Below are 107,728 nucleotides of genomic sequence, written 5' to 3'. Positions count from 1 at the left end.
CCATCCCTCTCTGTCTGTCTCCCTCTCTGCCTGTGTGTCCCTCTCTGTCTTGTCTCCCTCTGTGTGTGTGTGTGTGTCCATCCCTCTCTGCCTGTCTGCCCCTCTCTGTGTCTCCCTCCCTTTCTGTCTCTCTGCCTGTGTGGCTGTGTCTCCCTCTCTGCGTCTCCCTCTCTGAATGTATCTCCCTCTGTGGGCGTCTCCCTCCCTCTCTGCCTGTGTCTCTCTCTGCTTGTGTCTCCCTCACTGTGTCCCTCCTTCTCTGCCTGTCTCCCTGTCTGTCTGTGCCTCCCTCTGCCTGTGTCTCTGCCTGTGTCTCCCTCTCTGTGTCTCCCTCCTTCTCTGCCTGTCTCCCTCTCTGTCTGTGTCTCTCTCTGCCTGTGTCTCCCTCTCTGCCTGTCTCTCTGTCTCCCTCTCTGTCTGTGTCTCCCTCTCTGCCTGTGTCTCCCTCTCTGCCTGTCTCTCTGTCTCCCTCTCTGTCTGTGTCTCCCTCTCTGCCTGTGTCTCCCTCTCTGTGTTTCCCTCTCTATTTGGGTCTCCCTCCTTCTCTGCTGTCTGCATCTCCCTCTCTCTATCTGTCTCTGTGTCTCCTGCTGCAACCCCCTGAATCCCCCCACAATATCCACTTTAGAACCTATTACAGCCTGTCCAGGGCTTTATCCTCATCTGAAGAGAGCAAACCTTTGAGTTTTGTTATATTTATTTGCCCACAATTTCAGATTCCTACCAAGAGTTTAATTATGACGGTGGCGGAGCGGGTTAGTACTGCGGCCTCATGGCGCCGAGGTCCCAGGTTCGATCCCGGCTCTGGGTCACTGTCCGTGTGGAGTTCACATATTCTCCCCGTGTTTGCGTGGGTTTTGCCCCCACAACCCAAATATGTGGGGCGCGATTCTCTGCTCCCGCGCGACATCGGGAAGGCCGTCGTGAACTCCCGGCCAAGTTTCACAACGGCGTCGGAGGTCGCTCCTCGCACCCTATTTACCCCCCCCCCCCCCCCCCCCCCCCCCCCCCAGGGGGCTAGGAGCGGCGTTGTGAGAAACTCGGCCGCCGGGCCTTGACGCTTGCATCAAAGCGGCGTGCCGAGAATGACGCGACGGCGGCGCCTAAGTGACGTCAGCCGCGCATGCGCAGGTTGGCTGGCTCCAACCCGCACAAGCGCGGTTGCCGTCTTCCCCTCCGCTGCCCCGCAAGACGTGGCGGCTTGATCTTGCGGGGCAGCGAAGGGGAAAGAGTGCGTCTCTTGGAGACGCCGGCCCGACGATCGGTGGGCACCGATCACGGGCCAGTCCCCTCCCGAGCACGGCCGTGGTGCTCAATCCCCTCTCTGCCCCCCACAGGCCCCAAACTTACCTTTCGTGCTATGTTCACACCAGCAGCGACCAGGTGTGGTTTCCGCCGGCGTGAACAGGTCGGGAACGTCAGGCCGCTTGGCCCATCCGGGCCGGAGAATCGCCGGTCGTCATGAAAAACGGCGAGCGGCGATTCTCCGAGCGGGGGGGTGGGAGAATTGCGGGGGGGGGCCAGGGCGGCGTGTCCGATTTGCCCGGCACTCCTGCGATTCTCCCACCTGGCGTGGGGAGCGGAGAATCGCGCCCGTGAAGAGCAGGTGGATTAGCTATGCTAAATTGCCCCTAAAATTGGAAAAAATGAATTGGATACTAAACTTAAGAAAAAAAAGTTTAATTATGGTATTTATAATTCACAATACAACAAAATGCAGGACGGTTGGTCACCCAAGCAACCCAGACCGGAGAGGTTACAGTGTTCTAAAAGAGCTTAATACACCGTAAGCTCTCCTGTCCCCACTGTTTTGGTGACAACTCGGTTCATGGACCCTCCAGGATTGGCCTGGAGTCAGTCGAAGATCAATCTTCAGGATAAAGGCAAATTATTGCCCTTAGTGTTGGGTGGGGTTACTGGGTTATGGGATAGGGTGGAGGTGTTGACCTTGGGTAGGGTGCTCTTTCCAAGAGCCGGTGCAGACTCGATGGGCCGAATGGCCTCCTTCTGCACTGTAGATTCTATGAAAAGCTATGGAAAGCTACTGCGGACGCTGAAATCTGAAACTAAAACAAAATACTGGGCAATCTCAAAAGGTCTGACAGCGTCTGTGGAGAGAGAAGCGAGCTAATAGTTCGATTCTGGATGACTGTGTCAAAGCAGCCTGTGGTCATCTGGGACTGTGGCAACTTTGCTTACTCAGGTTTATGTGGATTCAGAACCTCTTGACATAGAGGCGAGCTCACCACAGGCTGAGCCCTGATCATAATTGCTTCGCTCTTTACTGGCAAGACATCCTGGATAGGGGCGACACGGTGGCGCAGTGGTTAGCATTTCTGCCCACGGCGCTGAGAACCTGGGTTCGATCCTGGCCCTGGGTCACTATCCATGTAGAGTTTGCACCTTCTCCCCGTGTCTGCGTGGGTCTCACCCCCACAACCCAAAGGTGTGCAGGGTAGGTGGATTGGCCACGCTAAATTGACCTCAATTGGAAAAAAAATTGGGCACTCTAAATTAAAAAAAAAAGACATCCTGGCTGATCGAACCACTTGTCTGTTCAAAGCCCCCTCCCTGGCAAGAGTCAACACTTTGACGGGAGGGACGGGGAGGGGGGAAATAAAAGCTTGTGCCAAAAAGTAAACCCTTAAAATAAAACTTAGAAATCCCATCGCCAATTGTCAAATAAATTCACAGCTCCCACTGGCGAGACCGTGCAAGCTGATTAAATAGCTCTAAAAGGGGAGTTAGTATTCAACAGAGGCCATAAATAACATAGTAAAAATCATTATTAGCCATACAATAAATAATTACCGAGATTAATGCGAGGGCTGATCTATTAGTTCTCGCATTATCAGCTGTCTATTAGCCATGTAGTCTGGAGATTGAAACGGTTCAGTCTGTGCTAATTATTTTCTCCGCATCTCACAAAGCAATGATGTTCGTAAATTTGACAAATGATCTACGGTATAATTGTCCCCAATTGATAGCGCTCAGAATTTCAAGTATTATGCCGGCATCTGTTTCGTAAGCCATAGTGTGCTCCTGGTCATTGGAGGTCATACAGCCAAGGTTCGGTAAATTGGCCTTTCGGATGAGGAGGTTGTCCTTCGGTGAGGGGCTGAGTAAATTTGGCCGATATCCTCTGCAGTTTGGAAAAATGCGAGGGGATCCTGATCGAAACGTACAAGGTTCTGAAGGAGTTAGATATGGTAGCTACTGAGAGACTGGCTTGAGGTCGTTGAGCGGATAGGAGCCTCCCCAGCATTGCGAAAATGGCGGAAAGGACCCAGATCCGGAAGTCCGGCCCCCAATATTCCCCACTCCACAGGTCATATTCCCAGCCGGTTTGCTGCCTGTGTGAATATCCGGGATACTTGAGCAAAGAAAGTCAAAAACTGGGGCTTTCTCTGTACTTAGCAACAAAACAAAAACCCAATTCAGAGTGGCCAAGGACACACAGAGCATACGTGGATAGGATAGAATGATCATTCGATCAACTCTGTCAAGTTCCCTCATACCATCAACCAGGATGCTGTTATGCACCTCTTAGTGGTCAGTTGTGGAACAGCTCCAGCAGAGATCTGGAACCCAGAGTGGCAAGTGGTGCAACGGGTCATCTAGAGCTGGGGGGGGGGGGCTGCAAAATAACCACCTTGTGCACGATTTAACTAAATGAAATGAAATGAAAATCACTTATTGTCACGAGTAGGCTTCAATGAATTTAGTGTGAAAAGCCCCTAGTCGCCACATTCCAGCGCCTGTTCGGGGAGGCTGGTACGGGAATTGAACCGTGCTGCTGGCCTGCCTTGGTCTGCTTTCAAAGCCAGCGATTTAGCCCAGTGTGCTAAGCGAGCAGAGCTTATCAGTGTAGGAAATAGATCAATGTGAACCTCTGCCATGCGTTCCCCCTGTCTAACCCAAGTGGCGTCTGATAGCGCTGTGTTTCTTGATGCTGCGAGCGCCAGGAAACAGGCGGCTGAACGCGCTCGCTATGGGACTCTGTTCCCATTTAGTTAAATCGCGCCCTTAAAGCTTCTAAAGATTTAGGGTGTTGGCTCTCTCTCTCACGTGTGAAATCTCAACCGATTCCAGTGAATTTCACAATTTCGCTGTGCAGTGGTTAGAAAGAAAGTGGAGGCTGCTACTCACAGACTGACACAGGTGTCTGCATTAAGGTTCGAATTCAACCGCAGTTCCCACCCTCAGGCCATTACCTTGTGTAAGGTACAGCTGATTTGAGTGATACTGCCGAGTACTTCACCTTGAGCTCAGTGACGTGCAAGTTATACACACGTATTTTTATGCCGTGTTCTGAGTGACTATTTTAATACTCGGGCAGTATGACTGGGAGTGGCATTTCTCTAACAACATTAAGTACACCCAAAGTTACTTCACAAAGTCGGCACTAGCCGTTCAGCAACCCCCCACCCCCCAACACCCCACCCATCCCCGGCACTTTCCCAATGCCATTTCTACACTTTTCTCTGTGTCTCAATTTAGCATTCGTTTTTCGAACACTGGATTGAAGAGCCTCAGAATCACCATCGCAGAATTCCTTGGAGAGAAACATTATTGGAACTGTCCTGTTCAGTCTCGGTCTGTACCCAGGCAGGGGGTCAATTCGAGAATGAGGCCTACTGAGAGTTGCGAGTTTCTGCCCTGGGTCTTCATGCGGGTGAACCGGCCGATTCTCGACCCCGCAGATCTTTGAGCACATGTGGTTGGGCGTCCCTCGGGCGAGTGGGATCTGGAGTTATTGTTACCAATTCGACATGGGCATCGCTGGCTGGGCCCATCCCGAATCTCAGTGGCTTGCCAGCGCATTCCAGAGACAAGCACGTTGGTGTGGGTCTGCATTTACAAATAGACCAGACCAGGTAAGGATGGAAGACTTCCTTCCCATTAATAATAATAAAAATAATCTTTCATTGTCACAGGTATGAAGTTATGGTGAAAAGCCCTCAGTTGCCACATTCCGGCGCCTGTTCGGGTAAGCCAGTACGGGAATTGAACCCACGCTGCTGGCCTTGTTCTGTATCACACACCAGCTGTCTAGCCCACTGAGCTAAACCAGCCCGTATAGCTGGCAAAGCAGATGGGTTTTTACAATAAGCGACAAATGGTTTGATGGTCACCATTGGACTTTTAATTCCAGAGTCAAGAGTACCCAATTATTATTTCTTTCAATTAAGGGGCAATTTAGTCTGGCCAATCCACCTAACCTGAACACGGGGAGAATGTGCAAACTCCACACAGACAGTGACCCGGGGCCGGGATCGAACCCGGGTCCTCAGCGCCTTAGGCAGCAGTGCCAACCATTGCGCTATCCTACCGCCCCTTAGATTTACTGAGTTAATTCAAATTTCACCATCTGCCATGGCGGGATTTGAACCAGCCTTGTGGCCTCCAGAGATTTAAACCCATAAAGCAATGCTGACGTCCCACCTCAGTAATGAGGGAGGCTCTCGAGGCCAGTGACACTACACCACCACATTTCCTAAGGGATTTGCTAAGACAAAAAAGAGTGGCTAAGGTAAATATTGGTCCTTTAGAGGATGAGAAGGGAGTTTTAATAATGGGAAATGAGGAAATGGCTGAGGAACTGAACAGGTTTTTTGGGTCGGTCTTCACAGTGGAAGACACAAATAACATGCCAGTGACTGATAGAAATGAGGCTATGACAGGTGAGGACCTTGAGACGATTGTTATCACTAAGGAGGGAGTGATGGGCAAGCTAATGGGGCTAAAGGTAGGCAAGTCTCCTGGCCCTGATGGAATGCATCCCAGAGTGCTAAAAGAGATGGCTAGGGAAATTGCAGATGCATTAGTGATAATTTACCGAAATTCACTAGACTCTGGGGTGGTCCCGGTGGATTGGAAATTAGCAAACGTGACACCACTGTTTAAAAAAGGAAGTAGGCAGAAAGCAGGAAATTATAGGCCAGTGAGTTTAACTTCGGTAATAGGGAAGATGCTGGAATCTATCATCAAGGAAGAAATTGCGAGGCATCTGGATAGAAATTGTCCCATTGGGCAGACGCAGCATGGGTTCGTAAAAGGCAGGTCGTGCCTAACTAATTTAGTGGAATTTTTTGAGGACATTACCAGTGCAGTAGATAACGGGGAGCCGATGGATGTGGTATATCTGGATTTCCAGAAAGCCTTTGACAAGGTGCCACACAAAAGGTTGCTGCATAAGATAAAGATGCATGGCATTAAGGGTAAAGTAGTAGCATGGATAGAGGATTGGTTAATTAATAGAAAGCAAAGAGTTGGGATAAATGGGTGTTTCTCTGGTTGGCAATCAGTAGCTAGTGGTGTCCCTCAGGGATCCGTGTTGGGCCCACAATTGTTCACAATTTACATTGATGATTTGGAGTTGGGGACCAAGGGCAATGTGTCCAAGTTTGCAGATGACACTAAGATGAGTGGTAAAGCGAAAAGTGCAGAGGATACTGGAAGTCTGCAGAGGGATTTGGATAGGTTAAGTGAATGGGCTCGGGTCTGGCAGATGGAATACAATGTTGACAAATGTGAGGTTATCCATTTTGGTAGGAATAACAGCAAACGGGATTATTATTTAAACGATAAAATATTAAAGCATGCCGCTGTTCAGAGAGACTTGGGTGTGCTAGTGCATGAGTCACAGAAGGTTGGTTTACAAGTGCAACAGGTGATTAAGAAGGCAAATGGAATTTTGTCCTTCATTGCTAGAGGGATGGAGTTTAAGACTAGGGAGGTTATGTTGCAATTGTATAAGGTGTTAGTGCGGCCACACCTGGAGTATTGTGTTCAGTTTTGGTCTCCTTACTTGAGAAAGGACGTACTGGCGCTGGAGGGTGTGCAGAGGAGATTCACTAGGTTAATCCCAGAGCTGAAGGGGTTGGATTATGAGGAGAGGTTGAGTAGACTGGGACTGTACTCGTTGGAATTTAGAAGGATGAGGGGGGATCTTATAGAAACATTTAAAATTATGAAGGGAATAGATAGGATAGATGCGGGCAGGTTGTTTCCACTGGCGGGTGACAGCAGAACTAGGGGGCATAGCCTCAAAATAAGGGGAAGTAGATTTAGAACTGAGTTTAGGAGGAACTTCTTCACCCAAAGGGTTGTGAATCTATGGAATTCCTTGCCCAGTGAAGCAGTTGAGGCTCCTTCATTACATGTTTTTAAGGTAAAGATAGATAGTTTTTTGAAGAATAAAGGGATTAAGGGTTATGGTGTTCGGGCCGGAAAGTGGAGCTGAGTCCACAAAAGATCAGCCATGATCTCATTGAATGGTGGAGCAGGCTCGAGGGGCCGGATGGCCTACTCCTGCTCCTAGTTCTTATGTTCTTATGTTCTTATGTTATCTTTCCTTCTGTTTCGCCATTTTTTAAAAAAATATTTTTTATTAAAGTTTTGCAAAATTTTTCATAATAAATAGTAATAATCCTAACACAGCAAATTAGAGTGAACGGTAACATAGTGCAGAAAGAGAATATACAATAGCAATTAACTCTACGTTACCCCACACGCCTCAGTCTTCTCACACTCTGGAGTCACTCCTGAGTCGCGTGGAAATTAGGAGCACAGGAATGGGTCATTCATGCTAACTGATCAATGCAAGTGTGATGGTCCAGCCAAGCCCCTTGCTCATTACGAACCTTAGCACCCCTTCCAATGGATCCAAGCTATTTGTCACAACTACTCCTTGTGGTAGCAAGTGCCACAATCTCCCCACTCCCTGGGTGGAGGAGTTTGTCTTGAATTCTTATTGAACTTATCAGTGACTATCTTAATATTTATGACCTTTCGCGTGGAACCCCCACGCCCACTCCCACTCCCACCAGCACCTCCACAGAAGTTGAAACATCTTCTCCACGTTTACCCCCTGACAAACCCCTTTCTAATTCTAAAGACGTGAACATTATTCAAAGGAGAGGCGTGTTGTCGAAGTTTTTCCATTTGGTGTTCTTCAGGATGCTGTGTTGTACGGTTCTATGTTCTATGTTCTATGTTCTATGAGTGCAAGAATGACAAATTTCAAACGATCGCAACAGGAGAAGAGTCCTGAGTCGACTTGCCAACCTAACCAGCACCCTTTTGTCCTGTGGCGTAAATTTGTTGCGCCTTTTGTAATCTGGCATTCTTGTGTTTGTCCTGATAAGTGCGAAATGAAAAACTTCAGCAACCTGTCTCTTTTGAGCAATATTCAAATTCTGTGCAACTAAGCAACTCTTTGGACGTCTATTAGTTATTCAATGAGTCTTGTACTGATGCACATCTATAACCAGCTTGCCGCAATAGTACAACCTCCAACATTAGAGTTACGTTGCATGCCCTAATCAGCACGGCACTATTTTGCAGTCTGAAAATAGTGGGGCCTCAGTGATTTTACAACATTCATTCCACAAATCATTCCATTTTATTTAACTGCTGGATTTTAAAAGTGCAACAGCATATTCCAAAGACCCCTCCCATAAAGCTATTGCATCCTAAAGGCCAAGTGCAGAGTTTGATTGACAAGCCCAGACGACAAAGCTAGATGCTGACTCAGCTGACGATGCACAATAGGAGTTTGATCCTGTTTAGCGACTTTGCAAAAAAACTTGTATGACGGAGTTTGCTAAACCTTCATTGATTCCACCCCAAGTAAAAAAATACCTGTGGATGCAGTCCGACGGCAGATGTGAGCATTTAGTGCTCCTCCCTTTAGCGTTCATATTAAAATGGACGGGAGAGGTTGGTGTCATAATATACACCAGTATATCATGGTGCAGACACACTCTGATGGACACACACAGGGACCAATCAACATGTACAAACACCGCAGCCAATCACCAGTTAGAATACACACACTATAAAGGCAGAGGGCACCACGGTTCCTGCTCATTCTGGGTGCTGCCTCTCAGTGTAACAAGAACTCATCCAGCCCAGCACAGACTCACAATACGTGCTGAGAGAATCAACTGGTTCGGACAAGGCTTAGGTCTCTAGTTTAAGTTAGCATCATTTAGACCCACAGTCATCGTGTGTTAGTTAGTTAGAAGTAGTTAATAAAATAGAGTTGAACCTTCATCAGTGTTGATCATCTCTCAAGTCTACACTAGCCAACACTTCAGTTGGGATAAGGACACAGACTGGGGAATGCCGCAAGCTGAGAGCTCAGGTCGATATTCCATTAGAAACACGGAATGCAGAATGGCAGCACGGTGGCGCAGTGGGTTAGCCCTGTTGCCTCACGGCGCCGAGGTCCCAGGTTCGATCCCGGCTCTGGGTCACTGTCTGTGTGGAGTTTGCACATTCTCCCCGTGTTTGCGTGGGTTTCGCCCCCACAACCCGAAAGATGTGCAGAGTAGGTGAATTGGCCACGCTAAATTGCCCCTCAAATTTAAAAAAAAAAATGAATTGGGTACTCTAAATTTATAGAAAAAAAAAAAGAAACACGGAATGCAGCAAATCATGTACACTCAACAAAGTCACAACACATGGGTTTAACAGCTCACACGGGCAGCTGACAATAGTAAATACTCTTATTAAACAGCACGGGCAACATTTCCTTTAGGAAGGGCCCATGTATGCTCCACAGAATAGCCAAGGAAAGTTAAATAAAGTTCATTCTGCTGCCCATGTTGCAATCCACATCAAGTTCCGCCCACCCACCAACCCAACGATCGCTGACCCACATTGTCTTCCGGCCTGACAATGCCTCGATTGTAGAATTCTCTTCATTATTTTCAAATCCCGACATGTCTTCGCTCCACCCCCCCCAACCTCCCCCCCTCCCTATTTCTTCACCGCAGGGGTTGGGGAGCTTTAATGACCCCCTTTAACTGCACTCTTATTTGATGTTTTTTAAGTTTCTGTTGATCTTTGTTATGTTCGGGCAGTGCCCCGAACAGGAGCGGCCCTTTTTCGCTTTGTCCCTCAGTTTGTTTTCCTTTCTTCTGTTTTGTTGGTGGACCTCAAAACAGTGGCCAATCCACCTACCCTGCATACCCTTACCACCGTATGTTCCCTAAGGGCAGCACCGTAGCACAGTGGTTAGCACAATCGCTTCACAGCTCCAGGGTCCCAGGTTCGATTCCGGCTTGGGTCACTGTCTGTGCGGAGTCTGCACATCCTCCCCGTGTGTGCGTGGGTTTCCTCCGGGTGCTCCGGTTTCCTCCCACAGTCCAAAGATGTGCAAGTTAGGTGGATTGGACATGATAAATTGCCCTTAGTGTCCAGAATTGCCCTTGGTGTTGGGTGGGGTTACTGGGTTATGGGGATAGGGTGGAGGTGTTGACCTTGGGTAGGGTGCTCCTTCCAAGAGCCGGTGCAGACTCGATGGGCCGAATGGCCTCCTTCTGCACTGTAAATTCTATGAACTAAGGGGGGGGGAGACGATTTATCTTGAATTTGGACATCAATTCAAAGCAGAGTTAAGGCGGCACGGTGGTGCAGTGGTTAGCACTGCTGCCTCAGGGCGCCGCGGACTCGGGTTTGATCCCGGCCCCGGGTCACTGTCCGTGTGGAGTTTGCACGTTCTCCCCGTGTCTGCGTGGGTCTCACCCCCACAACGCAAAGATGCGCAGGGTAGGTGGATTGACCACGCTAAATTGCCCCTTAATTGGAAATTTAAAAAAAAATTAAAACAAAAAAAGCAGAGTTAATAGCTCAGAGTGCGCAGCCCAGTCAAACTTAAAGCTGCCGGAGGGAAGTTGTAGTGTACATTTATTTAAGGTTATTAAGGTGAGCAGCCAAGCTGTGCTAGACTGCCTGTCCTCAAATTCCTATTGCGCCTGGGAGGCAATGTGCACCCGTACAGGGCCTTTAATTATTAAACGCACAGTGGGACAATAGTCTTATTCAACTATATTTACTCAGTTGGTCTCCAGGAAGGCTTTCATTCACTCCAGTCAAGCGCAGCTTTTTTTTTCTCTCTCTCTGCTTTTGAAATCCATCTAAATTATTCTTGAAGGACAATCCCTGAGGAAAACGAAAGACCCAGCTCAAAAGAGTTAAAAGGTTGACATTAAAATTTCATGGGTTCTTGGTGATCGGAGTGTCACATCCACACAATCAGCGTCGATCATATTTCTTGGGGAGGCAGCGACCTTCCTTTCCAACTGTGACCCCTTTCTTCTGTTGCCTCGTCCTCAGCATGTTTTGAAAGATTATTGTTAAAGGTTTCCTTCACACGGCTGCAAAAACACCTTGGTGGATGTATAATAGATGGGGTTTTTTTTCCATCGAGTCTGCACCGGCCCTTGGAAAGGGAACCCTACCTAAGCCCACACCTCCACCCTAACCCCGTAGCCCAGTAACCCAACCTAACCTTCTTTGGACACTAAGGGGCAATTGGCCAATCCACCTAACCCGTACATCTTTGGACTGTGGGAGGAAACCGGAGCACCCGGAGGAAACCCACGCACACACGGGGAGAACGTGCAGACTCCACACAGACAGTGACCCAAACTGGGAATCGAGCCTGGGACCCTGGATCTGTGTAGCAACTGTGCTAACCAATGTGCTGCCATGCCACAGTAACTTAATTGCGGTGTTAATGTAAGCCTACTTGTGACAATAATAAAGATTATTATTATTCGTACAAGACGCTGGAAATGGAAGGGCAGCGGCATAGTGGTAGTGTTGCTGGACTAGTAACCCTGCGACCCTGGGCGATGCTCTGGAGATCTTGGGTTTGATTCCCACCACGGCAAATGGTGAAATTTGAATTCAATCTTTTTTTTTAAAATCTGGAATTGTAAAATGATGATGCATATGAAACCATTGTTGGTTGTTGCAAAAACCCCCGCCCGGCTCACTAATGAGGAAATCTGCTGTCCTTACCCGGTCTGGCCTACATGCGACTCCGGACCCACAGCTGCCCTCTGAAATGGCCGAGCCAGCCACTCCGTTCGCATCCCATGAATGGATTTTAAAAAGCACGGAATATGCAAGATTTGGGTAAATAGAACCATGTTTGTTGGCGCTCTTTAATGTTTTATGTCACTGTTTTATACTTCAGGTACAAGTTCACACACTTGTCGAGCACACAAATCGAGAAATGTCTCCTTTAGTGCTTCTTTCGCGAGATGTGAGTGTCACAGGTAAGGCCAGGTCCACCCCTTAAACTGCTCAGGCCACTGCGGAGTGCAGGGAAGAGTTAATCCACATTACGGTGGGCCTGGAATCTGAGTGGGCCAGACCAGTTAAGAATGGCAGATTTCCTTCCCCTCTAGCTAAAGGACAGATGGGCTTTAACAACTATAGCCCTCATGGTCATCATTATTGAGACTTGCTTTATAATACCAGATTCATGGTGCCATGGTGGGATTCAAACCCAGAGCATTGCATGGGCCTTTGGATTACTAATCCAGTGACATTACTATTACACCACAATCCCCCCCCCCCCCCCCCCCCACCCCCACCTTTGCTCCTAAGCATTCCAAATTGGAACGATGACAGTCTAACCCTGATTCATTTGTTCACCAGTGGAGATGTGTGAACAGAATTCTCAGCAGTTATGCGAGTTTTGTAGAATAGTTGCCTTGACTGAGAGAGAGAGCGAGAGAGAGAGAGAGAGAGAGAGAGGGACCCGACATAACTGATCTGCAGGTGTCACGGCGCCGAAGTCCCAGGTTCGATCCTGGCTCTGGGTCACTGTCCGCGTGGAGTTTGCACATTCTCCCCGTGTTTGCGTGGGTTTCGCCCCCACAACTCAAAGATGTGCAGGGTAGGTGGATTGGCCACGCTAAATTGCCCCTTAATTGGGGAAAATTAATTGGGTGCCCTAAATTTAAAACAAAATAATGATAACTGATCTACAGTCTATTTTTCACCAATTCAGGGGAGCTTCAAACGGTCTCAGATGCCTAGACAGTACACATATAGCTTGCCCATTGCCAGGGAGAACTCAAATCCGATTTTATATTGGCATTGAACATCCAGGAACATTATTCAAAATACAGGTTTCTCCCATTCAAAACTGTGATGATATGTGCTAAACTGCTGGCTTGTAATGCAGAACAAGGCCAGCAGCACGGATTTAATTCCCGTACCGGCCTCCCCGAATAGGCACTAGAATATGGCGACTAGGGGATTATCACAGTAACTTCATTGAAGCCTACTTGTGACAATAAGCAATTATTATTATTACAATCATCTATGTATATAATATAACCACACCATATGTAAACATTACTGCCTGTATATATAGATTAGTATTCTAGCATCCGACCACAGGTGGCGTGACGGCAGGAGAATGTTACTGGAAGATGGCCACGTGGTGAGACGGGACGCATTCTAGCATCCGACCACAGGTGGCGTGACGGCAGGAGAATGTTACTGGAAGATGGCCACGTGGTGAGACGGGACGCATTCTAGCATCCGACCACAGGTGGCGTGGCGACAGAAACTGGACAGCAAGTGCAGACGCGGATCGAGCAGCTCCTGAGTCAACAGTATTTAATACAAGTTAATCACAGCTGTTTGTATTTAGCCGTTGTATCCAACTGTAATCTTAGTAGACATCATAGAAACCCTTTGGTGTTTTAGTTAATTAATAAACAGTTTTGTTCATTTACAAAGCCACATGTTCTCTGATCACTTCAACTACAAAGACCTCACGATCCGTGCATACAGAGAACAGTACAAAAACATGTCTGAAAAGGTCCAGAGGAGGTTCACAAGAATGGTCCCTGGAATGAAGAGCTTGTCATATGAGGAGTGGTTGAGGACTCTGGGTCTGTACTCGTTGGAGTTTAGAAGGGTGAGGGGGGACCTTATTGAAACTTAGAGGATACTGCGAGGCCTAGATAGGGGGGACGTGGAGAGGATGTTTCCACTAGTCGGAAAAATTAGAACCAGAGGACACAGCCTCAGACTGAAGGGACGATACTTTAAATCTGAGATGAGGAGGAATTTCTTCAGCCGGAGGGTGGGGAATCTGTGGAACTCTTTGCCGCAGAAGGCTGTGGAGGCCAAGTCACTGAGTGTCTTTAAGACTGGGATGATAGGTTCTTGATTAATAAGGGGATCAGGGGTTATGGGGAGAAGGCAGGAAAATGGCGATGAGAAATATATCAGCCATGATTGAATGGCGGAGCAGACTTGATGGGCCAAACAGCGTCATTCTGCTCCTATGTCTTATGGTCTGTTGGCTGCAAAAGGATTCTCCAACTGTAACACATTCCAGCAGTCCAATTGAATCACAAACATAGCAACAAAACCACCAAATGTTTAATGTGGTTACTGTAACTTGAGAGCCAGTTTGCTGATTCATTCAAGTTTCATCATATGAGTTGTGCAATATAATTGCTTAATACCTTTTCCCATAAATAGCTTGAATTAATGTTTTTTAAAAACATATATTTGAGGTGATTTATCAGGGAGATTTTTGCAATACTGTCTGATCTGAAAAACAAATCCAAACAGCAGCATGTTGACCACCTTGCAAGGTTTTATAACATTAGGAAGAGGCAATGTGCAGCTTAGGGTAAAGAAAGCAATCCCTTTGTGATCTCTGGACAATGTTCATTGGGCTGGATCATATTGGAGCGAGGCATCTCACATCCTCCGCTGGCAGGGAGGGCATCCCGGACCTCAGTGAGCCCTGACTGCACAACTATTTCGACTGTGAGGATTGAAAAATAAAGAGGCATGACAGAGGGGAGAAAGTGAGCAAAATCAGACATAAAAAGAGAAATATACAGGGAATAAAAGATTGTGGATTGAGTGTGTGGGTTTGCGAGAGAGAGAGGAAAGAACAAGTGATTTCAAAAATAATTATTTTAAATTTGACGTTTTTTAAATTTCTTAAACGATTTACTACATGAAACTTTGCTGACAGGTCATCTTAAGAATGTAGGTGGATCATGTGGTAGTCACCACTGCTGTATATATTGTATATAGAGGATGTCGATGTAGGTGCCTAATGGTAAGGCCCTGTACTACAGGTACGGGGGTAGTTCCCTGCCTGCTGGCTCCACCCAGTAGGCGGAGTATAAATATGTGTGCTCCCTGTACAGCAGCCACTTCGCCAGCTGCTGTAGGAGGCCACACATCTTAGTGTAATAAAGCCTCGATTGTATCCAACTCTCGTCTGTGTGTAATTGATCGTGCATCAGATCATCAGAGTGAAGTCCTGACCAAAACCACACAAAGGCAGTCACTAAACTATGTAAACATTATTGGTACATTGCGGGGGGGGGGGGGGGGGGGGGGGGTCTGGAGTCACATGTAGGTCAGACCAGGTAAGGACAGCAGATTTCCTTCCGTGAAGGACAATCGTTTTTTAAAAATTCATTTACGGGATGTGGGCGTCGCAGGCTAGGCCAGCATTTAGTGCCTATCCCTAGTTGCCCTTCGGACGTTGGTGTGCTGAGTTGCCTTCTTAAACCGCTGCAGTCCTTGAGGTGTGGGTGCACCCACTGTGCTGTTAGGGAGGGAGCTCCAGGGTGTTGCTCCAGCGACAGTGAAGAAGCGACGATATATTTCCACGTCAGGGTGATGAGTGACTTGGAGGGGAACCTCCAGGTGGTGGGGTTCCCAGGTATCTACTGCCTTGTCCTTCTAGATGGTATCAGTCGTGGGTTTGGGAGGTGCTGCTGTCTAAGGTACCTTGCGAGTTACTGCAGTGCATCTTGTAGATGGTACAAACGGTTCTGGAGAGCGAGATGGGCTGTACCTAATTCGGTTTTTCCAATTAAGGGGCAATTTAGCATAACCAATCCACCTGTCCTGCAAATCGTTTTGGGTTGTGGGGGTGAGACCCACGCAGACATGGGGAGAATGTGCAAACTCCACACGGACAGTGACCCGGGGCCAGAATCAAACCTAAAAACAGCGAACAACTGAATTTTTGGTAAGCAAGCAGTTATCAGGTGCTCTCATTACATGACTAGCCCAACTCAGTTATGACTGTCTCAATAAGGCAGCACAGTAGCATAATGGTTAGCACTATGGATTCACAGCTCCAGGGTCCCAGGTTCGATTCCCGGCTTGGATCACTGTCTGTGCGGAGTCTGCACGTTCTCCCCGTGTCTGTGTGGGTTTCCTCCGGGTTCCCCCCACAAGTCCCGGAAAACACGCTGTTAGGTGAATCGGATATTTGAAATTCTCCCTCTGTGTAACCGAACAGGCGCCGGAGTGTGGCGACTAGGGGCTTATTACAGTAACTTCATTGCAGTGTTAATGTAAGCCCACTTGTGAAAATAAAGATTATTATTATTATGTGTTCCATGGCATCTTGGTCATTTAACCTCTCCTGACCCCCAACCTACCCCTGACCTATTTTGCTCCACCTGCCCAGTTTTTCAACAGCACCAAACCTCGAACGTTTCGACGCCTCTCCAAGCCTGAAGAAGGGTCAAACTTTACTTGAAACCTTAACTCAGTTTCTCTCTCCACACATGCGGGCAGACCTGCCGGGTTCCCAGTGTTTACTGTTCTTTGTCCGACTTTCAGCATCTGCCGTATTTTGCTTTTACTATAATGGAACTCGCTACTTTTCTAAAATGTTCCATTGGACATTTACGCTCACTTATACAGTACGACAGAGTCACAGTTTAGTGCCTCATTCAAAAGGTGACACCTGTGGCAATGCAGATGCCTTGCATATTGAGGTTCACAAGATGTCCTTCCAGGGAGGAAATCTGCTGTCCTTACCCCATGTGGGTTATGTGTCACTCCAGGCTCACAGCAATGTGGTTAACCTCTCACTGCCCAGTGAAACATCCTCGCAAACCACTCAGTTGTATCTCAAGGTCAATTAGGAATGGGCAATAATAATGGTTCTGCCGGTGACTCCCACACCCTATTATTGAATGAAGAGGAAAACGGTCAGGAGTAAACACAATTCTATATAATCAGTAAGTATTGGTGCTATATGTAAAACATAAACAATCCAAGCCAAGACCTTCTGTTTGGGAATTTCATGGCTAGGTTTTCAAAAGATTCATTCATGGGATGTGTGCTTTGTTCGTCCGGGATTTATTGCCATCTCTAAAGAAAGGACGGAAGGCCGGTATATTCCCAAGGTCAAGAGCAGCAGGTACATGGGAACACCGCCATCTGCAAGTTCCTCTCCAAATCACTCATCATCCTGACTTGCAAATCTATTGTCGTTCCTTCACTGTCGCTGGGGCAACATCCTGGAACTGCCTTCCTAACATCACTGTGGGTGTACCTACACCTCAAGGACTGCAGCAGCTCAATAAGTCAGCGCCCCACCACCTTCTCAAAGGGCCATTAGGGATAGGCAACAAATGCTTGGCTGACCAGCGATGCCTGCATCCCATAAACTAATTTCAAAAAGTCAGGATGGTAAATGGCTTGGAGGGGCACCTCCAGGTGGTGGGGTTCCCATGTGTCTGCTGCTCTTGTCCCTCCAGATGGTCGCGATTGTGGGTTTGGAGGGTGCTGCCTAAGGAGACTTGGTGAGTTACTGCAGTGCATCATGTAGGTGGTAAACACGGCTGCCACTGTAGGGTAGTGGTGGAGGGAGTGGAAGTTTATGGACGGGGTGCCAATCCAGCGGGCTGCTTTGTCCTGGATGGCATCGAGCTTCTTTAGGCTCGTAATTCAGTGAGGTCTTTTTGTTTTTAAATTTAGAGTTCCCAATTCTCTTTTAATTTTCCAATTAAAGGGCAATTTAGCATAGCCAATTCACCTACCCTGCACATCTTTTTGGCTTGTGTGGGGTGAGACCCTCGTAGTCCGAGGGAAAGTGACGTCTTCTTAAAACTAAATTGCTGTGTTTATATTCTACACAGGCCCAGAAATTCAAAATCAAGCAATGGATTTATTATAAAGCAAAATATTGGGAATTCTAAAAGTGAACAGTAACTTTCTTTCTCCCCACAGATAACATTCTTGTTGTGACAATTGGTCATCGGTTTGAATGGCCACTCATGGATATTGCGTGACCTGTAAAATATTTCCAACATTTTCTCTCTTCATAATGGAAATGCAGCCTAAATTGGCCACAGGGACACAAAGAATTATCAAGGTGTGATGAATGTCACTTAGTAATTCACACTGTATTTACCAATACTATTGTAAGCGCAGTAGCGTTATCTGACCACTAGGGGGAGTAGCTCTGGGAATGCTCAGGAGTTTGTACAGGGCTCCACCCTTGGCTCCGCCCACGACTCCTCCCCCTAGACTGCTGTATAAATAACCGTGTCCTGAGCCAGCCTGAGTTCATCGAGAGTTCAACAGGCTGGCTCTGAAGTAAGTAGATTAAAACCACTGTTCATATCTGAAAGCACGTGTCTCGTGAATTGATGGTTCCATCACAGGGCAATTGTAAAAAGTGGGTCAGGTTGACAGGGGTGTTAGTCTCAGGATCACTCCGATTGTTAATACAATGAGTTCACCAAGTTACGCAGCCCCCACTCAAATAACAGAGACATTGGCATTTTTACACCCTCGGCGATCTTGCCTTATAGAATCAATCCATCCAACTAGGTCACCGGACTGGATATGAAAGTTACAGAAACCCATTTGCTCCACCACTAAGCTTGAATGCTGGGTGCCAATACTTTGAGCTGAATTCAAAGAATTTGATCGGTTGCTTTATCTTCTTTCGTAGTCTTGCGCCAAAGTCGGATTCTGCAAATGCAGCCCAGTCTCCATGGTTTCCACACAATTTGGCAAGAATTTGTCCACATGACATACTGAGCTTGGGATGTTTATACAGGGTGGGTCATGGCACATAACCCACTCCATCCCTGAGTATAGCAGTCATGTTGATTATTCTAACATACAGCCTTGACCTTCACAAAGAACTCGCATTCAAAATATCACCTTGCATCATTGACTTTGTCTACATATGTGTTTGTGAAACGCCCCTCTTCACTCACCTGATGAAGGAGCTGCGCTCCGAAAGCTAGTGATTCCAAACAAACCCGTTGGACTTTAACCTGGTGTTATAAGGCTTCTTACTGTGCCCACCCCAGTCCAATGCCGGCATCTCCACATCAAAGAAAAGAACAGCACAGGAACAGACCCTTCGGCCCTCCAAGCCGCCCATGTTGCCCATTTAACCTAAAACATTTTACACTTCTGGGGTCCGTATCCCTCTATTCCCATCCTATTTGTGTATTTGTCAAGACGCCCCTTAAACGTCACTATAGTACCTGCTTCCACCATCTCCTCCAGCAGCGAGTTCCAGGCATTCACTGCCCTCTGTAAAAAACTTCCCACGCACATCCCCTCTAAACTTTACCCCTCGCACTTATATTTCCTAGTAATTGACTCTTCCAACCTGGGAAATGGTTTCCGACTATCCACTATGTCCATGCCCCTCAAAAACTTGTAGACTTCTATCACGTTGGCCCTCAGTCATTCCAGTGGGAACAACCAAGTTTATCCAACCTCTCCTCATAGCTAATGCCCTCCACGCCAGGTAACGTCCTGGTAAACGTCTTCTTTGCCCTCTCCAAAGCTTCCAAATCCTTCTGGTAGTGTGGTGACCAGAATTGAACACTACATGCCAAGTGTGGCCTAAGATTTTATGCAGCTGCAGCATGACTTGCAAATTTTTATACTCACTGCCCCGGCCAATGAAGGCAAGCATGCCGTATGCCTTCTTGACTACCTTCTCCACCTGGCTTGTCACTTTCAGTGACCTGTACACTCAGATCCCTCTGCCTGTCAATACTCTTAAGGGTTCTGCCATTTACTGTATATTTCCCACCTGCATTAGACCTTCTAAAATGCATTACCTCACATTTGTCCGGATTAAACTCCATCTGTCATAGTATAGAATAGACTGTGGGAGGAAACCGGAGCACCCGGAGGAAAGCCAAGCAGACACGGGGAGAATGTACAGACAGTGACCCAAGCCGGGAATCAAACCTGGGACCCTGGAGCTGTGAAGCAACAGTGCTAACCACTGTGATACTGTGCCGCCGTCTTCTTCCCGCCCAAGTCTCCAACCGATCTATATCCTGCTGTATCCTCTGACAGTCCTCATCATTATTCGCCTTTCCACCAGCCTTTGTGTCGTCTGCAAACTTACTAATCAAACCAGTTACATTTTCCTCCAAATCATTTATATAAACTACAAACAGCAATGGTCCCAGAACTGATTCCTGCGGAACACTAGTCACAGCCTTCCATTCAGAAAACCTAAAAGGGCATTGATAATACTAAATATAATGGATGGCATCTTTTGTGGACCCTGTAATACCTGTAGTGATCTGTTAGCCAAAGTGCTGAGATCAGATCAACCCCTTTTCGACTGGGTATGATGGGTTACAAATGGATGAAAACATAATAAAAGGGACTCAAGGAAGATGGGAGCAAATATAACATGCAACTGACATGAATGAGGGATATCAAATGGATATGCCGAAGGAGTTACCATCAATTCAGGTAGGCATAACTCAAAATAACACACTGAAACCCTGCGGTAATAATGGTACACCTCTGCTCGAAATGACTGGCACTATAGCCCTCATGTCTTCATATGATCCTGATGGTGGGGGAGTCCAGAACTAGGGGTCATAGTTTGAGGATGAGGGGTAAACCTCTCTGGACTGAGGTGTGTGGACGTTTCTTCACCCAGAGTGGCGAATCTGTGGATTTCACTACCACAGACAGGCAGTGAGGCCAAAACGGTGTGTAATTTCAAGGAGTTAGTTATAGTTAATGGGGCTAAAGGGATCAAGGGATATGGGGGTGGGGGGTAAACTGAATCAGGGTATTGAACTTTAAAAAAATTTTTTTTTTAGAGTACCCAATTCTACGGGGCTGGTTTAGCTCACAAGGCTAAATCGCTGGCTTTGAAAGCAGACCAAGGCAGGCCAGCAGCACGGTTCAATTCCCGTACCAGCCTCCCCGAACAGGCGCCGGAATGTGGCGACTGGGGGCTTTTCACAGTAACTTCACTTGAAGCTTACTTGTGACAAGCTATTTTCATTCATTTTTTCCAATAAAGGGGCAATTTAGCGCAGCCATTCGACCTAACCTGCACATCTTTTTGGGTTGTGGGGGCGAAACCCACGCAGACACAGGGAGAATGTGCAAACTCCACACGGATAGTGATCCAGAGCCGGAATCAAACCTGGGACCTCGGCGCCGTGAGGCATCAGGGCCAACCCCACTGCGCCTCCGAGCTGCCCTGGGTATTGAACTTGATGATCAGCCATGATCATAATGAATGGCAGAGCAGGCTCGAAGGGCTGAGTGGCCTCCTCTTGCTTCTATGTATGTAACTAAGTATGTGTCATTACCTTCATTCCAAGTTTGATCTGTAGCATCCTGTGAAATTTCATGTGCTTTCCCCACCCATCCCACCTCCACGGCTGTCAAAAGGTCATTCCCTACATGTTTCTTTTTTGACACACCTCGTTGGACCCATGTAGATTGGCAGCATCCTCACTTCAAACCATTGTCACTCAGATGAAAGCTGGCTCTCAGTATAGTTGTGAAGCAGTTCTGTGCTATTATAGAAGTCTTTCTTCCAATAAATAACCTAAAACTCTATCTGCCTGTTCCTGTGTTAAAGGTCTATTCAAGAATGTGCAGTCCTCCTGGTGTCCAAAACAAATATTCCTCCCTTAAAGTCTTTTTTTTTTAGTTGTACCGGCCAACTGATCATTCACCACTCAGCTGTTTACAGGAGGTTGCTATGGAGAGTTACAACTTGCATTGATACAGCAATTGAACATCCCAAAGTACTTTACAGAAAGGTTACAGAACAAAGTGCGCCACCAGACCACTTAGAGAGATATCACGTCAGATAACCAAAGCTTGGTCAAAGGGGTAAGGCTGTAAGGAGAATCTCCAAGGAGCAAAGAGAGGGAAGGGAATTCCAGAGCTTAGGACCCAAGTGGCTGAAGTTATGGCTGCCAATGATGAAATGGAAAATACTGAAGATGCCACAATTGTTGGGAGGTGCAAATATGTTGTTGGGGGAGTGGGGGGGGGGGGGGGGGGGGGGTGGATTTTGGACTGAAGGAGTTGACATAGAGGCCATGGAGGAGTTTGATAGCAAGGATGGGAATTTTTAAATCGAGATGAGGTCCTGCAGCAGGAGTTCAGGGAGCTAGGCAGAAAGTTAAAAGACCGGACCTCTAGGGTTGTAATCTCGGGATTACTCCCTGTGCCACGTGCCAGTGAGGCTAGAAATAGGAAGATAGAGCAGCTAAACACGTGGCTAAACAGCTGGTGTAGGAAGGAGGGTTTCCGTTATCTGGACCACTGGGAGCTCTTCTGGGACAGGTGTGACCCGTAAAAGAAGGACGGCTTGCATCTAAACTGGAGAGGCATAAATATCCTGGCCGCGAGGTTTGCTAGTGCAACACGGGAGGGTTTAAACTAGTATGGCGGGGGGTAGGTACCAGAGCAAAACGTCAGAAGGTGAAAACATTGAAGGAAAACTAGGAAATAGGGCCAGTATGGCTCTGAGGAAGAGCAGACAGGGAGATGTTGCTGAAAACAGCGGGTCTGGTGGCTTAAAGTGCATGTTTTAATGCAAAAAGTATAACAGGTAGGCCGATGAACTTAAGAGCTTGGATTAGTATTTGGAACTATGATGTTGTTGCCATTACAGAGACCTGGTTGAGGGAAGGACAGGATTGACAGCTAAACGTTCCAGGAATTAGGTGTTTCGGGTGGGATAGAGGGGGGATGTAAAAGGGGTGGCGGAGTTGCACTACTGGTGCAACGAGGGAGAATATCACAGCTGTACTACGGGAGGACACCTCAGAGGGCAGCGAGGCTATATGAATGAAAATGAAATGAAATGAAAATCGCTTATTGTCACGAGTAGGCTTCAATGAAGTTACTGTGAAAAGCCCCTAGTCGCCACATTCCGGCGCCTGTCCGGGGAGGCTGGTACGGGAATCGAACCGTGCTGCTGGCCTGCTTGGTCTGCTTTAAAAGCCAGCGATTTAGCTGAGTGAGCTAAACCAGGAATCAAGGAATCAGGAATAAGAAGGGTGCAGTCACAATGTTGGGGGTTTACTACAGGCCTCCCAACAGCCAGCGGGAGATAGAGGAGCAGATAGGTAGACAGAATTTGGAAAGGAGTGAAAGCAACAGAGTTGTTGTGGTGGGAGACTTCAACTTCCCCAATGTTGACTGGGACTCACTTAGTGCTAGGGGCATAGACGGGGCAGAGTTTGTAAGGAGCATCCAGGAGGGCTTCTTAAAACAATATGTAGATAGTCCAACTAGGGAAGGGGCTGTACTGGACCTGGTATTGGGGAATGAGCCCTGCCAGGTGGTAGAAGTTTCAGTAGGGGAGCATTTCCGAACAGTGACCACAATTCAGTAAGTTTTAAAGTGCTGGTGGACAAGGATAAGAGTGGTCCTAGGGTGAATGTGCTAAATTGGGGGAAGGCTAATTATAACAATATACGGCGGAAGAACCTAGATTGGGGGCAGATGTTTGAGGGTAAATCAACATCTAACACGTGGGAGGCTTTCAAATGTCAGTTGAAAGGAATTCAGGACCGGCATGTTCCTGTGAGGATGAAGGATAAATACGGCAAATTTCGGGAACCTTGGATAACAAGAGATATTGTAGGCCTCATCAAAAAGAAAAAGGAGGCATTTGTCAGGGCTAGAAGGCTGGGAACAGACGAAGCCTGTGTGGAATATAAGGAAAGTAGAAAGGAACTTAAGCAAGGAGTCAGGAAAGCTAGAAGGGGTCATGAAAAGTCATTGGCAAATAGGGGTAAGGAAAATCCCAAGGCTTTTTACACGTACATAAAAAGCAAGAGAGTAGCCAGGGAAAGGGTTGGCCCACTGAAGGACAGGCAAGAGAATCTATGTGTGGAGCCAGAGGAAATGGGCGAGGTACTAAATGAATACTTTGCATCAGTATTCGCCAAAGAGAAGGAATTGGTGGATGTTGAGTTTGGTGAAGGGTGTGTAGATAGCCTGGGTCACATTGAGATCCAAAAAGACGAGGTGTTGGGCGTCTTGAAAAATATTAAGGTGGATAAGTCCCCAAGGCCTGATGGCATCTACCCCAGAATACTGAAGGAGGCAAGAGAGGAAATTGCTGAGGCCTTGACGGAAATCTTTGGATCTTCACTGTCTTCAAGTGATGCCCCAGAGGACTGGAGAATAGCCAATGTTGTTCCTTTGTTTAAGAAGGGTAGCAAGGATAATCTAGGGAACTACAGGCCGGTGAGCCTTACGTCAGTGGTAGGGAAATTACTGGAGATAATTCTTCGAGACAGGATTTACTCCCATTTGGAAGCAAGTAGACTTATTAACGAGAGGCAACACGGTTTTGTGAAGGTCCCACCACTGAACCCCGCGGAACACCACTAGTCACAGCTCTCCAATCAGAAAAGCACCCTTCCATTGCTACTCTGCCTTCTATGACCTAGCCAACTCTATCATTAACTTGATAAGAGTTTTTCAAGGAGGTCACAAAGATGATTGATGCAGGTAGGGCAGTGGATGTTGTCTATATAGACTTCAGTAAGGCCTTTGACAAGGTCCCCCATGGTAGGCTGGTATAAAAGATGAAGTCACACTGGATCAGAGGTGAGCTGGCAAGATGGATACAGAACTGGCTAGGTCATAGAAGGCAGAGTAGCAATGGAAGGGTTCTTTTCTGATTGGAGAGCTGTGACTAGTGGTGTTCCGCGGGGTTCAGTGGTGGGACCTTTGCTGTTCGTAGTATATATAAATGATTTGGAGGAAAATATAACTGGTCTGATTAGTAAGTTTGTGATGTCGCAAAGGTTGGTGGAATTGCAGATAGCGATGAGAAATGTCAGGGGATACAGCAAGATTTAGATCATTTGGAGACTTGGGCGGAGAGATGGCAGATGGAGTTTAATCCAGACAAATGTGAGGTCATGCATTTTGGAAGGTCTAATACAGGTAGGGAATAGACAGTGAATGGTAGAACCCTTAAAAGCATTGACAGTCAGAGAGATCTAGGTGTACAGGTCCACAGGTCACTGAAAGGGGCAACACAGGTGGAGAAGGTAGTCAAGAAGGCATACGGCATGCTTGCCTTCATTGACCGGGGCATTGAGTATAAAAATTGGCAAGTAATGTTGCAGCTGTATAGAACCTTAGTTAGGCCAAACTTGGAGTATAGTGTTCAATTCTGGTCGCCACACTACCAGAAGGATGTGGAGGCTTTGGAGAAGGTGCAGAAGAGATTTACCAGGATGTTGCCTGGTATGGTGGGCATTAGCTATGAGGAGCGGTTGAATCAAATTGGTTTCTCACTGGAAAGAAGGTTGAGGGGCGACCTGATAGAGGTCTACAAAATTATGAGGGGCAGACAGAGTGGATAATCAGATACTTTTTTCCAGGGTAGAGGGGTCAGTTACTAGGGGGCATAGGTTTAAGGTGCGAGGGGCAAGGTTTAGAGGAGATGTACGAGGCAAGTTTTTTTACACAGAGGGTAGTGGGTGCCTGGAACTCGCTGCCGGAGGAGGTGGTGGAATCAGGGACAATAGTTTTTTTTTTAAATTTAGACTATCCAATTCATTTTTTCCAATTAAGGGGCAATTTAATGTGGCCAATCCACCTAACCTGCACATCTTTGGGTTGTGGGGGTGAAACCCACGCAGACACAGGGAGAACGTGCAAACTCCTCACAGACAGTGACCCAGGGCCGGGATTCGAACCCGGGTCCTCAGTGCCGTAGGCAGCAATGCTAATCACTGTGCCACCGTGCCACCCCATCAGGGACAATAGTGACGTTTAAGGGGCATCTTGACAAATACATGAATAGGATAGGAATAGAGAGATACGGACACCGGAAGTATAGGAGATTTTAGTTTAGACGAGCAGCATGGTTGGCGCAGGCCTGGAGGGCCGAAGGGCCTATTCCTGTGCTGTAACTTTTCTTTATTCTTTGAGAAGCCTTGGTGCTATGTCGTCGAGCTGGACTTCGAGTTTTGAAGCTTACTGACAGTAGAACCAGCAACTTGAGCTTGATATGGCATGATATAAAAATTCACTTCTTTTTTTTGAAATACGGCGTACAAATCTCGGTAATCGAACGACTTGCTTCCAGTTCACAAAACATGTATTTCATTTCTCTCCCGAGTTGAGATGGGAGAATGTTTGGAGGAATTGGTTTTCAACATCATAGGCGCTCTTTTTCAGTTCAATACATTAATTTTTCTCCATCAGCACACTCAGTTCAGCTTGGCCCTGATCAAATGCAGGGCCAACCACCCATAGAAATGCCCATCGCCAGTTCTTTCAATCGGTAAGCGTGTAGATTTATACGTTTAAAAACAAACTTAAAATATTGGCAGTGCAGCCAAATGACAGATCAGCACTGGAGGAAACACATTAGACTGGTTATCTAGGGGAAACCACACAGGATGTGCGATGATCAGAATAAATTTAGCTCACCCGTCCTCACTTGCAAGGGCCAACACCTTTATGTTGAACGAGAGGTTTAACTAGCAACTAGCAACATCAGCATTGATCGCACAACCCTCACAGCTCACGGAGTCGACGATGGCATCTTCTGTATTTTCCACTTTATCATTGGCAGCCATACCATCATCGGTACTGTCACTGTGCTAGCAACCCCGAGTCATCTCTGGGAACCCAGGTTCAAATCCCCCCCATTGCAGATGGTGAAATATGAATTCAATAAAAATCTGGAATTAATGATGACCGTGAAACCATTGTCGTAAAAACCCCCATCTGGTTCACTCATGTCCTTTGAGGAAGGAAATCTGCCACCTTTACCTGCTCAGGCCTACCTGGGACTCCACATCCACAGCAATGTGTTTTTCTCTCAGCTGACCCCTCGAGGGCAATTACAGATGGGCAGTAAATGCTAGCCCAGCCTGCAATGCCTATGTGAAGTACATCATCTGTGCTGTTCGGTAAGGATTTATACATTTTTGACCTTATGAAGGGCAGGCAGCATTTTTCCTAGTCCGGAGTTGCGTGATTTGGGAGCGGACTCGCATGTGATAGTGCTCCCACGTGCACTCATTCTTCCGGGCTTTTTTAAGATCTTCATCATCCATTTTAAGCACACCATGTGCCAACATTTGAAGAGAAAACATTTTCAGGGAAATGAGGAAAGAGTGGGACTAAATGGATAGTATGATGGACCTACTGCTGTGCTGTTTCATGCTTTATAAGTGGGTCAATGTTGGGATAAGATTTCACATTCATAATTTTGACCAAAAGTAACAGGGCTGATCTTTTTTTTTTGTATTTTTTAATACATGTTTTTATTGGGTTTTTGAACAAGGTATAATTACCGTTATGTACACAGAATAAGAAACATATATCTATATGTATACACATATTTAGAAGAGAAGGGCACACCCCAACATAGAATACAATAAAATATGAAATAGACTAACTGGTGGGGTACTGTGCACCAGCTCGACTGTGGCAGCTCTGTGCATCTGGCCGAATTATTTACACCACGGAAGTACGCGACTGTTTGCAGGGGGGTGGGGTGGGGGGGAAGGGGTGGCGGGGACTGGGGGGTAAATATACATTTGGGTGCCGGGGAAATAAACACTGTGTGCGACACCTGGCCGGGTTGCGTGCCGCTGTCGCGCGCTTCTTCCAGACGGTTCCTGCCGCCATCCCCCGCTCGCCTCCGCTGCTCCTCCCGTCCTCCATCCCCAACCTCCTCGTTCCCCATCCCCAACCTCCTCGTTCCCCGCTCCTGGAGATGTCATGCACGTTTTGGCACCCCGTGCCTTCCTTCCGGCTCCCGTTTCCCTGCCCCCCACCCCATCCCACTGGTTCTCTCCTGTCCCCCCTCCCTCCTCAAGTTCAGCTGTCTGCCCCCTCCCCTGCTGTTCGCCTTTCTTTCTTCAGGTTTAGCCCCCCCCCCCCCCCCAGTCCCTCTCTCCCTATTTCATGCCTTTGCTACCCTCCCCCGATTCTTGACTAAGTGCCCCTGATTCTTGGCTACCTGGCTATTCTTCCTCTTGTTCGTTGGCCACAAACAGGTCCCGGAACAGTTGCATGAATGGCTCCCACGTTCTGTGGAAGCCGTCGTCCGACCCTCGGATGGAGAATTTGATTTTCTCCATTTGGAGAGATTCCGAGAGGTTGGACAGCCAGTCTGCAGCTCTGGGTGGTGCTGCTGACCGCCAGCCAAACAGGATTCTACGGCGGGCGATCAGGGAACAGGGCTGATCTTAAAGACATTTGCTAAACAGGAATGCAAAGCGCATTAACCAGAACTCCACTGCAACCACAAAAATTCAGAAACATTTCTCTGCTGGTGCTGAGAGACACATTAACATCTTTCCACCACAAAATTATGAACTCATCTTCTTCAGTACGACAATGCGGAGGTTAGAAAAATAAACGTTAACTAAAACTGTAAAAAAAGGTCAACTGGTAATGTAGTAGAGTAGAAAGATGTGGTTTTCTGCTCAGATGTACGTTTTCATTGTAGCAGTCTTTGGATAAAAGTGCGTACGTGCACTGGGGGCGTACTCATTTTAGGTGTCTGTATTACGTGTAAGGTAATAGCTAGTTGTACTGTGGAGTAATATCACTGGATTGTCAGACACTTAAAATTCAACTACAAAGTCCCATGACATCTTTAAACAATTCTAGAAACGCTCCTTTATATTTTGTAAACAAGAAAATAAATCACAAGCAGAATTAAGCTTCAAAGGCTAATTGAGGCTTAACTTGCAATTAATTGAACGCAAGAAAACACTTGGCACCTGACTCTTCATTCCACGAGTTTCAAAATAAATTCAAATGAAGGTTCCAGTTGAGGTATCAGCAATTTTCGGCCGTTAAGTTCAACTCCAGGTGGAATAGTACACCAATTCTTGGCATCAGGCTATAAGGATGTCAAGGCCTTCAGAGAGCGCAAGGGCGATTTACTGTGATGAGGGGCTTCGATTACCTGGGGGGATGCAAGTCTATGTCAGAGCAGGAACGGTTATGAGCTTTGATAAAGGTGTACAAGACCTTGGTGCGACTAATAATAAAAATCTTTGTCACAAGTAGGCTTACATGAACATTGCAATGAAGTTACTGTGAAAAGCCCCTGGCCGCCACATTCCAACGCCTGTTTGGGTACACATGGAAGAATTCAGAATGTCCAAATTACCTAACAGCACGTCTTTTGGTACTTGTGGGAGGAAACCGGAGCACCCGGAGGAAACCCACAGACACGGGGAGAATGTGCAGACTCCGCAGACAGTGACCCAAGCCGGGAATCGAACCTGGGACCCCTGGCGCTGAGAAGCGACAGTGCTAACCACTGTGCCACCCGAGGAGTTAATGAGAAATGTCTTCAACTCACAGCAACAGCTGTGACCAGAGGATAGTTTTAAGATAATTAGCGAAAGAATCAGAGGTGACATCAGGAAAAATCCTTTTTTATTCATCTAGTTTTGATCCGGAATGATCCGCCAAAAAGGTGATGGAAGCAGATTCAATGGCAACCTTTAGAAAAAAGGGGGAATTGGGTGAATACTTGTAAGTGGAAAGCTTTGCAGGGCTGTGGAGAAATCACATGGAAGTGGAACTAATTCGATCGCCCACCTATAATGGCAGTATGGAGGCTTGATTGGCCAAATACTCGTATCATGCAGCGTCATCCCCCTGCAAGACCACTTTACGGGACTCGGTACCTCATTGCCTTCTCGACCCAAAACTCTACAAGCTCCAAAATGTACCTAGACAGATAGATTTTTGTTCAGTAAAAATATTCAGGGACGTGGGCCGAAGGCAGGTAGATGGAGTAGGCCACACATCAGCCGTGATCTCATTGAATGACAGGTCAGATACGAGGGGCTGAACGACCACTCCTTCAGGTGGTGGGTTGGGATTCTATTCTTCAAAGCTTGGATCATTTGTTGAAGTTATTGATCAGTCATGTGGCCTGTGCAATAACTGAAAAATCGGTAACAGTAGTTTGACTGATGTTTTCTCAATGCTCAAACACCACGTTCATTTTCGTCCGCTGGCTTTATAAAGTAGACAATGTTTCTAACGTCAGAATGGCTGCAACTACACGAGTCAATTTCCATCCAGCTGGTCAACACGTTTGCAGTAGATGGCAAATTGAGCAGCACTTAAATTTTATTGAAAAATAATCTGAATTACCAATGGACTCTGCTCCAAACCATGGCACTGCAGCCAGCACAATAAACTGAAGACTTTAATCTGATTCCGAGGAAATATGAAACTTTCCAAGGAAACCGTGAGCTGCAAACGCGGGCTCTCTCAGATCAGGACGGAAGAAACTTCAGTTACTTTGCCCACTGCAGACTCGAGTCTAAACTTTGCACACGAAAATGTGCTGCTGATTAGGCTTTACAGCCGAAAAGATGCTTCCAGTTTCACTTTAAAATAAGTCGGAGCAATTTATTGAATGCCATTCGCTTCAAGGCAGCAGTAACTAATTTTGTAAAGCTAAAGCCGACATGAGTATCACTGTAATTAGTATTTTTGTTGGCAGGAACATTAAACATAAAAAGAGTGGCACCTCAGAGGCTGGAATTACCCGGTACCACTGAAGTCCAAAGGTAAACTTGGAACAATTACATATATACACAACACTGCTCAATAACTGTCATCCCATTCTTTATTGAATTAAGTTCACAGGTAGGCATAATACATTAGACAGAAGAAGACTCCAAATGTTCAATAAAGTATTTTAGGTTGCATCTTGCATCATGTACAATCATAATGGACGAAGGTCAGAAGACTACCTGGAAGAAAAATATTGCACAATGTTAAGATTCGGTCCACTCGAGTTCCGCACTCCTCAAATACTGAACGTGGCTCAACACCAAACAGGGGCAAGAAAATCAGTCATCTTAATGGCCGGAGTGGGCAGTTGAATCAGATTTTGCATTATTTCCATGCACAATTTACATTGATGTGGCGCCCCTGTACGCAACTTAAATGCCCCGAGGTGCACCACAGGAGTGGTATCAGATATTTTAAGATTAAGTCAGACATATTAGGATATGTGACCAAGATTGGTAGTTTTTAAGGAAGTCTTGAAAGGGGAGAGATTTTGGGCTCAGGGGCATGACAGCTAAAAAGGCAGACATGCCCAAAACAGATTCTTTCCGTATTTGTTCAACATGCACGTGAGTAGAAAATGTGGAGGTGGATTTACGAGGGTGTAAACCTGAAGGTGGGATTTGGCCTAGCGTGGCGGGCAACAGAATCTAGCAGCTCGTCCGTTGCACAGGTAGAGAGACATGACCCATCCACCTGAGCAGCTCCAAATATCTCAGGGATCCAGGAGTGAAACACAACCGATTACTTCATGGCTTCGTCAGAGTATATCAAACATAACCCACTTTTCCTCGGTGGAGTTTGATGAACGTAGACCCTTTCCACTTCACACTTCTGCATCTTGACATGGGAGACTATTTTTCTTTTTGTTTGAAAAATAAAATAAAACTGAACTGATTCAAAAGAAAAAAAATCAAGGACACAGATCAGATAGTGGATCTATTCAAGGTAAAACAGACATAGCACCAAGGCTTCTCAAAGAACAAAGTAAAGTACAGCATAGGAACAGGCCCTTTGGCCCTCCAAGCCTGTGCCGATCATGCTGCTCGTCTAAACTAAAATCTTCTACACTTCCTGGGTCCGTACCCCTCTATTCCCATCCTATTCATGTATTTGTCAAGATGCCCCTTAAACGTCACTATCGTCCCTGCTTCCACCACCTTCTCCGGCAGCGAGTTCCAGGCACCCACTACCCTCTGTGTAAAAAAAACTTGCCTCGTAGATCTCCGCTAAACCTTGCCCCTCGCATCTTAAACCTATGCCCCCTAGTAATTGACCCCTCTACCCTGGGAAAAAGTCTCTGACTATCCACTCTGTCTACACCCCTCGAAATTTTTCAGACCTCTATTAGGTCGCCCCTCAACCTCCGTCGTTCCAGTGAGAACAAACCGAGCTTATTCAACAAAGCTAACCGTCCACATTCTGAACATTAGGCATGTCTGCCACAATGCTAGGTCGCTTGATGTGCAAAAATAAATACTTCTGAAATAATTATGGTTTTAAATTTGAGCTCATTCATTTGTTTGAGAACTATATTCAAACTGGAGCCAGGAATTCTAGCAGTTTTCCAAATAGCTTTGACAAACCTAGACAAGAGAGAGCTTGCCATTCTATGCGCTGGGATGAGCAGCAAGATGAAATGGCTGCCACGCAAACCCAAGGAACTGGGTGCAAAATAGATGGTGGACTAGCTATAAATAGGACAGGGCTGCTGGATCACTCGGATAATAATGGCGACACCAATGGAAAAGAAGTTGCCAGTAAGATAGTTGATGTCTCAACTGCCTGGATTCTAAGAAATGTTGCAGCCTCAAGATATAAAAGTATTTGTGGAAGAGAATGTGCAGCTACATCCAACGTACCTAGTTTCTATCCAAAGTGGCATTCTCCACTGGTACGAGATGAGTTACTAAATTCTACTGCTTTTTAAAAAAAAAATTCCTTTATCAGAGTTACAAAGGCAAAGGGACAGAATGGACAGAGGCAAACCCTTCAATCTAGAAATCAACTCAAATTGAATCCAATTCATGGTCCCCACAAGAGAGACATCCCAGATCCAGGCTTACACCTGACCTCACGCTCGATCTTTGCCAAAAGGCCCAGAAGCGATAGATTTTGTTGCATGGTGTACTTTGTCTGAATTTTCCTCGAGAAAGGGACCTCCCAAACAAATTTACTTTGTGGGTCGAACTGGAAAGCAGATTATGGTTTTCGTTCAAGAGAGGTTGCACACTTGCAAAACAGAATGTTTTGGACCCAATTCAAGATCAGCGGCAAAGTACTCATTAAAGGTATAACGCCCAAAAGTGGTTTGGTAACTCACTATTACTAAAGAACTTGCTTTTCACATGGTCAGAACTGGCCAGGGTAACAGTGACGAGCACTCTAAAGGTAGATCACCTCAAGATGACTGAATTTGCTATTTGAACACAAGTGGGGAAAGAATAACGAATAATTACTAACGTTTTACAACATTCTTTATCAGTAGAAACAGACAAGCAACTGATCACGTTGTGTAATTAAGTTTACGTCTCTAACAGTTTGCAATCTGTAACCACATCAGATTTTCAGCAATGATGCTGAAAGCAGCCATATTTTTTCCACTTGAGCTGACTGTTCTCTGCCATTTTTACTCATGTGGAAGTGCACTAGGAGCACTTAAAACACATTAAGTGGGAGCTGCAGATGATCAACGTACAGGAATTACATGAGACGCTGATTACAGGACATTCTCTCGGCTGATTCCAGAGATGAAGGGGTTTAGCCGATGAAGACTAGATGGGTTGGGCTTGGATCCAATGGAGCTCAGAAGAACGAGGGGTGACTTATTGAAACGTACAAGACCCTGAGGGGACTGGACAGAGTGGATGCTGAGGGGATGATTTCACTCGTGGGAGAGACTAGCGGAGAGCTTAGAAATAAGGGGTCTCCCATTTGAATTGGAGGAGATTTTTTTCTCTCTGAAGAGGGTCATTAGTCTATGAAATTCTCTTCCACGGACAGAAGTGGAGGCTGGGTCACCGAGTATTGTTCAGGAGGAGTTAACGATTCTTGATTGACAAGGGTGTCAAAGGGCACAGGGGAGAAAAGTGGAGTTTTTAAAAAATAAATTTAGAGTACCCAATTATTTTTTCCAATTAAGGGGCAATTTAGCGTGGCCAATCCACCTACTCTGCACATCTTTGGGTTGTGGGGGTGAAACCCACTTAGACACGGGGAGAATGTGCAAACTCCTCACGGACAGTGATCCAGAGCCGGGATTCGAACCCAGGTCCTCAATGCCGTAGACAGCAATGCTAACCACTGTGCCACCTGGCTGCCCGAGAAAAGTGGAGTTCAAGTCACAATCAAGTCAGCAAATCCTTTCCATCAAAATGCAACAAAAATCAACAATTCCACTCAGTAACATGTATTTCCGCTACTTGTATTTCACAATTAACAAGATAAAGTAGCTTTGGTTCGGTTTTCAGTACCCAATCTGCTGTATGATTATATTCCTGAGACTGCCCTACAAATATGGAATTCGTACTTCACAAATCTCCACAAGCCATCTTAGAATCAGTTGTCATTGTCAAGTCAAATTGATCGGATAAACAAAGAATCGAGTCTGTCCTAAACTCACCAGGTATAATGTTATAATTTGTCTAGACCGATCTCCTCTGGGGTTGGAATGCCCAGTTCAGTCAATGTAGGCCTGAGTTCTTGAACAATGTAGGGGTAGATGTCTTTGTGAGGGCCAGATTTTTCCTGAAAAGTGCAAGGAGTCACATTTATATTCATTTTCTGCCACCCATTTTGTTTGAAGAATTCTGACATAGCTCCAGGTGGCACCTAGCTGTGTACACTGTTAAAATTAGCATTCTGGAACAACAATGAATAAGTTTGCATCAATTTAATTAGACCAGCAACTTACTGGTTTACATAGAGCGGTACAACTTATTCTAAATTCACCCTTCCTTGAAAGCCACATCCCACCACCCGAAAAAGGGGAAGATAAAATCAAAAAGTCTCAAATTATTTTATTTGAGTTAACATTTGTTACTTTTGTTTTAAAAGAAAGCTTTTTATTCTATTTTAGAATACATTCTTTATCCAATTAAGGGGCAATTTAGCATAGTCAATCCACCTACCCTGCACATCTTTGGGTTGTGGGGATGAGACCCACGCAGACACGAGGAGAATGTGCAAACTCCTCACGGACTGTGACCTGGGACTGGGATCGGATCCAGGTCCTCGGCGCCGTGAGGCAGCGGTGCTAACCACTGCCTCACTGTGCTGCCCACAACATTTGTTCCTCTTCTGATAAGATGTCATTTACATGGGACATCAATAACTATCCACTGATAGCACAAACTACCTGCGGGAAACATGACGAGCAAGGATTGACCACGTTGTGTACGACAGGAGCCATGTGATTTAGCTCAGTGGGCTAGACAGCTGGCTCGTAATGCAGAACAAGGCCAGCAGCGTGGGTTCAATTCCCATACTGGCTGAATTCTCCCTCTGTATTCCCAACAGGCGCCGGAATGTGGCGACTATGGGCTTTTCACAGTAACTTCATAGCGGTGTTAATGTAAGTCTACCGGTGACAATAAATAATAATTATTATTATAGTAGGCTAGGTGAGGTAAGGATAGCAATTTCTCCTCTGAAGAACCTTAGTCAAAGTTCAATTGTGAGCAACATGGTGGGAGCAGTATTCTTTCTAAATGAAAAGTTTTTTTTTTAAGATCTGATCTGTTGCATCGCTCATTCCTGCAGGTAAAGCATATATTGTTTCAACCCATATAACAAACAACATATCAAGTCAACTGAATTATGGTTAAACTGCATTTTGCAACAGTATTGTTAACATTTCAGTGGAAAATCCTAAAATGTACATTTGTGTGAAAAGAATAAATTAACATGTGTCATTGATTTCAATATGAAAATCATTAGATCCCTTTCCAGTTCGAATGCTCAGGAGAAAGAGGAAGATATTCAAGGGTTCAGTTATAAGGGAGATAGATTCGGAGCATTGTCTTTAATGCTACTGCAACTGAAGGTAGTGCTTGGAAGTTGGTTACATGGAAATATAGGCACAGATCAAGAGCATTAAGCCCGACAAATCTGTTCCGTCATTCAATTAACTCAAGGCTAAACCCCACCACAATTACATTAGTTCGGGATGTCAGAGTATTGGATGGGATTGGCAATGTGTGGTACTGGTGGATGGATGACGCAGCAGTGTACGGGGAAGCCATGGGTAGGGTGGCAGGTTACTGGTTGGAAAGGAACAGCAAACAAAATTGGCTGAGAAGAGTCCGAGCAGTAATGAGCGAGAGAAAAGCAGGCCACGTCCAAAAGATGACTGCACATTGTTCAGCGGCAGTTGTGACTCCTCTGCTACTGAAGCAGCCCATGTTCGAATGCAGCAAGACCTGGATAATATGCAGGCCCTGGGCTGACAAGTGGTAAGTAACATTTGCATCACACAAGTGCCAGGTAGCAACCATCTCCAAAAAGAGGGGGGTTACCACTAACCAGAAAATGAACAGGTCTAGCCTATAAAAGCAGATCAGAGAATCCTGCGGCAGGTAACTTGTCTCCTGACTTCCCAAAGCCTGCCCACCATCAACACGATTCAAGTCAGGAGTGTGATGGAATACTCTCCACTTACCTGGATGAGTGCAGCTCCAGCAATACTCATGAAGCTCGACGCCATCCAGGACAAAGCAACCTGCTTGTTTGGCACCCCATCCACAAACATTCACTCCCTCCACCGCCGATGTACTGTAGCAGTAGTGTACCATCTACAAGATGCACTGCGGGAACTCACCAAAGTTCCTTAGGCAGCACCTTTCAAACCAGCAACCGCTGCCAGCTGGAGGTACAAGGACAGCAGACACGTGGAGACACCAACACCTGGACATTTCCTCCAAACCCCCTCACCATCCTGACTTAGAGAATCATAGAATTTACAGCGCAGGAGGGCATTTGGCCTATCGAGTCTGCAGCGCCCCTTAGAAAGAGCACCCTACTTAAGCTTCAGCCAATGCCTTGACCCTATCCCCTTAACCCAGTAACCTCACCTAACCATTTTGGACACCAAGGCCAATTTAGCATGGCCAATCCACCTAACCTGCACATCTTTGGACTGTGGGAGGAAATGGGAGCACCCAGCGAAAACCCACATAGACATGGTGAGAAAGTGTAGACTCCGCACAGACAGTGACCCAAGCCGGGAATCGAACCTGGGACCCTGGAGCTGCAAAGCAACTGTGCTGACCACTGTGCTACCGTGCCGACTTGGAAATATATCGACAGTTTCTTCACGGTCACTGGGTCAAAATTCTGGAACTCCCTCCCTAATAGCACTGTGGGTGCACCTACACCACATGGACTGCAGCGGTACAAGGTGGCAGCTCAAGGGCAATAAGGGAGTAATAAACGTTGGCCTAGCGAGCAACACCCACATGCCATGAATAAAAAAAGTCATGGGTAGCTGCCATGGGTTAGAGAAGGAGCTGACATCAAGGCTGGACTGAAAAGACTGATGGGATGTGATAAAGAAAGGCTGGAAATCTTTTCCATGCTCACAGAAGGCTTAAAAGAGCAGCTTCTAAGGCAGGGAACCAAAGGAGAGTATTTCTTTCAACAGCAAAAATCGGGCGGGAAGTGTAACCATTAGTCTAAGAGTTACTTGATAGTAAGAAATGGTGTTGCTAAGAAGTAACTCATCAGAGGAATTCTACACGTCCAGCAATGGCTTGAGGCTATAATTTTCCATTACATCCAAAGGAGGAATCCCTCGCTAAGTTTCATGATCGGAGGAATTCTAAGAATTTCTCCAGCATGGCTTAGGTACTAGCTGTGGGAAAGGTCCAACCTGGTCTGGAGATGACGACGAGTGTGAGTGCAGCCTGGAGAGGTCAAGAGGCCAAGAAGGCCTCAGGTAGAAAGCACAGCACCATCCATCTCAGAGAAGGGAGCGCTCAACAGCAGATGCAAGGCATGTGTAGATATGACGACAGAAACAGGTCAAGGAATGTTATAACGTGTATTAATATTGCATGTCTTGCACTTAGGAACTGGTGGGTTGCAAAATACACCTTTAATAAATGATAGATAATTAATTGCCACCTATTTGAACGGGAAAATCAATTGCTGCACTTTCAGAACTGTTAAGTCAGAAAACACTTATTCCTGAAGGTTCCACTTTCCAGCCACTAATCAAGGCCACACCATCTTTTATTTACAGATTTTCAAAAATGACAAGAACGGCGGAAAAGTATTTTTCGCTTCCACTGACCTTCACTGCTTCTAGGATGCGGATTGCACTAGCTAGATCGTTTAACCTACGGCATGCTCTCAGGGCAGCATCAAGAATTTTGGGTTCAGGTACGAGGTCGTATCCAATAAGGGTGTTCATTCCTGTCAAATAAAACAGACATTTATTCGAGCAGAATGCTATGAAAAAAAAGCGACCATTTTGTACAATGTCAAAGGGCAGAACAAATGCACAAAATCTTTCAACCTTTACAAACAAAACTAGATTTTTTTTAAAGTGGCACTCTACATTATCCACTCAGAAAGAGGAAAGACCGTCGTGTAAAACAGCACCAAGATTGAAAAGGGACCAGATCAAATAGCAGTTGAGTTCATTCCAATCTTACAGGTGAGCGTGTCGAAAACAGCAGTGAAAAATTGCTACGCTAAAATAAGTACAAAGAAACTAATTTTGGCCTAGTGATTACAGGTGACACATTGGCCCAGACTCTGTGGAAAAATTTCAAGTTTGCAATGCGTGTAAAGTAAAAACAGATACTCTTGCGAATCATCTTAGATCCTGGGCCATTACCTTGGCCAAAGATTTATGATGGACTTGAACCATTAAGTTAAAACATTCTAGCTTTATAGTCACTGGCTCAATAATGCATCTTTCAAATGGATTTACTTTTTACCTTTTCTGAGCTCCCAGGCATCAATGTCAGGCTTGTTGAAGTATGTTACCCAGCGAGCATCAAACTCCTCATCAGTTTCCTGCTTGCCATGTGAATACCAGCGTGAAGCAAGGGCAGCTGTCAAAAGGGATGACATATTTTAAATGCTGAACACACCACATTGAACCTCCTTGCAACTTAGCACCCAGCTTCCAAGACCAAAGTCAACCCCAATTATTAACATCCATTGCCTGGCAGCAAGGCAACATGCTTCTTTCTACTCCTTCACTCCTCCATATGCAAAGCAAATTAACGTCACAGAGCTAATTTATCCGATGAAGTGAGCCCATCACAATTTTTCCAAGATAGATTCCAGAATAATTAGGCGATAGCAATATACAGATGTAGGATTATTACGGAATTAAAACAAACCTAAAATATGGTCAAAACTGGTGATTGCAAATACTATTGATCAGATCAGGAGTAGACACCGGTTATACTGGAACAGGGATGAGCAACAAGTGAATTATTAAACAATGGAGTATACACATGCCATACTGGAAGCTGTACTTCCGCTGGCCAATCCCATTAAAGCCAGCATCAGTTGTAGGATGGTCCCGGGCACACTAGCCCACAACCCCGACAGACTTCCTCAACGAAAGCGGAAGTTAAAATAGTAACCATGCACGACAATTATGGAAGTGAATGTTTAACTGAAGGTTACCACCTTGTGTTCTAATAGAAAGATGGAGTATTTTCTTGACTTTTAAAGTTTACAAGTTCGAGATGGTCAATTTTGACTAATAATCTTACGAAATCAGCATCAAGATACGAGAGAAACAAACTTTCTGCAAGACTCAGCCAGGATAGAAACTGGTTCCTAATCCCAGGATTCACTCTGCAAAATATTACAGCTGCGATTGAAAATATAACTGACAAGGTGGAAGTGCTGTCATAATGGGCCAAATTCTACTGAAGTGATCAGGAGTACTTTCACTTCCGGCTGAAAAGGACAGGTAAAAAAAGCATTCTGGGTATTAATGAACAAATACAGCCTTTGAAAATGAAGGTTAACCTATCCATTCCTACCGCATAATTAAAATAACTTGACTACCATATCACATTTCAGAGGACCATATCACATTTCAGCCTCCGTGTACTGCTTTGCATGTACCATAAAGCCACTGTTCCACCCAAGGTAAATGCCTGGGCTGCAACTGCCGAACTAGATACCCATGTTGGAATATCAACAAGGCCCAAGAATCTTAAGGAACAATCTGCGTATACACAGCACCTTTAACAAGAGTTAAACGTTCATCACAGGAGCACTTGACAGAATTTTACATCCAGTCACATGAAACAGGTATTAGGTGGAGTGCAAGGAGACTGGTTTTAAGGAAGTTCATACAGGAGGAATATGGGGCTAATGGCAAGCGGTTAAACTAGGGAATGTGCAAGAGGCCAGCACTGGGGGAGGGCAGAGATCTCGGAGGGCCATTGAGTTGGAAGGGGTCATGGAGATTGGGGAGGGCAGAGGCCACGGAGGATCTTAAAAGCACGAGAATCTGAAAATCAACTTGCAGGAGTTGAAAAGCGGCAGCCTTGGCAAGGGGATTATCAGTAATTCTGTCGAGGGTCAAATAAGGCGACATGGTTGCAGAGACGCTGCAGCGCATCCATCCATACATTGTAGGTACCGCTTAAAGGTCATGCCTATCCGAGCTGTCACATAAGCAGGAAATAAACAATAGCGTTCTGTTAAAAAAAGAACCAGGGGCATGAAAATGTTGAATACGAGTCAAAACATGTTCAGGTAACAGTAAACCAAAACGGCAACTTTCATTAGAATGGAATGGAGGAAACGTGGGCAGAAACCAATGATGGGGGGAGGGGAGCAACCCAATTGTGATTGCTTCTAGACACAGCTAGATCAAAACCAGGAAGTCATTTCCGCCACTCATTCATTGTACTCCAAGTTCAACAGATTCAACAGTGGGCACAGGAGTTAAGAGGAGCTTCCATGTACTGACCGTCGACACAGCTTTTACCTGATTAAGTGGACAGTGATTATGTCAGGCAAGTTTGTAAAGGAACCAAAGCAAATTGAAAAAGGCATGCCATTTTGGAAGTAATGGTAAGGTTTCCGGCCAATACAATGCAGAGCTGTCATTGAACCACGTCAATCAGAGGATTGTCCAAACATTGCCTCCAACGCTTAAAAAACATAGATCTGCAGCTATTGGAGTTGTCTTGCAGGCAGCAGGGAGTTAGTTTCATTTTGAAAGCTCCGCTACAGGAAGCTGAGCAACTTTAAACTAACCTCGACCTGTTTTTACAAGGTGCCCATTTCGCAATTAATCATTGACAGAGCCAAGCCCATAAACAGCTTCCCAGAACTGGACACGGATCCCTTAAATCAGAATCGAACACAAAAGACAAATAGCCGAAAGGTTTCAACCCTACCAAGTCCAGTTTGCTTAAAGCTTCAATACCTCCTGGCCAATTCAGAAGACCACACAAAAATAAACTCTTCGCCAGACCACGTTTGGCAACAAGTTGTGACACTGGTACGTGGTGGTCCACAAGAAAATATGAACTTACAACCACACTCGCAATAAAATGTGTGCATATTATCTTGTTTCTCTGGCCATCACGACGTGATGTCAAATGGGAGCAAATGGAACATGTCTGTCGAGTGTACCCAGTGACAGCATCAAGAGCAACCACCATATTGACCCAGCTTCAGAAGAGTGATCTCTCTGCCCCTTTTGATATGGTATTCAGTGAGCAATCCGCTGGTGTTGCAGGGTTCGAAGGTTATCAGAGAACCCTCGTATTTCTTGAACTAAACCAAGGGCTGGAAGCTGATAACACCATTGGCTCATTTCAATGGTAATTTATGGAAACCAATGGAACCAAAACTGCAGTTCTACGTTTGTCTCTACCCCACTAAAACTCAACGATTCAGACAGGCAACAACAAAGATCAGCTACCCTGTTCAATATGTCGAAGCCACCTGAGAACACCAGCACATTTCTCACAATGAGCCAGCCTGCGATTTTAGAGCCATTTATAGCTATGCACTCCAGGCTCAGACTATCAGGAATGGATTTGCTTTCAGAAATAATTTCAGTGCTTAAATTCAAGTTTTTAAAGCCATTGATTCAGGCATTATTTCAAAACCGTTTCCTACAATGCACTAGCTCATCTTCAAAGAACATTCATAATAGAAAAACTCAATTTATACTTTGATTTCAACTGACCAGCTCAAGATGGTTAATCATGTGATTCAACCATTTCCTTTCAAACAATTGACAGTACCTTGTAGCTTTCTCCCCTCTCAAAAGGGTCCAGGAAAATAAACTCTCCAGTCACTTGGTAATCAACTGAGCAGCACACAAGTGTAACAAAATGAATATACTATCAAATGACTGACTGCCCTCGACAGTGAGGGCGCAGTTGGCAGAGTGCAGCAATAAGGAGCTCGAGCGAATCGGGAGTCAATGGGATTTGGGCAGGAAATTCTCCACTGGTTGAAGTTAAACCTAACACAAAGTAAGATGGCTGTGGTTGCTGCAGGCCAATTATCTCACTTCCAGGACATCACTAAAGGAGCTCCTCGGCGAAATGTCTGAGGCCCAACCAGCTTCAGCTGCTTCTTCGAATGACTTTCCTTCTGTCATAAAGTTAGAAGTGGGGATGTTCACTGATGACTGCACAATGTTCAGCAATATTCGTGACTCTGCAGATACTGAAGCAGCCCTTGTCCAAAAGCAGCAAGATCTGGGCAACGTCCAGGCCTGGGCAGACAAGTGCCAGGCAATGACCATGTCCCACAAAAGAGAATCTAATCATCGCTGCTTGACGTTACCTTTGCTGAAGGCCCAACAATCAACATTATGGAGAGAAACTAATCTGGACTAGCTATCTTAAATACTGCTACGACAAGAGTAGGCTGGAGGCAAGCCCCCTAACTCACCCCGATTCTCGAAACGTGTCCAACATCTATCTACAAGGCACAAGTCAGGAGCATGATGGAACATTCTCCACTTGCCTGGATGAGCACAGCCCCAACACCCAAGGAGAGTGTAGCCCATTTGACTGTCACCCTATCCACAAACATTCACTCCCTCAACCATGGGCACACAGGGGTAGCCCTGTGTACCATCAGCAAGATACATCGAAGCACATTTTGACAAGTTTGCTCCAAATCAGTTCCTGCAACATCTGCAACCAGACCTTCCTAACTAGGTTTATGCAAATGACCTTCATTGCACATCCAATAATTCAACCAATAATCAGATAAATCAAATTGCTTTAAAAATGCACCAAATACCTGTTTCTGCAATGGATGTTGGGTGGGTGGGGCATCCAATCAATTATTAAATAGTTACAGAAAATAATTAAGACAAGGAGTCAGACCAAATCTGAAATAAGTGCATGTAAAAAGTGGCATAACATGTGATTTTGCAGCGAAGACAGTATGTAAATCTCCAGTCGTTTTGCACCCTGCACGTATTCCTATTGCAATTTAATTATTGAGAAATGCAGTTGGCTGACGGGTGAAACCTTAACCACAGAAGGGGGTTGCATTTTATCTCAAACTTCTGCGAACACAGGAGGAAGTGACTGCAATGCACCCAGAGGGGACAAAGTGAGGGATTTTAATGGGATGGGTCTGTGCCGCCTCTTCCAGCACCCCGCAAGCCCCCCCCCCCCCCCACTCCCTCAGAACACCCCATTCTCCTGCACTTCCTCACAGCCCCCCTCTTCCTTCTTCACTGCCTAAGCCCCCTCCTCCACGTCCACGACGTCCCCTTCTCCTCCACTCCCGCAGCCCCCCTCCTCCTCCACTCCCACAGCCCCTTCTCCAATCACAAACGCCCCTCCTCCACTCCCATAACACTCCCTCAGAGCAACCCCCTCCTGCACTCCGTACAGCACCCCTCCATCCCCTCAGTGCCCCTCCTGCACTCCCTGAGCACCCCCTCCTCCACCCACTCACAGCTCCCCTCCATCATAGCCCACCTCCTCCTCCAGTCCCTCAGAGCCCCCTCCCCCTCCTCCTCTCCCACAGCCCCCCTCCTCGGCTCCCAGCCCCCCTCCTCGGCTCCCAGCCCCCCTCCATTCCCTCAGCCACATCCTCCACTCCCTCACAGCCCCCTCCTCTTCCCTCACAACCCCCCTCCATCATAGCCTACCTCCTCCTCCAGTCCCTCAGAGCCCCCATCCTCCACTCCCTCGCATCCCCCCTCCACTCCCTCGCATCCCCCTCCATTCCCTCAGCCACATCCTCCACTCCCTCACAGCCCCCTCCTCTTCCCTCACAACCCCCCTCCACTCCCTCACGTCCCCCCTCCACTCCCTCAGTCACGTCCTCCACTCCCTCCCAGCCCCCCTCCTCCTCCTCCCTCACCGCCCCATCTCCTCTTCCCTTACAACCCTCTCCACTCCCTCAGTCCCCTCTCCACTCCCTCACAGCCACCCCTCCACTCCCTCACAGCCACCCCTCCACTCCCTCACAGCCACCCCTCCACTCCTCCACTCCCTCACAGCCACCCCTCCACTCCCTCACAGCCACCCCTCCACTCCCTCACAGCCACCCCTCCTCCTCCCTCCCAGCCCCCTCCCTCACCGCCCCCATCTCCTCTTCCCTCACAGCCACCCCTCCGCTCCCTCACAGCCACCCCTCCGCTCCCTCACAGCCACCCCTCCGCTCCCTCACAGCCACCCCTCCGCTCCCTCACAGCCACCCCTCCGCTCCCTCACAGCCACCCCTCCGCTCCCTCACAGCCACCCCTCCGCTCCCTCACAGCCACCCCTCCTCCTCCCTCCCAGCCCCCTCCCTCACCGCCCCCATCTCCTCTTCCCTCACAGCCACCCCTCCGCTCCCTCACAGCCACCCCTCCGCTCCCTCACAGCCACCCCTCCGCTCCCTCACAGCCACCCCTCCGCTCCCTCACAGCCACCCCTCCGCTCCCTCACAGCCACCCCTCCGCTCCCTCACAGCCACCCCTCCGCTCCCTCACAGCCACCCCTCCGCTCCCTCACAGCCACCCCTCCGCTCCCTCACAGCCACCCCTCCGCTCCCTCACAGCCACCCCTCCGCTCCCTCACAGCCACCCCTCCGCTCCCTCACAGCCACCCCTCCGCTCCCTCACAGCCACCCCTCCACTCCCTCACAGCCACCCCTCCACTCCCTCACAGCCACCCCTCCACTCCTCCACTCCCTCACAGCCACCCCTCCACTCCCTCACAGCCACCCCTCCTCCTCCCTCCCAGCCCCCTCCCTCACCGCCCCCATCTCCTCTTCCCTCACAGCCACCCCTCCGCTCCCTCACAGCCACCCCTCCGCTCCCTCACAGCCACCCCTCCGCTCCCTCACAGCCACCCCTCCGCTCCCTCACAGCCACCCCTCCGCTCCCTCACAGCCACCCCTCCGCTCCCTCACAGCCACCCCTCCGCTCCCTCACAGCCACCCCTCCGCTCCCTCACAGCCACCCCTCCCCTCCCTCACAGCCACCCCTCCCCTCCCTCACAGCCACCCCTCCGCTCCCTCACAGCCACCCCTCCGCTCCCTCACAGCCACCCCTCCACTCCTCCACTCCCTCACAGCCACCCCTCCACTCCCTCACAGCCACCCCTCCACTCCCTCACAGCCACCCCTCCACTCCCACAATGTCACTAGGCCCGGAGCCTGCCTCGAGTAGCGGGCGGGTCATTGCAAGGGCACGGGGTTTTTTTGCCGGACGGGCCGCGGGAGAGCGGAGGAGGAAGCCGCCGCCGCTGGCCTCCCCTGGCCGCCCGGGGAGGGGGTTATACCCCGGTTAAAGCCGGGCCCGGGGAGAGAGAGGCAGCGCCGGGGGAGGGAGAGAGGCAGCGCCGAGGGAAGGCGGGAGGCCGGTTTGACTTTACCCGCTGCTGGGTGCCCTCGCCGGGCCGCCGTTGTCCGCCTCCACGCTGCCAGGCCGGTGCCGCTGTACCGGAGCGCCGCTCGGAACATGCCGCCGGGATATGTGTGCGGGTGGGTGGCTGAGAGTCTGAGAGAGAAGCTCCGCCGGCACCAGAGAGAGAAGAGGGAGGGCTGCGCCGCTGTGTCACGTCCACCGACGTCACCGCGTATCCGCCGCCGAACCCGTCACGTCCCCTATCGTCGCCGCGTCACGTCCAAAACGTCACCGCGTATCCGCCGACGCGCCACGCACGGACATGCGCACTGCCACCGAATTGACCGGTTCCACTCTGCGGCGTCGCCATCTTTGATACTGGCGCCAGTCACCTGCCCTGGCTGGGTGGCATGTTGTGTTAACATAGAAAAATACAGCACAGAACAGGCCCTTCGGCCCACGATGTTGTGCTGAACTTTTGTCTTAATTAATCTACACCCCATCATTCTACCATAATCCATGTACCTATCCAATAGACGCTTGAAGGTCCCTAATGTTTCCGGCTCAACTACTTCCATAGGCAGTGCATTCCATGCCCCCACTACTCTCTGGGTAAATAACCTACCTCTGACATCCCCCCTATATATTCCACCATTTATCTTAAATTTATGTTCCCTTATAATGGTTTGTTACACCCGGGGAACAAGTCTCTGACTGTCTAATTTATCTATTCCCCTAATCATCTTATAAACCTCTTATCAAGTCGCCCCTCATCGTTCTAATGAGAAAAGACCGAGCACCCTCAACCTTTCCTCGTGAGACCTATGTGGGGGCAATGGGTGTGTGGCCCTCCTTCACCTAATCTTTTTATTGCCACCAGTACACCAACATTTAAAACTGCAATGAAATAACTGTGAAAAGCCACTCTTTTTAAAGATAATAAATTTAGATCATAGAATTTACAGTGCAGAAATGAAAATGAAAATGAAAATCGCTTATTGTCACAAGTAGGCTTTAAATGAAGTTACTGTGAAAAGCCCCCAAGTCGCCACATTCCGGCACCTGTTCGGGGAGGCTGGTACGGGAATTGAACCGTGCTGCTGGCCTGCCTTGGTCAGCTTTAAAAGCCAGCGATTTATCCCTGTGCTAAACCAGCCCCTGAAGGAGGCCATTCGGCCCCTCGAATCTGCACCGCACCCATACTTCTTACCTATCCCCCTAATTCAACAACCAATTACTTATCCAATACTTATCCAATAGCCCCAACTAACCTTTTTGGACTCTAAGGGCAACTTAGCATGGCCAGTCCACCTAACCTGCACATCTTTGGACTGTGGGAGGAAACCGGAGCACCCGTAGGAAACCCACGCAGACACGGGGAGAAAGTGCAAACTCCGCACTGGCAGTGACCCGAGCTGGGAATCAAAATTGGGACCTTGGAGCTGTGAAGCAACTGCGCTAACCATTATGCTACCACGCTGCCCATATTAGAGTACCCAATTATTTTACTCCCGATTAAGACCATATGACCATAAGACATAGGAGCAGAATTAGGCCACTTGGCCCATCGAGTCTGCTCCGCCATTCAATCATGGCTGATATTTTTCTCATCCCCATTCTCCTGCCTTCTTCCCATAACCCCTGATCCCTTTATTAATGAAGAACTTATCCAACTCTATCTTAAAGACACTCAGTGAATTGGTCTCCACAGCCTTCTGCGGCAAAGCGTTCCACAGATTCACCACCCTCTGGCTGAAAAAAATCCTCCTCATCTCTGCTTTAAAGGATTGTCCCTTTAATCTGAGATGGTGTCTTCTGGTTCTAGTTTTTCCTACAAGTGGAAACATCCTCTCCACATCCATTCTATCCAGGCCTCGCAGTATCTTGTACGTTTCAATAAGATCCCCTCTCATCCTTCTGAACTCCAACGAGTACAGACCCAGAGTCTTCAAACGTTCCTCATACGACAAGTTCTGCATTCCAGGGATCATTCTTGTGAACCTCCTCTGGACCCTTTCCAAGGCCAGCACATCCTTCCTTAGATATGAGACCCAAAACTGCTCACAATACTCCAAATGGGGTCTGACCAGAGCCTTATACAGCCTCAGAAGTACATCCCTGGTCTTGTATTCTAGCCCTCTTGACATGAATGCTAACATTGCATTTGCCATCTTAACCTGCACATTAACCTTAAGAGGATCGTGAACAAGGACTCCCAAGTCCCTTTGTGCTTCTGCTTTCTGCAGCATTTCCCTATTTAGAATATAGTCTATGCCTTGATTCCTCCTTCCAAAGTGCATAACCTCACACTTTAGCACATTGTATTTCATTTGCCACTTCATTGCCCACTCTCCTAGCTTGTCCAAGTCCTTCTGCAGCCCCCTTGCTTCCTCAATACCACCTGTCCCTCTACAGATCTTTGTATCATCTGCAAACTTAGCAACGGTGCCTTCAGTACCTTCTTCCAGATCATTAATGTATGTAAAAAGTTGTGGTCCCAGCACAGACCCCTGAGGTGCACCACTAGTCACCGGCTGCCATCCTGAAAAAGACTCCTTTATCCCCACTCTTTGCCTTCTGCCAGTCAGCCAATCCTCCATCCATGCCAAGACCTTACCCTGAACACCATGAGCTCTTAACTTATTTAACGGTCTTCTGTGCGGCACCTTGTCAAAGGCCTTCTGGAAATCTAAATAAATCACGTCCACAGATTCTCCTTTGTCTAACTTGTTTGTTACCTCCTCAAAGAACTCTAAACAGATTTGTTAGACATGACCTTCCTTTGACAAAGCCATGCTGACTCAGTCCAATTTTACCATGCATTTCTAAGTGCTTTACTATCTCATCTTTAACAACAGACTGTAAAATCTTACCAATGATTGAAGTCAGGCTAACCGGCCTATAATTTCCCGTCTTCTGCCTCCCTCCCTTCTTAAACAGTGGTGTTACATTAGCCACCTTCCAGTCCTCTGGGATCCTTCCTGTCTCCAGTGATTCCTGAAAGATCATCACTAATGCCTCCACAATTTCCTTAGCTATCTCTTTTAGGATCCTGGGGTGTAGTCCATCTGGTCCAGGTGATCTAAAAAAAAGTTTCCCCAAAACCTTCTCCTTAGTAATGGTCACTGCACTCACCTCTACCCCCTGGTTCTCCTGGAGCTCTGGCATCCCACTGGTGTCTTCCACTGTGAAGACTGATGCAAAGTAACTATTCAGTTCGCCTGCCATTTCTTTGTTTCCTATTATTACTTCTCCAGCCACATTTTCTAGTGGTCCAATGTCTATTTTTTCCTCTCTCTTACCTTTTATATATTGAAAAAATCTCTTCCTATCTTTCTTTATATTACTAGCTTGCTTGCACTCGCACTTCATCTTCTCCCCCCTTATTGCTTTTTTAGTTGTCCTCTGCTCGCTTTTAAAGGCTCCCCAATCCTCTGGGTTCCCACTAATCCTCGCCACTTTGTATGCTTTTTCTTTAGCCTTTATGCTGTCCTTGACATCCCTAGTCAGCCATGGATGTCTTGTCCTCCCCTTAGCATGTTTCCTGCTCCTTGGGATGAATTTCTGTTGTGCCTCCCTAATAACCCCCAAAAACCCCTGCCATTGCTGTCCCACTGTCTTCCCTGCTAGGCTCCTTTTCCAATCAACTCTGGCCAGCTCCTCCCTCATGTCTTTGTAGTTACCCTTATTTAATTGTAAATACGTTACATCTGATTGCAGCTTCTGCCTCTCAAACTTAAAATTTAAACTTTACGGTAAATTCTATCATATTTTGGTCACTGCTCCCTCAGGGTTCCTTCACCTTAAGTTCCCTAATCAAGTCTGCCTCATTACACATCTCCAAATCCAGAATTGCCAGTTTCCTCATAGGCTCTGTCACAAGCTGCTCTAAAAAAAACATCTCTTAGACATTCCACAAATTCCTTTTCTTGGGATCCACTACCAACCTGATTTTCCCAGTCCATCTGCATATTTTAGTCCCCCATGATTATTGTAATATTGCCTTTTTTTACATGCCTTTACTATCTCCTGATTTATTTTCTGCCCCACATCCTGACTACTGCTCGGGGGCCTGTACATAACTCCCATCAGGGTCTTTTTACCTTTGCGATTCCTTAATTCTACCCACCGAGATTCTATGCCTTCTGATCCTATATCGCTCTTTGCTATCGATTTAACTTCATTCCTTGCTAACAATGCAACCCCGACCCCTTTGCCCATCTGCCTGTCCTTTCGATGGGACATATATCTTTGGATATTTAGATCCCAGCCCTGATCCCCTTGCAGCCACGTCCCTGTGATGCCCACAACATCGTACCGGCCAATTTCAATGTGCGCAACGAGCTCATTTACCTTGTTCCGTATACTGTGCGCATTTAGGTGCAACACCCTCATTCCTGCATTGGCCACCTCCCTTTTCACACTCTCCTCAGTTAAGGGGCCAATTCACCTACCCTGCAAAATTCTGTGCTGTGGGGGGGGGGGGGGGGGGGCATGTAGACGCTGGGAGGGCCTTGGGCGGCACGCTGGCGCAGTGGTTAGCATTGCTGCCTCACGACATATGGTTCATGTAGATATGATGACAGAAATAGGCCACAGAAATTGTATTAATATTGCATGTTTTATGTTTAGTAATTTTTGCGTCGATGTGGCTTGCAAAATATGCCTTTAATAAATTATCGATCATTAATTGCCACCTATTTGAATGGGAAAAGCAATTGCTGCACTTTCAGAACTGTTAAGTCAGAAAACATCCATACTTGGAGGTTTCCCCTTTGACAGCCACGAATCAAGGCTACACCATCTTTTATTTTCAAATTTTCAAAACAGACAAGAACTGTGGAAAAGGATTTTTCGGTTCCACCGACCTTCACTGCTTCTAGGATGCGGATTGAACTAGCTAGATCGTTTAATTTACAGCATGCTTGTGGTGAATGTACTTCATGTAATTCACACTGTATAGTTTTGTGTCCTTGTGGGCTCTGTCTGTGAGCCATTGCGCGGCTCTGCCCACAGTGGGAGATGAGGAGCTTGTACAGGGCTCCACCCTCGGCTCCGCCCATGGCCCCTCCCACTACCGGAAGTATAAAGTGCTGCAGCCTTGTGAGCCTGCCCTCAGTTCTTCTGGTCGCAGGCAGGCTCAGTTGTAAGTCTATTAAAACCACAGTTTACTTCCAATCGTGTCTTGAGTGAATTGATGGTCACATCAATGCTCTCAGGCCAGCATCAAGAATTTTGGGTTTTAGGTACAATATCGTAGCTGATAAGGGTGTTCATTCCTGTCAAATAAAACAGACATTTATTCGAGCAGAATGGTTTGAGAAAAGCTCACTGACGTACATTGGTTCCCGGTTAAGTGACGCCTCAATTTTGAAGTTCTCGTCCTCTATTTGAAATCCCTCTGAGGCCTTGCCTCTCTCCATCTCAGTAATCTCATCCAGCCCTGCAATCCTTTGAGACGTCTGTGTTGCTCCAGTTTTGTCCTCTTCCATATCCCCAGTTTTCATCATTCCAACAATAGGGGGGCCCGGTGGCACAGCGGTCCTAAGACCTGGAATTCCCTTCCTAAACCACTTCACATGCCCACCTCTCTGTCTGTCTTGAAGTTGCTCCTTAAAAAACTACCTCTTTTGGCTATCTCCCTGTCCGAACATGTGCCTCAGTGACAAATTTTGGCAGATAACTCTCCTGTGACCTGGTGCCACAGTGGTTAGCTCTGCTGCCTCACAGTGCCAGGGACCCGGATTCAAATCCAGCCTGTGTGGAGTTTGCACGTTCTCCCCGTGTCTGCGTAGATTTCATCCGGGGGCTCCGGTTTCCTCCCACAGTCCAAAGCTGGGCAGGTTAGGTGGATTGGCCACGCTAAATTGACCCTTAGTGTCCAAAGGTACACAGGTTAGGTGGGGTTATGGGGATAGGGCGGGGTGTGGGCCAGGGTAGGGTGCTCATTCGGAGAGTGGTGGCAACTCAATGGGCTGAATGGCTTCCTGCATTATAAGGATTCTATGGTTCAATGAGCCGCTTGCATATTTTACTCAGTTGTAGGCGTTACACGATACAAGTTGTTTTTGTTGCAGTGATTGCTATTTTATGTGAAATGACAGGTAGTGGAAACTAAGGACCCAACATGTGCTGGATTTGGGGATTTTACAGATTTTGTGGGGCGTAGGCATATTACTTATAATACGTACGTTAAAGTAAAATAAAGTTCCAGATAACAGCCTCCTCCCATTGTGCTCTCACATCGTTAGAGTTGGTGAGCCGCTGAGGCTCCACGGGATCCCTGCATCTCCTATACCATTTAAATCACTGCACAACATCACAATTAATGACCCCCGCAGCACCCTCTCCATCAACGAGGTTGGCGGCGCCACAGGGAATGTCGGAAAGATCTGTTTTGCAAAATTCCGAACTTGTAGATATCTGGATGCATCAGAGCCCAAATTTCCCCCAGAACCCCTCCAAACTCGCAAACCGTCCCTCCAAAAACAGATCCCCCATTCCTTCCAACTCCTTCTCTTCCCAACCCCCCCCCCCCCCACCCCCGGACGTGGCATTCAACCTCCCAGGCTCAAACATACGCGTGCAGATCGGAGCCAGCCTCGATACTGCCCCCAATTTAAAATGTTGCCGAAATTGTCTCCATATCTTCGGGGTGGAGGCAACCACTGGATTCGCCGAGTATTTCACCAGAGAGAATGGGAGTGACGCCTTCGCTAGCGTGCCCTCAACCCTGACCCCCTGCATGATTTTAACTCCATCCGTACCCTTGCAGCCGCTGGACCCCCTACACCACCCCGCAACATCTTGTAGCCATCTGGGATGGCCACTTCCAGAATACAAAATGGATGATCGCAATGAATGTAGGGAAATATGGACAATGTTAAGAAAGCAGGCAGGCACAGAGCCTGTATGCGTATTGAGAAGGCAACTCCCAGACGAGACTGAAACTGTAGGTCAATTAACATATTGATGGCCCATCTCCGGGAACAAAGGAAAGACCCTCAAGCAACCGATCTAGCTCCAGACACCCCGGCGCCAGTTCCCCAAACTGAAAGCGTAAACAAAGCAAGGCCAATGGCCATCTAGGACACGCCCAGCCATCAGGGCACCCACATCTTTATTGGCCAAGATCAATACCAGTGATCAAGATACGGCCTAATTAAGCGGGGCCAAGTTCAAGGCCCGCCCAAAAGCACGCGAAACCCCTTCGGGTATAAGAAGAAGCCCCCAAGAAAGGATCGTTCTCTTGGACTCGGCTCTCGAAGCGGAGAGACCCGTCCACCAGCTGCACCAGAAGCAGTAAATCCAAGGTCAACGCTCGCTATCAGACGGACGACCTTAGCTGTTCTCCTGTTACCTCTTCGTACCCAACAGCCTCAGATCAGAACAACGGCCATTGTTCCTCTGACTGTATCGGTATCGAAAAATACCTGGCGACTCTAAAGCAAACATAATTAGGATTAAGGAAGGCGACCATATTGACCGCCATATTTAGAACCAGAGAAACAGAGCAACAATCTTCAAAACATTTGCTGCCCTGTAATTGTATATTAAGCTCGGAAATGCTAACCCCCTGACTGCCGTAGTTAGAATCCTCGCCACTTTGCCCAGCCAAATAAAGGACAAAATCAATTTCCCAACTCTCCTAAAAAAGGACTTTGGTACAAAAACCGGCAAACACTGGAATAGGAACAGAAATCTTGGTAAAAAAATTCATCTTGACCTACTGAATTCTATCCGCCATGGACCCATCCCGAGCCACCTAAATCCCCAGGTATCTGAAATAGGAACTCACTAAGCAGAACGGCAACACCCCCAGATTGGCTCCCCTCCCCACGGGGGGGAGTGTCCGGGAAACACTCGCTTTTCTCCAGGTTCATCTTGCACCCTGGAAAAGTCCCAAACATTTCACCAGCCATTAAATCGGCCACTGTAGGGATTAGGTCTGTCACATAAAGGAGAAGATCATTAGTGTACAGGGACAAACTGGGCAGGATTCTCTGTCCGTCTGCGACCGTTTTCTGGTGCGGCGTGCTCCCGTCGGCAGCGGGATTCTCCGTCCCGGCAGCCGGCCAATGGGATTTCCCATTGTGGGCACCCCCACGCCTTCAAGAAATCCGCGGGCGTGAGCGCGCTGCCGGCGAAGGGGAGGATCCCGCCGACGGAGAATCCAGCCCCCTAGGTTCCACCCCCTCATCATTCCCCTCCACCTATCTGAAGCCCGCAGGGCAATGGCTTATGTTTCTGTTACCATCGCAAACAAGAGGGTGAATGTAGGGCTCCTTCCCCTGTTCAACTGAAAATATCGTGTGTGGACACTGGCTTTCAGTGCTTTACATAACAACTGTACCACACGACACAAATTGAGGCCCTATCCCAAACTTCTCCAGCACCGCAAACAGATACCCCCGTTCGACCGCATCAAAAGCCTTCTCGGCACTCAGTACAACAATGGCCTCCTGCTCCATCTCCTCCGATGGAGACAACACCACATTTAACAAGTGCCGCACATTAGACGATCGCCGATCCTTAATGAACCCCGTCTGATCCTCCCTAATAAAATGAGAGAGACACTCCTCCAACCTTAGCGCTAGCATCCTGGCCAATATCGTAGCCATGATGTGGATTTGCCGGCGTTGGACTGGGGTGAGCACAGTAAGAAGTCTTCCAACAGCAGGTTAAAGTCCAACAGGTTTATTTCAAATCACCAGCTTTCAGAGCACTGCTCCTTCCTCAGGTGAGTGAAGAGGTGGGTTCCAGAAACACATATATAGGCAAAGTCAATGATGCAAGATGATGCTTTGAATGCGAGTCTTTGCAGGTAATTTCCACTCTAACTCTTGAAGTAAATGCAAGCCGTTTTACTGTAAGCAATAAACCATTTCTGTATTATTTTGAAAGTTAATTTGTTTACACGTTACTTCTCTTGAAGTCCTTTTGCTGGCCGGACTTTATTGAGAATAGATTTCAGTTTCTCTCAATTGTTATCAAATAGAGGCAATAAAGTTTCTTGTTTGCATCTGAGAAGTTTAACTCCAATGTCTACTGAGTTTTAGTGTCGCAAGACTTCACTAATTCCGCATGGTAGATCTCATCAGTCACTGGCTGTGTGGTGTTGGCACATTCGCCCTGTGTTTGCGTGGGTTTCGCCTCCACAACCCAAAGATGTGCTGGGTAGGTGGATTGGTTACACAAAATTGGCTCTTAATTGGAAAAAAAATGAACTGGGTACTCTGAAAAAAAAATTTTTTTTAAAAATAGGAAAGCATGCCATATTCCTTTCCCCCTGAGAAAGATTAAATGATCTAATTTGCACATATGAAATGCCCCTTATTAAGTGTAGCTAATTTACAGATACAAAAGACACCGACCTATGCACTGTATTAAAACAATCCCTTCTGTCCTGGAGTTGCTGCAAATAGTTTCCATGCATCAACCCCAGCCCAGGGAAGATTTGTGACTTGCCCCAAATTGATAAGAAGCTTTTTAAAATTGCCTGCAGTTGCAGGCTCCTTTAAGGGGGGGGGGGGGACGATCATTCAAATGATCATGTGACACGATCAGCCAATCGGGTCATAGGGCATGGATCCCGTGGGGTTGTACGTGAGCTTCCGTGGGCTGAATCATCATCATAATTTTTAATGTCACAAGCAGGCTTACATTAAAACTGCAATGAAATTACTGTGGAAGGCCGCTAGTCGTCACATTCCGGCGCCTGTTCGGGTATCGATCCGGGAGCTGCAGAAGTTGGTAGCACGCCCTCGCACTCTGTACATAGTTGTTGTTATTCTGATAAATAGTTTGCTGTTGCTCAAACCTGGTGGTCGCCAATCTCTCAGATGTTACACTGCCTCGGAAAGCTTTTATGCAGTAGCTTAATCATGACTCTTCGCAACAGCTGAAGGTGCTTCACACGCAACGGCATGCTTTGCCTGTTGTCAGGACATGCACACAAAAGACTTCTATTTAAAGGGTGCCTTTCAAGGCATTCCAAAATGCTACACAGGCGATGATTAACTTTTTGACATACAGTGTCTCTTTTTTCCTAGCAAAGCCAGGGGCTAGTTTAGCTCACTGGGCTAAATCGCTAGCTTTTAAAGCAGGCCAGCAGCACGGTTCGATCGCCGGAATGTGGTGACTAGGGGCTTTTCACAGCAACTTCATTGAAGCCTACTCGTGACAATAAATCGATTTTCATTTTTCATTTTTTCATTTTCAAATAGACTGCCAATTAGAGCAAAAACGGGCATTTGTGTAGTGCCTATCGCACCCCCTGGATGTCTGTAAGTGCTTTACAGCCAACGAAGTACGTTTTGAAGTGTGGGCGCTGTTGTGATGTTGGAAACGCGACAGCCAAATTGCTCACAGCAAACTCCCCACAGACAGCAACGTGGCACCGAGCAGATCACCTGTTTTTGAAATGAAAAAATGAAAATCGCTTATTGTCACGAGTAGGCTTCAATGAAGTTACTGTGAAAAGCCCCTAGTCGCCACATTCCGGCACCTGTCCGGGGAGGCTGGTACGGGAATCGAACCGTGCTGCTGGCCTGCTTTAAAACCCAGCGATTTAGCCGAGTGAGCTAAACCAGCCCCTTTTTGTGATGTTGATTGAGGGATGAATGTTGGCCAGGACACCAAGCACAAAAATCTATCTGCTTGTAGATTTTCTCGGAATGGAATACCCCAATCCATCAGTGACTGCTTCTGCAGGTGAAGGTGGCAGGGTCAGGAATCACTTTACCTCCTACCGGTTGCGAATTCTCTCCTCTCGCAAACGTCTGCTAAAACCTCCGGTTAACCTGGAGAAACACCATGGGAGATCATGGCCAGTGTTGTTTCCTTCATTCAAGAGTATTTATGTTCCAATTTTCCTCCTGCACTAAGGGTATTTATGTGGGTGCTTTTTATTGTTGTCCTGGATAATATTTATCCCTCAGCCAGATCATTTTTGTCGAGCGAGTGGTTATGGGATATCACGGCTGCGAAATGGGGTCACGTGTCCGGAGCGCGGGAGTTCTCCCTGAAGCGCGGGAAGAGTACAAGCATGGTGTAGCTGCTCAGCTGGTCAATACATTGAACATAGAACATAGAACAGTACAGCACAGAACAGGCCCTTCGGCCCTCGATGTTGTGCCGAGCATTGTCCGAAACCAAGATCAAGCTATCCCACTCCCTGTCATTCTGGTGTGCTCCATGCGCCTATCCAATAACCGCTTGAAAGTTCCTCAAGTGTCCGACTCCACTATCACCGCAGGCAGTCCATTCCACACTCTAACCACTGTCTGAGTAAAGAACCTACCTCGGACATCCCTCCTAAATCTCCCACCCTGAATTTTATAGTTATGCCCCCTTGTAACAGCTACATCCACCCGAGGAAACGGTCTCTGAACGTCCACTCTATCTATCCCCCACATCATTTTATAAACCTCTATTAAGTCATATTGTTTGTTGCAAGTTCTTGGATTGGCAAAGTGTTTGAGACCATGACACGTCCACAATTGTCGTATTCATAGAATTTACAGTGCAGGAGGAGGCCATTCGGCACTGGCCCTTGGAAAGAGCACTCTACTTAAGCCCATGCCTCCACCCTATCCCTATAACCCAGTAACCCCACCCTAACCTTTTGGGCAGTCGGTAGGTGGTTCAGAACAACACCGACAACCGTGGGTTCGATTCCTGAGGTAGGCCTGGGACCTCACCCCACCCCCTGTGCACCCCCTGAAAAGAACTCTGGGAAATTGTGAGATTGTGAAAGGCGCTATATAAATGCAAGCCCTTTTGCTGTCTTGATGTCACATTATTGATCCTCTGCTTCAGTATTCATGAGTTGACAATTACCTTTTGATTGTGGCTAGTACAGTGCTTTCTGCTTGCTTTTGTATCTATCTTTGGGCGATATGGGGCGGGATTCTCCGACCCCCTCGCCGGGCCGGAGAATCGCCGGGGGATGGCGTGGAATCCCGCCCCTGCCAGCAGCCAGATTCTCCGGCACCGGGGTTTTGGTGGGGACGGGAATCGCGCCGGCCGGCGGCCGCTGGCAGCTGGCGAATCTCCGACCGCGGCGATTCTCCGGCCAGTGATGGGCCGAGCGGCCGCCCGTTTTAGGCTGGTCCCGCCGGCGTAAATTAGACAAGGCACTTACCGGCGGGACCCGGCTCTGAAGGCGACCTCCGGGATCCTCTGGGGGGGGGTGTGAGGGGGGAATCTGGCCTGGGGGGGGTGGGTGCCCCATGGTGGCCTGATCCGTGATCGGTGCCCATCGATCCGCGGGCGGGCCTGTGCCATGGCAGCACTCTTTCCCACCGCACCGGCTGCTGTGATCCTCCGCCATGGTCGGTGTGGAGACGAACCCCCCCCCCCCCCGCGCATGCGCTGGAATGACACTGGCACACGCTGGCGAACCCGCGCATGCGGCAACTCGCACCGGCCGGCGGAGGCCCTTCGGCGCCGGTTGGCGCGGCACCAGGCCCTCTGATGCCGGCGGGTATGGCACCAATCCAGCCGGCGCCGGCCAAGCCCCTGAAGGTGCGGAGGATTCCGCACCTTCCGGACGGCCTGACGGCGGAGTGGTTCCTGCCACTCCTTGGCGCCGGGACTGCCCGCCCCGCCGGCTAGGGGAGAATCCCGCCCACAGAATGCAGGACCGGAATTCTCTGGCTGTTCCCGCTGGCAGAACATCCCCGCCTGCAGGTTTCCGGGAGTGTGGGGTGCCTAAAATGGGAAACACACGGCTGGGGGAACGGAGGATCCAGCCCTATATCTTAAGCTTCTCTTCGCAAGATTTTTTTTTAACCTATTACAGAGCGTGTGAACGTCGCTGGCTGGGCCAGCATTTAACCCCCTAATTATCCATCCCTAATTGCTCTTAGAAGCTGGTGGTGAGCTGCCTGCTTGAATCACTGCAGTCCCTGAGGTGTAGGTACACCCACTGTGCTGTGAGGAATGGGAATCCAGGATTTTGGCACAGCCGCAGTGAAGGAACAGCGATAAAGCTCCAGAACAGGACGGTGTGTGGCTTCGAGGGGTGCTTGCAGGTGGTGCTGTTCCCCATGTATCTGCTGCTCTTTTTACATCGCACTTAGTGCAGATCGAGGCCACCTGGCCCATCGAGTCAGCACCGGCCCCTATAAGCCTATAAGGAGCATCCTCCTTCAGCCCACACCTCCACTCTATCCCCGCAACCCAGTAACCCCACCAAACCTTTTTTGGACACTAAGGGAAATTCATCATGGCCAATCCACCCAACCTGCACACCTTTGGACTGTGGGAGGAAACCGGAGCGCCCGGAGGAAACCCACGCAGACACGGGGAGAACGTGCAGTCTCCGCACAGACAGTGACCCAAGCCGGGAATCGAAGCTGCCACCCTGGAGCTGTGAAGCAACGGTGCTAACCACTGTGCTACCGTGCCTTCCAGGTGGGTGAGGTCACAGGTTTAAGAGAGCCTTGGTAAAGTTGCAGCCTTCCAACCTCAGGTGGGCTTATGGCTGCAGCGCCTCCTGGTGAGCAAAGTTAGGAATTGTACTCAGCTTTTCCAACTCCAACGTTCCTCACGTTAATGAATACAAAACTCACCAAGCTGTGCACGTGAGCAAGTAAACGTGCAAGTTGAACACCGGGAACAGTCCCGCTGGACTGTGTTGCCATCGGCAATTTGAGCATCAGGCTGGTGGGAAAACCAAAAACTAATTTTCGATACAGAAGTTAATTGAGGTCAGCCGAAATGTAACTATTGCCAGAACAGCTGACAACATCTGCAAGCAACAGTTTCAATACCCACACTGCAAATGTTGACACTTTGCGAATGTGAACGGAACTGTTACAACACTAATAAACACTTAAAATGACAAGACGGAGAGAGTGTTTCCAAAATGTGCCATTAAATAGTGGGGGGGGGGGGGGGGGGAATGATTATTACACTATCTTTGTAAGTCCATTAGCAAATGTACTTAGGACATGAATTTATATGTATCACTGTTTTAATTCTATAACAGCACCTCCCAAAACTACAAACTCTACACCTGGAAGGAAAAGAGCAGCAGGGGGAATAGAACATCTTCAAATTCATCTGGAGATCCAAGATGGACCGTGTCCGAAGGGACACCATGTACAAACCTCTGGATAAAGAAGGGAGGAACGTGCCCAACGTCTCCCTCATCCAGATGGCCACCTTTGTGTGCAGCTGCATCAAGCTGTGCGTGGACCCCTGGTACGCAAACACCAAGTGTCACTACGTACTGAGGTTCTATCTGTGCCCGGTGTTAAGAAGGATGGGCCTGGCCTCATTGCCGCGGAACGCTCCAAGTGGTTGGGCCGTGCCGTACCACCTGTCCCTCGTGGAAAACTTTTTGAAGAAAAACACCTTTGACCACAAGGCAATGAAGCAGTGGTCAGCACGCAATGTCCTCGAGGCCCTCAGGGAAAAGGAGGCTGTGGAGGACGTTGAATGGTTCCCTGAGCCGACTGTCAGAGTCATCTGGCAGAACGCCTCATCACCAGAACTTACAAACAAGCACCAAGACCTAGCTTGGCTGGTGATGAGAAGGACCCTCCCCGTCAGATTCTTCATGTACACCCAAAGGCTCAGCACCGTCGCGGGGATATTAGATGGTCAACCACCTTCTTGTGGAATGTGCCTTTGCAAAGAAAGTCTGGAGAGAGATGCAGTGGGATTTGTCCAGGTTCATCCCGAGCAGCTCTGTGACACAGGACTCTGTGCTCTACGGACTGTTTCCAGGGACACACACCGAGACAAACATCAACTGCTGCTAGAAGGTCATCAACTCGGTGAAAGACGCTCTGTGGTCTGCCCGAAATTTGCTGATCTTCCAGTGCAAAGAACTGTCCTCGACCGAGTGTTGCAGACTGGCACATTCCAAGGTCCAGGACTACGTGCTGAGGGACGCACTCAGGCTTGGGGCAGCTGCCGCCAAGGCGCAATGGGGAAAGACCACTGTGTAAGGTCTGACCAGCAAATGTACACCGAGGGGTGGGTAACAGTGTAAAACCCCTCGGTCCGGGTCTTCAATACTCCAATGTATAAAAGAAACATGACAATGTAAATATCTAAGAAAGAATTGTAACGTAAAGAGGGATATGTGTGTAATGTCATCCCAATTGAATGGAAGAAAGTCAAGGGAAGGTGTAACGTTGATGGAAATGTACAGTCAAGACAATTCGAAATGTTCTGTAATGTTTATTAGAGATTTTATGAATGAAGTATATTTTTTGAAAAAGAAACAGGTCCCCACAAATGGGGTAGACTGAATGGCACTCGTGGGGGGGGGGTCTCCCAAGGAGATTGGAGGCCCCTAGTTGCATACCCTTTGGGCAGGGTGGTGCCCTGGCATTGCTCGTGGCTGCTGGGTACCCTGGCAGTGCCATCCTCACACCCTGGCAGTGCTACCTTGGTGCCAGCCTGGTGGTGCCAAGCTGCCATGATTGGGGTTGTCTAGTGTGGGGGGAGGGGGGTGATATACTTCTGGCGAGTGGAGCTCCCCAGTGTAGAAACCGGGGTTACATATGGACTGGGCCGCGTGTCCCCCACTTCGGCCCCTTAGTGTTGAATAGCCATGTGTTTCTCGGCACTGCAACATTGTTGGGAAAGGGACTTTGTTCCCTTTAGGGAAGATCGCATCCTCACTGTGTAATAAATGTATTTAATCTGATTTATGGGGGGGTCATTGTTAGTGAACAAGCCCCGATTTCAATTATGCGGCCCACTGAGATGGAGGAAGCCGGCTTATGCGGCCCACTCGCTAGCCCAGGTTGTCCATCATTGAACGAGGTGAACCTCCTTTCGTCTCGCAATTCCAATGCTTCTGACAAAGCAGAGATAAGACTGAGAGATGAGTTTCTTTCTCCTCTTTCAAAACGTCCCTGGAAGTGAATCGACTGGGACTCAGCTGCACACAAGCGGCAAAGCTATTATGTCAAGGTGGGGCACAGCTGATCGAAATTCACCTTTGTCCTCTTGTGCAGAGAGGATACATTTGTCCGTGCGTCAACTCTCACTGATTTAATTTAAAAAAAATGTAAAGTGCCCATTTCTTTTTTTTTCCCAATTAAGGGGCAATTTAGCGTGACCAATCCACCTACCCTGCACATCTTTTTTGGGTTGTGGGTGTGAGACCCACGCAGATACGGGGAGAATGTGCGAACTCCACAGGGACAGTGACCCGGGGCCGGGATCGAACCTGGATCCTCAACGCTAGCAGGGCTAGCCCCTGACTCCCACTGATTTCAAACCTTGATACATCTTGAAGAGGACAAAGCTATCAAAATTCAGCTCTGTCCGCATGTTTGGAAAAAAAAGCTCATGTGGTACATGCAATGCCTTGTGGTAGTATGACCAGGGGTATTACGGTACCTGGGAGTCTGAGCTGCCATTGGTGCAGAGGGCTGGCTGCCCATTGGCCCAGGTATCGTGTGCCTCTTATTCCTATTGGCTAAGAGGAAAGTAGCTCCGCCTACGAGGCGGGGTATAAGAACCTGTGTTCCCTTGCAGCCAGGCCATTTCCTGTACGTCTGCTGCCGGGCTCACTTCTTGCTAATTAAAGCCTTTCGTTTCGGACTTCACCTACGTTTCGTGTCCATTGATGGTGCATCATGCCTTACCACAGATTGGCTGATTCAGCATATATATGATAATCAAGCAACACGGTGGGGGTGGGGGGGGGGAATATCAGCCATGGTCGTACCATGACGGAACAGGTTAGAGGGTCATCCCTGCTCCTTTCTCCTATATAGCACAGGCATCAAAGCGGCAACCATTTTAGTCAGAATGCTGAATCTGCCTGTCGAGCCATTGGAGAAATCTGAAATGCAAATTTAAGAATTAGTCATTGAGCTCTGCGTCAATCTTTCTGCTATTTCCCAATATGCATTAGGGGATTCTATATCTCACTCCCTCTTAGCCTCTGATTTGTTACCATTAATCTTAATCATTGGTAAATCATTGGATCGCAATGTGGAAGTTTTCAACATCTTCTCCCAGTCTTCACCAGGAGTGAAAGCGTTCTTTCCAAAGTCAATGGTTAATGCACAATCGTATCTGACCCCAAACTTTAAAAGCTGTACCTTTATATAAAACAAAAGTAATATTCCCAAACCCTGAAAAAAAATCAGACCCTCCTTAACTCTTTGCTAACTTCATGCATAAAAATAAGCAGTAAATTCAGGAAATCTGAAATCATTAAAAAAAAAGACATGTTGTCAAAGTTTTCCGTCTTGCACTCATCGGGGCAAAATGTAAGAATGCCAAATTGCACATGGCCACAACTATTTATACCATGGGAGAAAAGGTGTTAATTGGTTGGCAAGTCAACTCTGATTGGCCAAAGCGTTGTCATGGAGAAAGTGAGGAGGAACTAACGGCTCTCACGCTTCCCGGTAATTAAAAACGGCGTGAGACTTGAACATATTGTTTCTGTTTGCGGAGAATGGGTCCCTGAGTATGAATGCATGTCACTTCTAGCAAGCGTAACGCTTGCTCAATCATAACGCTTGCTCAATCATGGGACTGTCCCACCTTCACATTGTCGGAAACGAACACTGCACAATCTTGCATCGAGTATACTCTGGGAGAAATTCAGTCAAAAGCCTGAAATCTGAAATTCAAAGTAATCTTTTGGGTAGCTATTTGGTTTAACATTCCACAGGGGGTGCAAGTGAGCCATTTTGCAAAGATACAGCATTATAGGCCAATCCAGTGCAATGTTCTCCTGCCTCTTTGTCTTATTCCTGCCCATTTCCTGACGTCTTTCCAAAGCTAACCAATTCTGAATAAAACTATTTTACTTTTTAAATTGACTAACGCGGAAAGCGTGTTCCAAAGATCATCTTTCAATGCAAACATCAGCCAGGAAATTACGATGCTCGATGTCTATCAGACAGACACAATGCATTGATAGAAAGTTCCCCAGTTATTTTAAGCGGTGCATTAATCCATTTTAATAGGCAAGTTTGAACCTCCATTTAAACAGCAAATAGAAGGTGGTGATATGGCAATAGGGCGGCACGGTAGCACAGTGGTTAGCACAGTGGCTTCACAGCGCCAGGATCCCAGGTTCGATTCCCGGCTTGGTTCACTGTCTGCGCGGAGTCTGCACGTTCTCCCCGTGTCTGCGTGGGTTTCCTCCGGACGCTCCGGTTTCCTCCCACAAGTCCCGAAAGACGTGCTGTTAGGTAATTTGGACATTCTGAATTCCCCCTCTGTGTACCCGAACAGACGCCAGAGTGTGGCGACTGGGGGCTTTTCACAGTAACTTAATTGCAGTGTTAATGTAAGCCTACTTGTGACATAAAGATTATTATTATACAAGTGCAACATGAGACATCGCACAGCACTGTTCCCAGTCAATAGTAAGACGTCTTACAAAACCAGGTTAAAGCCCAACATGTTCGTTTCAAACATTAGCTTTCGGAGCGCAGCTCCTTCCTCAGGAAGGAGCAGTGTTGAGGAAGGAGCAGTGCTCTGAAAGCTCGTGTTTGAAACAAACATGTTGGACTTTAACCTGGTGTTGTAAGACTTCTTACTGTGCTCACCCCAGTCCAACACCGGCATCTCCATACCCAGGCAATAGAATAAACTCAGAAATGTTCAAATGGCAGCAATGTATCGGCAATACAATTTTGCGCTGTGACGGTATTTAAGGTGTTATTCTTGCTAACGGTACAAACAATTACAATCTATTGCTGAAAACGGAGACATTTTGCTGACAATTGTACTTTTGCGTTCATCAGGCCAAATGCAAGAATGCTAAATTTCAAACAACAGTTTCCATTTCAGGCAAAAAGGGTGTTGATTGGTTGACAACTCAATTATGGTTGGCCAAGTTGGCCTGCCAACTAATCAGCGCCCTTTCTCCTGGCAGTATAAGATCGCATGTTTGGATCTCACATTTGACCTGATGAACAGTTTCAATTTCCTCGGGGTGCACATCACCAAAAATCTGTCCTGGTCCACCCACGTCGACGCTACCACCAAGAAAGCACAACCAAGCGCCTATACTTCCTCAGGAAACTAAGGAAATTCGGCATGTCCACATTAACCCTTACCAACTTTTACAGATGAACCATAGAAATCATCCTATCGGGCTGCATCACAGCCTGATATGGCAACTGCTCGGCCCAGGACCGCAAGAAAGTTCAGAGAGTCGTGAACACCGCCCAGTCCATCACACGAACCTGCCTCCCATCCATTGACTCCATCTACACCTCCCGCTGCCTGGGGAAAGCGGGCAGCATAATCAAAGACCCCTCCCACCCGGCTTACTCACTCTTCCAACTTCTTCCATCGGGCAGATGATACAGAAGTCTGAGAACACGCACGAACAGACTCAAAAACAGCTTCTTCCCCTCTGTTACCAGACTCCTAAATGACCCTCTTATGGACTGACCTGATTAACACTACACCCTGTATGCTTCATCCGATGCCGGTGTTATGTCGTTACATTGTGTACCTTGTGTTGCCCTATTATTATTTTCTTTTATTCCCTTTTCTTCCCATGTACTTAATGATCCGTTGAGCTGCCCGCAGAAAAATACTTTTCACTGTACCTCGGTACACGTGACAATAAACAAATCCAATCCAATCCAATCCAAGTGTATGGTGCAAAGTTTCAGAAGCATGACTCTCGTTTCTGCAATATTCAAGTTCTGAATTACAGTCCACTTCGCTAATTCTAAATTCACAGTTTAAATTACCAGATGTATATTTGGGATTTCCTTCATTCCTTCCAGAGAATCTGAGGTGGATCGCCTCAGGAAGGAGAAAGTTCACAGAATCACAGAATTGTTATGGCGCAGGAAGAGGCCATTTGGCCCATTGTGTCTGCGCCGGCTTCCCAAACGAGCATCGTGATTTAATACCATTCCCATGCCTCTTCCTTGCTTCTATTCAAATAATCATCAAATGTCCCCTTGAACGCCTCGATTGAAGCCATCTCCACCACTCTTCCAGGCCGTGCATTCCAGACCCGAACCGCTCGCTGTATGAAAAAGTTTTTTCTCACATCACATTTGCTTCTTTTGAAAATCACCTTAAGTCTGTGCACTCTAGAGTAGCACGATGGCGCAGTGGGTTAGCCCTGCTGCCTAACGGCGCCGAGGTCCCAGGTTCGATCCCGGCTCCGGGTCACTGTCCGCGTGGAGTTTGCACATTCTCCTCGTATTTGCGTGGGTTTTATCATGATGTGCAGACATGCACATAATGAGATACAGACAGGCAGCTAATGAACACAGAGAACAGGACATAACTAATCAGCAGGCAGAACACTTGGGGGTGGTTTTCCCACTATAAAAGGCACGAGGCGCTCACACTCTGCCTCTTTCCACTGGGGACATCTACAGAGTGAGTCAGGGTGTATATATCACATAACACCTACAGCACGTGGCTGAGAGCTAGTCTGGTTCAGTCAGACAGAGTAACCACACTTAGGTTAGCAGAGAGTCGAACTCACAGAGAGCTGTGCTAACTGTGTGACAGGTTCAATAAATCAGATTGAACTAACTTCAAGGTCTGGGGTATCTTTCAGTTAAAGCTGCATCCAGTTGCAGCCCGTGTTATCTCAGTGTGCTTAACACAACATGTTTCACCCCCAGAACCCAAAAAGATGCGCAGAGTAGGTGGAATGGCCACACTAAATTGCCCCTTAATTGGAAAAAATTAATTGGGTACTCTAAATTTATAAAAAAGAAAGTCTGTGCACTCTCGTTCTTGATCCTTTTACGAGTGGGAACAGTTCCCCCCCCCCCCCCTCCTCCCCCCGTCTACTCTGTCCAGTCCTCTCATGATTTTTCACACCTCTATCAAATCGACTCTTGGCCTTCTTCTCTCCAAGGAGAACAGTCCCAACCTCTCCAATCTGTTCTCACAAGTGAAATTTCTCATTCTTGGAACCACCCTTGTAAACCTCTTCTGCACTCTCTCCAACACGTTTACATCCTTCCTATAGTGTGGCTCCCAGATCTGTGCACAATGTTCCAGCTCATGCTTAACTAGTCTTATAAATTCAGCATAACCTCCTTGCTCTTATATTCTATGACCCTATTAATAAAGCTCAGGATTGGGCAGCAGGGTGATGCAGTGGTTAGCACTGCTGCCTCACGGCACCGAGGACCCGGGTTTGATCCCGGCCCCGGGTCACTGCCCGTGTGAAGTTTGCACATTCTCCCCGTGTCTGCGTGGGTCTCACCCCGACAACCCCAAAGATGGGGCAGCACGGTAGCATAGTGGTTAGCACAAATGCTTCAGAGCTCCAGGGTCCCAGGTTCGATTCCCGGCTCGGGTCACTATCTGTGTGGCGTCTGCACGTTCTCCCCGTGTGTGCGTGGGTTTCCTCCGGGTGCTCCAGTTTCCTCCCACAGTCCAAAGATGTGCAGGTTAGGTGGATTGGCCATGCTAAATTGCCCTTAGTGTCCAAATTGCCCTTAGTGTTGGGTGGGGTTACTGGGTTATGGGGATAGGGTGGCGATATGGGCTTGGGTAGGGTGCTCTTTCCAAGAGCCGGTGCAGACTCGATGGGCTGAATGGCCTCCTTCTGCACTGTAAATTCTATGTCACTAAGTGCAGGGTAGGTGAATTGGTCACGATCAATTGCCCCTTAATTGGGACAAAAACAATCGGGCACTCTAAAATAGTCTTTAGAAGTAGAGAATTGCTTCGATTGCTGCACCTAATTCTGGCTCAGCATCTAAGTGGCTGGATCAAATGTAGTCAAGAGTTGAGTCAGTGACAGGATGATTAGATGCCTTATCCCAAAGAATGAGTGCAAGACAGGATTCTAATCTATAAAGATGCGATCATAAATTTGAACAGTCAAGATGAGGCAGTTTTCAATCAGTATTTATACTCTGAGATGGGTTTACAGATCATAATCACTGCTGTTATCTGGTTTTAGTTATGATATTCACAATTCTCTAGGTGTTTGGTTCTGATCTTCTTTTGTGGACCTGTTTTAGTAGATTTCACATGTGGGGGGGGGGTGAGGAGACATGGGTACAGACATGAGGTGGCATGGGTTAGCATGGATGGGATGTGAGGTGTGTTTCTGGGTGTGGTTCGTACCCACACCCCAGCTTCAAGGATCTATGTTGCAACGAGTAGTACACGAAAATAGAAAGTTGTGGGCTTGAGACTATTCCCCGAGTCTTTAAGCACAGAAACCCAGGATGGTGGTATAGCGCAGCACTGCGAGGAGGCTTTGATAGTCTTCTGGAGGGATTTATTTGCTTTGGAAGTGTTGCCTTGTCTGTGGCTCTGCTCTAACTACGGCAATCAATGGGTTTGTCCTTTCTTTGATATCTATATTCTAATGCTCAGAGTCGCCAGGTATCAATGATACCACCACAAGGTTCAACTGGATATCGATCAAACAGCCAAACACCACTTTGTCAGTTCAAGGTCACGGGTATATTATTTACACACACAATGGATCATGCAACATATACGAATAGTTAACTACACCTATCGACTAGGACAACCTGTACTTAACTTCAGGCACCCGGCTTATGTCAGAGGAACAGTGGCCGCTGTCCGATTCTGGATCTGTCGAGTCTGGAGAAGTAACTGCTGCTCAGCTGGGCTCAATCGTCTGGTAGCGGGCGTGGAACCTGAACTTGCTTCTGGTGGTGCTGCGATTGGAGATGGTCGTAGCCGGGGCGCTAGGTCCAAGAGAGGACGAACACATGGCGGACTCTCTTCTTATGCTTGGGGGTTTCCGCGCTCTTTTGGGCGGTCCTTCAGTTTGGGCCCCACTAATTGGGTGATCCCTGATCACTCTGTTCGATTTCAAATCAATAAATGGGCGGGTGCCTGGATGGCTGGGCATGTCCCAAGCGGTCACTGACCCTGTTGTTTACGCTTCCCTAGAACAGGGAGTGGCGCCGAAATGTCTGGGACTATATCGGTGGCTCGAGTACCAGTCCTTTGTTTTGGTGAAGGTGGGCCACCAAATGCTAATCGGCCCCACCAAAATGCTAATGGGTCGGAGTTTCAATACCGTCTGGACTCCTTGCTTTCAAATATACATTTCAGGCTCTGAGCCTGCCTGAGTCTTGCTTTGTCCATTTTACCCACCATGCTTTGCGAGTTGTAAGTGGCCAGATAATTAAAGATAATGTTGCTTAGCTAAAATTAGACAAAAGGGCTTCATATTCTAACTTTAATCCTTCTGATTATCGACCATCACCTGATTATTTGTAACAAACCACTTGTTTCATATCAGCAAATATGAAAACGAAATGTTACATGAAGAACTTGTCAAATTATTAACAAGTTTATATTTATTACAAACAGATATGTTGACATAACAAATGATTGTATAGTCCGCACCTTCGGGGGCTAGGCCGGCGCTGGAGTGATTGGCGCCGTGCCGACGGGCCTCCGCCGGCCGGCACGAGTTGGCGCATGCGCAGGAGCGCCAGCGTGTTCCCAGAACCGTGATCCCGGGGCCGGGATCACAACCGGGTCCCCGGCGCTGTGAGGCAGCAGTGCTAACCACTGCGCCACTGCGCCTGCGTGGGTTTGCTCTGGGTGCTCAAGATTCCTCCCACACTCCAAAGACGTGTAGGTTAAGTGGATTGGCAATGCTAAATTGCTCCTTCGTGTCCAAAGATTAGGTGGGGTTACGGGGATAGGGTGGGGTATAGGCCTGGGTCGGGTGCTCTTTCAGAGGGAAACTATGATTCAATAAATCAATATGGGGGTCATGCGTGGCCCAGTGGTTAGCACTGTTGCCTCACAGAACCGGAGACCAGGGTTTAATTCCAACTTTGGATGATGGTCTGTGCTAAGTTTGCACATTCTCTCCGTGTCTGCGTGGGTTTCCTTGGGATGCTTTGGTTTCCTCCCAAAGATGTGCAGGTTAGGTGGATTGGCCGTGATCAATTGTCCCTTAGTGTCCAAAAGTTAGGTGGGGTTATGAAGTTACAGAGCGGGGGAGTGGGCCTCGGCGGGGCGCTCTTTCAGAGGGTCAATGGGGACTCGTAGGGCCGAATGGCCTCCTTCTGCACTGTCGGGATTCTATGAATGCTGCTTAAAAATAGAGACTGGTATTGGCAGGTACCAGGTATTGGCAGGTATATGTGCGTGTGTTTATGCGTGTGTGGATTTGTGAGTACATGTGTATGTGCATCTATGTACTGGTGTAGCTCACTCAGCTAAATCGCTGGCTTTTAAAGCAGACCAAGGCAGGCCAGCAGCACGGTTCGATTCCCGTACCAGCCTCCCCGGACAGGCGCCGGAATGTGGCGACTAGGGGCTTTTCACAGTAACTTCATTGAAGCCTACTCGTGACAATAAGCGATTTTCATTTCATTTTCATTTCATGTATGTGTGCGTGTTTCTGTGTTAGTGCATATCTATATCTGTGTATGTGTGTGCTATATCAATATAACAACTCCTAACTCTGGAATAGTGACCTATTGATTTTGCCGTGCGGTACTGGTTATTTGCTCCGTTAATGGAGAAAGGAATTTTATATGAGCATATTCATGTGTTCCTAAATATCAGAAGGTCCAATTTCAATAGATAAATGTGCAACAGCGAACAATAGTCCAAGGTTATACAGATGGATGTTCGCCAACTACAAATTCCAGTTTAATCTCATAGAGTGCAAATAGAGGCTTACGACTGCCAACACATTGGTAAATATACGGAGATCATTTATTTAAGTGACAGCATTCGTTTGGCTGGTATATATGAGGCTAAATTAAAATGCATAGAAGTTCAACGCATAGAATTATAACCATTTAAATACATTTGTTTAGAGCACAGATTCTCACAGCGGAGCAGTCCAGTTGGGTGTGCATTGAACAAAGGAGCAATCGGCCATTCAGCCCCTTGAACCTGTCCCACCAATCAATTTGATCATTGATGAACAAAAATCTCAGTTTCAAAATAATCAGTTGGCACGTCCCGTAGCCTCATTTGCATTGTTGAAAAAAAAAAGACACAGGTTATCAAAGCTTTTGAACTTGCACTCATCAGAATAACTTTCAAGAAATTCCCAACGGCAACAGGGGAACAATAATTTATACTGCAGGGGAAGAGAGTGCTGATCAGTTGATGTTATAACCGGCCCGAATCCTGTTGAATGGGGACAATTGGTTATCACATGAGTCTTGAGGAGTATGAGTTCATCCAATGAGGAGGTTGGGGCACTCACTAGTAGTTGCAGCTGTATAAATAAAGCTGCCGAGTGTGGTACCGGCTAGTGAAGGAAGCAGTGGTGAACTTCTGCTGCAGTGTACATATTGTTGTCAATAAAGTTACTTTCTGTTTGACTCTGCTGGATTCTTCGTGGCCCTCACAAAAGTTGGCCAATAGTCTCTGAATGACGAGGCGTTGCCCGACAGAATGCAGTATGGAACAGTTAACTGTCCAGCTTTTTTTTTCAAATTCAAACTGGGTAGGTCGACTCTGATGGGTCAAGGCATTCTCCCTGGGGAGTGAAACAGGGGAAGGACTGTTTGCCAAGCTTCCGTTTTGTTGAGAAAGGAATAAAGTGTGGACATGTTAGGGCAGCACGGTAGCATAGTGGTTAGCACAAATGCTTCACAGCTCCAGGGTCCCAGGTTCGAATCCCGGCTTGGGTCACTGTCTGTGTGGAGTCTGCACGTTCTCCCCGTGTGTGCGTGGGTTTCCTCCGGGTGCTCCGGTTTCCTCCCACAGTCCAAAGATGTGCAGGTTAGGTGAATTGGCCGTGCTAAATTGCCCTCAGGGTCCAAATTGCCCTTAGTGTTAGGTGGGGTTACTGGGTTATGGGGATAGGGTGGAGGTATGGGCTCTTTCCAAGAGCCGGTGCAGACTCGATGGGCCGAATGGCCTCCTTCTGCACTGTAAATTCTATGAAATCTATCTATGAAATCTATGTTCCTTCTGTTGGCTAAGGACAGAGCCCCGTGTGTCAATTATTGGGATGAGAAATGTCTTCACCCAGAGAGCGGTGAATCTGTGGAATTCGCTACCACAGAAAGTAGTTGAGGCCAAAACGTCTGTAATTTCAAGAAGGAATTAGATATAGTTCTTGGGGCTAAAGGGATCAAGGGATACGGGGGGAAGGCGGGATCAGGGTATTGAACTTGATGATCAGCCACGATCATAATGAATGGCGGAGCAGGCTAGAAGGGCTCCTCCTGCTTCTATTTTCTGTTTCAATATTTAGAACGTGCAATATTTATCTTAAATATATTGATCTGATTCACCCGCAACTCCTCCATGTGTGAGCCAGTCCCACAATCTAAACACGCTCTGGGTAATGAAGTTTTTCCTGAATTCCCGATAGGATTTATTGCAGACTATCACATTTCTGGCTGACAAATCTGACATCTCTTCCCGCACACAGACTTTGGTCCATTTTTGCTCATTTGATTCTTAAATCCTTTGAATTTATTGTTATTCCAGGGGCTATTCTTCAAAGAAGAGCTGGCCACCCTAAACTGACAGAAATCCTATACAGTGTACAACTGAAAACAGAAAGTACAGTAAAGGTCTTTTTCATTTGCCTCAATCAATATCTCATCAGTTTTCAACGACACTTTGGAAATAAATCAGAAGCGTTTCCGTTCTGTGCGCCCAAACATTGAGAAATAAAGCATCGGAACCCATGGGTAAATTCGATAATGCTCAGATCGTAGTGTAGAGCCACGGAGGGCAGCACGGCGGCACAATGGTTAGCACTGCTGCCTCACAGCGCCAAGGACCCGGGTTCATTTCCAGCCTCAGGTGACTGTCTGTGTGGAGTCTGCGCGTTCTCCCCTTGACTGCGTGGGTTTCCTCCGGGTGCTCCGGTTTCCTCACACAAGTCCAAAGATGTGCAGGTTAGGTGGATTGGCCGTGGTAAATTGCCCTTAGTGACCAAAAAGGTTAGGTGGGGTTACGGGGAGGTGTGGGCTTAGGTAGGGTGCTCTTTCCAAGGGCCGTGCAGACTCGATGGGCCGAATGGCCTCCTTGAGCACTGTAAATTCTATGATTCTATGCACAACATCACACCGGCATTGAAATTCAAGTACCCCATTGCTCATTTGTCTGATCAGCAGAATACCTTTTTGACTTGGCAGCAGCTTCCTGTTAGAGGCGAATATCAGGAGCGTTGCATTGCATAGCAGCGGCGTGCAAAGGCTACCTTCACCCATGCTCTACTTTTTTGAGATGCCTTACCCTTAATCTCAGGTAGACTGGGCACTTTTCAGGCTCGAAAGTGGCAGCTTTAGGCTCATTCATGGATTTCAGTGTTATACCGCGAGCAATGATCTGATCAGGGTAGCAATAAGACTAATGGTTTGACGCATGGAACTGGAGGAATCCCAACGCGTATACTATGCAGTGAGGATAGGCTCACGCTAGACAGCAGTAGAGACCCCATCAGCAGATTTCTCAGTTTAGCACATTGGGGAAAGGGATTTCATTTGACTGCTCTATTTCAAAGTGAGTTTGAGCACAAGGTGAACCCATTAAGTTATGTAAGAAAGTTCTTGGGTGGGATTCTCTGTTCCCGATGCCAATTCCGTAATCGGCGATCGGGCGGAGAATCCCTTCTGACGGCCAAATGGGTGGGGGCTGGAGCCAATTTGACACTGGTTTTCTATTCCCTGCCCCCTCTTAAATTACGTCATGACGTTGCGCGCCGCACGCCGTTGCAATGCCGCGTCAACGGAAGGCCCTCCCCCGATGTTCCACCCCCAATGGACCAAGTTCCCAACGGCACGGGGGGGGACGTGTGATTTCAGCGGTCAGGAACCCAGCCTGGCGGCCGCGGGGTGCGTCCAGTGCCGCCATAGTCAGCTGCGGGCCATGTTACTGGCCGGGGAGGCTTCTGCGAGCGCTGGGGGGGGGGGGGGGCCTGGTGAGGTGTGGCCAGGGGTGCAGTATTTGGCAGGTCGCTCCGCGCACGGTCGGCGCCATATTGTGCGGCGCGACCGCTGCAGGTTGTCAGCGTGCGGATGCGCGGCCACGGTGCCGGCCATTCTAAAGCTGTTTTTGGCGTGGGAGCCGGAGGGTTTTACCCTGTGCCGCTGCTAACCCTTCACCGGATCCAGGGTCGGTGAGGGTTCTGCGCCGATTTTAGAACATAGAACATAGAACAGTACAGCACAGAACAGGCCCTTCGGCCCTCAATGTTGTGCCGAGCCATGATCACCCTACTCAAACCCACGTATCCACCCTATACCCGTAACCCAACAACCCCCCCTTAACCTTACTTTTTTATTAGGACACTACGGGCAATTTAGCATGGCCAATCCACCTAACCCGCACATCTTTGGACTGTGGGAGGAAACCGGAGCACCCGGAGGAAACCCACGCACACACGGGGAGGACGTGCAGACTCCGCACAGACAGTGACCCAGCCGGGAATCGAACCTGGGACCCTGGAGCTGTGAAGCATTTATGCTAACCACCATGCTACCCTGCTGCCCCGTCGTAAAACGCTGCAGTTCCCGCGCTGGCCGCTAAATCGTAGAATCTTAGCCCCTTGTCTGCAGCTGCGGATTCAAACACAGCAAACGTAGCGGGCTGGATTCCTAGGTCCTCGGCGCTGTCAGGCAGCAGTGCTAACCACTCCGCCACTGCGCCACCCTCCAGCTTTGACTAATTAATTGAACTTAAATTCCATCATTTGCCGTGGCGGGATTTGAATGCAGAGCTTCTGAATTTCCGGATGCCTGGTCTAGCAACATTACCACCACCTCCCCCCTCAGAGGACAACTGGGGCGGAGGATGGGGGGGGGTTAGGCGGAGGTGATGTCTGGGTGTCAGGATATGGGAGCAGAGGGAGGGCAGTACTGTGGAGGAGGCTTCTGGCAGTAAGATTGCTTAGGGTTTAATATCACTGGGAGCAGGGTCCTGGGAACTGGACAGTATTGTGGACGGAAGCCCGCGCAGTTTGGGAAGGGGGGAAAAGGGTTCCGCCATCACCAGCACTCAATGGGCCCTAATAGCAATGAGGGGTTACTGGCGGCTGACACAATGGAAGTGGTGGTTGAGGGACAGGGGGTTGGAGGCAGTGAGATGTCCCAGGGAAACGGGATGACAAGCAAGCTCCTTCCTATTATATTGTCAACCAGTAAGACTGCTTCCTTAACGTGTGCATAGATTCCCCCGGGCCATGGATCACCTCTCACCATTTTCCATTTGTCTCCCAATTTATAATAATAATAATCTTTATTCATGTCACATGTAGGCTTACATTAACACAGCAATGACGTTACTGTGAAAATCCCCTCGTCGCCACACTGTTGAGGTACGCAGAGAGAATTCAGAATAGGGGCTGGTTTAGCACAGCGGGCTAAATAGCTGGCTTGTAATGCAGAACAAGACCAGCAGCGCGAGTTCAATTCCCGTAGCGGCCTCCCCGAACAGGCGCCGGAACGTGGCGACTAGGGACTTTTCGCAATAACTTCATTGAAGCCTACTCGTGACAACAAGTGATTATTATTATTATGTCCACTTCACCTAAGAAGCACGTCTTTCGGGAATTGTGGCAGGTCCCGGAGCGCCTGGAGGAAACCCACGCCCTTAAGTTCCTACCCTGAAGTTCCTATCTGGTGATGGATTCAGTATTCATTATACATGGTGGTGGTGTGTTACAGTTCACGAGGGATGGGCAATAAGTTTAGGGCTGGTTTAGCACAGTGGGCTAAACAGCTGTCTTGTAATGCAGAACAATGCCAGCCCGAACAGGCGCCAGAATGTGGCGACGAGGGGCTTTTCACAGTAACTTCATTGAAGCATATCTATGACAATAAGCAATTATTATTATTATTATTATTAAGTGCTGCCCTAGCGAGCGAGGCCCACGTCCCCTAAAAGAATAACAAAACAAGGATCTCAGGGAGTCCAGGGTGCCATGCCAACATTCTTTCCGCCCCATGGCTGACCAGGAATCTCTCCCACTCTTACCGCCTGCCATTGATGTGTGTTTGCAGGTTGATATTCAACCTGTTTGCCCACATTATGAACACACCTTCTTTGGCCATTAAGTCCTGGGGCGGGTCTCGAACACAGTGTTCCTGGCTCAGAGGCAAAACACTCTTCACTGCACCGCAAGGCCTTCGTTTGACATACATATGTACCGGAAGATACGTCCTGGGGCCGGTGGAAGGTCACGTGATCTGGAGTGACGTCAGCAGAGTGGTGCCCGCTGTTGTCCATTTTAGATTGCGGGGGCAACATCCGTGAAAAAACCGCTTGTCGCGTTTGTAAGAAAACCACGCGTGTGGCACCTCCACACCTCTCTGCGGCACCGACCGAGAATATAACGAAAGGGAAAACTGGCGACGAGAAATGCGGCCAAAAAAAACCCCGCTGAGGCAAAAATCGTTGACGGGAAAAGCGTGGGAGAGCAGAGGGGCACGGTAGTGCAGTGGTTAGCACTGCTGCCTCACGGCTCTGAGGATCCGGGTATGATCCCGAGCTCAGGTCACTGTCCGTGTGGAGTTTGCACATTCCCCCCGTGTCTGCGTGGGTTTCACCCCCACAACGCAAAGATGTGCAGGTTAGGTGGATTGGCCAAAATAAATTGCCCCTTAATTGGAAAAAAAGAATTGGCTGCTCTAAATTTATTCAAAAAGAAGGATAGAGATCAGGAGAAAGTTCATCACCCAGAAAATGGTCGGCCTGTGGAATCCATTACCACAGGAAGCAGTTGAGGCCGAAGCATTGCATGTTTTCAAGAAGTAGTTAGATAGCTCCAGGGTCCCAGGTTCGATTCCCGGCTGGGTCACTGTCTGTGCGGAGTCTGCACGTCCTCCCCGTGTCTGCGTGGGTTTCCTCCGGGTGCTCCGGTTTCCTCCCACAGTCCAAAGATGTGCGGGTTAGGTGGGTTGGCCATGCTAAATTGCCCGTAGTGTAAGGTTAATGGGGGGGTTGTTGGGTTACGGGTATACGGGTTACGTGGGTTTAAGTGGGGTGATCATTGCTCGGCACAACATCGAGGGCCGAAGGGCCTGTTCTGTGCTGTACTGTTCTATAAGTTCTATATAGCATTTAGGGTGAAGGGGATCAAAGGATATCGGGGGCGAAGCGGGATTAAGCTATTGAGTTGGATGATTAGCCATGATCATAGCGAATGGCAGAGCAGGCTCGAAGGGCTGAATGGCCTCCTCCTGCTCCTATTTTCTACGTTTTCTGTTTCTATGAAGAAGTCTATGCTGGCAGGGTGAAATGAAGAGGGGCAGGCCAAACCCATGGCCAGCATAGGTCAGTTGGGCCGAATGGTCTGTCTCTGTGTGGCGCGCAGGGTGTAATACATGTCTGGACTCCAATGCGGAAAATGGTACAAGAGGTCGAAATCGATCCGATTCACCTTGGCAGAGTTCAAGATTTGCAAAACAGGTCAAAAACCTTCCAACCAAATAATTTATTCTGCACGCTAATTAGCCCGTTGCAGACTTTTTCCTTGTGCTGCAGCATGTTCATGAATCGCTGTCTCAGCACTCTGAGGAAACAGAGGCCCCGCAATTTAATTTTAAGTGCACAGATTAGCTACTGACATCTGTAAAATCGGCTCCAAGATTAGTAAGGTTTTGGTCAATGCATGGAGGATAGTCATTAATCTTTGGGAGCGCCTCCATTAAAAAAAAAGGCAGACTGCGGGAAAAGTGCCGCTCGCAGATTGTTGGAGACACGGCGGGTTTATGAGAATTAGTGCTTTGCCGTCAAGTTCCAAGACAGTTCCATAATAACCCTGATTGCAACAGCCTTGGTAATAACAGCAGGAGCTTCTACGCATGATTGTCAGCAACTTTGTATTAGACTGTGCAGATTTTCCAAATGAATAATTGCTAAATTTAATAGAATTTTCTCTCTGAGCCTGAAGAGCAATTATTCCCCCCCCCCCACCCCCCGCCCTACCTCACACCTGAAACGTGAAATGGACCTGGCATGAAATAGCGCAACGAGGTGAAAGGAATATTTATAAGTCTGTGACCTCCACAGTAATTGTTCCACCTTGCAGTATTTTTCTGAATATTCTGCTCGTCCATGCGGATGATGCTAAGCCCTGGGGATGGGACAGCTTCCATCTCAGACATCCAGTGTCAGCAGTAACCACTCCCCGGATCTCGCATGACATGATTAAATCCCGAGCCAAGCTCTCTGCTTCAACTTAGCCTCAGATGAGCAGTCCCTAAGTAGTGTGGTAAACCACTGTTAGCGTATTATATGTATTGTGGTAAACTGTTACTCTACTACATATATTGTGGTAAACCACTGCATGATGGCTCCGCCTGTGGCTCCTCCCCTCGGGCTCGGTATAAAGGTGGCTGACCTCCGGCCCTGCCCCAGTTCAGGATCAGAGGCCAGGAGGCTTCCAGTTTAGCTTATTAAAGCCACAGTTTTGTTCACTACTCGTCTTGTGTTAATTGATGGCACATTAATTTAATAGGTATGGTATGTACACCTTAGTACATACTTTAAACAGGGGTTTTTTTTTACATTTAATGTGCCCAATTTTTTTTTCCTAATTATGGGGCAATGCACTTACCCTGCACATCTTTGGGTTGTGGGGGTGAGACCTATGCAGACACGGGGAGAATGTGCAAACTCCACACGGACAGTGACCCAGGTCCGAGATAGAACCCGGGGGAGGCAGCAGTGCTAACCAATGCGCCACCGTTCCGCCAGTATACAGGAAGTTTTTAACACAGAGGGTGGTGGTGGCCTGGAATGCACTGCCAAGTGATATGGTTGAGGCAGATATGTTAGCGACCTTTAAGACTTATCTGGATAGAACAGACGGGTTACAGGATAAAAGCGGTTGGTCTAGATGGGACACGTGATCGGCGCTGGCTTGGAGGGCCAAAGGGCCTGTTCTTGTGCTGTATTGTTCTGTGTTGTTTAGTACAGGATTTATAACTGTTCTGAATTTGAAAGTGTTGCACAATCAATGGACACGAAACGTAGGTGAAGTCCGAAACGAAAGGCTTTAATCAGCAAGAAGTGAGCCCGGCAGCACACGTACAGAAATGGCCTGGCTGCTGGGGGACACGGGTTCTTATACCCTGCCTCGTAGGCGGAGCTACCTTCCTCTTAGCCAATAGGAATACGGAGAACACGATACCTGGGCCAATGGGCAGCGAGCCCTCTGCACCAATGGCAGCTCACACTCCCAGGTACCGTTATACCCCATGTCATACTACCACAGAAAGCATAAGAAAATGCACCTGAAAATCTCTGGATGTGCTTCCAGCAAAGGTGGCGTGTGCGGAGTGCGTGGCAAGTGTGCACAGTTTTGTCGAAAGCTCAACACTTCATTGAAGCCAGCGGCAGCTGAATTCATTGTTAAACATTACAAATGCTTTTCGACCCCCGTCTACATTTCCATTACTGCTGAATCAAAACACCGACCCTGGGGCAGCGAAACCTGGTGGGGAGGGGGGAAAAAAGTCTCTCAGCTTTGATGTGTCAGGGCAGCACGGTGGCCTAGTGGTTAGCACAATCGCCTCACGGCGCTGAGGTCCCAGGTTCGATCCCGGCTCTGGGTCACTGTCCGTGTGGAGTTTGCACATTCTTCCCGTGTCTGCGTGGGTTTCGCCCCCACAAGCCAAAAATGTGCAGAGTAGGTGGATTGGCCACGCTAAATTGCCCCTTAATTGGAAAAAATAATTGGCTAATCTAAATTTAAAAAAAAAAAGCTTTGATGTGTCATTCCCAGGTTCAAATACTGAGTACGCTGCCAGCCTCCCGTCTATAAGAGCCAATCAAGTGGAACAGACTGCCTGACCCCAGATGAAGCAATATTGCCCTCAGCGTTTCTAACCCCCTCTTCTATTACAAGGCAGCCACGCAAAGAGCAGAGAAGCTCGGCGTTGGATTACAACTGTTAAATAGACTTTTCCAAGGCCTACAGAAAGTGGGGCATGCATTTCTGTAGCACCTTTCATGGAGTTAGGCCATCTCAATCTTTTGTCCCACAGCCAGTGGAGAGATTTTGAAAAGCAGTCACTGTTTGTAATGAAGGATGTGCTAGTCAGTTCTTATAATGGTGATTGTGTTTTGCAGTTCGCTCAAGGAGTTTGGGTTGCCTTGGCAAAATGCACGTATGTTACAATAATAATAGCTTATTGTCACAAGTAGGCTTCAATGAAGTTATTGCGAAAAGCCCATAGCCGCCACATTCCGGCGCCTGTTCGGGGAGGCCGGTACGGGAATTGAACCCATGCTGCTGGCCTTCTTCTGCATTACGAGCCAGCTGTTTAGCCCACTGTGCTAAACCAGCTCCTGTTGCAGTGATGGTGGAGGTTTTAACATTCCTTCTACCACATGGCTGACCAGGGATCTCTCCCACTGTTACCACCCGTCTTTGGCACGTATTGGAAGGATTTACCGGTTCACAGGCAACCTGTTTGGCCGCGTCTCGAACAAACCGCCCTTGGCCATCGTGAGGGTGAGACTCAAAACCCTGGGACGGCACGGTGGCACAGTGGTTACCAGTGCTGCCTCTCAGTCCCAGGTTCGATTCCGGCTTGGGTCACTGTCTGAGCGGAGTCTGCACGTTCTCCCTGTGTCTGCGTGGGTTTCCTCCGGGGGCTCGGGTTTCCTCCCGCCGTCCAAAGATGTGCTGGTTAGGTGGATTAGCCAAGATAAATTGCTCCTAAGTGCCCAAAGATGTGCAGATTAGGTTAGGGGGTTACAGGGATAGGGTGGGAGAGTGGGCCTCGGTAGGGTGCTCTCTCAGAGGGTCAGTACAGATCCGATGGGCCAAATAGCCTCCTTCTGCTCTGTAGAGATTCAATGAATTCTAAACCCAGAACTGCTAGGCTCAGAGACAGGGCCAAGACCTATTGCTCCACAAGACCTTCCATTACCCTAATGATCTGAAAAGAGACAAGAAGGCCCTATGAAGAGTGACCTTATTGATTTAGGATTGCTCTCCTTGTCAGATTCTGAGCAGCTCACGATTTCTGTCTTATTCCTTCCTCCTGTTTTGGTCTCTTTTCTCCCACTACGTTGGGTTTGGGGTGTTTACGGGAGTGTTTTTCAAACTTTTTTTCCGGGAACCCATTTTTACCAACCGGCCGACCTTTGCGACCCACGCCGGCCGACCTACGCGACCCACCATCTTCTCTTACCTTGTTTGCTGCTCACAAAATGGAGGAATCGCAATCGCGCCGTCGACGTTCGGGGAGGCCTGGCCGGCTCTCTGCCTCCTTTCAGGCAGGAACATTACATTAAATTTATTTTTTAAAAATCTTCTCCTGCGTCCCCGATCGCGCCAATACGCGCGCAACAGCCGGCCTTTAACAATGCCGACTGCGAGCGGCCTTCAAAATGACGGCCGCGACCGCACACACAAATGCGGGCGCATCGCGTATGCGTGCCTGCGCATTAGTGCGCATGCGCAGAACTGCATATGTGGTGCGCCCGCATTTTTGTCTATGGTCGCGGCTCGTCGTTTTGAATTGTTAAAAGCCGGCTGTTGCGCGCGTATTGGCGCGATCGGGGACGCAGGGGAAGATTTTTTAAAAATAAATTTAATGTAATGTTCCTGCCGACACCCACCCGCGACCCTCCCGACACCCACCCGCGGGTGGCGACCCCAACTTTGAACATGCCTGGTTTAAGGGGCGAAGGCTCCATTGACTAAATCTTCAGGAATGGGAATGAAATGTTGCGAAAACAGTAAAGATAAATATAAAATCTCGGGGTAAACACACGAGGGAGAAATGAATGGAACTTATATGGAAGAGGTGGGAAGAGGCACTTGTGGAGCATCGAGACGGGAATAGATCAGTAGGCCAAATGGCCTCTTCCTGTACTGTACACTCTCTGCCATTCTCAGTCAATGAGGCCAAGTTACGCTCTAATCATTCTGTTCATATTGTGTGAATGGTTTCTAAAGTTATCCTCTCTGCTTGATTGGGTCATTTCTTTGTGACTCATCAGTATTAATTTGCTGAATATTAGTGTTAAATGAGGAGAAATGTCTCAGAGAGGGTAAGCCTGTGCAACGTATAAATACTCTTCACTCGACAAAGCACGCTATTTATTTTCATTATCATCCCCGAATGGGAGTGATGTGAAGAGAAATAATGTTCCGCCAACTTTTGTTTTTGTGGTGTGTAGTCTAATCTGATAGCGGAATGCACATGTATTTCCCATGCCATTTTGAATGGGTTCAGCAGTATGGGAGATTACCTCTGTCAAAGTGCGGACGAGCAAGTGTCCATTTTCCCTTGGGCTGTGAGAAATGAGAAATTAACCCTTACAGCAATATTGAACAATTGGCTATCAACAACAACTTTCGATCAAGGTGAGGTGAGGTCAGAATTAAGTATAGAAGGAGGTTTCTGGGGTTTCGTTTGTGCACGTCAAGCAAAGGGAAACCAGTTGTGTTGCATGTTCTCGGGCGTCAAGGCAGAATTCCTGTCAGTGCGGGAATTGGGTCTTCATTCATTGCCCATCCCTAATTGCCTTGAACCCGCTGCTGTCCATGTGGTGTAGGTACACCCGCAGTGCTGTTAGGGAGGGAGTTCCAGGATTTTGACTCAGCGACAGTGAAAGAGTGGTCGATATATTTCCAAGTCAGGATGGTGAGTGACTTGGATGGAGGGGAACCTCAATGGTGGAGGTGCTCCTCTGTTGGTGCTGCCCTTATCCTTCCAGATGGTAGAGGTCGTGATCTTGGAAGGTGCTGTCGAAGGTGCCTTGGTGAGTTGCTGTGCATCTTGTAGATGGTACGTACACTGTGCACCGATGGTGGAGGGAGTGAATCTTTGTGGATAGCGTGTTAATCAACTGGCTGCTTTGTCCTGGATGGTGACAAGCTTCTGCAGGTTGGTTTGAGCTACACTCATCCAGGTAAGTGGAGAGTATCCCATCAGACTCCTGACTTGAGCTTTGAGATGGCGGATAGGCTTTGGGGAGTCAGGAGGTACTTGCTGCAGGATTCCTATCCTCTGGCCTGACCTGATAGCCACAGTATTTGTATGTCTAGTCCAGTTCAGTTCACTTTCTGGTCATTGGTAACCTCCGGGATGTTGATAGTGGGAGGTTCAGTGATGGTAATGCCATTGAATGTCAAGGGACGACAGTTAGATTTTCTCTTGTTGGAGAAGGGGCTGGATACTCCGCTCCGCCGCGCCACATTTCTGCCCCGACCCGCCGGCGGGATTCTCCGTTACGCCGGCCGGTCAATGGGGTTTCCCATTGTGGGGTAGCCCCACGCTGTCGGGAGACCCCCAGGTGCCGGCAAAACAGAGAATCACCCCGGCGGAGAATCCCGCCCACCGTCTTTGCCTGGCACTTGTTGATGCCAATGTAACTTGCCACTTGGCAGCCCAAGGCTGGGTATTGTCCAGGTCTTGTTGTGTTTGGACGTGGGCTGTATCTGCACCTGAGGAGTCACAAATGATGCTGAGGAGTCACAAATGAGTCACAAGTGGACGTCCCCATTTCTGACCTTATGACAGAAGGAAGTTATTGATGAAACAGCTGAAGATGGGTCGGCCTAGGTCAGTACCCTGAGGAACTCCTGCCATGATGTCCTGGAGCTGAGATGATTGACCTCCAACCACCACAACCATTCTCCTTTGTACTAAGCATGAGTCCAACCAGCAGAGATTTTTTCCCCCTGATTCACATTGACTCCAGTTTAGCTCGGGCTCCTTGGTGCCACACTCGGTCAAATGCTGCCTGGATGTCAAAGGGCAGTCACTCTCACCTCACCTCTGGAGTTCAGCTCTTTTGTCCATGTTTGAACCAAGGCTGTAATAAGCTCAGGAGCTGAGTGACCCTGGCGGAACCCAAACTGAGTGTCAATGAGCAGATTATTGCCACTTGAAAGCACTGGTGATGACGACCCCTCCATCACTTTACTGATGACTGAGGGTAGACTGATGGGATGGTAATTGGTCGGGTTGGATTTGTCCTGCTTTTTGTGTGCAGGACACACCTGGGCAATCTTACACATTGCTGGGTAGTTGCGAGTATCGCAACTGTACTGGAACAGCTTTGCTAGGGGCACGGCAAGTTCTGGAGTACAAGTCTTCAGTATGTAATAATAATCTTTATTGTCACAAGTAGGCTTAAGTTAACACTGCAATGAAGTTACTGCTGGCCGAACACTGTCAGGGCCCATAGCCTTTGCAGTATTCGTGCCTTCAGCCAATTTTTGATACAGAGTCATAGAGTCACATTGTTTTACCTCACAAAACATAAGAACATAAGAACTAGGAGCAGGAGTAGGCCATCTGGCCCCTCGAGCCTGCTCCGCCATTCAATGAGGTCATGGCTGATCTTTTGTGGACTCAGCTCCACTTTCCGGCCCGAACACCATAACCCTTAATCCCTTTATTCTTCAAAAAACTATCTATCTTTATCTTAAAGCCCATTGCCTTTGTGCCACCCATTTAATCCCATTTTCCAGCACTTGGTTCGTACCCTTGTATGCCATGGTGCTTCAAGTCCTCATTTAAATGCTTCCCGCCTGCCCCACCCATTCAGGCAGCGAGTTCCAGATTCCCACCACCCTTCTGGTGAAAAGGTTTTTCCTCAAATCCCCGCTAAATCTCCTGCCCCTTATCTTAAAACTATGCCAATTGTCTATTGACCCCTCTACTAAGAAGAAAAGCTTCTTCCTATTGGCCCTATAAATAAATGTCCCTTATAATTGTGTCCCCTCTCAGCCCTCTCTGCACTAACAAAAACAACCCCAGCCTAAACCAGCCTCTCTTCTTAGCTGAAACCCTCCAACCCAGGAAACATCCCAGGGAATCTCCCCTGCAACCCCTCTAGTGCAATCACTTCCTTCCTGTAGTGTGCCGACCAGAACTGCACACAATACTCTCACTGTGGACTAACGGGCATTTTATACAGCTCCATTACAACTTCCCTGCCCTTATATTCTATGCCTCGGCCAATAAGGGAAGCGTCCCATATGCCATCTTAACCACCTTATCTACCTGTCCTGCTGCCTTCAGTGTTCTGTGGACATGCCCCCCAAGGTCCCTCTGGTTGTCTGTACTTCCTACCATTCATTGAGTACGCCCCTGCCTTGTGAGTCCTCTCAAAATGCACTTCACATGGAGCCAATCAAATTGGCTGCATATTGGCATCTGAAGGTGCTGGGAACTTCCAGAGAAGACCGAGATGTATCATCCGCTCGGCACCTCTGGCTGAAGATTGTTACAAATGCTTCAAATGAAAATGAAATGAAATTATTGTCACAAGTAGGCTTCAATGAAGTTGCTGTGAAAAGCCCCTAGTCGCCACATTCCGGCGCCTGTTCGGGGAGGCTGTTACGGGAATCGAACCGTGCTGCTGGCCTGCCTTGGTCTGCTTTCAAAGCCTGCGATTTAGCCCAGTGTGCTAAACCAGCCCCTGTGCTAAACCTTCTCTTTTGCACTGATGTGCTGGCCTCCCACTCATTGAGGAGGCGGATATTTGTGGAGCCTCCTCCTCCGGTGAGTTATTTTAATTGTCCACCACCAAAGCACAGTGTGTGCTTCTGGGGAAAGAGGCGGTGCAAAGGCCTTGAAGCCTGTTGCGTATTGTCGCTGAGCATACTTATGTTCCCTTTCTCTCTTATTCAATAAACTTGGACAATGGCTTGGCGAATTCAGTGCCTGAGTCATGGGCTGATGGTGACATATCTATGGAACTGAGGCTGGTTAAATTTCGAGTTAATTTGAGATCCAGTCATTAGTTCTGTGGACGGCTAAATTAACTCAGATCCATATTTAGCGGAATACCATTAAAAAACTTGTGGCATTAAGAAATCTGGCAATGAGGGGGTGGGGGTGGGGGGGGGGGGAGGACGGAGAGAATGAAAGGGAACAGATTTCAATTTGCTGTGTGAGGCACATTGAAACAGAATGTGTAATGCCAACCGCAATTCTATTCTTTCCTTTAATATGAATGCGAATTGGATCCATTTGGTCGAACAATGCGGGTAGGAACCTCATCGATAATGTTGCGATTCTAAATGAGTTGATGGGGGAGGGGGGGCCGCATTTCACAGTTAATGTTTCACATGATGTATGAGATACCCTCAATTACAACTCGAGAGATGATTGATAATACAAAGGCTTTAATTAGCAGAGAACCAGACGGCTACCGAGAAGTGTGCTCACTGCACACTGCCCACTGAATATTATATATGGCCCCCTGGGGGGGGGGGGGGGGGGGGGGGGGGGGTGGAGCCAGAGGCGGACTATATGGTCAATGGAACAGTCCTGGGAAAATTGACGTACAGAGAGATCTGGGAGTTCAGGCCCATTGTACCCTGAAGGTGGCAACGCAGGTCGATAGGGTGGTCAAGAAGGCATACAGCATGCTTGCCTTCATCGGACGGGGTATTGAGTACAAGAGTCGGCAGGTCATGCTACAGTTGCATCGGACTTTGGCTAGGCCACATTTGGAATACTGCGTGCAGTCCTGGTTGCCACATTACCAGAAGGATGTGGATGCTTTAGAGAGGGTGCAGAGGAGGTTCACCAGGATGTTGCCTGGTATGGAAGGTGCTAGCTATGAAGAAACATTGAGTAGATTAGGATTGTTTTCATTGGAAAGACGGAGGTTGAGGGGGGACCTGATTTAGGTCTACAAAATTATGCGAGATATGGACAGGGTGGATAGCAGCAAGCTTTTTCCAAGAGTGGGGGTGTCAATTACAAAGGGTCACGATTTCAAGGTGAGAGGGGAAAAGTTTGAAGGGAGATGTGCGTGGAATGTTTTTTACGCAGAGGATAGTGGGTGCCTGGAATGCTTTGCCAGCGGAGGTGGTAGAGGCGGGCACAATAGCATCATTTAAGATGCATCTGGACAGATATATGAACGGGTGGGGAACAGAGAGAAGTAGACGTTGGAAAATAGGCAACAGGTTTAGATAAAGGATCTGGATCGGCGCAGGCTGGGAGGGCCGAAGGGCCTGTTCCTGTGCTGTAATTTTCTTTGTTCTTTGTTGAGTCCCCCAGGGTTCCAAACCCGGTCTTAAAGGGATCATTACATTAAAGGTGCAGTAATCATTCATCACAATGTACTTCAGTGAGATTCTCACACACTGCAGTGCAGTCACTCTTCCGTTCCCGATTAAAGTGGCTGTGAGTACATCACGGACTGATTATTATAAAGAAGGAATGGTTTCTCGCTCTCACAATACAAGTGTCTCGTTCGGGCAGGCACAGGCAATGGGTGGTACTATCATCCCTCCGATCAAGGCTGCAGAGTCTGGGCTCCTTGTCAAATCCCCAAGAGGACGATGCACATGTTCGGTTCATTGGACAGTGGTCAGGAGAGGCAATGCTGGCTCATTTTCTCTATTGGGGGTGGGGTGAGGGGGTGGGGGTTGGGGGTTAGTTGCGGTAAATGAAAGTGAGCGAAATTCAGATCAATCTACCCCCCCCCCCCCGATCGGACTGAAACCTCAATACCGCCTTGACGGTCAAAAGACATTTGAGCAGCAGTTTGTCAAAATAAGAAAGAGGGGGACGGTGATTTTTTTATAGATGAAAGTGTTGGTAGCTACTTTAAAAAAATTAATTTATAGAGTACCCAATTCGTTTTTTCCAATTGAGGGGAAATTGATCTTTATTATTATTGTCACAAGTAGGCTTACATTAACACCGCAATGAAGTTACTGTGAAAAGCCCCTAGTCACCACTCCGGCGCCTGTTCGGGTACACTGAGGGAGAATTCAGAATGTCCAATTCACCTAACAAGCACGTCTTTCGGGGCATGTGGGAGGAAACCGGAGCACCCGGAGGAAACCCACGCAGACACGGGCGGGAATGTGCAGACTCCGTACAGACAGTGACCCAAGTGAGAATTGAACCTGGGACCCTGGCGCTGTGAAGCAACAGTGCTAACCGCTGTGCTACAGTGCCGCCCATTTAGTGGCCAATCTACCTACTCCGCACCTCTTTTTGGGGTTATGTTGGGGTGAGACCCACGCAGACACGGGGAGAATGCGCAAACTCCACACGGACAGTGACCCGGGGCCAGGATCGAACCTGGGTCCTCGGCGCCGAGAGGCAGCAGTGCTAACCACTGCGCTACCTTGCAGCCCATTGTTAGCTACTTCTGAGAAATGTTTCCCCCTGGCCTCCTCCCCCCACCCACAAAGGGCTTCGATGATCATGGAGGCGGGGGGGGGGATTTTTATACTCCAGCAAGCAGACAACCGCTCAGCAGATCAAAGTCTGGGCTGTTTACAGGGGAACTGCAGTCTCGGCCATTAAAAGCAGAGAGAGGCTGTCAACCGCACCAAAGGGACACTCATGTCCATTTTGTGTTAAAGAGTGGTTAAGTAGCCTGACTTATTGCTGCTTGTCCTGCACCCCGTGGCCAGATAGTCATCTGATGTCAAGGGCAATCGAGGGCTGTGCGAAAATGAGCAAGGAAGGTGACGGGCATGAGAGGGGAGTTGAGGCAGAGATGAGGGGCGCGATTTTCTGCGCCCGTGCCGGGTGGGAGAATAGCGGGAGGGCCTCCTGACATTTTTCACGCCCTCCCGCTATTCTCCCCCCCCCCCACGCCCGACCCACGCCACGAATCGCCGCTCGCCGTTTTTTACGGCGAGCGGCGATTCTCCGAGGCTGATGGGCCAAGCGGCCGGGCCTTCACGCCCGTTTCAACACGGCAGCAAACACACCTGCTTGCTGCCATCGTGAAACGGGCGCCAGATGCCTGTTTGGGGCATCTGGGGGGCCCGATTGGCACGGCCGTACCACGGCCGTGCCAAGGGGGGTATAGGCCAGCGATCGGTGCCCATCGATCGCGGGACGGGCGTCCGTAATGGACGTACTCTTTTCCCTCCGCTGCCCCGCAAGATCAAGCCGCCACGTCTTGCGGGGCGGCTGAGGGAAAAGATGCCAACTGCGCATGCGCGGGTTGGCGTTGTCCAACCTGCGCATGCGCGGCTGACGTCATCGCCGTGACGCATGGGGCCGCGCTCCTCGCCCCGCCCAGGGGGGAGAATCGGCCCCGGAAGTGGGCATGAAGGCTGCCGTAGGTCACGGCCTGTCCCACGGCAGCCTTCACGATTCTCCGCATTTGCGGAGAATCTCGCCCGAGATCAGTCATGATCATAGAATTTACAGTGTATAAGGAGACCATTCGGCCCATCGAGTCTGCACCACCTCTTGGAAAGAGCACCCTACCCAAGGTCAACACCTCCACCCTTTCCCCATAACCCAGTAACCCCACCCAACACTAAGGGCAATTTTGGACACTAAGGGCAATTTAGCATGGCCAATCCACCCAACCTGCACATCTTTGGACTGTGGGAGGAAACCGGAGCACCCGGAGGAAACCCATGCACACACGGGGAGGATGTGCAGACTCCGCACAGACAGTGACCCAAGCCGGAATCGAACCTGGGACCCTGGAGCTGTGAAGCAATTGTGCTATCTACAATGCTACCGTGCTGCCCTGATCGTATTGAACGGCGGAGCAGGCTCGAGGGGCTGAATGGCCTAATCCTGCTCCTAGTTCATAAGTTCATAAGATACAGGAGCAGAATTAAGCCATTCGGCCCATCGAATCTGCTCTGCCATTCTATCATGGCTGATATGTTCCTCATCGGCTACCTACAATGTGACAGACCAAGAGCTGGATTGCGAAATCAGCCAGAGCATCTACTCCCTTGAACACATTTCTAGGAGCGGGAGTCGGCAATTTAGCCTCCCGAGCCTAACACCCTCAATGTGATCATGGCTGATCCCATCCTGGCATCAACTCTACCATCCTGCCCGTTCTCCATAACCCTTCAACACATTACCAATTAAAAATCTGTCTCATCCTCCTCTATTGACTCTGTCCCAGCATCCACCGCACTCTGGGGTAGCGAATTCCACACATTCGCAACCCTTTGGGAGTAGTTTCTCCTCAAATCTGTTTTAAATTTGCTCCCTCTTATTCTAAGATTATGACCTCTCATTCTAGAATGCCCCACAAGAGGAAGCATCAGCTCCACGTCAACTTTATCCAGACCTTTTAGCATCTTGTATCCCTCAATGAGATCTCCCTCATTCTTCTAAACTCCAGAGAGTATCGGCCTAAACTGTTCAATCTCTCCTCATACGACAAACCCCTCATCTCTGGAATCAATCTAGTGAACCTCCTCTGAACTGCCGCCAATGCCACTACACCTTTCCTCAAATAAGGGGACCGAAACTGTGCCCAATACCCCAGGTGCGGTCTTACCAATGCCTTGTATAGTTGCAACAACACTTCCTCACCTTTATACTTTCTTATGTTCTTGTTGCAGCTGGTGAGACCACTTCACCGCACGTTCCCCTGAGTAACCCCTTGGGACATTTATTCACGAATCTTGGGCGCGATTCTCCGACCCCCACGCTGGGTGGGAGAATCGCGAGAGTGCCGGGTGAATCACGCCACGCCGCCCTGGCACCCGCACGCGATTCTCCCACCCCCCCCCAAAACGGCGTGTCGCGTTTTGCGACAGGCCGCTCAGAGAATTGCCGCTCCGGTCGAGCGGCGATTCTCCGGCCCGGATGGGCCGAGCGGCCTGCCGAACCCGACTGGTTCACGCCGGCGTGAACAGCGCGCGACCGCTGCGTGTGGGGCCTGCGGGGGGCGGAGGGAGAATCGAGCACCAGGGGGGTGCTCAGGAGGGGTCTGGCCCGCGATCGGTGCCCACCGATCGTCGGGCCGGCATCTCTGAAAGACGCAATCTTTACCCTCCGCCGCCCCGCAAGATCAATCCTCCATGTCTTGCGGGGCAACGGAGGGGAAGACGGCAACCGTGCATGCGCGGGATGGCGCCGGCCAACCTGCGCATACGCGGGTGACGTCATTCAGGCGCCCCCGGCCGCGTCATTCAGGCGGCGCCACTTTGACGCAGGCGTCAAGGCCCGGCGCGCGGGATTGACGTGCCACCGCTCCTAGCCCCCGGGGGTGGGGGAAGAATAGGGAGCGAGGAGCGGCCTCCGACGCCGGAGTGAAACACTCCGGTTTTCACTCCAGCGTCGGCTCATTGTCTCCCTTTGGGAGAATTTCGCCCCTTGATCCAGAGTTAATTAAACTTACAAATAATTGAATGGTTTTGCTTCAGATCTGACATTCTGCGGAGGGCTCACACCACGTTTAAAAGTGTAAAATGAACTTGTCGAAGCTCGGAATGCTGTTGATCGCCCTCTCACACCAACCCAACAAACCTAATTAACACCCCCCCCCCCCCCCCCCCCCCCCCCCCCCCCCCCCGCCCCAAAAAAGAATAAATTCTCTTATCAATCATCCAGTGATTGGACAGGGGCTGCAGAATCATTGACACAGGCTAGTGCGGATTAGAAACGGCTTAATGACTTACGCTGCTTTGAAGTGGAGCTATTGCTCCCAGCTGCCAAGAAAGCTTTAATCGTGGTGGCTTTGAGAAAGGGCATTGACACGTCGGCAGTAGGTCTGCTATCATTCCCCAGCCAGTCACAACTTGGTATTGTTGACTTCCTTATCGACTGACATCCATGGGGATTCAAGAAATGCTTCCCTATTTTTGGGCTTCACTTATCTAAGCGTTCCGTAATCTAATATTGCTTCCCAATTGCTTCTCTGATTCAGTAACCACTTCCCCCGCTGCTCCATCCCAAGCTTAAACACCATACAAACCACAAAAATCAATTCTACCTCTGCCTCACACGGTTGTCCCAGGGTTTAAAGAGGCCTTAAAGTCAAATGACTTTTGACAACTGGTAAAACAGTGTTTAAGCAAAATATATTTCGGACTTTCGGATTTCACAGGGGATAAGTTTCAATATGTGAGAAGGATGTTCCCGACGGCGGTGGTGTCTCAGAATCAGGGGTCACAGTCTGAGGATATGGGGCAGACCATTTAGGACTGAGATGAGGAGAAATATCTTCGTCGAGATGTAAAATCTTTATTATTGTCACAAGGAAGCTTACATTAACACTGCAATGAAGTTACTGTGAAAATCCCCTAATTCCGGCGCCTGTTCAGGTACACTGAGGGAGAATTCAGAATGTCCAAAGACGTGCAGGTTCGTTGGATTGGCCATGATAAATTGCCCTTAGTGACCAAAAAGGTTAGGAGGGGTTGTTGGGTTACGGGGGAAAGGGTGAAAGTGAGGGTTTCAGTGGGTCGGTGCAGACTCGATGGGCTGAATGGCCTCCTTCTGAAGGGCAGCACGGTAGCACAGTGGATAGCACTGTGGCTTCACAGCGCCAGGGTCCCAGGTTCGATTCCCCGCTGGGTCACTGTTTGTGCGGAGTCTGCACATTCTCCCCGTGTCTGCGTGGGTTTCCTCCGGGTGCTCCGGTTTCCTCCCACAGTCCAAAGACGTGCAGGTTAGGTGGATTGGCCATGCTAAATTGCCCTTAGTGACCAAAAAGGTTAGGAGGGGTTATTGGGTTACGGGGATAGGGTGGAAGTGAGGGCTTAAGTGGGTGGGTGCAGACTCGATGGGCCGAATGGCCTCCTTCTGCACTGTATGTTTCATGTTTCCTATGTTTCTGCACTGTATGTTCTATGTTCTGTGTTTAATTCACCTAACAAGCATGTCTTTCGGGACTTGTGGGAGGAAACCCACGCAGACAAGGGGAGAACGTGCCGACTCCGTTCAGACAGTGACCCAGCGGGGAATCGAACCTGGGACACTGGCGCTGTGAAGCCACAGTGCTAACCATTGTGCTACAGTGCTGCCAGATGGTGGTCGGCCTGTGGAATTCGCTTCGACAGAAAGCAGTTGAGGCTTTGCATGTTTTCAAGAAGCAGTTCGATTTAGCACTTGGAGCGAAGGGAATCAAAGGATGTGGGGGGAAGGCTGGGTCAGGCTATTGAGGTGAATGATCAGCCATGATCATAATGAATGGTGGAACAGGCTTGATGGGCTGAATGGTCTCCTCCTGCTCCTATTTCGATTTCTGACCAATAATTGTCCAGAAATGTGTATCTATGATATTAGGGGACAGATACTGATTGCTTACATTTACATGACAGATTTGCTCATTGTGCTCAACAAGAGGTTTTAAGCTTGGTAAATGCTCACAAAAATGGCAAAATGTTTTAATTCCTCCAGGCCTCATGGTTGATGTGAGCTTTGTAGTTCATAGATTGCTGTTCTCTTTCCTAGCAGCAGGTCACGCTCATCTATTTCCCCAGTGCTTGACGAGTTACCCTTTTAAAAATCTCATCCATGTTTTCAAATTCCTCCATGGCCTTGTCCTCCCTATCTCAAAATGTCCAATTCACCTAACAGCAGGTCTTTCGGGACTTGTGGGAGGAAACCGGAGCACCCGGAGGGAGGAAACCCACGCACACATGGGGAGAACGTGCAGACTCCGCACAGACAGTGACCCAAACCGGGAATCGAACCTGAGACCCTGGCGCTGTGAAGCAACAGTGGTAACCACTGTGATCCCGTGACGCCCTATTTATACAAATGCACAGCACGTTGTTAAAGGTCCCCCGTCCCCTTATGGGGAGCTGGAATTCTGCAAGTTCCACGAGGTACTGGATCATCCCTACCCTGTAAGCCAATCCTACAATACCACCTAATCACTCAGTTTTTCTCTTTAACTATTTTCCATTTCTAAACTGCTCTGGAATTTAACTTCCATTGAAGTGACACAGTGCAAGTTGTTGTTCTGACTGTGTGACCACTCCAGTCTGACGCATTGCTCGGAATCATCGCATTGATAAATATTACAGTACACCGAGAAATTGGAAGCAGAAAGGCATGGACTGTAACACACTGAAGGAAGCCATCAGAAAGAACTTGCGTTTATACAATGCCTTTAATGATCTAAAGGCACGTGACTGCGAATACTTTGTGGTCGCTGTTGTACACGGCACACATAGTAGCCAATTTCTGCACAGCAAGTTCTCACCGACAGCAATGAGGTAAATGTCCAGATGAAGCTGGTTTTCGCAAGGTCCCTGGGCTAATGGGGGAGAACTTCCCGACTCTTCTTCGAGGTACAGTCAGAAGTCTTACAACACCAGATTAAAGTCCAACAGGTTTGTTTTTAATCACGAGCTTTCGGAGCACAGCTCCTTCCTCAGGTGAATGAAGAGGTAGGTTCCAGAAACATATATATAGACAAAGTGAAAATGAAAAATGAAATGAAAATCGCTTATTGTCACGAGTAGGCTTCAATGAAGTTACTGTGAAAAGCCCCTAGTCGCCACATTCCAGCGCCTGTTCGGGAAAGGCTGTTACGGGAAGTCAAAGATGCTTGACGATACTTTGAATGCGGGTCTTTGCAGGTAATTGAGAGAACAAAGAACAAAGAAAATTACAGCACAGGAACAGGACCTTCAGCCCTCACAGCCTGCGCCAATCCAGATCCTTTATCTAAACCTGTCTCCTATTTTCCAAACTCTACTTCCCTCTGTTGCCGCCCGTTCATATACCTGTCTAGATGCCTCTTAAATGATGCTATCCTGCCCTCCTCTACCACCTCCACTGGTAAAGCGTTCCAGGCACCCACCACCCTCTGCGTAAAAAACTTTCCACGCACATCTCCCTTAAACTTTCCCCCTCTCACCTTGAAATCGTGACCCCTTGTAACTGACACCCCCACTCTTAAAGAACAAAGAAGTCTTTGTTAAGTCTTTAGAGGTCCAGAGAGAGGGATAATCACAGGTTAAAGAGGTGTGAATTGTCTCAAGCCAGGACAGTTGGTAGGATTTCGCAAGCCCAGGCCAGATGGTGAGGGGTGAATGTATTTCGACATGAATCCAAGGTCCCAGCTGAAGCCACACTCATGTGTGTGCAACTTTGGGCAACAAAGATAACTTTGAGATAGGCAGATGTTAGATCTGTATGAACTGGGAGGGTTTTGATTTATCATCTCATCGAGAAAGGCCGCACCTCTGACAGTGCAGCCCTCCCTCAGTACTCATATGCTGAGTACTGTCCATCTAGATCAGGAGTTCTCAGCCTTTTTTAACCCATGGACCCCTTTTCCTCTTAATTTTTTTTTGTGGACCCCCATAGCCATTCCACAGAAAAAAAAGCTTCTTATATGCGTGGTAAACTAATCCTAAAGTCCATCTACCTTACCGTGAGGGTTGGAAACGGATTAGCGGTATTTTCGTACGTTGCCAAACTTATTCTAATATGAAAAGTAATGAAAAAAACTTTTTACTGACTAAATTGAATTAAATTACTCTAAAAATAACCAATTCATATCAAATATACACAGTTTCTAGTGATTACTGTGTTAAATCATTCATTAAACTTGTCAAGGAGAAACGTGGCATAAGCGTCAGGTCAACTGTGGGTATTTAATAAGCTGCTTCTGTCATTAAAGGTCCTCCGGGCTGTTCCTAGGGGACAATAGCCCGGGCAATCTTCAACAACAACTGTCATTAAAGCACAATAAACCCATTTGTCATCAACTGGTATGGATTTTTTTTTCTCAGGATACAGTACCACAAAAATAAACACAGCAAATGCACCTTTTTGGTTCTGAGCCCCTTCAGCCCTCAAGGTAAATTAGATAGATTATAATCTCTCTTTGACCTTTGTCAGTGAGAGAGAGAGAGAGAGAGAGAGAGAGAAAGGTGAATATTCATCATGAAAACAAACATTTTTTTCTTCTACTTGATTCTCAGTAATAACAATTGTTCTGAAGTAGAATTGCTCTATGGACCACTAAAATATCACCGTGGACCCCCAATTCGGTATTTTTTTTGTGTGGACCCCCAGTAATGCTACATGGACCCCCAGAGTCTATGTGGACCCCGGTTGAGAACCACTGACCTAGATTGTGCCTCCAGTGAAGTGGAGATTATCAACTCACTCACTACTTTACGACATAGAAATAGGAATCCTGCCACCAAGCCACAAGAAGCACTTTCTCTAACCTTTGCCCCAACTGGAGAAGCAAGTTCACAAAGTGTGCAACTGAACTATTTGTGCATTGGCAAGGATCTATTTAGATTTTCAATGGCTTCCAACATTTTAATATTGATATACTCTTTTCACGAATGTGATATCTTGGAAGAGAACCGATTATTGTACTCTGCACATGGGCAAAAGATTTCATTCACCCGAGCCTGCAGCCCAGATACAGGTTGTTCGATTCAACACTTCTATGCCAGTTTTTACGTTCCTCTCAAACCTTCCCCTCACCCGACTGACTATCAGCTTCCATTCTCCCTCATAGCTTTGTCTCGCTTCCACATGAATCCATTTTTGTCATTCACCTCAACTATCCCATGTGGCAGCAAGTTCTCCCTTTGTACGACTCTTTGGGGAGTGTTCTTTTAAGCCTATCCTCACACCCACACTGTTTTCCCCTCAAAGGAATAGTGAGGAAGTGGCGGAAGGATTCCCGAACTGATTAATAATAATAATCATTGTTCGTGTCACAAGTAGGCTTACATTAACACTGCAATGAAGTTACTGTGAAAAGCCCCTCGTCGCCACATTCCAGCACCTGTTCGGATACACTGAGGGAGAATTCTGAATTTCCAATTCATCTAACAAGCACGTCTTTCGGGACTTGTGGGAGGAAACCGGAGCACCTGGAGGAAACCCACGCAGACGCGGGGAGATCGTGCAGACTCCGCACTGACAGTGACCCAAGCTGGGAATCGAGGCCGGGTCCCTGGCGCTGGGAAACAACAATGCTAACCACTTTGCTACCATACCGCCCAAATTATCAGCCCATTCAACCGCATTACTGCTTCCGTGGCCAAAACGTCCCGGGGTTGGACTTGAACCTAGAGCTTCTGGTCCAGGGGTAGGGATGCTTCCACTGTGCCACAGGACCTCCTCTGGGGAATAAGGTTCCTCCACATTCCTTATTGGATTAATTTATTCCCAATTTCTGATCTTTTTAAACTGGAATTACATAACCTGTATTAAGATCTTTCAGGTTATGTGCCATGACATGTAGCTGCAGAGTGCACCTTAAGCTCAAATCGGAAGACTGCCTCCTACTGGATCCATGTATAAGCAATCACCTAAGGGAATCTTCTTCATCAATGCTTCCCGATTCCCCAACAGGAATCAATCAAACATTCTGCACCATGGATCCAACCTCACTTATGGAGCTGTAATGCTCAAGGCATTGGTCAATATGGGTTTAGAAGACATACATTAACTTTGCACGTATGAATATTCCGCCTCTCACTCACAGATCCTGAAACTGTGTCGTCTTTTGCAAGCTGCACTAGCCAGCTCTTCAATGTATAGGAAGTTGAGCAACCCTGAAGCAAGAGACTCTTTGAACTTTGCAATATAAAACAATGAAGGGACTTGCAAACCAGTACATAAATTTTGAACATGACCAGTTTAAACTCTACACCATGAAATAGAATATAAAATACTTCTCCAGAAACCAAGATTGTTGAGCAGTAATCTTTGTAAGAAGACTGGACATTTAAAAAGCCTTACTGTACTTGAGGGCAACAACGTGCCAACAACCTCAGTCAAACTAGTAAATAGGACTCCATTTGTTCAAAGAGGTTTGCTGATCGATAAACACACCTCTACGTGAGTGAGGTGTGTTTTAATTGAGTTTTTAAATAATTTGTATTGTAGAAGTTACATAATATCAGGCGTCGGATTGTGGCGACTAGGGGTTTTTCCACAGTAACTTCATTTGAAGCCTACTTGTGACAATAAGCGATTTTCATTTCATTTCATATCAAACCCTGGGGCCATTTAACAATCAAATCAGAAAGAAAATGGAAAATAAATTTTCAACGAAGACATGTGTTAGCCGGTGCTGGGAGATGGAAATGTTCTAACATTTACAAGCAAGCGTAATTAATGCTCACATCTCTTGTGACTACGTCTTTGCAAAGCGTGCACACCGACACATGCATGTCTACACACATGGTCATCTACAAACACTGCGGATTTGCGTACATTCGCAAACGCACACGCTCATCTCTCCATCCCTCCAATATACACAAACAAACACACACACACGCACACAAAACCATTCCCCCCATTACCAAAGTACAGAACTCCAACATGCACTCATGTGTTGCTGACCCATATCACATTCAGTTACGAGAGCAATTGAAATTGTGGTCTTGTCCATTAGGATAGAGTTTCGACTTTCGGTTCAAAGGGAGCATTTCACCCAAACATGCGCTTGAAATTGCATTGGTTAGATTAGGTTTCAAGTTTCTGCTAAAATTAATCTATCATGTTCAGTACATTCAGACGGGGTAATAAAACATACTTATTTTATGCTCAGCCTTCCGATTGCATAGCATCCCGCGATGTATTTAAGAGTGCTAACCTGGTACCAATTATGGTAGGAATGAGTTCTCCACCAAAAATAAGCATTGTTAAAATGACATCCTGAACTGGACCAGGGTGCAAAACCTTCCTCCCATCCCCACCCTCTGGTGTTTACATAGGCAGATCTTAATCCACACTATTGGCTAAGATCAGGATCAGGTGTGAGATCGGTGATAACATCTACTCTTGTCAGTTTGGATCCATAGTGGGGACCATGAATTAGACTCGATTTGAATTTGAATTGGTATTCGGAGTGAACAAGGAGATGGATTTGGGGCTTGCGCATTGGTCTTGTTATCTGAATTCTCCCTCCGTGTACCCGAACAGGCGCCGGAATGTGGCGTCTAGGGGCATTTCACAGTAACTTCATTGCAGTATTAATGTAAGCCTACTTGTGACAATAAAGATTATTGCTATTATTGTAATGCTGAGAAAGGGATAACATTAAAGAAAAAGTTGAATGTGATATCCGCCCCACACCTGACGGTGGCACGGCAGCACAGTAATTAGCATTGTTGCTTCACACCGCCAGGGTCCCAGGTATGATTCCCGGCTTGGGTCACTGTCTGTGCGAAGCCTGCATGTTCTCCCCGTGTCTGTGTGGGTTTCCTCCGGGTGCTCCGGTTTCCTCCCACAAGTCCCGAAAGACGTGCTATTAGGTGAATTGGACATTCTGAATTCTCCCTCTGTGTACCCGAACTGGCGCTGGAATGTGGCGACTAGGGGCTTTTCACAGTAACTTCATTGCAGTGTTAATGTAAGCCTACTTGTGATACTAATAAACATTATTAATACCTGGCAGAATTTACCTGACTCAAAGGCTTCCAGCATGAATGGTATTCGTGTTTCGCACAGGTTCTGGAGCGTCTTTGAAAAGTTATACGTCACACCACCGGAATCTCCATTTCCAAACGCCACTCGGCTTGTCCATCAATCGGCAGATTGTAGAAATGTAAATTTAACCTTTGGCTCTGCGAACTCACTGACGGCAAAAGGAAAACATTCCCCCTCTGTAAATAAACACTGATGAATTCAGCGATTAACGCAAACAGCGTTGAAAGAATCGATGTTACATTATAACAACAAAAATATGAACAGAGACACTAATAGAAAATACTACTTATTGTACATTAAGGGTGCTTATATATTGCATTGCGAGGCGGTGAGGAGATGATGGCCAGAGGGTGAGGCTTATGCTTTGTGTACATGGGTTCAAATCCCACGATGGTGGCAGCCTGTGACATTTAAACTCCATTGATAAAATGTGGCATTTAAAGGTGGTATCATTGTGATGGCGGCCATGACAATGATCACTGATTGCTGTAAAAACCCATCTGGTCCACTAATGTCATTTCGGGCACGAAACCGGGACCTGGACGACATGTCACTCCAGACCCACAGCAAATGTGGTTGACACTTAACAGCCCTCAGTGGCCCTAGCAAGCCACTCAGTTCAAGGATTATTTGGGATGGGCTGGGCCGAAGGGCCTGTTTCAATGCTGCAATCATCTGTGACTCTATGACAACCAACGCCACATTCTGTGAAAGAATGTAGCAAAAAATATTTGTTTGTATTAATAATGCTATTCATTTGATTGCATTGTGAATATCATTAGTCACCACACGAATACGCACTGAGGAAGCTATTGCACTCATTTGTTTCAATCAGTCTGGATTGCTCATTTCTATTTTTCTTGCTGGACGCATTGGATCGGAAAAAAATAAATGCCGACGACTGCGTTTGCAGCCTCCTTGGATAATCTCCCAGATGTAAGTTTGTAAATGGTCATTGAGGTTTGGGATGTTGCTGCTTCACAGATGACTGAGGGCGAATCTATCCACACGAGGAGTGGATCCCTGGGGTACCTCTATTTACGGCAAAAGAAACGTCTTGTTTCCGCAGCATTAGCTGCATACAAACTTAAGACCTTGCAGCCGAGGCACCTGGGCGGGGTTCTCCAATCCCGCGGCAGAGTGTCCACGCCGTCGTAAACGCCATCGCGTTTTACGATGGCGTGAACGGGCCGCTCACACAACTGATTCTGGCCCCCTACAGGGGGCCAACACGGCGCTGGAGCGGTTCGCGCTGCTCCAGCTGCAGATCCTGACGCGAACTGCGTGCCGCGGGATTCGTGCATGCGCAGTTGCGCCGGCGCCAACGAGCACATGTGCAGCGACCTCCTTCAATGCACCGGCCCCGACACAACGTGGCGCAGGACTACAGGGGCCGGCGCGTAGGAAAGGAGCCCCCCCCCCCAGCCACAGAGGCCAGCCCGCCAATCACTGGGCCTTGATCGCGGGCCAGACTACATCGGAGGCCCCCCCCCCCCCCCCCCCGGGTCGGACCCCCCCCCCCCCGCCTCCACCCACACAGGCCGCCACCCGACCCTTCCAGACCGAGGTCCCGCCAGCCCAGAGCAGGTTAGAACGGCGCAGGTGGGACTCGGCTCTTTTCTTATGGCTGCTCGGCCCATTGGGGCCGGAGAATCGGCGGGCCGACCGCCTGTGACCGACACCACGCCAACCAGGCCGGCGCCAATGGCGCCGATTCTCCGCTCTGTGGGGAATCGCGTGTCGCCGTCGGGGCAGCGTGGCCCGTTTCCAGGGATTCTCCGGCCCAGCCCAGGGCTGGGAGTATCCCGACCCTGTTCTGTGGCGATCATAATAATCATTAAGAAACCACTGTTAATCAAACAGCAGCAGGAGTAAAAGGCTCCCCTTAAAAGCGACGACATCTTGTAAAGAGAGAAGGAGCTTCTGACACTGATGCAAATAAATAGTCATGTTGTATGTATATGCAAACACTGGACAACAGATACCTATTGTGACTACATTACTGTATCTGTAAAGTTAATATCAACATATGTGCTCACAGGTATGTTTGCAAACATAGAGTGTTTGCACAGCGTATTGATCCTGCTGTTAAATACTTTATCATTCACACACACCTCTTCTTAATTCATTTATGGGAGGTGGGCGTCGCTGGTAAGGCCAGCAATTATTGCTCATCCCTAGTTGCCCTTCAGAAGGTGGTGGTGAGTTGTCTTCTTGAACCGCTGCAGTCCTTGAGGTGTAGGTACACCCACTCTGCTGTTAGGGAGGGAGTTCCAGGACGTTGCCCCAGCGACAGTGAAGGAATGGCGATACATTTCCAAGTCAGGATGGCGAGTGACTTGAAGGGGAACCTCCTGGTGATGGGGTTTCCAGGTATCTGCTGCCCTTGTCCTTCTAGATGATAGTAGTCATGGGTTTGGAAGGTGCTGTCTGAGGAACCTTGGTGAGTGACTGCAGTGCAGCTAGTAGATGATACACTGTTTGTCGGTGGTGGAGGGTTTGAATGTTTGTGGAAGGAGGAGCAATCAAGCGGGGCTGCTTTGTCCTGGATGGTGTTGAGCTTCTTGAGTGTTGTTGGAGCTGCACTCATCCAGGCAAGGGGAGAGCATTCCATTGCACTCCTGACTTGTGCCTGACCTGCCGAGCGCAACCCAGAAATATGAAGGTTAGGTGGATTGGCCATGCTAAATTGCCGCTTAGTGTCCAAAAATGTGAAGGTTTGGGTGAGGTTATGGGATAGGGTGAGGGAATGGGACTGGGTAGTGTGCTCTTTCAGAGGATTGACGCAGACTCAATGGGCTGAATGGCCTCCTTTGGCAATGCGGGGCATTTGATGGAAACAGCAAAGGTGGCGGCCATTCGGCCTGTATTTCTGCCAGCTCGTCGAAAAAAGCTTTTTCGACAAGCTGCCCTAATCTTTTCTCTGACCCCCAAAACCCATCAATTTTCTTCAAATATCCTGTCCGATTAACACAGAGGAAGCTGACCCGATTACTCTCTACACTACAGAACAGAAATCATGGTAGAAGATTGGAATTCAGTGGACTCCTCAATCATCAATATTCTTTGCTTTCTGCTAAGTAAAGAAAAAAGGGTTTAACACACAAGGATGTTCCCTCGAGAGGGTTTCATTCAGATCTATCATTTAAATTCTAAAGATTTAATTCGGGAGAGCTTGCCTGTGACACAACCCTTAGCAACGAGATTTAAATTGTCGCCAGTTTGGATTAATAATAATAATACTCTTTATTAGTGTCAAAAGTCGACTTACAGTAACACTGCAATGAAATGACGTGAAAAGCGCCTTGTAGCCTCACTCCGGCGCCTGTTCGGGTACACCGAGGGAGATTTCAGAATGTCCAAACTGCCTGACAACACGTCTTTCGGGACTTGTGAGAGGAAACCGGAGCACCCGGAGGAAACCCACGCAGACACGGGGAGAAAGCGCAGACTTCGCAGAGTCAGTGACCCAAGACGGGAATCGAACCCGGGTCTCTGGCGCTGTAACCACTCTGCTAATGTGCGCCCATCTACCCCCAGGCTCAATTTCAGCTTTCAGTATTGGGGGACTTGGTTGCAAAAAAAATTTGGCAGAGTTTAAAACAAGAACTGGCCGTTATTTTAGCGCACAAATGAAGCGAGGTTCCGCTGTGTAATTTTGTCAAAACTCTTTCACCAGACGCTACGAATTCTTAATAAACCATACTCTTACATCATTTGAACCCATGGTCATGCAGGTGTTTATTTCCTAAATTATCCAGCCAATTTGTTGAGTGCAACCTCTTTAATCTGTTGAAGAGCAGATATTAATCACAGTCACATCACTGGAAAAAGGGCAGGGGTAGATATTTGGCACAGGGACATCACAGTGAAACGGGGAAGGGGGTAGATATTAGTCACAGGGACATCACAGTGAAACGGGGAAGGGGGTAGATATTAGTCACAGGCAAGAAGTGAAAAGGGGAGGGGCAAATATTAGTCACAGAGACATCACAGTGAAAAGGGGAGGGGGAGATATTAGTCACAGAGACATCACAGTGAAAAGGGGAGGGGGGAGATATTAGTTACACGGACATCACAGTGAAAAGAGGAGGGGGAGATATTAGTTACACGGACATCACAGTGAAAAGGGGAGGGGGGGAGATATTAGTCACAGAGACATCACAGTGAAAAGGGGAGGGGGAGATATTAGTCACAGAGACATCACAGTGAAAAGGGGAGGGGGGAGATATTAGTCACAGGGATATCACAGTGAAAGGGGAGGGGGAGATATTAGTCACAGGAATATCACAGTGAAGGGGGGGATATTAGTCACAGGGATATCACAATGAAAAGGGGGGGGCTATTTCCCTCTGCAAAATTTTGGAGAGGGTTAAAGGCAGACATTAGTCACTGGGAGATCACAGTGAAAAGGGGAGGGGGGAGATATTAGTCACAGAGATATCACAGTGAAAGGGGAGGGGGAGATATTAGTCACAGGGACATCACAGTGAAGGGGGGGATATTAGTCACAGGGATATCACAGTGAAAAGGGGAGGGGGGAGATATTAGTCACAGGGACATCACAGTGAAAAGGGGAGGGGGGAGATATTAGTTACACGGACATCACAGTGAAAAGGGGAGGGGGGAGATATTAGTCACAGAGACATCACAGTGAAAAGGGGAGGGGGGAGATATTAGTCACAGAGACATCACAGTGAAAAGGGGAGGGGGGAGATATTAGTCACAGAGACATCACAGTGAAAAGGGGAGGGGGGAGATATTAGTTACACGGACATCACAGTGAAAATGGGAGGGGGAGATATTAGTCACAGGAACATCACAGTGAAAAGGGGAGGGGGGAGATATTAGTCACAGAGACATCACAGTGAAAAGGGGAGGGGGGAGATATTAGTCACAGGGACATCACAGTGAAAAGGGGAGGGGGGAGATATTAGTTACACGGACATCACAGTGAAAAGGGGAGGGGGAAGATATTAGTCACAGAGACATCACAGTGAAAAGGGGAGGGGGGAGATATTAGTCACAGAGACATCACAGTGAAAAGGGGAGGGGGGAGATATTAGTCACAGAGACATCACAGTGAAAAGGGGAGGGGGGAGATATTAGTTACACGGACATCACAGTGAAAATGGGAGGGGGAGATATTAGTCACAGGAACATCACAGTGAAAAGGGGAGGGGGAGATATTAGTCACAGAGACATCACAGTGAAAAGGGGAGGGGGCTATTAGTCACAGAGACATCACAGTGAAAAGGGGAGGGGGGAGATATTAGTCACAGAGACATCACAGTGAAAAGGGGAGGGGGCTATTAGTCACAGAGACATCACAGTGAAAAGGGGAGGGGGAGATATTAGTTACACGGACATCACAGTGAAAAGGGGAGGGGGAGATATTAGTCACAGAGACATCACAGTGAAAAGGGGAGGGGGGAGATATTAGTCACAGAGACATCACAGTGAAAAGAGGAGGGGGAGATATTAGTTACAGGGAGATCACAGTGAAAATGGGAGGGGGAGATATTAGTCACAGAGACATCACAGTGAAAAGGGGAGGGGGGAGATATTAGTCACAGAGACATCACAGTGAAAAGGGGAGGGGGAGATATTAGTCACAGGGATATCACAGTGAAAGGGGGGGATATTAGTCACAGGGATATCACAGTGAAAGGGGAGGGGGAGATATTAGTCACAGGGATATCACAGTGAAAGGGGGGGATATTAGTCACAGGGATATCACAGTGAAAGGGGAGGGGGAGATATTAGTCACAGGGATATCACAGTGAAAGGGGAGGGGGAGATATTAGTCACAGGGATATCACAGTGAAGGGGGGGATATTAGTCACAGGGATATCACAGTGAAAAGGGGGGGGGGCTATTTCCCTCTGCAAAATTTTGGAGAGGGTTAAAGGCAGACACTGAGGGAGTGGGGGGGAGGGGTTGTGGGTGAGACGGAATAGTGGGATTGTTAAACATTCCTGTCCCCTTTAAGCTTTAAGCAAAGGGCCACCATGTTAACCTCCCAAAATTTGAGATTGCACAGCTGGGGATTGGCAAGGGGGAGGCATTGCATAAAAATAACCCCCCCCCCCCCCAGCTTTTAATCTCTAGAGAGACCTTTTTGTACAAAAGGGAAAGGCAAGAAGGGGCTGGCAACACTTCAACACAAGAGGAGAAAACACCACACACACACACACACACAGAGGTCACCCACCTTCCCAGCTCTCCGTGTACAATGAATCCAGCAGCATCAAACATCCCAGAGGCTCTGCTCCCAGGGGAAACCCCAGGCTGCGTCCAGCTGAGTCCAGTTAGTATTCCCAAGTTCATATTTCTTGGAGTTTCAATTCCAAATTAAAATGTAGCGAACACAACACACACAGGGGCATTTATAATCCGCATTTTAATGTTTACAAACTGCTCTATAAATGTATATATATATATAATATATGATATATTGTGCTTACACGAGATTACTGCTGATAGTTCACTATGTAATTATAATTGGGTAACGGGGCAGTCTCGAGTTGCCTGTCTTCTCTGCTGATCTTTTTAACCATTTGAGTGTCCTCGCAGCAGAGGGAGCGCTTGACACCCCTCGGAGATGGGCTGGGGTCCTCCCCTTCCTCCTCCCTCAGGGTCTCCACCTCCCCCTCCAGCCACAGTCCTCCCCCGGTGTCTGGGGGCTGGTAGCCGGCTTCACCGGCGTCCAGGGGCTCCTTGGAGAGCAGGATGCAGATGGAGGGGACGCTCTTGAGCAGGGTGAGGTTGGGGGTGCCCTCTGGGCCGCCCCGGTGCTCCCAGGTCTCCTGCAGGCTCTTGTAGCGCAGCTTGGTCACCTGGTGCAGACCCCCGATCCTCCGCTTCATGATCTCCACGCAAGTGATGGTCTTGGTGACCGCCCTCCCGGAGCCGCTGAACACAATCTGCCGGGTGCCCTCCAGCGCCATGCGGCCCATGGCGAAGCCCATCAGGTTCCTGATCTTGCTCCCTTCCTTCACCTTCATCTCCACGATGTCCAGGGGCAGGTCCGCGAAGGGCAGGGGGCTCTCCTCCTCCGTCCGCCCGATCTTCCGATAGTTTTCCATCTCACCTCCTTGAGCAGAGCCCTGCATCTCTTCCACAGAGAGAGAGAGACAGAGAGAGAGAGAGAGAGCAGGGTACCTGGCTATCACACCCCAAATCCTAACATCTTCCTTCTGCGACCACAACAGCAACAACAAAAGTTCCCCAACTTTCCCCCTTTTTTTAATTGTCCTGGGGGGGGGTGGGAGGTAGGCTATACCCTAGTCTTCAGCAGACCCCGAGGAAGATCATTGCCCATCGCCCAAAGCTGGGAGCAGGGGACAAGTCTTGGCAAAGACAGTTTGGACGAAGGGAGGAGAGACTGTGACTCAAGTCTTGAGGGATCAGCATTGACTGGGGAACAACTCACAATCGTCTTTTTCCCCAATTGCCCCAAAGTAAAAGGGAAATGCTGCGGGAGCTGGGGTTCTGCAGGATAAAGAGGGAGGAGGGGGCGGACACACAAAATACTGGGTAAACTTAGCTGGCCTGGCAGCATCTGTGTCAGGAGGCTGGTTTACATTCGAAACGTTAATACCTCCGCTTCGTCCCATCCAGAGAGCTGGCTCAATGTATTCTCAACAGTCGCTCCTGGGTTTAGCATTCCTCAGCAGCTCCCTCTCTGCTCGTTTGCCCAGGAACTGCCCGTCCTCTTCCCTGAAAGGGTGCAATCGGCCACTCCTCCCCTTCCCCTTCTGCACCCCTTGCTTCCCTGGGCGGTCGGAGCATCTTAAACATCCTCCCAGCTCCTCTCCATCTGCGCAGGAGACAGCAGACTTGCTGAGCACAGGACCGTGGCTGTCTCTCTCCCTCTCTCTCTTAGCCCCTTCCCGATTTGCTGCTACCCACACCAGCCCCTTGATTCCCTGTGAATGAACCTCTCTCCACCGTTCCACCGCTTTCCCCCCAACCCCCGCCCCCAGCCAGACCCCTCCTCTCGGGGGGCGTGTGTGTGTCTGTCTGCAAATGCTGCCCTGTGGCTGAAATGCTAACAAGCAGCCGGCTGCACAAGGAATGTTTCGCACACAGGGAGGGGTTGAAAGGCCGTTCGGCCCATCAGGTGGGTCCTAGCCCATGTAGATTTGTCCAGGACAATTCTCCACCCACCCCAACCAGCTTCTGGCCCCTGTCTCCCTGGGTTGCAGCACCTCCAAATGCATATTGGAGTGTTTGATTTTTCTATTTTGAAGCACCTTCTCTGCCTCTTCCACTGTTTCAGTTTCCTGAGTTGAAGTTTCAGCCTCTGGGTGAAACAGAAATCTTCCCCTCAATTCTCTTCCAATCCACTTACTTTCAATCTGTGGCTACTCGGAGAGTCCTTACATCGCAGAAGGAGGCTATTCGGCCCATCGAGTCTGCACCCCACCCTCTGAAAGAGCACCTTACCCAGACCCACTCCCCCATCCTACCCCCATATAATAACCCGCACATCTTTGGATGCTAAAGCAATTAATCGTGACCAATCCACCTAACCCGGAGGAAACCCACACAGATATGGAGTGCAAACTCCACATGTTACGAACGTGACATTTAAGAGGCATCTTGACAAATACATGAATAGGATGGGAATAGAGGGATACGGAGCCAGGAAGTGTAGAAGATTTAAGTTTAGACGGGCAGCATGGTCGGCGCAGGCTTGGAGGGCCGAAGGGCCTGTTCCTGTGCTGTACTTTTCTTTGTTCTTTGTTCCACACAGTCACCCGAGGTGGGAATTGAACCCGGGTACCTGGTCTCATGCTGCCCATAGGCACCGTAGAGATAAAAATGCAGATTTCCACATTCCGAATGTGGGGCGGCATTCTCCCCTACCCGGCGTGACGGAGGGTGCTGGTGTAGGGGAGTAGCGCCAACCACTCAGGGGTCGGGCCTCCCCAAAGGTGGGGAATTCTCCCCACCTTTGGGGGCCAGCCCCGCGCCGGAGCGGTTGGCACCAGAAGACTGGCGCAAAAAACCGGCGCCCCCGGCAGCGGGGCTGGCCAAAAGGCTTTCGCCGCTGGCCGCTGACGTCACTGCCGTCGCATGCGCGATGTGGGGTTCTCTTCCGCTTCCGCCATGGCGGAGGCCGTGGCGGCCGCGGAGGAAAATAGTGCACCCAGGGCACTGGCCCGGAGTCTGAGCGGGGGGGCCCCGATCGCGGGCCAGGCCACCGTGGGCGCCCCCGGGGTTCGATCGCCCCCCGCCCCCCCAGGACCCCGGGGGCCTGCTCGCACCGCTGATCCCGCCGTTCCAGAGTTGGTTTAAACCTCGGCGGCGGGAGAGGCCTCCCAGCGACGGGACTTCGGCCCAATCGGGCCGGTGAATCACCGCAGGGGCCTCTCCGATCGGAGTGGCGAGATTCCTGCCGCCGCCACTTCCCGGGTGGCGGAGAATC

General features: G+C 48.3%; 2 protein-coding genes across 3 annotated transcripts; both read right to left on the bottom strand.

Moving 5' to 3' along the window:
• Positions 1-30,496: 30,496 nt before the first annotated feature.
• On the bottom strand, positions 30,497-98,304 carry LOC119956772 (cytochrome c oxidase subunit 5A, mitochondrial-like). Of its 2 annotated transcripts, none has more exons than XM_038784167.1 (5): positions 98,268-98,304; positions 38,403-38,519; positions 37,751-37,872; positions 34,082-34,206; positions 30,497-30,641 (listed from the first exon to the last, which is right to left on the bottom strand). In XM_038784167.1, the coding sequence occupies exons 1-4, from the start codon at positions 98,287-98,289 to the stop codon at positions 34,093-34,095; spliced, it is 375 nt and encodes a 124-aa protein (XP_038640095.1). In that variant the 5' UTR covers positions 98,290-98,304; the 3' UTR covers positions 30,497-30,641; positions 34,082-34,092. The 2 variants fall into 2 exon arrangements, with proteins under 2 accessions (XP_038640095.1, XP_038640094.1); XM_038784166.1 differs by lacking the exon at positions 98,268-98,304 and adding an exon at positions 45,297-45,517.
• Positions 98,305-104,511: 6,207 nt separating this feature from the next.
• On the bottom strand, positions 104,512-106,248 carry LOC119956771 (ribonuclease P protein subunit p25-like protein). Its single transcript, XM_038784164.1, has one exon. It carries the CDS (start codon positions 105,405-105,407, stop codon positions 104,766-104,768), a length of 642 nt encoding a protein of 213 aa, XP_038640092.1. The 5' UTR covers positions 105,408-106,248; the 3' UTR covers positions 104,512-104,765.
• Between the last annotated feature and the right edge of the window lie 1,480 nt (positions 106,249-107,728).

Source organism: Scyliorhinus canicula, chromosome 24 (assembly GCF_902713615.1).
Source record: "Scyliorhinus canicula chromosome 24, sScyCan1.1, whole genome shotgun sequence".
NCBI classification, from domain to species: Eukaryota; Metazoa; Chordata; class Chondrichthyes; order Carcharhiniformes; family Scyliorhinidae; genus Scyliorhinus; species Scyliorhinus canicula.
Note: the sequence above shows the minus strand (reverse complement) of the source record. Positions and strands in the feature narration are given on the sequence as shown.

Excerpts from the sequence above, each read along its gene's own strand:
- LOC119956772 (XM_038784166.1), bottom strand. The coding sequence starts at position 45,384 with ATGTTCCGAGCGGCGCTCCGGTACAGCGGCACCGGCCTGGCAGCGTGG. Across the intron at positions 37,873-38,402 it reads TGCCTGGGAGCTCAGAAAAG|GAATGAACACCCTTATTGGA; the intron begins GTAAAAAGTAAA and ends TTTATTTGACAG. Across the intron at positions 34,207-37,750 it reads GCATCCTAGAAGCAGTGAAG|GAAAAATCTGGCCCTCACAA; the intron begins GTCAGTGGAAGC and ends TGCACTTTTCAG.
- LOC119956771 (XM_038784164.1), bottom strand. The coding sequence starts at position 105,407 with ATGCAGGGCTCTGCTCAAGGAGGTGAGATGGAAAACTATCGGAAGATC.